This window comes from Glycine soja, chromosome 10 (genome assembly GCF_004193775.1).
Source record: "Glycine soja cultivar W05 chromosome 10, ASM419377v2, whole genome shotgun sequence".
Lineage (NCBI taxonomy): Eukaryota > Viridiplantae > Streptophyta > Magnoliopsida > Fabales > Fabaceae > Glycine > Glycine soja.
This window is the reverse complement of record NC_041011.1, coordinates 41,917,263-42,057,956: the sequence shown is the minus strand read 5'-3', so window position 1 is coordinate 42,057,956 and position 140,694 is coordinate 41,917,263. Positions and strand designations below refer to the sequence as shown.

General features: G+C 30.9%; 18 protein-coding genes, 2 long non-coding RNA genes and 1 pseudogene across 29 annotated transcripts; 13 read left to right on the top strand and 8 right to left on the bottom strand.

The window, feature by feature from the left end:
* The first annotated feature begins 300 nt into the window (after positions 1-300).
* Positions 301-7,417, top strand: LOC114372661 (aspartic proteinase-like protein 2). 3 transcript variants are annotated; one of them, XR_003658254.1, is made up of 10 exons: positions 301-826; positions 1,163-1,292; positions 1,381-1,628; positions 1,962-2,189; positions 3,242-3,404; positions 3,477-3,550; positions 4,104-4,162; positions 4,411-4,501; positions 4,907-4,982; positions 5,449-5,461. XR_003658254.1 is itself a non-coding variant. In XM_028330343.1 (10 exons), the coding sequence occupies exons 1-10, from the start codon at positions 624-626 to the stop codon at positions 6,006-6,008; spliced, it is 1,302 nt and encodes a 433-aa protein (XP_028186144.1). In that variant the 5' UTR covers positions 303-623; the 3' UTR covers positions 6,009-6,271. The 3 variants fall into 3 exon arrangements, 2 of the variants coding, with proteins under 2 accessions (XP_028186144.1, XP_028186143.1); XM_028330343.1 differs by lacking the exon at positions 4,104-4,162 and adding an exon at positions 5,992-6,271 and having other exon boundaries at positions 303-826; positions 5,449-5,520; XM_028330342.1 differs by lacking the exon at positions 4,104-4,162 and adding an exon at positions 7,038-7,417 and having other exon boundaries at positions 304-826; positions 5,449-5,520.
* Positions 7,418-10,390: 2,973 nt separating this feature from the next.
* LOC114371774 (probable WRKY transcription factor 20) lies at positions 10,391-13,540 on the top strand. Its single transcript, XM_028329115.1, has 4 exons — positions 10,391-10,531; positions 11,246-11,598; positions 11,851-12,018; positions 13,144-13,540. Exons 1-4 carry the CDS (start codon positions 10,391-10,393, stop codon positions 13,538-13,540), a joined length of 1,059 nt encoding a protein of 352 aa, XP_028184916.1.
* A 2,433-nt stretch (positions 13,541-15,973) lies between these two features.
* Positions 15,974-17,728, top strand: LOC114369686 (WRKY transcription factor WRKY24-like). Its single transcript, XM_028326928.1, has 3 exons — positions 15,974-16,276; positions 16,694-16,855; positions 17,323-17,728. The coding sequence occupies exons 1-3, from the start codon at positions 15,987-15,989 to the stop codon at positions 17,447-17,449; spliced, it is 579 nt and encodes a 192-aa protein (XP_028182729.1). The 5' UTR covers positions 15,974-15,986; the 3' UTR covers positions 17,450-17,728.
* Positions 17,729-20,780: 3,052 nt separating this feature from the next.
* On the top strand, positions 20,781-23,240 carry LOC114371773 (WRKY transcription factor WRKY24-like). The gene is made up of 3 exons (XM_028329114.1): positions 20,781-21,058; positions 21,299-21,466; positions 22,592-23,240. The coding sequence occupies exons 1-3, from the start codon at positions 20,781-20,783 to the stop codon at positions 23,238-23,240; spliced, it is 1,095 nt and encodes a 364-aa protein (XP_028184915.1).
* Positions 23,241-31,173: 7,933 nt separating this feature from the next.
* LOC114370870 (tyrosine-protein phosphatase DSP3-like) lies at positions 31,174-32,926 on the bottom strand. Its single transcript, XM_028328273.1, has 5 exons — positions 32,737-32,926; positions 32,550-32,643; positions 31,876-31,933; positions 31,650-31,693; positions 31,174-31,527 (listed from the first exon to the last, which is right to left on the bottom strand). Exons 1-5 carry the CDS (start codon positions 32,874-32,876, stop codon positions 31,270-31,272), a joined length of 594 nt encoding a protein of 197 aa, XP_028184074.1. The 5' UTR covers positions 32,877-32,926; the 3' UTR covers positions 31,174-31,269.
* A 12,087-nt stretch (positions 32,927-45,013) lies between these two features.
* LOC114369722 (zinc finger CCCH domain-containing protein ZFN-like) lies at positions 45,014-48,795 on the top strand. Of its 2 annotated transcripts, none has more exons than XM_028326970.1 (7): positions 45,014-45,176; positions 45,657-45,814; positions 46,086-46,148; positions 46,281-46,400; positions 46,700-46,969; positions 47,430-47,753; positions 48,114-48,795. In XM_028326970.1, exons 1-7 carry the CDS (start codon positions 45,125-45,127, stop codon positions 48,393-48,395), a joined length of 1,269 nt encoding a protein of 422 aa, XP_028182771.1. In that variant the 5' UTR covers positions 45,014-45,124; the 3' UTR covers positions 48,396-48,795. The 2 variants fall into 2 exon arrangements, with proteins under 2 accessions (XP_028182771.1, XP_028182772.1); XM_028326971.1 differs by lacking the exon at positions 45,014-45,176 and adding an exon at positions 45,889-45,987 and having other exon boundaries at positions 45,675-45,814.
* Positions 48,796-51,140: 2,345 nt separating this feature from the next.
* Positions 51,141-52,089, top strand: LOC114369724. The gene is made up of 2 exons (XR_003657687.1): positions 51,141-51,467; positions 51,555-52,089. It is a non-coding gene; the product is annotated as an uncharacterized LOC114369724 (long non-coding RNA).
* A 1,062-nt stretch (positions 52,090-53,151) lies between these two features.
* LOC114369723 lies at positions 53,152-57,253 on the bottom strand. 2 transcript variants are annotated; one of them, XM_028326972.1, is made up of 14 exons: positions 57,024-57,251; positions 56,589-56,702; positions 56,425-56,508; positions 56,211-56,333; positions 55,966-56,049; positions 55,756-55,874; positions 55,563-55,664; positions 55,324-55,440; positions 54,869-54,937; positions 54,713-54,779; positions 54,551-54,604; positions 54,189-54,278; positions 54,002-54,034; positions 53,152-53,676 (listed from the first exon to the last, which is right to left on the bottom strand). In XM_028326972.1, exons 1-14 carry the CDS (start codon positions 57,039-57,041, stop codon positions 53,581-53,583), a joined length of 1,170 nt encoding a protein of 389 aa, XP_028182773.1. In that variant the 5' UTR covers positions 57,042-57,251; the 3' UTR covers positions 53,152-53,580. The 2 variants fall into 2 exon arrangements, with proteins under 2 accessions (XP_028182773.1, XP_028182774.1); XM_028326973.1 differs by lacking the exon at positions 56,589-56,702 and having other exon boundaries at positions 57,024-57,253.
* Positions 57,254-61,830: 4,577 nt separating this feature from the next.
* LOC114372181 (ubiquitin carboxyl-terminal hydrolase 2-like) lies at positions 61,831-65,621 on the top strand. The gene is made up of 6 exons (XM_028329629.1): positions 61,831-61,929; positions 62,120-62,173; positions 62,312-62,358; positions 64,271-64,317; positions 64,433-64,535; positions 64,621-65,621. The coding sequence occupies exons 2-6, from the start codon at positions 62,143-62,145 to the stop codon at positions 65,395-65,397; spliced, it is 1,005 nt and encodes a 334-aa protein (XP_028185430.1). The 5' UTR covers positions 61,831-61,929; positions 62,120-62,142; the 3' UTR covers positions 65,398-65,621.
* A 1,091-nt stretch (positions 65,622-66,712) lies between these two features.
* Positions 66,713-69,608, top strand: LOC114370720 (N-terminal kinase-like protein). Of its 2 annotated transcripts, XR_003657909.1 has the most exons (7): positions 66,713-67,109; positions 67,256-67,354; positions 67,438-67,589; positions 67,721-67,793; positions 67,887-68,009; positions 68,473-68,731; positions 69,218-69,608. XR_003657909.1 is itself a non-coding variant. In XM_028328115.1 (6 exons), the coding sequence occupies exons 1-6, from the start codon at positions 66,984-66,986 to the stop codon at positions 68,476-68,478; spliced, it is 579 nt and encodes a 192-aa protein (XP_028183916.1). In that variant the 5' UTR covers positions 66,713-66,983; the 3' UTR covers positions 68,479-68,995. The 2 variants fall into 2 exon arrangements, 1 of the variants encoding a protein (XP_028183916.1); XM_028328115.1 differs by lacking the exon at positions 69,218-69,608 and having other exon boundaries at positions 68,473-68,995.
* A 3,288-nt stretch (positions 69,609-72,896) lies between these two features.
* LOC114372644 lies at positions 72,897-77,167 on the top strand. Its single transcript, XM_028330323.1, has 6 exons — positions 72,897-73,067; positions 73,469-73,572; positions 73,913-73,990; positions 74,098-74,169; positions 74,308-74,408; positions 76,098-77,167. The coding sequence occupies exons 1-6, from the start codon at positions 73,044-73,046 to the stop codon at positions 76,676-76,678; spliced, it is 960 nt and encodes a 319-aa protein (XP_028186124.1). The 5' UTR covers positions 72,897-73,043; the 3' UTR covers positions 76,679-77,167.
* A 1,084-nt stretch (positions 77,168-78,251) lies between these two features.
* On the bottom strand, positions 78,252-83,395 carry LOC114369289 (protein PELOTA 1-like). 2 transcript variants are annotated; one of them, XR_003657571.1, is made up of 16 exons: positions 83,238-83,395; positions 83,079-83,161; positions 82,925-83,003; positions 82,771-82,845; positions 82,622-82,678; positions 82,306-82,351; positions 81,805-81,880; positions 81,519-81,594; positions 81,398-81,430; positions 80,751-80,819; positions 80,423-80,529; positions 79,950-80,022; positions 79,754-79,797; positions 79,333-79,468; positions 78,840-78,946; positions 78,252-78,553 (listed from the first exon to the last, which is right to left on the bottom strand). XR_003657571.1 is itself a non-coding variant. In XM_028326487.1 (16 exons), the coding sequence occupies exons 1-16, from the start codon at positions 83,286-83,288 to the stop codon at positions 78,480-78,482; spliced, it is 1,140 nt and encodes a 379-aa protein (XP_028182288.1). In that variant the 5' UTR covers positions 83,289-83,394; the 3' UTR covers positions 78,252-78,479. The 2 variants fall into 2 exon arrangements, 1 of the variants encoding a protein (XP_028182288.1); XM_028326487.1 differs by having other exon boundaries at positions 79,333-79,427; positions 79,759-79,797; positions 83,238-83,394.
* Positions 83,396-86,096: 2,701 nt separating this feature from the next.
* LOC114370874 lies at positions 86,097-88,633 on the top strand. Of its 2 annotated transcripts, none has more exons than XM_028328277.1 (3): positions 86,097-87,245; positions 87,343-87,461; positions 88,231-88,633. In XM_028328277.1, exons 1-3 carry the CDS (start codon positions 86,963-86,965, stop codon positions 88,441-88,443), a joined length of 615 nt encoding a protein of 204 aa, XP_028184078.1. In that variant the 5' UTR covers positions 86,097-86,962; the 3' UTR covers positions 88,444-88,633. The 2 variants fall into 2 exon arrangements, with proteins under 2 accessions (XP_028184078.1, XP_028184077.1); XM_028328276.1 differs by having other exon boundaries at positions 88,222-88,633.
* Positions 88,634-95,512: 6,879 nt separating this feature from the next.
* Positions 95,513-98,479, top strand: LOC114369844. Of its 2 annotated transcripts, none has more exons than XM_028327105.1 (7): positions 95,513-95,697; positions 96,638-96,747; positions 96,932-97,022; positions 97,610-97,687; positions 97,812-97,915; positions 98,024-98,125; positions 98,243-98,479. In XM_028327105.1, exons 1-7 carry the CDS (start codon positions 95,518-95,520, stop codon positions 98,244-98,246), a joined length of 669 nt encoding a protein of 222 aa, XP_028182906.1. In that variant the 5' UTR covers positions 95,513-95,517; the 3' UTR covers positions 98,247-98,479. The 2 variants fall into 2 exon arrangements, with proteins under 2 accessions (XP_028182906.1, XP_028182905.1); XM_028327104.1 differs by having other exon boundaries at positions 97,607-97,687.
* Positions 98,480-100,587: 2,108 nt separating this feature from the next.
* LOC114370672 (subtilisin-like protease SBT1.9) lies at positions 100,588-103,219 on the bottom strand. The gene has a single exon (XM_028328067.1). The coding sequence runs from the start codon at positions 103,140-103,142 to the stop codon at positions 100,833-100,835; it is 2,310 nt and encodes a 769-aa protein (XP_028183868.1). The 5' UTR covers positions 103,143-103,219; the 3' UTR covers positions 100,588-100,832.
* A 4,101-nt stretch (positions 103,220-107,320) lies between these two features.
* On the bottom strand, positions 107,321-109,346 carry LOC114370606. Its single transcript, XR_003657882.1, has 2 exons — positions 108,368-109,346; positions 107,321-108,051 (listed from the first exon to the last, which is right to left on the bottom strand). It is a non-coding gene; the product is annotated as an uncharacterized LOC114370606 (long non-coding RNA).
* Positions 109,347-110,696: 1,350 nt separating this feature from the next.
* LOC114370605 (F-box protein PP2-B10-like) lies at positions 110,697-115,851 on the bottom strand. The gene is made up of 3 exons (XM_028328003.1): positions 115,391-115,851; positions 115,184-115,302; positions 110,697-111,364 (listed from the first exon to the last, which is right to left on the bottom strand). The coding sequence occupies exons 1-3, from the start codon at positions 115,646-115,648 to the stop codon at positions 110,950-110,952; spliced, it is 792 nt and encodes a 263-aa protein (XP_028183804.1). The 5' UTR covers positions 115,649-115,851; the 3' UTR covers positions 110,697-110,949.
* Positions 115,852-117,974: 2,123 nt separating this feature from the next.
* LOC114372658 (putative F-box protein PP2-B12) lies at positions 117,975-119,522 on the bottom strand. The gene is made up of 4 exons (XM_028330336.1): positions 119,224-119,522; positions 119,055-119,127; positions 118,706-118,763; positions 117,975-118,572 (listed from the first exon to the last, which is right to left on the bottom strand). Exons 1-4 carry the CDS (start codon positions 119,473-119,475, stop codon positions 118,155-118,157), a joined length of 801 nt encoding a protein of 266 aa, XP_028186137.1. The 5' UTR covers positions 119,476-119,522; the 3' UTR covers positions 117,975-118,154.
* A 4,494-nt stretch (positions 119,523-124,016) lies between these two features.
* LOC114370966 (probable serine/threonine-protein kinase PBL24) lies at positions 124,017-127,847 on the top strand. The gene is made up of 5 exons (XM_028328366.1): positions 124,017-124,425; positions 124,680-124,855; positions 124,992-125,181; positions 125,623-126,014; positions 126,651-127,847. The coding sequence occupies exons 1-5, from the start codon at positions 124,332-124,334 to the stop codon at positions 127,686-127,688; spliced, it is 1,890 nt and encodes a 629-aa protein (XP_028184167.1). The 5' UTR covers positions 124,017-124,331; the 3' UTR covers positions 127,689-127,847.
* Positions 127,848-130,464: 2,617 nt separating this feature from the next.
* On the top strand, positions 130,465-132,147 carry LOC114369549. Of its 2 annotated transcripts, none has more exons than XM_028326776.1 (4): positions 130,465-130,753; positions 131,226-131,366; positions 131,519-131,737; positions 131,895-132,147. In XM_028326776.1, exons 1-4 carry the CDS (start codon positions 130,646-130,648, stop codon positions 131,967-131,969), a joined length of 543 nt encoding a protein of 180 aa, XP_028182577.1. In that variant the 5' UTR covers positions 130,465-130,645; the 3' UTR covers positions 131,970-132,147. The 2 variants fall into 2 exon arrangements, with proteins under 2 accessions (XP_028182577.1, XP_028182578.1); XM_028326777.1 differs by lacking the exon at positions 130,465-130,753 and adding an exon at positions 130,870-131,123.
* A 5,157-nt stretch (positions 132,148-137,304) lies between these two features.
* On the bottom strand, positions 137,305-139,485 carry LOC114370479 (annotated as a pseudogene).
* Positions 139,486-140,694: the final 1,209 nt, after the last annotated feature.

The following is a 140,694-nucleotide window of genomic DNA, read 5'->3' as shown; positions in this document are numbered from 1 at the left end:
TTACTTTTTTAATTAATTATTTTTTTTTACAATTATTAAATACCAATCAAACATGTTTATGGAAATAACATTTCAACACATTATACTTCCAAAAATGTAATTTTGGGGACTACAAAATTATATCATGAAAGACATGTCCCCTTAAGTGTGAAAATCTAGATAAGTTAATTGATATTATTTGACAAATTTGAATTAGATATTTGTAATTTTTTATCAGACACTTAAAAGTTGGTCTATTATCTTAGGAGATGAAGCGGCATGAAAGAATTGTTAACTCAAAAGAAGTCCATATGGCAAGGAACAAGAGATAGAAGAGAAGCGTGCCAAATATCAAAACGAGTAGAAGACGCGTCGTTTGACGTTGAAACAGTAGCAAAGTACTAATTCCATCTGGCATACTGTTAGTCTGTTATTTTTTTTCTAGTTGGTTGGTTTCCCTCATTCCCCCAATAATTACTTTCCACATACACCATTTTTGTATTACAAGCCGCCGAACACGGCAACAACGCCAATGGAACTTTACTTTGTTCCGACACTGCAGTAGTTGAATCGAATCTACCTTGAACTGTGCTGGATCTATTTCTTTCTTTCACTTCAACTCAAGTCCTTAGGCTACCCAATTAATGGATCCGAGAGCTGTACTGATATTAGTGGCGATTCTAGTTGCGGAAATTGGTTGCATTGCCAACGGAAATTTTGTGTTCCCGGTGGAGCGGCGGAAAAGGAGCTTAAACGCTGTCAAAGCTCACGACGCTCGCCGTCGGGGTCGAATTCTCTCCGCCGTGGATCTCAACCTCGGCGGCAATGGTCTCCCCACCGAAACCGGGTTCGTCTTTTTGCTTCTTTTAATTTAATTATGTCTTAAATAAGTTTAAAATATTGATAAATGACCGAATTTTATTTAGGTACCTAGATTTTTGGATTGTTTTTGAGTCCCCATATATTGAAATTAAAAAATTCAAAATAAAAGTTTTAATATATTAGGAACTCAGAACAAGTAAAAATTTTAGTAGGGATCCAAAGCAATATTAGTTATGAGGGACCTTAAATATATTTAAACCTTTAATTATTATTATGATTTTTTAAAATATGAATGACGAAGAAGCTTGCAGTGATTATCTTAATTTCATGCTTATGTTATGTTGTTGTTTATTTGGTTTAGTTTGTATTTTACGAAACTTGGGCTTGGCTCTCCTCCGAAGGATTATTATGTGCAAGTTGATACAGGAAGTGACATTCTGTGGGTGAATTGTGTTAAGTGCTCCAGATGTCCCAGGAAAAGCGATCTTGGTGTATGTATCCATGTTTTGTAACACTTAACAGCTTCAATTCAGCTTCTGAATCGCCATCGTGTTTTTGTCGTTGTCGTTGTTGCAACAGATAGATTTGACTCTTTATGACCCGAAGGGCTCGGAAACTTCAGAGTTGATTTCTTGTGACCAAGAGTTTTGCTCTGCCACTTATGACGGTCCAATTCCTGGTTGCAAGTCTGAAATTCCATGCCCCTACAGCATAACTTACGGAGACGGAAGTGCGACTACTGGATACTATGTCCAGGATTATCTTACTTATAACCATGTCAATGGCAATCTTCGTACAGCACCACAAAATAGCAGCATCATTTTTGGGTGAGAATAATTATTATTACTAATTACTAATGCTTTACAATTCAGATTGTATCATTTATTACTAACTTCTCGTGATAATTTTTAGGCGGATCATGCCTGCTGTCAATGTTCAATATGAGAGAATTATCTTGGTTGTGAATGGGATTTTCATTCTTTTGAGTCAACTGTTTTTGGTTATGTAAATACTTTGCATTCAAGTGGGAAGTTTCAGTGTATTATTTTTAATTAGAAATATTTAGGTTAATAGGTTCGTAGGTTGATAGAGTTAATGAAAAATCTTACATTTTCAACTTCCCCCCGTTTATATCTCTTTGGATAATCTCTTGCTGACAGGTGTGGTGCTGTACAATCTGGGACATTGAGTTCATCTTCTGAAGAAGCCCTTGATGGAATAATTGGTTTTGGACAATCAAATTCTTCTGTGCTTTCACAGCTTGCTGCATCTGGAAAGGTGAAAAAAATATTTTCACACTGCCTTGACAATATTCGTGGTGGTGGAATATTTGCCATAGGGGAAGTGGTGGAACCAAAAGTCAGTACAACTCCATTGGTACCAAGAATGTATGTGCAGTAACCTAGTCTTTCATTCTCATACCATGATATTGGTTATCATATAAATCCAAGGGTAAATTTGGTGATCAAGCAATACTGAAACTACCAGTAATGAAATATCTTTTATATAACCTCATATCATGTTCACAAGATTTTTAGTTGGCTAGGTTGTTCTGTAATTGAAGTAGGGAGCATTACTTATTAATATTATTTGAAGATAGAAAATTTGATAGAATATTGGCACTGCATGGTTTTTTATTTCTCAATCTGGACAAGTGTATTGCATTCATACATTTAGTGTAATATATTTATTTTACTACTAAAAAGATTCAGAAAATGAAGTAACAAAGATATCATTTTAAAGCCAATGTTGTAAATGCTTGACACCGGAGGGGAATAAATCATTCACCTGAATCATCTCTAATAGATTTTCATTTGTATATTACCATCAAATTTATTGTTGTACATCAATGTCATTAGTGCGATTGTATTGAGCTAGACCTTTTCAAGTTTCTTGTCTGTTTTTTTTCCTCTCTGGATCTTGTTGGGATTATTTAATTTTAAAATTGTATTTTTTTTGCCATTTATGAAATTCCATCTGTCTCTCTAGCTAGTAGTTATATGTGTGACCAGGCCACATAATGAAGGTCTTCTTTCTGTTTTGGTTGCTTTTAAGGCCTTCAGTTTTATGAAAGTATATTCATCTGAGGCCTCTGGTTTAAGTTGTGAATTTTTTTTCTGATACTTGTAAGTTATAGTGTATTTGATTTTTTTTGAAAGGCAAACAAACATATCATTAAGAAAGTGCTGAGAGTAAATCAAAAGCTGTGAAGCACTACAGCACTAAAGAGCTACAAAAATTATTAACCCAACAAAATGGACCCATTACACTACCACTTTAGCACCCCACAACCCAGCACACAGTGCATATCCACAACTCAAAAACTGAAAGGCAGCCCTGCACATAACAGTAAAAAAAATTGTTGTATTTGATATTCAGTTCAGATCTTGAGTTTGAAAAATTATGCCTTAACTGTAATTTTTTTTTTTATCTATTATAGGGCACACTACAACGTGGTTTTGAAGAGTATTGAGGTTGATACAGATATTCTACAGCTTCCCTCAGATATATTTGATTCTGGAAATGGGAAGGGGACAATAATAGATAGTGGAACAACCTTGGCTTATCTTCCTGCCATAGTTTATGATGAACTGATTCCAAAGGTAAGTGTATGTATAAAGATTTAACTGAATCAATATTTCCACTGGAGTATTCATGAATGTTCTTTATGATAGGTTATGGCCCGGCAGCCTCGACTGAAATTATATCTTGTTGAGCAACAATTTAGTTGTTTTCAGTATACTGGAAAGTATGACGCGTATCTTTGAGACATTGTTTTATTGAGATTTTACATTTCTCTGTTACATTGGAACAAGTATTGCTTTATTCTTCATTGTTTTTAATTGGCCTACAATATCACATAATTTATCTGAGATACATCAGGTTTATTTTCTTGGTTGTTTTTAGCCCATGGGGTATGATATCAAGTGTCAACATCATATTTCCCTTTAAATATATCTTTATAAATATCCTATCTATGCCTGTTTGATAATATTTGGTAATCCAATATTCTGAAACCTGCCAAGGGAAAAAGATTGTGATAAAATAAAGGACATAATTCAGTAGTAAGTAGGATCAGAGGCTGTGTAATAAAATTTGTGTACTTGAGCAAGGATGGAGTTTTGACATATATTTACTTGGTGACTTTAAAATTACTGATTAGCTTCTTGATGAAGTGGATGTATTGGGTGCTATTAGGACTTTGTGAAACAAAAAAAAGTATGTGAATCCCCTTACTTGGTCCTTTGAATTTTCAGTTTTGGACTTTTGTATTACTTTGTCCTTTTTCTTTGTTTCTGAAGGGAGCTGTTGAGTAGGCTGGATGGTTATCTACAAAGAATCTCATGTTTGATTATTTTAGGTAGAATAGAGATATATAAAGTTTTTGTTGCTACATTACAAATAATTTATATTTCAAAAGAATCATCTGTTAAAAATGGTTTTCTTTTAAAATAGTAATTGGGAATGAATTGTGCAAATGATGTTTTGGTAATTGGAATGCATTTTACTTTTTGATAATTAAATTTCATCACTTCATGAAGACAACAAGTTCACTTTAAGTGTCTAGCATATTCAGCCCTTAGTTTGTTGACCATTGTATTCTTGCAGTGTTGATCGTGGATTTCCAGTTGTCAAGCTTCATTTTGAAGATTCTCTATCACTGACAGTTTATCCTCATGACTACCTGTTCCAGTTTAAAGTGAGTAGGAACTTTGATTGTAGATGTACCCAGTTTCTTATTTGAGAAGCTTTGTAGATGCTAGATACTCAAATCACAAATACGTTTTTCTTTTAAGGGCTTTAATCTTAAGTTAATCTGTTGTCTGAACTGATTTCTCCATCCCTTGAATGCACCTGAGTGTTTTATCATACATGCATATTAAATGCCATGTATAATTATAGAGAAATTTGTCTAATTGTGAATCAAAGGTTCTTATCTATTGTTCAATATCAACTATAATGATGGTTTAAATTGTCATCTGGATAATTTTACTGATATATTGTGTATCCTTTTGAATTTATTTGAGTACCTCAGTTTGATAAATTAATTACTAGAATTTAATTATGGTGTTTCTTAATTTAATTTGTCTTTGATTGTCCCCAGGATGGTATCTGGTGTATTGGCTGGCAGAAAAGTGTGGCACAAACAAAGAATGGAAAGGACATGACCCTTCTTGGAGGTACAATTTAGAATTAAATGGTGCATATAAATTAATCCACTGACTTGTACTTGTAACTTGGATTGTTAAGATATTTGGGTCGTTAGATTATAAGTCTTATTGTTAGTGAGCTTCGACTTGTTCTTGTAATAACATGTTTGGTGTAAATAGGGGTATCAGGTTAGTGCATTATATCACATCCTGTCAATAATATGTTTATTATTGTTGGTTATCTCTTTCTCTTTTCTTTCTTCAATAACCCAAAACCTATAATTCTAACACTGGTTGTTCATGTTATAGCTCTTCAACTATTCATCTATTTGTGTTGAATTAAGTAAACTTTTGTAAAGTTACTTTTGGATCTTTACCTTTTCATTTGCCTCTGTGTGTGTGATATTGGAGCTAGTTTTATTCATTTTGTAAATATTTTCTTGTTAGTGTTGGATCTCTGTATCATTTATTAACTTTGAATTATTTTCAATGGCAGATTTGGTGCTATCAAACAAACTAGTGATATATGATCTTGAAAATATGGCCATTGGATGGACTGACTACAATTGTGAGTACCAAGCCGCCTCTCATAATGTTTTATTTCCTACTTCGTTGTATGTTTTACTATTACTTTTGTTCCTTTTTCTTTGTCCATTTTTTTTAAATTGTTCCTATTTATGTCTTTGAAAAGTTCAAGACAATTTTAGGTACTACCTTTCCAATTATGCCTAATTGTTAAATATTTTACATACTTATCATAAATTAAAGAGGAATAATAATGGAGGTCATATTAGAAAGTTAAAAACAATTTTTAATCAGTATTAATTGCATTTCTCAATTCGTGTGCTATATCATCTTAAATGAATAGATAAAAAGGAACAGGAGTAGTATAACCCCAACTATATATTAATATGCAGAATGTAAAATGCAAGGTTGTTTCAAGTTCATATCACCTAGCTTGTTTCCTTTTAGTACTCTGTAATTTAAACTAATTTCATCATTCTTAGCTCAAACCTACTCCTGCTTACAATTTTTTCAGGTTTATTTTTGGGGTAAATTACACTTCTTTCGCTTGAGAGATACTTCAATTATTTCCCATTCCTTCTAATTTTAACAATTACACTCTTCTCCTGAGAAAAGAATGTGCTACATTTTAGTCTATTTTATTGTATACGGATCTCTTAAAGTGGCAAGATAAACAAGTCTCTAGGGGTATTTTTCTTCTCTATGCAACTTTTAGTGTCTACGCCTAGCTAATTTTGAACATGCTACTATTGTTTTAGGAATTTAGACTTGAGAAAATGAAATGAAATTTTAAACATCCTAAGCCCAAATTTTATTTCGTCTTCTAAAGTTGTAAACTTGATAGTAAGAGTTCAAAATTAGTTATTGATAATGCTGAGAGCCGCAAAGAGTGAAAAGTTTGTCCTAAGAGGCTGATTTACATTAAAATATATTAAAGTGTAGCATATATTAGTCTCACGAGGATGCTGTGATTTTTTAAGATTTAAAAGGAGAGTTGTGTAATTCAAGCAATTTACAAGAAAGGTTATTAATGGCTGTTTTTAGGTGGAGACACTACTACAAAAATGGTCTTTTAAGATGTAAGGTTATATAAAAATTGATGTCGTATATAAAATAGTGACAATTTTGTAAATAATTGTAACTTTTTAAAGACGATTTTCTTAAAATCATCTTTGAAAACGCTTTAACGTCAATTTCTTCAACAACCAACTTTAAATATAAGATATTCAACAACCGTCTTCGTTGAAAGGGTTTACCCTTATAATTTCATTCTCTCCGCCTCTCTCTCACTCCTTCCAAAACCTCCCTCAAATCCACCATCTCCACCAACCTCTCTCCACACCCCTAGGGGAGTGTAATTTATTTTTTAATGATTTTTTTTGGTATTAGAAATGTAAGAAAGGTTATTAATTTACTTGAGCTTGATCAAAAGAAGCTTAATTTGTTATAGGTATCTCATTCATATAACTCAGGTTAATTTCTATTGATTTTTAGGGTTAAAAATTTGTTGATATCAAAGCATGCTAGAATAACTTAGCATTGTGGTGTTGTGCTTTTTAGGCTCTTCCAGCATTAAAGTGAAGGATGAAGCGACTGGAATAGTACATACAGTGGGTGCACACAATATTTCTTCAGCTACTACCTTATTTATGGGAAGAATATTGACTTTCTTTTTGTTGCTAACTACCATGCTAAACAATTAAATTAACTTGGTCTTGATATAATAAGTATGTCATTCATTCAATTTTGTTGTACCATAATTCCTTGAATGATAAGGTGTGCAGTGTGGTTGGTATGGTATAGTCAATCATTACTCGTGTAGATAGAATTGAGTCAATTGACAAAGGGGCAAATATATTTTTTTTCAGTATTTTTTTGTATTATTTTTCAAATTGATTTCCTAATGAATGTATTGCCTTGACATTTTATGACGATGACGATGAATATTGTTGTTCATTTAAAAGTTAGTTAAATAGTACAAATATTACTTGCAAATATGAGTTTTACTAATGTTAGCACAATGCATCTTTACCAGCCTCTAAAAGTAAAAAGAGAATCATTTGAATTTTTTTTAGCCAAAGGTAAAGCATATTATTAAAATGGGTACAACAACTATTAAGAGAGTTACAAGCATATAAAAGTATTTATAAATGTCATCCCTCCCAGCCTATTCTCTTCCCAGCAAGGTCTAAGTAGTCATGCTATTGTTTTCAATACCCAATAGCCTCCCCGATATGATAGACCAACCAGCAAATGGCCACCACATGAGGTTTGAGTGCTATAGATCTATAGCAAAAAAGGTTTTTATGATGCACATTTCACATCAGTCATTTGAAATCATCGTAGAAGAATAGATAGTGATATTTTTGTAATTATGATGTGTTTAAATGATGACGATTTTACACAACTCATCTTCAAATGAAGCATATAACGATGAGTCGTATTATAACCGTCATAGAGATGAGAAATCCATGACATTTTTGGAAAAATCATCATGGTATGCATAGTCAATTAAGTAACTAACCCTCATGCCTAAAGTTGCTCAGATCCTCGTGCCCTCAGTCACCCACCTTACGTTTTTTCCTCTCACTCAGCTCACGTCCCCCATCACTCACCGACCGTCGTAGGTGTCTTCCAAAATTGCCCTATCGATCGTGGAATGTTGTGTGCCGCCATGACATTGTCATTGTTGAAGGTTTGTTTTCAAACTCTCATTCTTGCCTCTAACTTTCATGTTTTATGGGGTTGAATGAGAAAGAAAATGTTGGGGGTTGAATAGACCATTACTTGGCCTTGTTCATTGTCCACCCAATTCATATTTTCAACTCTTTCATGGTATTTCAGTACTAGCTCTTGGGAAACATGCGGTTGGTTTTGTGGTGGCTTATTTAGCTAGCTAGAGCTTATACTGTTTCCTCATCAAGTTCAAAATTCTAATAACCGACATAAAATGATCTTTCTACACGGATGAGAATGATTATAACATTGACAAACCTGAGTTACTAGACCATATTACCCAACAAAAAGAATTGAATATTTAATTTGTACTAATGATATGGTGAAAAAAATATAACAAGACACTAAATGTACCAAAAAATATATAAATTAATATATTAATTTAGGTGTAAAAAGTGTTACATGATCGGGACTCAAAAATAATGTAAAAATGAAAAAATATTGATGTAATAAGAATAAATCTTAAGAAATTCTTATAATTTATTGTATATTATATAAAAGAAAATTATTATATTATATAAAAAAACTGAACTTATTAAATTCTACTATTTACCAAAAATGTATGAATTGTACCAAAAAAAAAAGTAACAACTCTAGCTCATGACATGACCCTGATGTCTTAATCAAAATTTTGACAAGTTTATTTGTTTTATCATGCCATGCGCATAATAAATTATTAGAAAATAAATTTAAATTGTTATTGATATATTATTATAGAATTTCAAAATTTGAATCCCAAAATCATCTTTATGGAAATATTTCAATATTACTTTTTTGACAACTTAAAATTTTAATTTTTAATTTATTACATTAAATTTAATTTGTTATCAATATATTATTACGGAATTTCGAAGTTTGAATCTCAAAATCATCTTTATGGAAAACTTTCATTATTACTCTTTTTAACAATTCGAATTTTAAATTTTAATTCATTACATTAAATTTAAATGTTATCAATATATTATTACATAATTTCAAAATATTTAATCTCAAAATCATCTTTATGGAAATTTTTTCATTATTACTCTTCTTCATAATTCAAAATTTTAATTTTAATTTTCTTACAAGAATAATCATTAATATTTTCGTCATTTAAGATAAGAATTAATATTTCACCATATATTCAGACTTTCAAGTCAATTAAAAATATTTAATTCTCAATTATAACTTACATTAATAAAATTATATTCTTATCACTATTTTTTTTGCCAGAGATTAATTTAATTTTTAATACTTTATTGCCTACGTACCTTTATGCATATGATTTCATATTTAAATATTTTATTATTTAATATATTTCATATTTCGTTTTTCTAAAAGATATTGAGTGATTTTATTTAAATTTATTTAAAATATATATTTTTTAATAAAATAAAAAGTTTTATGTTTTTTGATGTATCTGTTTAAATTATTTTTACTTAAAATAAATGATTTATATTTTATTTTTAAAAAAAAATTATATTTGCTTCTTAAAACAGTATTTTTTTTAAAACACTTATTTTAAAATGGCTTCTTTTAAGATTAAACAAACTCATCCATTCTTTTCAGACAAATAAAAATTATAAGAAGGAAACTTTCATATTTTTCATATTTAGCTAGCACTTTCCTGAGGTAATTAAGAGGGGAAGAAGACTATAGGCCATATATTTATGGAATACGAGTCATGGTGGGAGTTGATGTATTTGAAAAAAAAAAATAATGATAATGACAAACAACTTACAATGACACTATTTTTGTTATTTTATTACAATAATGATATATGCTAATATATATAATCTCAAATTTATATAATTTTTATTTAATTAAAATTAATTTTACTTATGCTTAAATAATGTCGTGTATGTTATTTATTTAGCGGATCTCACATAATGTTTAGACTCTTAAGTGGGATAAAATTTGGTTATTGCCATGTATTCTTTAGCTTTAAACTCCAATTCTTGTGCTACTCTCCTTATACAGGACGTAACAGCTTATATTACCATGTACAGTATACACTTACCTTTTAAGATCACTACAGTTTGTGTACAAACTCTATATTTATGTGTTCAATCTCTTGTCAGAGGACTCAAATCCTTTCCAGCAGGATCTCTCTCCAACCCTCTCCAGCCTCTCTATCCCTCTCTTGTTTTTTTTTTCTCTTTATTTCAACTTTAACTCTCTCTCTCCTCCTTACTGCCATGGAAAACAATAGCCAGAACCATCACCATCAACACCATGGTTTCTCTGCCAAATCGAGTAGTACTAAGGAGAGAAGGGGTCTCGACTTTGATTTAAACGAACCCATAATTGATACAAGCTTTGAGACTTCTCCTCCTCTGGTATATGTTCCCCTCCTTTTGTTTTGTCTATATGTTTAAAAAAGGTTTACCTTCTGTTTTGTCTATATTTTTATGGTCTAAAAAAAAGATTAGTCCACAAAAATATTTGTTTTCAATTTTATTTTTATAAAAAACTATTATTTATTTTTGTATTTATATTTAATAAATGATGTGATTTTAGTTCTTCGTTAATTACCATATTTTATGGTTCTTAAGAGACTAAAATTACTCATTTTATTAAATGTTGAGAAAAAATAAACAATTTTTATAGGAATTATATGACAAAAATTGTGATATTTTTTTTGGAAGCTTTAAATATATTTTTAGTCCGTGTAATAAATTTATTTTTTATTTTAGTTCTTTTAAACTTAGTTTTTTTAATATATAATCTCTGTAATATTCAATTTTATTTAGCTTTAGTCCCACTTGCTACTTGGTTATCATAAACTGATGTTATATTTCAGCCAGTTATGTGATTGCTTCCAAACTAATTCATAATAATTCACTTGTGTTAAATGATTGGCGAACACTTATATTCATTCCAAACACTTCATGCATTGGTGTTTATTATTTACCATATCATATAATCGATTATACTTACACTTACGTGTTTTGACTGTTTTCTGTTTCTTTCAGTGTCATCTAGTGTGGACATTAATCATTTTTGTAATTGACTAAAAATGCACGTGTAATTTGCATGTATGAATTTATCAGGTTCCTGCTGATAACATTAATAATTGCCTGGTGGAAATGGAAGGGTGCCAACCTCTTGCTCCTCCCACACAAGACGTTGCTGAACAAGTACACTCCTCCAATGATGCGGAAAAGGTGAAGTTTCGATTTGATCTTAACGCTAAACCTGATGAGGAGGAGGAAGTTAGTGCCAAAGTTGGTGGAGGGAGTGAAACACATGCTGCTGTATCTGAATCAGCTGACAACGTTGGACCTGACAATGGTTTGGAGCTCACTCTTAATAATGATGTTCATCCAACACATGCTGCTGATGACAGTGATTATGAAGAAGACAGAGCCAGTATTGGGGAAGGAGGATCTGACACTGAGAACAGGTTTTACTCTTCAGAAATTAATTATTACATGGTTTGGACTATATAAATAGTTTTGTCTATCTATATGAGAGAATTAACTAACCATGTTTTTCAATTTTAAAAAAATAATATTGTGTCACAGAGTTAACTAGTTAAGACCACACAGTTCAATGTGATAGTGTCTACTTGGTGGTGATGTGTATAACAACAATGAGAATTTTTATGTTTTTGTTAATTGGTGTTTTAATGGATTTTATTAATTTTCTACATCAGGAAGAGGAAGAGATCTTTGGAGGAATATAAGAAAGGGACTGGGAAGTCTTTCCATGGGGAAACAACAGTGGTGGTGCAATTTGAGAGCAAAAACGAGACCATATTGGATGATGGATATAACTGGCGAAAATATGGCCAGAAGGTTATCAAGGGACATACATACCCTAGGTATACTGTTCGATCTCTCTTGACTAGATGCACGTGCAAGTTTGTTTATATTTGTGTACCACATGGATGATATATATCATGCATATGTCATGCTATGGGTTATAAATTGCAATATTGCATAAGTATACACATGGCTATTTGTTCAGTTTCAAATTACTCATGGCTATTTTACTATTTGCATATTTAATTTTAAAAATTACTAACAAACAAAATAAAATTAAAGATTAAATAGGAGGAAAGTTTGATATTCCGTAAAATAGTAAAATAGGAAATAAAATTTTCCATTTCGCACATAATTTATATTTAAAAATAAATTAGACTTTTATAGACACACACAGTTAATATATAAATATTGTACACTTATAACCAATTAAAAATTATCTTTTAAATTATTTTTAAGATAATTATTATACAAATCAATAAATTTATTGCACGCGACATTTTGTAATTAATTGTGCGTGAACCTACATTTTATTTAGTTATTTTCTCATATTCAATTTTAAAATTAATTACTAGAGGAAACAAATTAATTAAATATTAAAATGTAAGATATAAATCTTAAAATTTACTGCTCCATAGATTAGGAAGATATATTTAATTTTTATCTCATGCATAGCATTTAATATCTAAATAATTAATGATTATATCTACTCATTTTCTCAGTCTTCTTTCTATTTTTTCTCTTTTTTTATTCACTTATTACATTCTTTTTTTATTCTTTCTATTTCTTACTCAGAATGACTATTTTTTCAAAGTGACATTTTATCCCTCCCATAACCATTCTTTCTCTCATTTCTACTACACCAACTAGTTAATTACTAGATAACAGCAACAGTAAAAGTTTGTTACTGCTCAGCTTTGTATCCATTCACATGATTAATTAAGGTCTTCACTTTTCACATTAGAGCCTAAGCATTCATCCTAGTATGATATCATATTCATGCAGTTTTGCCAATATATATGCATTAATCTAACGAGTTTTCATGGATCTTTTCCAGGGCCTACTACAAATGCATAAGTGCTGGGTGTTATGTAAGAAAGCACGTGGAACGTGATTCATGCAACAGGAAAAATTGTGATTAATACTTATGAGGGTAAACACAATCATGAACAACCACCCCCCAGAAGGAAACGTCACCAGATACAGCTTGTGGATGATGAAGAAGATGAAGACGAAGATGAAGATGATGGCCTAATGACTTTTCAATTTGCTGCGACTGGGAATTTTCTGAATAACCCAAACCCTGCAGAAACTGATCAAGTTCACACACTTCAACTTCGTAATGACATGAATCCTGATCAATTTGCCAATGGGTTTCTGAGTCCCAATAACCATTTTGGAAGTTTCAACAATAATATAAACATGAATATTGGGTCTTCTTCCTACACCCCCCAAATGCATTATTATTCTTCCTTGAATAATACTAAAGCCATGCCTCAAAGCTCCTATGGACTCAACTTTGGCAGTGATGCTGCCCCTCAACCTGGGCCTTCCGGGGTACCAGGTGCAGGAGATAATTAGTACTAGGGCATGTAATTATGCAAATGCTTTTTATTTATTTATTAGTTCATTGTAAACAGTTATGGTTTTGTGGAATGATTGATTATATTGTTTTCTTGCACCCATAATTTTATCAAGCACCTTTCCTATATGCATTTTTAAACTCTGCTGAATTTTTTATTATTTAAATCTATGGTATCATCCAATCATCAAGTGGATGGACAATTTTGTTTGGAATTAAATTAAAAGGGGCTTAAGCCCAAGAGGAAAGAAAAATTAAGAAGCTATAAGATTAAAATAAGCTTTCTCAACATCTATCATCACTTATAACAACTACTGCTTAAGGATAAGCTTTCTTAACACCTTTTTTTTTCCTGTACATCACAAGGCTCAAGCTTGATTCTTTACTTGAGAAAAAAAAATTAAATTTCATGTCACTTCAACCAACAAACATTGATAACTCATTGCCGATTTGTCTTCAATTTTCTCATGAGTACATTTATTTTTTCATACCTACACCCAAACTATGAATTTGAGATTTTATTTAAGAGAAAAGAATACAAACGGATGATTAAGAAGTAAAAATTTTCTTTATTTTTAATATTTTTTTCTAGTTTTTACTCAACTATTCTTTTAACCAAATAAAAGCTTAATTTTAGACCCCATAAGTCCACATACAAGGCCTACTTATCAAATATTATTTTTACTAACCTTTTATCTTATAAGAATATAAAATAATGATTTCATATTAATATATATTTTTTAAGGTTAATTATATTTTTTGTCTCCAAATTTTTTACAGTTTATGATTTTAGTCCTTAAATATTTTGTTCACTAGTTAACACCCTCCAACTTTTTTTCTGCCATAAATTTTAGTCTCTTTTGTTTATTTTTACCGTTAAATGATGATATCACATTATTATTTAACTAGAGACTCAAAATAAAACTTTTAATATATATATTAGAGGTTTAATGCAACAATTTTTTTATTAGAAAACTAAAACAAAAATTAATCCGATATCAAGATCTAAACATATTTAAACTAATATATATATATATATATATATATATATATATATATATATATATATATATAATACAAGAACCATTAAATATATTAATTATATTTCAATACTTCAATAGAATAATCATTGATTCTCCATCCAAACCAGCTAAGAATCCATTAATATTATTAACATTCTTTATGGAACATGAGTTATGGTAGGAGTTGATGTATTAATTTGGAAGTTAAAAAAAATAGTGAATTAATGATAATGACCAACACCTTACAATAACATATGCTTATATATATATATATATATATATATATATAATTTAATTATAATTAATTTTACATATGCTTAGATTATATTTATAGGAATTGTATATAATAAAATTATGATATTTTAAAAGGTTTAAATATATTTTTATTATGTGTAATTATTTGATTTTTTATTTTAGTCTTTTTAAAAAATTTAAAAAAATTTAATTTGTAATATTTAATTTTTATCCTTAGTTTCAATTGTTGCTTAGTTGTCAGTAGCTGTTGTTTCATTCTCTTGTGCGATGACATGCCACTTTATACAACTTTTATTTAATCACTGTAAATATATTCGCTTTTGTTTATTCTCTTTAATATATTTTTTTAATATTTTACGCTCTTAGTTTTTAACTTCCTCGACAACTAATAGTTATTAAGTAACAGTACAGAGACTAATGAACCCAAAAATATTTAAGTATATATTAAATGAACTATATATTTTTATAATTATTTTTTAAAGACTAATTAATATATATATATATATATATATATATATATATATATATATATTATCGAGACTAGAAAGATAGATCAGATTTTCTATCTAACATTTATTTATTATTTTCTCAGAAATTAAGCTTCCAAACAAATAATCATTAAGTACCGATTGATGAACATTTTTTACTCTAAATACTTTATTAATGTGTACTGTTCATTTTATCTCTTTCTTTATATCTTAGTAAATCACATTAGTTACTCCTAAAGTTTTGTGAAATTACAAGACTTTTTCTATTTTTTAGCATTTACACTTAAAAGCACAATGTAATGTTTTTTCAAATAATTAAATAATTAGTGTGTTCTATAACAAGTGTCGGTAAGTATTTTTTAAAAATTGAGAGAGGTTAGTGTTGAAATAAATAAAAGCAGGGGAGGAATTTGTGTAAATTTACAAAATCTCATAACGTGCGTCTGTAAAGTGGATTTTACTTGTAAGTGATTTTTCTCTTTTCTTTGGCTTTCACCGGTGTCAATAGTGGACATTTAATATCTTCCTTTAAAATAATAAATAAACTAGAGTGGACATTAATTGTTTTTGTAATTCATTAAAAACGCACATTTATTAACGTATATGAATTTAATAGGTTTCTGCTTTATAATAGTAGCTTGGTGGCAATAGGAGGGGTACCAACCTCTTATGCTCAAGCGATGGATTTCTCAAATGCTTCTCCTTCTCCAACACAAGTTGATCAACAAAATGATGAGAAAACAGTGAAGGTTTCATTGTCATTTGATCTTAATTCCAAACCAGAGGAGGAGGAGGAGGAACCAATTTCTTTCTCGGAGGAAGCCCGTGCCAAAGTTGGTGGCGGCTGTGAAACCAGAGCCGCTAGTGCTTCTGAACCAGACGATCACATTCAACAAGTTGCTCTTCCTACCGATGCTGCTCACAATCACAGAGTCAACATTGTTGATCCGGAATCTGACTCTCAGAATAGGTTTTGTTCTTCTGAAATTATTACTACATGGTCCATGGCAATATAATTTAATTTATACAAATGTTAATAAGTGTGTTCCGTCGTTGGTTAAGAAATTAAAATAATTTCTTTATTGAAATGTATAAAATAATATTATTAATGACTTTTTTTTTACGTTTTATGATTTTTATAATAAATATTTTTTCATTTAATTTTTCTAAAAATATTGTTGGTTAGCAACATTCTTTAATTTTGTCAATCTCTTTTTTTAAGTGTGATTTTATCAATCTTTATGTGACACATATTATTTAACGTTTTACATAAAATTAGTCATGACCACGCCTACTTGGTTGTGGTGATATGTGACAAATAATGAGAATTTATATTTTTGTTAATTAATTTGTCTGTTTTGAACCATTTTATTTTCTATTATTACAGGAAGAGAAAAAGATCTGATAATAGAGGGATGGGAAGCGTTGTCCGTAGGGAAACCTTTGTGTTGCCATTTGAGACCCAAAGTGAGACAGTAATATTTGTGGATGATGGCTATCAGTGGCACCAATATGGACTCAAGACTATGAAGGGAAATTTATTCCCTAGGTATTGTGCTCTCTCTTTACTCGGTGCACGTTTATATATATATATATATATATATATATATATATATATATATAATGCTATCTGTTATAATTAGATTGCATACATAAGATGGAGAATATTGACGAGTGCTATGCTCTTTGTTCAGTTTGAAATTACTCATGGTTACTTCACTTAATTAAATATCAGTTTATCATTTGAATAATGATTCTTGAGTGAGTAGAGAAAAGGGATAGCTAGAGAAGAAAATAATAAAGAAGGAAAGAAAAAAGTAAGTGATGTAATTATTAATTAATGAGTAATGGAATTCTTTTTTTCACACATTTTTTAAGAAAAAAGATTCATGACCCGATGACCGCCTAAGCTTTCACCCCATAGTATGAAATATTATATATATATATATATATATATGCAGTTTTGCCAATATACATTGATTTAACGAGAGTTTTCATATGGATCTTTTTCTATAGGGTCTACTACAAATGCGCAAGTGCAGGGTGTTGCGCAAGGAAGGAAGTGGACAGAAATTCAGTCAACACAAAACATGTGATTACTACTTATGTTGGTAAACACAATCATGAACCACCCACAAATTAAGAAGAAACAGCGTGTAGATGACGAAGAACAAGAAGATGATGGCGGCGAAGAACTTGCGGCAGCAGTTGCTAAGGCTAATACCATGCCTTGACCGTGATGCTTCCCCTCAACCTGGTCCTTTCAAGGCATCAAGTGCAGGAGATAGCTAGTACTAGGTAGAGAAAGGAGATCAATAATAATGAATAATGTGTGCAGGGCATGCAAATGCTGTTTATACTTAGTTCTTATAATTCCTTTTTGTCCTTTAACTTCTGGTTTTATGGAATGTTTGATTGTTAATTTTCTTGCACCAACAATTTTACCAAGCCCCTTTTCCCTCTTACTGATTTTGTTGAGTTGCACTAATTAGTGGAGGCGTGTTATGAACCCTTTTCGAGTAACGAAGCTCCACAGAAGAAGAATAATATATAGAGAAGAGAAAAATTAGACTTCATTCAACGTTATCCATAATAGGTAATTACAATAGAATTCATCTTAGTCATTCACTAATAACAGAATCTCATAGTAAGTTCTAGAAACTATTATTCCTATTTTATCCCGCGAGCCCCATTTTTGTTTAACAATTCTTTTCAACGTATCATTTTGGGCTTCCTCAATTGTGCTCAACAACAGGACGAGTTTCCTATATGCATTTTTAAACTTTTTATTTATTTATTTTAGATCTTTTGGTATATATAATCCGATCATCATCAAGCTGGGTGAATTTATTTTTCCCTATTCTTTTTGGAATTAAAAGGGGCTAAGCCCTGAGGAAAGAAAAAGAAACTACAAAGCAAACTATAGGGGGTAATCTTAATAACTCCCCCATAACATTATGATCACTTAACAAAATATGTTTAAGTTAAGCTTTCTCAACACCTATTCTTTTTGTATCCATTTGAAGAAAGTTCTCTCGACACTTATTTTTAGCATTAAATTTAGTTTGTATTAAATTGATTTATATATATATAATACCTCTTAGGCAATTCAGACATTAAATTGTGTTTTTTTATTTTTATATTTGCATGACTATGCGTTTGCAACAATTATTTATAGTGAATATATGTGGGGAACATAAGTGACACGTTTTAATTTGGTGTGTAGAAAACACGATTAATTAGGTTCTACTTGGAGGCAACAACGACACTGAGATTTCTGGTTGATAGGGAAGGGGGTAGGGACAATCTTGTAAAGATAAAGAAAAAACAAAAAAAAATTAAAAGAAAAAAATCTTAACCTTTGTTTAAAATCTAATAAATCTAAACTATTAGTTTCTCACGATAGGAGACTGCTTTTCCACCTTAGAATCAGTCTCAAACATATATCATTTAAACATTGTGGGACATATGAGTAACAAATAATCTTATCTCTGGAATACTTAGTCAAATGTTCTATCTCTAATACTTGTGTATGAAAAAAAAATATTGGAAGAGGTCCTTAATTAAATAGATCTCAATACCAAAAGTGATTATCAAATCATATGCCTCTTAATAAACATGTGGTCAAGTATTTAATCTTCTGGTGTATAAAAAAATTGATATTGAAAATTTAGCCTCTTAAATAAATCTCAACACCTCGAGAGATTGACTCTCCACAACCAGCTATCCATTCATATTTTTAACATTAATTAATTAATTTAATTTTGACAGATAACTAATTTAATTATTAATATTTATGATAAATGTTAATTGGTGTCCTGGTTAAGTAAAAATAAGGTCTTCGGAAAAAAAAAAAAGTAAGGAAAAGGAGAAAATTTTAAATTGGGATGCGTAAACATATGTTCCCCTATGATTTTTAAATGCTTTCCAATATGATTTTTAATATTTTTTTTAAAATTCCTTAACCAATATTCTTAGCACATTAGTAAGCAAGATTCATATTTTATTACCTACTTATATTACCTTTATATGCGTATAATTCTACATTTAAATATTTTTATTATTTAATTTCTTTCTCATTTAATTTTTTTATTTGCAGGAATAAAAAAGATAATATTAGAAGGATTATGATAATTTATGCACCCAGCTCAATAAATTCAACTAGATCAAGAGTTGTTTCATTAAATTTAGAGACAAAAATAAATAATTTCTCTTTTCGGGATTCTATTTTAAAAAAACTATTTTTAATTCATATAATACACCAATTTTTTTATTTTAATATTTTTAAACATACTTTTTTTAAAAATTGAAAAAAATATAATACAAAAACTAAAAACATTGATGAGATTTCTATCGAACACGTATGTATTTATTATTTTTTTTTAATATTTTTAAACATACTTTTTTTAAAAATTGAAAAAAATATAATACAAAAACTAAAAACATTGATGAGATTTCTATCGAACACGTATGTATTTATTATTTTTATCAGAAATTAATTATCCAATATGTGAATGCTTCCAAACTAATAATTACTAAGTAATTAATAATGGGTGAAAACTTCTCCGCTCTAAACATTTACTACTTAAATCTCAAAATGAGTATCACATTTGGAAAAAAATCTCAAAATGAGTATCACATTTGGAAAAAAATATTAGGTGGTCTTGAGTTTGAGTGCTATCTATTTTCATTTTAAAAAATAACAAAAAATAAAAGTAAAAATATGTTTAATTAAAAAATTTGAAAATATTTTAAAAAATAAGCCAAAAAGTGAAAATGGGTAGGCAAGATGATAAATATTATCTTTGTAAATCAAAATAAACATTTGTTTTTCTAAATCATGATAATTTGAAAATGAAAACTATTTTTAGAAAATAAAAACAAAAATAAACATTCAAACAAAGTTTATTGTTCAATGTAATATTGATTAATTTTTTCTACTAATATTTCTAATAAGTTTCACTTTGATTTTTTAATGTAATACTAATATTATTCTCTTTTATATATTTAATAAGACTAGATTTACAAAATTATTACACTTTTCATTTATTTATTAGCTTTTTTATGTATAAAAAAACTTAAAATAATACTTATTTTGAGATGAAGAAAATATTTCTTTTTATTTATCACAAGCGAGAAGTATAATATTATAAACAACCTAAGATGAAATTCTTTTTTATTGATTGAAATTAATTAAAAATTACAAAATTAAAAGAAAGATACATGCATAAATAATACAAGACTCACAAAATTTTATACTTTTAATAAATTTTAACCAATAAAAAATATATTAAAAAAATTATCTGAGTGTTATTAACATTTCTTTAGGTATACTTATTCTCTCTCTTCCATCTTTCTTTCATTAGGTGAATCCTTTTTGCATTTTACTTAAAATGCACATGTAATTTTCAATATATATATATATATGAGTAGTATATCAGGCTTCTTGTGATCATAACAATTGCTTCGTGAAAATGGAAGGGTGCCAACCTCTTGCTGAACAAATGCAGTCCTCCAATGATGTCGCCAAAACGGTGAAGCTTCCATTGCCATTTGATCTTAATACTATACCTAATGAGGATGAGGAAGCAAGACCGGCAACTTCTGATGAGACTTGGCTCCCCGATTCTGAATCCGATGACAACTTCCGACCCTTACAACAACCATCATCTACTCCAGATGCTCCTGTTGACATTGATGATGTTGAAGACCGAGCTAGTATTGTGGAGGGAGGATCTGACTCTGGGAACAGGTTTTTCTCCTCAGAAATTATTACATGGCTAGATTATATATATAGTTTTTGTCTATTAATTTCTGTGTGATTAACCACATTTTTCAAATTAAAAAAAATTAAAATCGTGTCATATAGAAATTGGTTATGACTAGCTACACAGTTCAATCGGATAGTGTCTACTTGTTGGTGATGAGAATTTATGTTTTTGTTAATTGATTGATTAATGTGTGTTTTGATGGATTTTATTTTGTACTGTAGGAAGAGGAAGAGATCCTTGGAGGAATCTGATAAAGGGACTGCAGGGAGGTCTTTCCATGGAGAAACAGAATTGACAGTGCGAATTGGTAGCAAAAAAGAGATAGATGATGATGGATATCGCTGGCGCAAATATGGCCAGAAGATTATGAAGGGATGTCTATACCCTAGGTATACTGTTCAGCTCTCTCTTCACTCGCTGCATGTGCAAGTTTGTTTATATATATTTCTTTACAACATGGATGATATGATGCATATGTGATGCTATGTGTTATAAATTGCATAACTCATGGTTATTTGTTCAGTTTGACAATATTATACTCATGGCTATTTCACTTATTTGCATATCTGCTTATCATTTGATTAATAATGATTCCTTTTATTCGTCGGAAAGGGTATGAAATGAGTGTGTAGATGAGAGGGATCAATAGAGAAGAAAATAACAAAGGAAATGAAAAATTAAGAGACGTACGATGACTGATGAGTAATGGAATATTTTTTTAAAAAAATTAACACATATGTACTGTGAACCTGTAATTTTTTTACATTGATAACCAATTAAAAATTGTCTTTTGAGTTATTTTTAAGATAACTATTATAAAAAAATAATAAATTTATCATATATCATATTTTGTAATTAAGTGTGTGTCAACCTACATATATTCTATTTATTAATTATTGCTTCATATTTAATTTTGAAATTGATTAATTACGTACTAGAAGAAACAAATTAATTATTAAAAAGTAAACTATAAGATATAAATCTTAAAATTTATTGCCCACCAATTAGGAAGATATTTAATTTTTATCTCATGCATAGCATTAATATCTAAAAAATTAATAATGTTTTATGTCTATATACTCATTTTTTATTTTTTTACATTACTTGTGACATTTATTATTTTTTTCACTCTTTATTTTTCAATTTCTTGTGACAACTCAGAATGACTATCTTTCCGAAATGCTCTTTTCTCTCCCCTCAACCATACCATTTGTCTTTCTATCTCTACTAATGTCAACAGGTTAATTATCAAATAACAGCAAAAGTAAAAAAAAAAAATTGTTACAACCCAACCATTTATTGTTTATTTTCTACCCAAGAAAAACTATGTATTGTTTTGTTTCTCCCATCCTTCGATCAACATGCATAAACGCATCCTCATTAATTATTATAGTCATTGACATTAAGGTCTCTTCACACTTCACAATAGAGACTAAATTTTATTCATCCTAGTATGATATATATATCATTCATATGCATTTAACGAGTAGTTTTCATGGATATCTATTGTATAGGGCATACTACAAATGCGCAAGTGCTGGGTGTTTCGTAAGGAAACACGTGGAACGGGATTCGCGCAACAATAAAAATGTAATTATCACTTATGATGGAAGGCACAATCATGAACAGCCACCCTCATGGATAACTAACAAGAATAAACTTGTACTGGATGATGAAGGTGATGAAGAAGATGAAGATGATGGTGGTGAAGAACTTGCACCAACCAATAATGCTCTAATAACTAGGAATTTTCTGATGAATACCCCAAACCCTGCAGAACCTCAAGTTCACACACTTCAACTTCGTAATGACATGAATCCTGAATTTGCCAACAGGTTTATGAGGCCCAACCATTTTGGAAGTTTGAACAATAACATGAACATTGGGTCTTCCTCCAACAACCCCCACATGCATTATTCTTTCTTGAATAATACTAATTCCATGCCTCATCGCTCCTATGGATTCAACCTTGACAACCCTTATGCTACCCCTCAACCTAGGGGTCCTTCAATGTTTCCCCAGTTGCCGACTTCACCACCATTTAACAATATCAATGTTCCTTCTTCTAGAGGGTTTTCTTCTCAGGCTTGGCGTAATAATGATAAAAATGGGTCTAGTTCGGTGTTTCCTTCCAGGGAAACAGGTGCAAGGGACAAGCACTAGGTTCCTGAAGCATAAACAGGAGCAAGATGATAATAAGATGTTTGGGGAACAAGCAAATGCTTTTTACACCTTCAGCGTCATCGTGATCCTCTTATCGACCTCCTTTGTAAAAGTTACTATTGTTGATAGTTATCTTGTCTTTGAATGTTAATTGTCAGCAACTGAACAGTTTCTGTTTTTTTTTTTTTGAAACAATTTCTGTTGGTCTTCATTTGGGGTTGATTTATTTTGTCCGGTAGTTGTTGTCTTGGTTATTCGGATGTATGAGTCAAACTATGGTATGAGGAAGTAAGCATGCACATGCACTGTGCATGCTAAGACTTCTGTTGAAATAAAATTTTGGTTTTTATATGAAAGTTTTAATATTAGTTTTTGTATGATTAGTCTTTATCGTTATGCTGAAATTGTAATGATGATATATGATGTTGGTTGAGGTGTAAGTATTTCTTTTACATGATGATCGATTGGGCCGGGCATCTTGACAATACTAGTATTTGTCAAACTTAATAAAGTTTGTAAATACTTTCATGTAGAAATTAAAATAACTATAGTGTTAGGTATAAATATAAGGATAAAGATTTTAATTAACTTAATTTTTATAACTTATTCTTTGTAATTCCTTTTGTCCCTTTAACTGGATAATACAGTTGGTGGTTTTGTGGAATGCTTGATTGTCATAAAAAAATAATTAAATAAATAAATAATACAATAATAAATAGATAAATATAATAAATAAACAAATATCTTAATTTGTCAATAAATAAATGCATTAATATACAAAATAAAATAACAAAATCACAAACATTAATAAATAAACAAAATCAATAAATTTAAATAAAAAACTATTCCTTCTAAAAAAACAAATCAAAAAGTTAAAATGACCACACAAATAATTAAAAAATCATAAATAAATAAACTAATATATATAATTTTAAAAATAAGTATATAAATAATATCTTTAAATTAAATAATAAATAAATAAGATAACTATAATAAATGGTTACAAAAAGAATAAATAATATAATAAACATTACAAACAAATAATTCAAGAAAATACCATAAATAAATAATATCATAATGTAATAATAACTATAATACCATATTAGCATAACACCATAAGTATATAATACCATAATAAATAAATAAATGTACCAGATAACATTAAAATTATAATTATACAAATTAATTAAATAAAAAATAAAATAACAAACACACACTAACAAATAAATAATAAAAAAACAATTCAATTATAAAATAAAAACTTGAACAATTACAACAATAAAAAGTAAACATAAATCATCAAACAAATAAATCTCTACTTAATATCATAAATAAATACAAACATAATATATTAAATAATTCAATAATATAATAAAAATAATAACTATAATAAGTAACTAAATACTACAATAATAAACATAACTAATTAAATAGTAAGTAAATAAATAAATAAAATTATTAATAAATAAATACATTAAATAAATAAATAAATCAAATTTATAAAATAACAATATAAATAATTAAGTTAATAAGAAATAAACATAATTAGATATAAAGATATGTATACATACATCGAATATCATAAATAAATATATACATAATTTATTAATTTATTAAATAATATAATCAATAAGATAACATTAATTAATTAATCAATAAGATATCATGAATAAATATATACATAATTTATTAAATTATTAAATAATATAATCAATAAGATAACATTAATTAATTAATCAATCAATTCATAAATACATAAATAATATAATAAATAACTGTTAGTTGTTATTTATGAGTTAGTTTTGTATTGAAAATTTGTAAGGAAATAGCACTCTATTTTCAATTTATGGTTCTTTCTGTAGGAATTGTACATATTTTTCTTTATTGTGTGATTTTATAAAGTTGAAACTTCATTTTTGTGACTTAATGTGAATCCAATTCAGTTTCAGGTCAAAGAAGAGAAGGTTAAAACTGCTAATGACTCGCTTAGCGAGACAGATTAGCTAAGCGAGATGTATCCGCTTAGCGAGGCATCCAGCTTGCTTAGTGGATGAGAAACCCTAGAAGAAAATAAGTCAAAGATATGTCCGCCCACCGCGCAGCCAGCCCGCCCACCGAGAGCGTTGTCTTTTCTCACGCTCAACGCGCCCATGCTCGCTAAGCGAAATTCCACTTACTCTCGCTCAGCGAGACATGTTCGCTGAGCGAGCCTTCGAAAGCTGAAGAGTTCAAGAGCCTTTAAAACACCGAGGTTGACGGAGTTTCAAAAGAGAGACGAGTTTTGAGCAACAAAGAAAGCTTAGTCCAGAAAAACAGAGAAATTTAGGGTTTAGAGGCTAGAGGAGACATCCTCCATCATCTTCTTCCAATTTCTTTCACCAAAAATAGTTTCTTTCTTGTAGTTTTGAAGCTTTGCTTGTAATGGAAAGCTAAACCTCTTTGTTGGGAAGTACTACGGAACAATCTTGATGTAATATTCTCACTATCTATTTAATGTTATTTCTCTATGTTCATTGCTTCTATCTATACTTATTTTAAATGCTTTAAAACCTTAGAACTTGATAGAGCAAGCTAGAAATCTATATGTCTAGGAATGGAGTGCAGTGATCTAGTCCATTTTATACAGTAGGCTTAGTGCAACTCTTTACAAGTTTGTTGAGGAATCAAGGACAAAGTCTAAAGAGAGTTAGGCTCATTCATGTGAGGAAATCATGATCTGAGTAGTTTCTCAGTATAAGAAACAGAACTCAACATTTGCTTTATTTCAATCCTTATAAGTGTTTACATACTGAATATAGTCTAGGTGAAACAAATTCCCTGAAGATACGATATTCGGTCTTATCGTTTTATACTACTTGTGCGAATCGGTACACTTGTCGTTCCTACTAACAATAACATAACCACAATTAATAAACAAAATAAAATACCACAGATATTACATTATGTTATTATTTATTTATTTATTTATGGTATTTTATTTTGGGATAAAATATGTTTGGGATTCTTATAAAGTTTGAAAAATATTAATTTTATCCTCATAAAATTTTTAGTATTAATTTGGTCCATGTAAAAATAAATGGTCTTTAGTAGTAACTTTGTTATACGGATTTTTGATATGCCTAGTAGACTTAATTACTTTCTAATTCTATCATTCGGAGAACATTCAAAAGAAACTTGAACTCAAACCTACTATTACTTCATTTTTTCCCTTAATTTTATCAGAAAGTACGAAAAAATCACCTAAAAAGTGGCAAAAAATTGCAGGTCATAAATTGTTTAATTCATGTTGGGGGATTTTAGCCGACACATATTGTTTAATTCATTTATAATCAAATTGTGCGTATAAGTCTATTAGCTACATCATATTACCATCTAACGAAATTACTATTGACGACTAATAAAAATATTTTATTTTTATAGAAACTAAATTAATACGAAAATTTTTATGAAAACAGAATTAATATTTTTCAAATTATATAAGGACTCCAAAAATATTTTACCCTTACATTTTTTTCTTACCAAAGTATTAGTACAAAGTATTCAATATTAAAAGCAATAACTAATCTTTGTTAAATATCGTGAGAGCACACATGATGAATTTATTTTATAGTTAAAGTCAAGATTCAAACCTCAATAACTTAGTTAAGATATATAGTTGTTATCACTTTCACTTATGTCAATAGTTATTGGTATCATAATACCATATAAATAAATAAGACCATAATAAATATATATATATATAGTAATAAATATGTATTATAAATAAATAGATGCATTAAATAAGTAATCAGATAACACAAGCATTAAATTTAATTCAAAATTATAAAACAACAACCATAATAATTAAAATAATGGAGGAAACTAGTTTTAAAACAACAAAGGTTATATCCAAGAACGGGTCCATGAATTCATCAAGAGGCTGTTTTTTTATTTTAATTATTTAAATATCTAACTTCAAATAAATATTTAACAAATAATGATTTTTACAAAACTATTTATTAGTTTTACATATAAATTTAAAATTAATTTTCATTTAAAATCATAAAGAAAAAAGCACGTTTATTTATAACTCATACTAAATTTGTATTTTAAGTTTTTTTAAGACTTTTTGATTTTACACACAAATAACAATTAAACAGGATTCACACCAATAATTTTACAATCAAAAGTGTAGCAAACTCATTAAATATAATTAGATATAAAGATAGAAAAATAATACTTACGATAATACACAAAGTATAAAAATTGATGAAAAGTCATAAAGATATCATTTTTATCATATTTATTAATTACTAATATATATATATATATATATATATATATATATATATATAAGATTTTAAATCCGTGCATTGAATTTCATTAATATTTTTTAAATTTTATATTTATTTGTATGTAATTAAATTGATTTTTATAAAATAATCAGTGATATATATCATCTATTTATATATATATATATATATATATATATATCAAAATAGATAATTTTTCTTAAAAAATGAATTTTGTTATGATTTTGAAAAAATTAAATAAATTATAGATATTTAGAATATTATTTATTGATAAATTATTATAAAAGAATATTCAGTGTGAAGTTTATTAAATATAAATTGAACTCATTATCATAGAATACTGTCACACTTTCTTACTTGTAAACTAGAGCAACGATTAATATCATCAATTAAAATCATATGTCATGCATTAGACATAGGAAATCCCTGCATGCAAACCTCCCAATTTTTACAAACTCAACAACAACAAGCAATTCAAGAATGAATTTGAATAAGCTTTAAGACACTAGTCCTTGGCCAACTTTGTTTGAACTCCAAGGCAATCACCAAAGTTGTTCTTAAACTCATATTTACAACACAAAATTGAAGCTCAATACACATCAAAAGTGAAAATGGCAGTAATTTAAGCAAAAAATATATATATAAAAATATGAGATTGAATGCCATAACTCTTATTTGTAGTTTACTTCTTATTGGTGCTGTTGGGAAATCTGCACAGATAGGATCGCATACAGAGAGTGGCTTACCCTTAAAGACATCCATGAAAACCCCTGAAAGTCTGTCTTCTTTTAATGAATGCCCTAGACCTTCTTCGGACGGTAGTTAGAGTCGGTGGCTCTCCTAGGGTTTCCTCATTTGGGATCCTGGGGAAGAGGATCAAGCTGTCCATCTTGTTGTTACTCGAATTGTTCACCTTGGTCGGAAATCAGGGTGGTTGTTCTGCACTTTCTATTTTAAGCAAGAAGCTTCATCCTTGATGATGGCCTATGGTGGTGATGAATTCGTTCATCCGATGAATTGATTGCTGTACGTCCTTGGGGTTTTAGTTCTCGACCATGCAAGCTCTGCTACATTCGTTGGAAGTTCACTTGTAGGCATGGGGATCAAGCTTAAGGAAGTGAGGAGGTTCAATGTCTCTGAGGAGTGATCCGCATTAGGTGTTGTGTCTGAGAGAGAGAGTGATATGGTGGGTGTGCTGAGTGAGGGAGCTTTTAGTTTGTTTTGTTAATTTTAATTAATATATTAAAAATCAAATTACAGTGAGTTAAGTACACTAAGCTATAACCCTTTATGTAAATTACATGGGGTTAAACTCCCTGTAATCTATATCTTAATTACTGTGGGCTTAATATAACTTTTATTTCAATTACAATCGACTATATCCACTAAAAAAGTCGTCTATAATGACTTTAATCAAGAAAAAATAAATTAATAATTTGTAATGGGTAAATAGAGATGGTAAAGTCTTTTGTAATTTTATTGACAACTAAATTTATTATACTTTCTTGTTATTATGACGGACAAACCGTTTGTAATTTATCAATGACTAAATTTACTGTAATTTGTTTATATTGTAGACAAATTCTTGACCCACTATAATAAGCCCACTCGAATAAACAAAATTCTTGTATTAATTTATAAAAAAATTAATAGTAAAAAAGTCTTACTTCTTTATAGTGTTGTTGCATGTAGCTTTTGTTTTCTAATCATTGTTGCATGTAGCTTTTTTTTTCCTCATCATGGTTAGAAGTAGCCATATTTGATAAAAACATGTGCAGAAAATAGAAGGAATAGTATTGAAAAGCAGTAAGGAAATTGCAATTTATAAAGCCATTTGTGTTCATCATCTTTGTTTCATATTCTTTTCGTAATCATAACTTGATAATTGCAACACTAATTGTGATTGAAATTCTTAAAACCAATCAACAAATATTGGTTAGGAAAAATAAAATACTACTCAGTAATTAGTTTTGTTCTTAGGACCAGATTAATGCTAAAGAAAAAAAATTACGTGAGATGATAGGAAAAAGAGAGCAGATAGCAACTGCATAATTAATACTATGTTATTAAAGCAAAACAAAAATGTCACATTAAATTTTAATTGCGATTATTAATACGAAATGACAGTTTCTTTTCTATCAAAAGAAAATTGAAATGGTAGTTATAAGTATTTAAAACAAAAGATAGTCATGTCATATGGTTTTTGAAAAGTCATTAACTTGTCCATGAATATTTTAAATGAGTTTTAATTTTATTTAAAAAAATATAAATTTGTACATAAAATTTGTGTTTACTCAAATCAACGATTGGGAAATTAAAATTTCAATTTAACGGCTCACAAAAATTTAAGTTTCTTTTAAATATAATACATAGAAAATCTTGAATACTAAATTAATTATTAATTTTAATCATAATAATTAGTAAAATTTTATTTATTATATAATTTTTTAACTTAATATTTTAGTATAGAAATTAAATAAAAAATTATTATATATATATATATATATATATATAGTATATCAAATCAAAGAATTCTAATTCACCTGATAACAAACTTTTAAACTTTGTTTACATATAATATATTAAATTAATAATTGTTGACAAATTAAAATTTTAATCCAACGGTTAAAAAACATCAAGTTTTCTTTCCATACAATAAATCATATCATTGACAAGTTAAAAATTTGATCCATGTTAATGAAAATTCAAGCTTCCTTTGCATATTATATATATATATATATATATATATATATATATATATATATATGGGGGATTAGATTATATATTAGTTATAACATATATTATCAGATTTATTAATTAGTATTTTTTTTACTCGAACTAATATATATTATTTTATCTAGAAATATATTATTAATTAGTATATTACTTTTATTTATTATTATATAACATCTAAAAGGAGTTTGAGGGGACTAAAGTCCCCGCGTGTCCCCACAAATCCGTCCCTGGTTATATCAACAATCTATTTACGTACATACTTGAACTTAATTATTAATTAGTCCATTAATATATTGGGACTCAATCTACAATGGATCAACTAATAATCAAAATCACGTTCAACTGAAAAACGATTTTTCGTTCATGTTTCTTTAATGACACTCCTTGAGGGGAAAAAATGATGGATATATATCATAGTATCCAACTATATATGTCGATGGTGGTAGGTCGACAAAAGTCATTAATATCAGAAGATCAGGAGGATGATTGGCCAAATAAATAGATTAATCATGCATTGACTAATGATTTAAGTTGATGAACAAGAGGTAACCAATATATTAGTTTTTTTTTTTTTACCAAATATATTAGATTTTCTAATTAATATTACTTTCAGCTTTTAGATTTTATAACTAATTTTACACACTAATTCTTTGAATAACTTAAAGGTAGAATTTATAATTCTAAACTCACTAGAATGAAAGTTAAAATTCCAAATTATAATTCTAACTAAAACAATTCAAACATAAGAGAGAGAGCAAGGACAGACTATCTCCAAACAACTAATCAGCTATGGTATCGAACATAAAAATTATACCACAAAAAAACCATCTCTTAAGTTGATTTCAGAATATATATATATATATATATATATATATTTTGGAAATGTATAAAAGTGATCAAAAGGATAAATGAAAAAATAAAACAATTGAATGTAACGTCACATAGTGTGTGATCAAATTTTGTGTTCAAATAACTAATGAACAGCTCCACTAAAAAGCTAATTAAACTGATGTTAACTGGGGCTTGATTGAATTCTCATCTCTATACCGCAACCTCAGCTTCTTTGAAGCATATCCTAGGTACTGGTATATGATGCTGTTAAGACACTGTCTCAGGCTTAATAAGTCAACTGTTTCTATGAACCTTAAATCTGTTGTCCTATATTTAGCACCAGCAAATCGCTTGTACTCCTCAAACACAGAAGATAGACACCAACTCTGCAATTTTCTCAAGCAACCAACAACGCAACCAGTTCGGTGCTGCATAAAACAATACAGCATCAGAAATTCAGAATCTTGAAATCAATCTTTATAATTAATTAAGAAAATAAAACCAAGTAACGATGAGAAATAAATTGCTATAGGTGAATATTGATATATACCTTTCCTTGGTTGCAGTGGATTAAAACTGGATGATTTCTCACATCTGAAACCGCAAAAAATGAAGTTAGAAATAATATCTATATATATATATATATATATATATATATATATATATATATGACAACAAGAGATAATAGTTGAATAAAGAGTGTTATGGTAATTAGAAATATTTTTATCCAAAGATAACTCTTAAAAACACTCTTGTTTTAAAGAAAAATTGAGTACCAATTAAAACTTTAACAGCCTCCAATATGTTATCTCTAACGGCAGACACAGAGAGATCCTACAAAAACATAAAAAAGGACTCAAAATTAGCATGAAATTGAACGTCTTTTTTAAGTTTATAATGCAATCATATATTCATATATTTCATATCTTGATAGGATACAGATCCAAGGTAACCTATATAATTAATTGGGTTGAGTAATAATGTCATCTTATATTCTCAATTTCTCATGCCCCTTTTCGTCATTAATATACGAAAAGGTGTTGTACTTTGTTTGGAGTTCAAGTTGTGATGGCTAATGTCAGTAGGAATAGTTTTATACAACATACGTACGGCTTCAAAGAAAAAGGTTAAAGAAGACTTGGTGGATGGTGTGGTTGGCCTAAGTTGAACAATATGACTGCATAGAATGATAGAAATATACAATATAATCTTTAAAGGTGAGGTTGGATCTAATAAAGTTTAGATCTTGTGATCACGGTTAAATGCAGGAGAAAAGGGTTTAATTTTTATTTTTTCCTGTATGAATGATCAATTAATCCTATGTTATGTATGAAATGCCTATAGTTGAGTAAGAACTTTGTTTAAAAGGGTTGGATATCCATTGTACCCATGTCATATAATATGATTTCTTGACTGATAAAAGAAAAAGAAAAGGATGTTAATTACGTACCGTCTTGCCTTCAATACCAAAGTGAAAGAGCCGAATATTTTGCGATTGAAGAAACTCTAAATTTTCTTGCGGATAGGGTTCGGGGCACAAGTATCTGCATTAGTCACCAAAACGGTACCCCCGTGAGTTTTCATATAAAGGAAAGCGAACGAGAGAAGCGTAAATTAAAGAAACGTTACACAATTACATGATGGATCGAAGATTGAGAGATTCAAGAAAGGAGAAATTTGAAGAACGAGGGAAACTAGAGCGATAAATTCCCTCTTCAACCATTGAAAAGTTAGTTGGAGCAACAACAACTTCATCTTCTATCACCACTCCCACCATCGTTATTCTTTCAGCCTTCGCTAACAACTGTAAGGTTCAAAAGGGTATATATATATATATATATATATATACACACGTGTGTGTGGCTTCTACTTATATAATAGATATCATTAAATGAATAAATTGTCGCGTGATATATCATATATAATATATCTTTACGAGTTCAAGTTTCGCGGTTATCTTTTTTTATCTGTAATTAAATAATTAATTATCCTGGTCGAAAAATATTTTAAAAATATACTAGATGGATACTTATCACGTTATGTTGTCATAGTGGACCAAATCAACTTGGAAAGTTTGAAAATGATATAGATAGATGGCGGCTTACTAAAAAGTTACCCGATTTTTTTGTCATTAAAAAAATATTAAATATTACGAGGATTCGTGGAAATTGTTTTTTTAATGTTTACCTCTTTGCTTACGTAGTATTTTTCTATTAATAAAAAATAACAATTGTAATCTTGAAAGAGTTTGAGATTTAAGAAATAAAAAAAAAAGAGCCCGAGATTCAAAAACAAGAGTAAGATTCAAGTGGGTTCATTAAAGTAGCCTCCATCAATATTTGATTAAAAAAATAGATTTGGATTTGGACTTGTGGACAACTCGAGCCTCATCTTCCTATACCTTTTCCTTACAACTTGGTTCTTATAATGATATTTTAGTTAGTATATATATATATATATATTCTTCTTTTATATAAGCTATTGATTAATTATTGGACTCAAATATTGATTTCCTAAGTCTAAATTTAAATTATTTACAAGTTTTTTCGCTGCACATGTGGCAGATGTAATACATGCTTATTTGGTTTTAGATGGGATCGTACAATTTATTTTTATCTAAAATTAAATAAATAGTCAATCTATACATTGATAGTATAAAGAATTTTACAGTGTTATTCAATTATAAATTAATATTTATGATAAGCTTGTTACAAATTAATATGCATTATTACCTTAAAAATCATACTACCATAAGATTTTTCATTAATTGATAATGTCAATTTATAATGTATACAAATTTGCTAAAGAACAAAAAAAAAAGTGTCGTTAAATGAAGAAGATTCTGGGCAACAGTAAGGCCAAGAGTTATATAGTCTTTCTCTTTTCAATTATGAATATTTAATATTATGTAGTCAAAAGAGTTCCATTGCATGGTCAAAATCATGTGCGTAAAATAAAACAAATTAAACGTTCAAACTGTTCTAAATTCAAAAGGTCAAAACTGAAAAACGCTCCGTTGCCGAGTAAATGGATCAAGTCTAGACGACTTTAAAAAACGATTTCGACTTTAAAAAACGACTTTAAAGATGTATAAGAAATGAATTTAGTTTTTAATAATTTTTAAAAAATACATGCTATTCTTTTATTTAGTTAGGATTATAAGGGGGTGTTTGGTTTGACTGTTTTTCATTTTTAGTGAAAACAGAAAATGATGATAATAATATATTTGGTTGGATTTTTGAAAACATTTTCAATGAAAATGAAAATAGGAAACAATCAGAAAATGAAAACAATAAAATTTCATTTTTCAGTTCAAAACAGAAACTTCATTTGGGATAAAATGAAAATGTGATGATAAGGAAAGTAATTTTAAGCAAATTTAAAAATACAAAAAAGACAAGAAATTAACATAATTTTTAGTGTTTTTATGTCCTGAGAACAAAAAACAAGAAGTCAAACCAAACATATTTTCAGAACTTTAATATTTTGAAAATGAAAACAATTTTCAAAAAATGAAAACAAAAAATAAAAACAGAAAATGAAAATGCAAACCAAACACATCCTAAGATGCTTTTATTTTGAAAGTTAAGGAAAAAAAATCATAAGGTATCGATCCAAAGCAGCTTCTCAAAATAATTAGAAATTAGTTTTTTATTCTTTTTTTTTCAAAAACTTAAATTAAGTACACAATGGAATTTTTTTAAAAGTGATTTTTTAAAGAAAAATAATTTTTAAAAGAAAAAAGGTTAAAAAAAAGAATTCAATATTTAATGGAATGAGCTCTTTCTCAGTCAACCTAGAAATGATTTAACCAATAAAAAAAAGTTGATCCACTCATTGGAATCTTGAAAGTTGAAAACTCATTGACCGATTGGAGTTGATATTGTCCCCATTGTCATTGCTAATGGCCATATCAAGGGTTGATAGTTTTTGTTTTAAAAAATGTCTTTTTTATGGAAATATAATTTTATTGTGTGTAATGGAATCATGTTTTTATCATGTGATGGAGGTGCAAATAAAAAATATACAACAAAAATACGATTTTGTTATATATTTATTAATGAAATCATATTTTTGTTATATTAAAGGGGTGGAAAATAAAGTTAAAAACAAAAATACAATTTTGTTGAAACACTACAACAAAATTATATTTTCGTTGTTCATTAGGGGTGTTAAAAAAATAATAACAAAAATATGATTTCGTTGTATTGTTTCAACAGAATCATATTTTTGTTATTATTTCAATGATGATGGTGTGTAACTTGGTGGAATAGTGCATGTAGGGTGGGTGGCTGGAAGTGTGCATCAGGGTAGTGGTGGTGCAAGAGACTCACAAAGGATGCATGGCTTGTGGAGGGAGTTGCACAGGTGGCACGGTGGTGGCTGGACCGTGGTAGAAGGGGTCACATGCAAATTTGGTGTTGAGAGCAATGCATAGGGGTGGAAGTAGGTTAGGCCACTGGTTGGGAGCCTATGGCTCAGCCTGTTTAAGGCTTAACTTAATCCAGTTTATTTAGAAAAAAAGTCAATCTCAAACTTTTAAAAAAAATTAGTTAAATAGGTTAGGTCACAAGCCTTAAGATGAGTCTATTAAGCTTGACGAACTGATATGTTTAATAATAATATTTTATAATATAAAATATTATTAATATGATATATAATATTATAATTATTTTATTTAAATTACAAAATTATTTTAGTGGTTTGACAATTTGAATCATTTTAATTAATGTTTAAAATAAGTTAATTCATATAAGCATAGATGGGTAGCAAAAATGTGTACTCTTTTCTTTTGGCGAGACTTAAAAGACATTAGTAGCGTGTCACATGTAATGTTTATAGACAAATTTTTTCCATATCTTGTGGTTTAAAATTGTCTTATTATTTTTAATGAAAATATTTGGTTTTGTTTAAAAAATTATATTTTTTACATTTCTTTGTATGAAACATATCTTTAAATGGACTAACGAGCCTAAGAAACATTTACAAAGGTTGGATCCAAGCCTAAAAGTAGGCTCGTAACAAGTAACAACCCTAGGCTTGGGCTATAAAATAGAAAATAAGTTAGACTAGACTTAGGTAGGGCTTAGCCCAGCCCAACTCATTTTCACCCCTAGCGGCATGCAATGCTGTTGAAAATATGGTTGTGCTACACACAATCGTCATGTGGGTCGCTAGGGCGATGGTGATGAATTGTTGGGAAAGGGGAGGTAAAGGAAGGGGTTGGGGGCACAAGGAAGGGGAAAATGGGTCTGTTCTCATATTTTTAGGGACCAATAACAAAAAGGGTAAGGACCAACGGTAGTTACCTTGACTGGTTGACATGGAGGCTCTAACTCAAAGATTGCATGGTACCTTTCCAACTTGTACAAAGTGAGCCCACTACTTCATATTGAGCAAGTGCCCCATAATCCTATAGGATAAAGATGGTTGTTAGTTTCATGCACTTTTACTAATGCTTCATGCGCTCCTCATTATTTTTCATTTTACATTTTGAAAATCAAAATGGACTTTCTAAAAAAAATAATGGGAAGCACATGAAGCAATAACAAGAATGCAAGAAATACACCCCGGTAGAGATTGACAAAAAGAAATAAGCATAGGATATGTATAATTCTTAAGAATTTGGACTCAGTCTAGTAGAATCCAAAATCTAGCTCATGAAATAAGAGTTGAGGTTAAATTATATCCAAGTCTATATACTATAATAAAATAATGCCTTCAGCATAGGCATGTCATCTTTTGGTGAAAAAAGTTTCCCTAAAAAATTTTCTTTTTCTCTTTTTTTTTATATTTTCTTTTCTCTTTTCTTTTGTAACTTTTTTGTTTTTTTTTATATCATCTATCAATTCTATATAGAATTTTATTATTATTATTATTATTATTATTATTATTATTATTATTTATCCTACTCAAATTTTCTTTATTTCTTCTTTTTCAATCTTTTTTCTTTTAACATTTGTTCTTCTTTCCTTTCTTTTTTATATTTTACATTTTTCTATCATTTTTATTTCTTTTGTGTGTGTTATTTTTTCTTTCTTTTAATGCTTTCTCTTTTATTTTTCCTTCTTATTTATCTATAATAAAATAATATATTTATGAATTCAATATCTATATACTATTTATATCTATACACTATAATAAAACAATGTACTCCTTGAACACATGTCAACTTTTTGTAAATAATTCCTTCCAAAAACTCTCTCTCTTTCTTTCTTTTTTTAAGTTATTTTCATCTATATCAAATTACAAATTAAAGTACAAAAATATAGCAAATGACCATAAAATAATTAAGCATACATTATTATTTAGTCACACAACGAATGAATGGTTTAATCAAATTAAGCTTATACTCACCAAACAACTGAGGAATGTTCTTGAAACCCTTCAACAGCCTATTGAAGCCAAGGGATATGTTAGATTTCAGGACATCCGCGTGAAACCTCAGCAAGTTCCTCATGCTTTCATCAGACAAACTTTCTGAAATATTTTTGTCATCTTTTGGTCCTTCTGAATGTATTACACAATAATTAATAACATATCTGATTGAAATGAAGGAACATTTAAATGAAGTAATTAAGCCTTGACTCTTTGTTGGAAAAAAAAAGATGATACCAAATTAAGAGACTGACTTGTTGCTGCAACTGGTGAATTGGTGTCTGATATTGATCTTCTTGGATGAGGACTACCTACAACAACACTGACCTCAGAGACACAACCGAAAGAGAAAGGAAGAATTGTTGATGTATGTTGTAATTCAATTAGTTAGTGATTCATTTTGAAGTTAGTTTGACAACTATGAAGTTTGTTATAACTACAAGTGCAGTGTGTATAAAAATAATAGTGATCATCAATGAGAAGCATGAGAGTGTAGAAATTTTTTTAGAATTCTAAGTCCCCTCTATTTTCTCTCAATCAATTCGTTCATCATCTTCTTTTATTCTTTAACATAGAAAAACAGTAAGTGCGTGTGAGAACTTTATTGTTCCAACAAACTAGTATTCAGAGTTGAGGTTCAAGATCCCTGGATACCAAAATTGAGATGGCTTCCTCGAATGGAAATTTTCCAACATCTATGCTTGTTCTCATAGGCAAGAAGTATGATGATTGGTGTGCTCATATGAAGGTAATTTTTTGATTTCAAGATGTGACAGAAGTGGTGCAAGAAGGGGTTCAAGAACCTAAAAAGAACCCAACTGATGCACAAAAGGTGGCTCGCTATGATTTGATGAAAAAAGATGCAAAGACATTGTTCATTATTCATCAGTGTGTAGATGCAGATAATTTCCAGAAAATTAGATCTGTTGATACTGCAAAGAAGGCATGGGATACTCTAGAGAAATCCTATGCAAGGGATAGCAAACTCAAGAAGGTGAAGTTGCAGACCTTGAGAAGGCAGTATGAACTTCTACAAATGAGTGATAAAGAAAGCATTGGTGAGTTCTTTTCTCGAATCTTGGCAATTACAAATCAAATGAATGCTTATGGTGACAAGCAATCAGACTTGGGGATCATTGACAAGGTATTAAGAACCTTGACGCCAAGATTCGATCATACAGTGGTGGCAATTGAGTAAGGCCAGGATCTTTGAAGATTGAAGAACTGCAAGGAATACTTGAAGCTCAAGAGATGAGGCTCAATGAAAGAAACTCACAAAGATCAGCTTAGCAAGCTATGCAAGCCCAAACAACCAAAGGGAACAACTATGATGGTGGCAAGAATAAAAAGGGAAAGGGAAAGTGGAAGAACAATAAGTGGAAGGGGTCAAGTGAGGGCTCCAGCAGTTCTGAAAATCATAACCAGAATAAAGAAACTGACAATAAAAGTGGAGGGAATCACAAAGTGGGCGAGAAAAAATTTAACAAGAAAGGGATTCAGTGTTATAATTATCAGAAATGGGGACATTTTGTAGATGAATGCAGAAATAAAAGGGTTCCAAGAAATGTAGATGAGGTTCAATTGGCACAAGATGAGGATTTTGACTCTAATAAGTGTTACTAATGACAACTACAAACTCAGAAGAAGACAGTGTTAATTTGTGGTATCTTGACACAGGCTGTTCCAATCACATGACGGGACATAGAAAGTGGATTATAAACATTGATGATAAGGTGAAGAGCAAGATCAAGTTTGCAGATAACAGTTCTGTAACTACAGAAGGCATTGGAAAGGTGATGATTCAGAGGAAGGATGGACAACACTCATTTATCAATGATGTGCTATATGTTCCCAATATGAAGAATAATTTACTGAGTTTGGGACAGTTGCTAGAAAAGGGCTACTCAATGTAGATGGAGGACAATCAAATGAAGATGTTTGATAGCAATAAGAGGTTGATTCTAAAGGCCCATTTGTCAAGAAACAGAAATATTCAAGATTGGAATTTAGATTGCAGAATTTCAATGCTTGGCTGCTTCTATAAGTGATGAAAGCTGGATGTGGCATCACAGGTTTGGTCATCTAAATTTAAGGAGTTTAAGTGAATTGAAAAGTAAGAAAATGGTTCATGGTCTCCCTCAAATTGAGATACCAAAACAGTTATGTGTTGAGTGTTGTGTGTCAAAGCAACCAAGGAATTATTTCAAGTAAAAAATTTCAATCAGATCCTTTTGAAGTAAAATCCCTAGGAGGTAACAGTTACTTTGTGTCATTCATTAATGAATTTACCGGAAAAATGTGGATCTATCTCATTAAGCAGAAAAGTGAAGTGTTTAACATCTTTAAGAAGTTTAAGCTATTTAGTGAAAAATAGAGTGATAAGGTAATCAAAGTGCTTAGAACAGATGGAGGTGGTGAGTATAACTCACATGAATTTCAAGTATTTTGTGATAAAGGAGGAATAATTCATGAATTGACATCTTCCTATACACCTCAGCATAATGGTGTTGCTGAGAGAAAAAGCAGAATCATTCTGAGCATGGCCAAGATCATGATGAAAGGGAAGGGAATGTCTCATTACTTCTAGGGAGAGACAACTTCTACTGCTGTGTATATTCTGAACAAATGTCCCACTAAGAGATTGCAGGGATACACACCTGAAGAAGCATGATCATAAAAGAAGCCTAGTGTGAGTCATTTCAGAATATTTGGTTCACTGTGTTTTAAGCATGTGCCTGAGCAAATCATAAAGAAACTTGATGACAAGGATGAACCAATGATACTCATTGGATATAATCCAACCGGTGCCTACAAGTTGTATGATCCTAGAATGAGGAAGGTTGTGATTAGCAGAGATGTCTTGATAGATGAACCCAAGGGCTGGAATTAGGAAATAAATGCTACTGACATTGGTGAAAGAAAGGTGATTGTGAACCTTGAAGACAAACAAAGTGAAGATGATTACCATCAGGTGGAGAGCAACTCAGAAGGTACAAAGAGGGAGACAAGTACCACAAACACTCAGAGAGTATGAATTGTATCCTGATATAGCAATCACTGCAGAAGGGGATTTTGTGCACTTTGCTCTACTTGCTGAATCAGAACCAATGAGTCATGATAAAGCCTCACAAAGTTCACATTGAAGAGCAGCTATGGAAGAAGAATTGAGATCAATTGAGAAGAACCAGACTTGGGAGTTAGTCCACTTACCTCAAGGAAAAAGATCAATTGATGTGAACTGGGTCTATAAGACTAAAGTAAATCCTAATGAAGATGTATCCAAGTATAAGGCAAGATTAGTAGCAAGGGGATTTCTGCAGAAACATAATTTGGACAACAATGAGGTTTTCGCTCTAAGACTTGAAACTGTTAGGCTCATTGTGGCAGCTGTTAGTAATAGAAACTAGACTCTATATCAACTTGATGTGAAGTCAACATTTTTTAATGGGCCAGAATAAGTCTACATAACACAACCACCTGGTTATGTAGTGGCAGGTCAAGAGGATAAAGTTTACAAGTTGAATAAGGCACTATATGACCTTAAGCAGCTCCTAGAGCCTGGAATATGAGAATTGATAGCTTCCTAGTCCAGTAGAATTTCACCAAGTGCATTACTGAGCATGGAGTTTATGTCAGAAACACAGATTTTGGTGAGTTTTTGATAATATGTCTTTATATAGATGATTTGCTAGTGACTGACAGTAGTAAAAAAGATATGAGAGTTTTCAAAGGAAAAATAATGGAAGAATTTGAGATGTCTGATCTTGGTGAATTATCATACTTCTTGGGTATTGAATTTGTTTCTACTAGTAAAGGGATTTTCATGCATCAAAAGAAGTATGTAGAAGACATTTTGAAGAGGTTCAATATGATGGAGTGCAATTATGTGATCACACCAACTGAAACTGGAATCAAGCTGCAAATAGATGGGGATGAGAAAGAAGTTGATCCTACCTTGTACAAGCAAATTGTAGGCTCATTGAGGTACCTATGTAACACCAGACCTGACATTGCCTATTGTGTTGGGTTGATAAACAAGTTTATGGAGAAACCAAAGACACCTCACTTCCTGGCAGCAAAGAGGATTCTGAGGTATGTGAAAGGAACATTGGATCTTGGAATTTTATATCCTTACAGTCAAAAGAATATAGAAGCAGAAGTGTTTGGTTATAGTGATTCAGATTGGTGTGCTGATAAGGATGATAGGAAAAGCATTGCTGGGTATGTTTTCAAATTTGGAACAACACCAATCTCTTGGTGCTCAAAGAAACAGAGTGTAGTTTCTTTGTCAACATGTGAAATAGAAAATATTGTTGCTGCTATGGAAGCTTGTCAAGCTCTATGGCTGGAAACTTTAATGGAAGAACTGAACTTGAGTGATTGCAGTCCTATGAGGTCGTTGATTGATAACAAATCAGCAATTGATTTAGCCAAGCATCCTGTGACACATGGCAGGAGTAAACATATTGAAACCAAATTTCATTTCTTGCGTGATCAAGTGAGTAAGAAGAAGCTTGAATTGGAGTTTTGTAGGTCTGAAGATCAAGTTACAGACATACTAACTAATTCATTGAAGTCTATCAAGTTCAAGGAATTGAGAGACAAGTTAGGAGTGACATCCTTGACAAATCTGAATTAAGGAAAGATGTTGATGTATGTTATAATTCAGTTAGTTAGTTAGGAGTTAGTTAGTGATTCATTTTGAAATTAGTTTGACAACTATGAAGTTTGTTATAACTACATGCAGTGTGTATAAAAATAATAGTGATCATCAATGAAAAGCATGAGAGTGCAAAAGTTTTTTCAGAATTCTAAGTCCCCTCTATTTTCTCTCAATCAATTCCTTCATCGTCTTCTCTTATTCTTTAACATAGAGAGATAATGAGTGCATAGTGTAAGTGTGTGTGAGAACTTTATTGTTCCAATAAGAATCAGAAATCTTTCTATTTTGTCTCCCATTTCTTTGGTATCTATTGCACGGGATGAAGATTATTGGAATTGGAACTTAATTAAGTGATATTGTTATGCATAGAAAGTCAAGCTGGTTGAAACTAACGAAGGAGATACACATAACTCATATATAAATCAATGCACCTCAGGTAACGAACATCACCTTAAACACAAGTTGGTGGTGGAGTAGTGAATGACCAAATACCAAATTTAATGTCGTTTCCTTCACTCACTGGCCTCTCTTGTATAGTAAGTCATCAACAACAACTTTTTGCATTTTTTTTCTTCTATTTTTTATCCCTATATCTCTCTGGTTTTGTTGTGGCCGTTTTATATTTAATTATGCCTTTTTTTATGTAAAACAAAATAACCATTATTTATGTTGCTTTTTAATTTAATTGTTTTGGACTCTAACTAGAAGTACTGCTGAAGTAGTATATCCCAACCGAACTTTCCGGTGGATCTCTCCACCTCGTGGCATTGGGGACCAAATCCAGTGTTTCTTGAATTTTAAGTAACAAGCAACATTGGTTAGGATGGAAGCTTAGGGGAGTTAAATGAATTTTGATACTTTTTTTTATAAATTTTATAATCTACACAAACTAATTAATGAACAAGATATTGTCATACAATATTTGAAGGCTGAAGCACTATAATGTTATCTAAGCACCCCCACAAAATTATGATTTTACTTTTTACAAATTAATCTAAAATGGTAATTCAAATTTCAATTTCATGAAATTATTGTATTGAATTGAGTTTCATTGCTTAGAAATACAATAGGAGGATTTTAATAGGTGGCGAAACAAGTTACTCGGCCCATTGTAAGTTAGTCTGATGCGAGATATTGGCTACAAAAAACTCGGCCGAAACCCCCAACTTCAATTTTGTCCTAGTCCTTGCTATTTACACCTTCTTATTTTACTAAGTACACTCTCATTCCCCCTTTTTATATTTTTCTACCAAATTTACCCTTTTAAACCCTTATCTTACACCTCTCATGTTTGTACTCTTTAAAGTCTTATTTTTATTATTCTTTAAACCCTGATTTTGAGATCATCTTCACCCATATTCATTATATAATACTACATTTTCTACCAATATTACATGTAATATTGTGCATTTTTCTTCACATGGAATTGCATTTCAAGATTTGTATGTTCATCGTTAACTACATCTATTATACACATCAATTGCAAAATAAAACATTGGATGGTGAGTTCTACGTAGATTCCAAATTTTTCAGCTCAACTTGATATTTTATCTTTATTTGGCTGAAATTATAGGATGTTGTTAAAGTAGTTCCTAAAGTTAAAAAAAAATATCAAAATAAATTATTGAAATTTTTAATTGTTTATCTATGTTCCTAAATTTAACAATTTATCATATCCCTAAACTAAACATATATTAATATTATTAGTTAATTTATAAATTGGGAATAAAGATGACATAAAATAAATTAAGATGCTAATTTGCTCCTATAGGGTACATCAACTATTTTTTGTCTCCATTATCATTGGTCTGAGTAGTGCTGAACTCAATTATTTTAAGTAAGATTTTAAATTCGAATTTTGTGGATGAAAAAAATATGATTAAAATAGGAGAATCCTACTAAAAGTGATCAATCAGATTTTTCAACAAAAATTAACTATAGACAAAATCATCATAATTGTTGAATTTTTGGAGAATTTGTTTCTATATAGTTCAAAATCACACTAATTATTATTTTATCAATTATACACTGACTTCTCTTTTTATCTTTAATTAATTTACAGATAAATTAATTGTGGAGTGGGAAAAAGGGAATAAAATAAAAAATTCCACAATTATTTCATGAAAATTAAAAAAAATTGACTGTATCTCTTAGTTTTTACATAAGAATGATGGTAAAATTAGTTAAGAAATTTTGGAGGCATTTGTTTGGAGGTATGCATCAAGATTCCTATTAATATAGATTCTGCAATATCACATTTTCATATATTGTCAACAATAATTGATTCCCCCAGAAATCTAAAATATACATAATTATCTTTTTCTTATTTCGATATAAAATGGTGGATAAATTAAATTTTCATGTGAATAAAAATTATTTTCTACAATAACTATCTATTTTCACGTCATTATTTCATATTTTTTTATTTTATTTTTTAATTAAATAAATTTTAATCTTTTTAAAATTGCAATTGTCAAATAAACATGTGGGAAAGTGATTCCCGAGAATGAAATTTCATGTATTAAAACAAACGCCCTTAGATTAGTAGAAGAAAAAAAAGGAAAAAAAATATTGGGAGGAGAATAGAAACTAGAAAGAGTAAAAGCAGTTGATGTCGTGTTGCACAGAAGTGAAAAACCGTAAAAAGGCGGAGAGAAAGAGGGAAAGGGGAAGAGTTTGTGGTGTGAGTTTGGCGGCACCAATAAAATAAATGCAAGATAGGAAGAAGACAAAGTAGCGCGTGTGAGGTGAGGTGAGCACTCACGTTTTAAGTCACAAATTATTTAAGTAAATTAAAAAAAAATGTTTATTGGTTAACGAGACGACTGAGGCGAAGGGAGAAAAGTCAAAAAATAAAAAAAAAGATGGCACGTGTGGGAGAGAAAGAAAAGACGAGAGTTGTGGTGAGGTTTGTGGGGAGGAGAAGTTTCTCTTTCGAGGAATGGGGTGGTGGAGAAGGTGGCAAATGACAATTCAAGTGAATAATGGAGAACAACAACAACAACAACCACAACCTCATCGTCCCTAATCCTCAAGGTTCTTTTTTCTCTTTCAAATTAATTAATTAATTCCTCATCGCTTTTTTTTTAAAAAAATTCACAATCTACCATCATCATCATCATCATCATCACTCATCCTTTTTGCAAGTAAATGCGGAAAATAATCAAAAGCAACTATTCGTTTTCCAATGCTGTGCCTTTGGACTTGGTGTTGATGTCACGTGTTCAATTCAGATCATAATTTAAGTCCTATGACTGAATCAAATTCGATTTCAATCGAGCCTCTTTTTTTTTTTTGTTTTTTTTTCAGAGAAGTTATGAAAAGTAAAATAATTATAATTATATTATCATAATTTAAGCTTTTTCCTAACGGCAGTTGCACCGACAATTTTATTATTTTTGTGATTGAAGGTTTGGAATTTTGTAGACCAAGTCAGCCATTGTGTACATTGATGATGTGATTTCAGTTTCAACTTATGTTATGCTGTTCACACTTTTATTTGTGATGTTCTTTCAGATTCACTGTGGATGATGAATTTGAGGACTGGGGAAACAATGGATTCTGGATCTTATCCGGAGCGTCCAGGGGAGCCGGATTGTTCATATTACATGAGAACAGGCCTTTGTAGATTTGGTGCAACGTGTCGATTTAATCATCCTCCTAACAGGAAGCTGGTATAAATTGAGCTATATGTATAATGTGTTTCAAATTGGATGTTGATACATAACTCTCCTTGTTCTTTTTGCAGGTGTATAGCACATTTTTTATGCATGTTCGCATGTCAATCTGCACATACATGCTCTTTTCAGTCACATGAATGAATTTCCTGTAGCTGGGACTATATAATGTTGAATCTTACTGTGCTGTTGATGATTTTTATTTCGATATCATTCTTTTATATGAAGAATATAAATACCTGATATGTTTTGTCGATGATCTTATCAGGCTATTGCCACTGCAAGGATGATAGGCGAGTTCCCAGAAAGAATAGGGCAACCAGAATGCCAGGCATGTACTAGTTTCTCAACCTTTTACTGCAGTGCAGAGCACTAATTTGTAATTTTGTATCTTGGCATGCATCTTTATTTAAACATTCACCAATCGTCATAACAAAGTGTTTTTTTTCCCCTGTCTTTCCAGTACTATCTGAAGACAGGAACATGCAAATTTGGAGCCACATGCAAATTTCATCATCCTAAAGATCAGGCTGGAATTGCTGGAAGAGTTGCCTTAAATATTTTAGGCTATCCTCTCCGCCCTGTTAGTTATTAATATTTTCCCCTCATTCATTTATAATTATGACTACAATAGTAGTTGCTCATAAATTTGTGGCTCATTACTGTATCTTTGTTCATTTGTTAACCATTAAATTGTCAGACCTGCTTTCAGACCTGCATAGATTCAGATGTTATGGTTATATTTTCCAAAATTTGGTGTTATTGCATGCAGATATTTAATATCTGAATCCTGAACCTTTCATAGATATTTTGCTTGCTTTCTGGTTGATATTAATGTTCTCGTAACTTACAATGTATTTCCGATGTTTCCTGATTCTGCAGAATGAGCCTGAATGCACTTATTATTTGAGAACCGGACAATGCAAATTTGGGAACACTTGCAAATTCCACCATCCTCAACCAAGTAATATGATGCTCTCATTACGGGGTTCTCCTGTTTACCCTACCGTCCATTCTCCAACTACGCCTGGTCAGCAGTCATATGCTGGAGGAACATACATTCCTAGTCCTCGATGGCAAGGTCCTTCAAGTTATGCGCCCTTAATTCTACCTCAGGGAGTGGTTTCAGTGCCTGGGTGGAGTGCATACAGTGTAAGCTCATCCATTATTTTTAGAGGTCATAAACAACACCCAGAAGATAGTTTTATTCTGTGTTGTGGACTTGTGGCTGATTCTAAGGCACACGATAGCAGGATTATTATGTTAAACGTATGTAGAAGGTCATTTATTTCCGTCATCTATTGCTCCCATTGGATTTTGGACAGTCCTTGTTGCATCATGGATGTAGAGTGTAGACTAGATTCTTAACATCATAGTGCAAATAAGATGTATTCCCATCCCATCCCATGTACCTGTCTCTAGAGTCATTATTCCTCTGTAAAATTGAAGTTGTACCTGTGTTGATGTGAAATTTCATGGTATTTGTCTTTCAACAGAATACATTGGCGATCAATCCTTTAACTTTAGTAATAATGCAACATGGTACATATGCACACACCTGTTTTGTTGAACCTGACATTGCTGATGTCCTAATGGAATATTTCTTTTGCAGGGTCAAATGGGGTCAATCTCTACTTCAGACAGTCCACAGCAAGCAATGAGAAACGGTCAAACATATGGAACTTCTCGTCAAGGTGAGCTTGCAGGATCACAAGGGGCATATTCTCAATTCCGTTCTGGCACCGTTCCTGTAGGGTTTTATACATTGCAGAGGGAGAACATATTTCCTGAGAGACCTGGTCAACCCGAATGCCAATTCTACATGAAGACAGGAGATTGTAAGTTTGGCGCAGTCTGTCGGTTCCACCACCCACAAGAGAGGCTAGTTCCTGCTCCTAACTGTGTCTTGAGTCCCATAGGCCTTCCTTTACGTCCTGTAAGTTGGGTTTCTATCTACCTAGTTGGTTTTTCATAGGCTTAAATTCATTATTTCTGAATTTATTGAGAAGTTCTGAATTTAAGAAGTATCATATCATTAAGTAATGGAAATGGTGTGATTTTCATATTATTTTTTTAAAAAAATTGTGTGAAGTCTGCATAGTATCATTTTGTATACTCTTCTTTCCCTTCGGTGAAGTGAATAAACGTGTAGAGAGGTCATTTGTTTGTGGTAATCGGAGAAAATGCGAAGGTCTACAAATATTTGTGTTTTTTTTTTTTTTTCACGTTAGTTTGGTCTTGTGAGTTGTGATTGAATTAGTGCAATCTGATAGAGGCAGTGTCCCATTTCTTACAGGGAGAACCTTTGTGTGTCTTCTATTCTCGTTATGGCATATGCAAATTTGGCCCAAGTTGCAAGTTTGACCACCCAATGGAAATTTTCTCTCATAATATCTCTGCATCTCCTTCAGCTGATGCCCCAAGCAGGCATCTGTTAGGATCTTCATCTGGAACTGCTGCGTTAAATTTATCTTCCGAAGGACTTGTTGAGTCAAGCTCAGCAAAGCCCAGACGGCTTTCATTATCAGAGACAAGACAGATTCCTTCTGGTGATGATGACATCGATGATGATGGATGATGATGTCTCTTGAAAATGGGTCATTTGGCTTTTACAATTTTTTTCTGAGGGGGGAAATGATTAATCTGTAAATTGATTTTCCCATTGCTGGAGATGTACAGAGGTCATGTCAGGTTGATTCTGTCATTCTGAAATTAAATGCAGTTGACAGATTCAATTATTCTGGATTTCATGTTACCTGGCTGATTTGATAAATTTAAGCAAATGTTGTCACGTTTGGTCAATCCCAACGTGAACAATCCTTCTGTCCTTAAGCCACAACTCTTTCTAATTAACTTTTCACATTATGTAAAAAACCTCTTACTGGAAATCTGTAATGACCAAATTTTAACTCTGAATATTTATTGGGTGCCGGATTGAAACTTGAAACTCATTTCAAATCCTCTCATTTCTCACTGCAGTTGGGTTTATGCTGTCTACTGTGCATGTATAGAATTCTTTTCAGTGGCAAGCCAACAGTATCGCTAATGCCCTTCAATTTTTCATATTCTTGTACATTGTTACCAGAATTTAGCAGACCAAGTTAACTATGCTTTTGTATATCCATGTAAATAACAACTGCTGGAATGTAATTTGAATCTGTACCTCTATTTTCTCCTGCTTTATAAACTATCCGTGGTGATTGTCCTTGACAGATTTTGTTTGGCAGAAGTTGAGGGGTAAAAAGTCTTGATTATGAAAATGTTGGAGGCAGTGAAAGCTGAACCTCTACTAATGTACTTTTTCCAATATGCCAAGCCTCAACATGTATGGTACTTTTGTTCTTGTAGAGAATGCTGTGGGGCTCAAAGCTATATAAATTGCATGGTCCCATTACAGGTGGGTTGATTGCTTTGTTGCAGCCTAGATGTCTTTTTCTTGCGTGGAGTTCGCTTTGCAGTTCACATGCATCAATTCATAAATCTGGAGTTTATATCTTAAAATGGAGGCTTTAGGAAGTCGCATTAATATCGCCGAAGATAACACGTGTCGTATTGCGTACCAAATCTCGTCAATGTTATGACTAAAATGCAGGTATTGCTAAACCAAATCTTTCTTTTTCATAGGTTAACATTGTCCTGAGAGTTTAGTATACTAATCCATCCGTCCCTATTTTTAGACTCAAATTTAAAATAATGTTTTTCTTTTTGTAAGATCTAATTTATAATATTTCTTATATTAATTATTTTTAGATTATAAATATTTTCATTAAAAAAGAAAGAAAATGTATTGTCAAATTATTAAAAGAGAAAGAAGTATTAATGATAAAAATAATTTTTAAAAAAATTATAAATTTAAGATGAATTTATTGATATCAACTAAATTAATCATTTTTTTAATCTTAATAAATTAGATAATTATATCTATGTATACGAAAGGAGGGAGTAAGTTACAGCATATCCGAAAATAAGACGTTATTGGATTACCCCTCCTACAGTTTTAATTTGTCCTTGAAATAATATAATTCGTGCATTTGCTATTTACTGCAGAATAGTTGCATCAAGCACTGTTATGCCGAGTGACGGAGTGAGGAAGGATTTTCTATTGTTTGCAGCGTTTCCCTATTGTTTGGGGCTATGTTCCAAAAGCAAAGGGGTGTATGTCAAGTTTGTGAGGAAAGAACTTGAATTTGATGTAAAATATATTTTTAGAAAGATAAGAGAAATTTTAAGTGTAATTAAGATTTAAATTGATGATTAGTTTCATTGATGACTCAGATTAAGTCTATGAAAATATTGAGCTCTCTTCTGAGAGTCAAAGATCATAATTAAGATAGTTGAAAAAAAAAGGCTAAAACAACCACTAGTGTCGGTATTAGATCGAGCGTGGGTTGACCGCTGTTAAATATGTCCAAGCAGGTGCTGACGAAAATACATAATGGAAGTTGTGGTGAAGAAAACAGGTTAAAGATGAAAATTGTTCTGTGTGACCGACAATCTCATCAACTCTAGTCAAATCAAATTGAAAATGAAAACACGTACAGGGATAAGACCATTCACGAAAAAAAAAGGGCGTAATCTAAAACTTGATTGTTAATTAAAGTGACAAAAAGAAAGAAAGAATAAGAATAACAATCAGAGGAAAAGCAATATTTAGTCTGTAACAATTCTTACTATCTTAGGATCGTTTGTTTTCCAACGTGAGCTCTGATGTGATGTGGTGAGTGTCACCTGATGTCTTTTTAATGAGAGGAGGTTCCTAAACTTTCAGAAATTCTTGCTCTCATATAATGTAGTTAACAACTTTCCAGTGAATGTGTGGTCTTAATAAGTTATGTCGAACAATTTACATAAATTAACGCATTATTATTATTTAAAATAAAAATGATGGTATATCAATTTGTAATTGTTTATATACACTGCCTACTAAGAAAAGAAAAAGATTACGCTTACATGCGACTAATTGATGGAGAGTCCCCCTCAAATAAAAATGAATCACGAGTACAAATGTTAGCATTATTTAAAAAATATTATGCTGATAATACTATTCTGTTTGAATTTTTATAAGTATTATACAATTTTGCAAAGTGTAAGTAAATGACTATTATTTGGCAAATTCTAACCGATAAGGACACTCCTTAAGAAATCTAAATTATTTTTTTATTAAAATACATATTTTTATTATATTCTATAATTTTTATAAAATATTTTTTCATTTAATTCTTTAACCAATATCCTAAAAATACATTTTTTTTAAGAGCCTTATTATTTTAACTTGGGCTTATAAAGAGTTTTGAAGATAATAGGAAATTGATGACATATTCAATCAAACTTCATGGGATTACAACTCTAGACTTAACTCTAGAGAGTAGGGAGCATAGAGTAGAGACAAGAGGGGTCACTCTTCATGGACTCTGATTTCAAAGGAAACACTTGTCCTTGTCCTTCCTCAGGTTCCAACAACTCAAGAGAGTCTGCAAAGCTAGCTATGCACTATGCAGTTTAGTTTTCGCTTAACAAATTAAACTCTCCACTTTCCACACAAACCTAAGAAGAAGCACTTGTCAAGATGCCCTCTTCTGCTCATGCTCATGCTCATGGCCTCATCATCATCTCTCTCATTTTGGTGTCTATTTTTTTACCCAATGTGAATGTGAGTCTTCTCTCCTCTCCCCCTGAACTAAATCTCAATGAATGTGCAGAAAAATTGTAGCTGAATTTTCTTAATTTTCATTATTAGCTGGCAAATGGTGGTGCAACTTCCATGCAAATGATGATGATGATGAATGAGAGCAGAAGGAAATTGGGAAGCTTCCAGATATGTGCACTATGCAACTGCTGTGGTGGAGCCAAAGGGATCTGCTTGCCCTCTCCATGTTGCTATGCCATCAATTGCAACATTCCCAATAGACCTTTTGGCTTTTGTTCCTTCACCCCTAAAACCTGTAATTGCTTTGAATGCCATCTTTAATGTTTTCTCTTGTAAATGTCCAGTTGAGAATATTGGACTTAATAATAATTTTTCACCTTTCAATCAACATACTAATGAATTCAGGTGTTTAATTTGGTGGGGTTGGAATAGAGGACAGTTAAGCCTTAGCTACAAACCTGCTAGTATATCTGTAATAGGTTTTGCTGTTTGTTTCATAATGGATCATGTATCAATGCATGAGCCTTGGTATGTGTATTGTTCTCTCTTTTCTATGTGTTGTATTATGATGCTGATACCAACGTTTCTGTATTGTTAAATTAATAAAGCATGGATATTGCACTTACATATCTGTATTGGTAAATTTGTGAGACAGAGGCGTTTGGCTTTAGGCTCTGGTTTGGAGAGTTGCATATAAATTGTGTATCTTGAGAAGAGTGTTTGAGAATCTTTCTGACATCACTCATACCTTCAAAGTTTGGCAAGCTAGTTTGTTTGTTTTGTTGATCTATAAGGCAATGTGTACGGGTCATACTCTCCCCCGCACATACCATTTAATTTAGGATAATGTTAACCAGTCCCTGAGGACATTGGTTACGGATTTTAAAAAAAATAAGTGTTCATTTTTAAAAATATAGGTGAGTATCAAAAAGTCAGACTATACTCCCTCTGTTTTTTTTTTTTTTAACAAAAAAAGGAACTTCATACATATGAAGAAAATTAATTTACTTCGTTAAACTGTGTCATTCTAATTAGAACACAATTTTTTTTCTTAAACTATCCTCGTGTGAAACTTAATATTAAACATAAACCCGCTATTAAAGGATATTTTAAACATAATTTCATTAAATAAGATAAAAATAGTTAAATTAAATAGTTAAATTTTACCTATATCTGCGAACAAAAAAATTGAATTTTTTTCCTTGAGAATGGAGTATTACAATTTTACACTTACAAATAACTTCTTTTTTTTTTAGTTTTTAAACGGACATTGATTAGTATTTATCTTTTTAATATCACCAATTAGTAACGGACATTGTACTATTAAATATTTCTATTTATTTAAAAAATAATTAATAAATAATTTTTTATATTTCCTTTATTGTTAACCTAAGAAGTAAGAACACTTGTTAAGAGATTCGTCTTTACAAAATTGATATTGCTATATTATTGCAGTGATTTTTTAACGCTATTGAAAACTGCCAGTGGCCACTACCAGTTTGTTCGTTTTAGATATTAAACTGTATCAAATGCTTCTCCTCTTTGCTATCTTTAATATATTGTGACTCAAAATTTGTGATTGTCATATGCATGCTAGGAAGGAAACAAAATGCAGAGTATTATGTGGGTTACGGAAGAAAAATGTGGAATCAAGTGATCATCCAAAAAAAAAAAAAGATAAAATGAATACTCAAAAGGTAATTAAATCAATAATTATAAACTGTCTTCAAATGCACTTGACATCAATTAATTTTCTCAAATCAAAATCCAAAAAAAATAAAATTGACAGTAAGATGTTTAGTCAAGAAAAACAACGCTTAGAGTCTAGCTGATTTACGAGTTTCTAACTACCCTCTCATCATCTTTTTATTTACCCTCAAAGCTGATCCAATAAAGGTGAAAATTTTTCCACTAAAATGCACCTTGCTTATTTAAGATAAAACTTTATTCCAGGAGTCATGTTGTCCTTGGGATCCTCTTAAGCTTTCTGTCATACCCATGGTCAACACATGCTTTAGCTGCCAGTAGCACTTCTTCTCTTTACATAAATGACATGTTATTTTTTTTGTACAAAGTTTACATAGAACTTATTTTACCACTCCAATTCCTGCACTGGCTATTGAAATGGATCGACCCAACATTTATCCTCCTCAACTGCCTTTTCCCAACGTTTTCTAAAGACATCTAATTCTTGGTAAGAAAGTCTCCTCACCTGCATCACCCAGAAAACAATGTTAGTAACAACAGAACAAAAAAAATTAAAGTATTAGCTTCAAAGGTAACCAGTGACTATTTCGTTGGCTATTGCACCAAACATCAGAGGGGACCCCCAATTTTTAACTTTTTTTTTCTTTTTTATCAAACAAACTGACAAACACAATCCAAGTATTAGCCCATCCATAGGCACAAGTTTTGCAAATAATCTGACTGGTACCAGACTATGATTCTGAATTGGACAGCAAAATGAAACATGCTTTTAAGTGAGGAACATTCAGAGAATACTTCAATTGACAAATCATGACAACATGGTAACTTACATCAACTCTATGATCCTTTTCCTGAGAAGAAACCTGCAAGTCACAGATAAGTCTCAGTTTTAAGGAAGACAGAATAAGCGACACACATGCTAAATAAGAAGTGTGCTAAGAAATTATAATCTTTAAAAAGTTAAAACAAGTCTTTCTTCATAATTAAACTCTTTAATAAAAATGGCACTTTTCTGACCATAGTATTATCTATGCCTCCAAGGGTGGGACGATTGTAGTGGACAATGTATTCAGCATCCACAACACCAACGTTTTTTGTTCTATCACCCTGTATCCATCAGAAATAAAGGTCAGATTGAACTAGAAAGCAAAAATAAAAGGAGATTGATAAAAGGACAAAATTTAAATACAGTTTCATGAATGTTGTTGGTGTTATTCTCCAATAAGAAATGGCATTTCATCTAGGTGTCAGTATTGATTTTAGTTACCATGATTATCCAGATAAAAAGTTGATTTTGATTTGAGAACAGTATCAACAATCTATGGTATTGCATATAGAAAAATGGAAATCAAATTTAACCAAAACATAACTCAACTTGCCTGAGCACAGTAGCCAAGCTGTATGTCTAGACCCCATGCATGGATCAAGTCATTCTGTAAAAATTAACCACAGATGGTGAATAAATATGAAACCATTATAGAGCAATGCTTATGGTAATGCTCCACAGCTGCATTAATACTTAATAGTACAGAGTGGTGCACCTGAATCATATACCAAACACAACGCCAAGCAGCTCTTGAGAAAACAGGAGCCATCATTTCTATCCACCTGAAGCAAATTAGTTCACCTTTAATTTCTTGAACTGTGTGGAATAAAGGGAAATCCACGTTAAATTTGTTTACCACAAAAATACTTACCCTGTACAAGGTGGGGCAGTGCTGCTTTTATCACACCCTTTACCATCATTACTAGCTTTATATGTCCTTCTGCAAGCACAATGACCAAAAGCATGCACAAATATGCTTTAAAGCACACTTATCTAGTTACAACACCATTAGAAGGGAAACACAAGTTCTCTTTTAGTTTTTTCAATAAATGTTCATTACCACATATTGAGGGGGTTTGAACTCAAAATGTCTTTCTCAAATTAGGTGTAGAGTATACTGTTTGGTTAACTACATTAAAGTTTAAACCATAAGCAAACCTTAATTGCTATATAATCAATCAACCTCCAGAGGATTTCCTTCTTGACATATAATAGCAGGGCCTAATTCTAAAGAAGTACTTATTGAAATAGTGAAGACTGCTATAATGATATAATGAGAACTACATAACTTATTGTTGAGAACATGAAGAGGACATATGGGTGAACCTGTGCACTGATGACCTCCTCCCACGTGCAGTAATCTGATGATGCACTTCTGATTTTTTAGGATCCAGTGCTGGTTGTGATATCTCCAGCCCTTCACGTTTGATAATAGAAACATACCTGAAAAGAATTTAAGAAACATGGAAAAATACATTTCAGACATAAAACTTATAATAGTTCCATATTTGAATGAAAAAGCAAGTGCATATAATTAACAAAAGTTAAAACGGAATTCTACTTACTTATCTGGATGGAAATGCTCAACTCCTAGGTCCTCATCCCAAAGGAAAATATAATCATATTCTGTAACTATGTCAGGGTGTAAGAAACGTTTGGCAAACCACCTAGTCAATGAAAACGTATTTATGATATATGAAACATGAAATGGTTTAAAATATGGATGTGAACGGAATGTAAAATCACCTAGACACCTACCATTTGCTTTGATCAATTGCCGACACATGAATGACAAGACTACTCCACTCGAGATCCTTCCATTCGTCAACAATACCATCATAGTGGAAGAGCATCACGACGAAATTACTGTCTATAAACTGTGATATAGGGTAGAAAGACGGTCATGACCCACAAACAACATAGAGTATAATTTGCAATGAATAATTTGTACAAAACTCATTAGAGTACCTTTTTAACCATCTTGCTCACAAGATCTTTCTGTTTTATCCCAACTGCCATTGCAAACAAATTGGTTGATGCATTTACCTTAAGCTGTCCAAATTTAGCCAATTTTAGTACATACCATACCAGAAGCAAAGAAAAAATAATTAGAACCATTTGACTCAGGTGGTGATGATATGTGTTCTATGTCAATAGAGTGACAATTGAAGGCTACATCAATAACCTACAAAAAAAGTCATGTTGAAACTCACTTCTATTTTGTGATGGCCCTTCTTAGTCACGGGAGGATTCCATAAAGGCCGCAATTCCAAACTGGAAGTGGTGGAGACTATGCCTGCAGGTAATGCTTCACTTCCATTAGGCCTGCACTGGTTCTACTAAACAATATAAACAAATATAAGCACCAAAGTTCAGCACTTGAAACAGTGCAATGATTAAGAAAAGCATGCAAGTGAGAGAAAGAACCTTGCATTTATCAATTACTGTGTCCACTATTACATTCTGATCTGCGTCCACTGCTGTATCCATTTTCCAGCCTGGTAGTTTCGGCTGCATGAAATTTGGAAGAACATGAATCCTACTTAGTCAAAGTCAAATTCTTCATTATGAGACAAGGATTTTATGTATACCTCGTGTGTGAAGGACGAGGTCATGAAAAATAAAACAGCACAAATTAAAGAAGCTGCTGGGAAGATGGCATAAAGACATGATTTTCTACTCTTTGTATCAGCACCAGAAAAAGCCTGGTCCAACATAAGACAAGGTTTAGATAAAAGCAAAAGCACAATAATTTTATAGAATTGAAGACTCTTTTAATTCCTCTTTTCATAATTTCTTAAAATTCTGATTATGTTTTTCATCTTTAATAATTCCTTACACAACAGAAAACAGGCAGAGCCCCTATAGGCATAGGCCATGCAAAATCATGAAATCATTAAAATTTAAAACAAATAAGAACATAAGAAAGAGCATGGTTATTGGTTGGCCATATTATTTGTTTTAGAAAGAAAAAAAAAGAGGAAAATATGAATTGAAGCAGAAGGGAGGAAAGAAAGAAAGGGTACTCGAGAAGGTGACTTCATAATATCTGATTTTCAAAAGCAGAGAACGGCGTTGGCGTTGTGTTGTTGTGATCAAAATCAAAAGCAGCAAAGGTCATGGAAAAGTGTTTGATTAGCCACAAGCAATATGCAATATTTGAAAAGGAGAACTAATGGAGAAGATGGTGACGGTCATCGTGGACGTAATTGTAATTCAAATACGTAAGGTTTGGAGAAAAAAATTGGAAAAAAAAAAGGATAAGTTTCTTTCCTTTAATTTTTGATTTTAGATATAGTTAGTTCACGTAAGGAGCGGGAACCGAACAACGCGGTGACACAAACAAACAAATTAACATATCAAATATTATTGCTCCAACATATTCATCTAACGTTCTTGTTATCTTTTCTTTCTTACTTGTTTATTAAGAAAAATTAAGGTTGTTACAAATGATATACACACCTTTTGTCTTGTCCTGCTTGTTCAGTTCACTCCCATTGAATCTCTAATACGATATTATTTTTAATTTTTTTTATAGGATATGATATCTTTAATTTAATTCAATGGCATTTTATGATTGATGATTATTACGTATGTTGCGTGTTATAAGTTTATTCAACTGATTATATTATTCCCGTGCTATATGAAACTTATCCTATTGGTAGGTTGTGGCGCAATATCATGTGCTTATATTTCAAGCCATTGAAAAGGTAACAAAGAAGAGCATAATGGCCATATTTGTTTTTCTCTCCATTTGGTTATTGACTCTCTTTTTCCCCGGGAGTTATCACTATCAGTTATCAAATATAGCCTCATCAGCGAAAACAAGTTGGCTTTTCCTAACTTGCTTTTAGAGTTTTATCTACTATCAAATATGCCTCATCCAACATTTTTACTTAGATAGTGACAGAATTTAGACAGGTTTATTTGAATAATTGGCTGCGGAGAGATGCTACTTGCACACTTTATTTTAAGGAATTTTTTTTATGATTGATTAGAATTTATTAAAAATTATTAATTTTTAGTAGGTTTTGTTTCTAGAATATCAAAAAGAGTGTCGTTACCATTTTTTCATTGGGTGTGTGTACAAAAATATTAATGAAAAATTAAATAATTGGATGAAAATTAAATTAAATAAATTTAAATATACTTTTAGTCCTTTAAATTTGAATAATTATTTTTTTAGTCCTTAAAAAAATATTTTTATTAGTTCCTCAAATTTCAGAAAAGTTACTTTTAGTTACTTTTTGTTTATTGTCATCATAGTTTCACACGTTGTGGTAGTTTTTAACCATAATTTTTTTAAAATCATTTTTGGCGATTTTGAAATCGCCAAAATATTTTTCTCATATTGGTGACTTTTGTTTTTACATATTTTGATAATTTTAGAGAAAAAAAACAAAAAAAAACATGAGTTTGAAATTATTTCAATTGTTTGCATATTCTTATAGTTTTAAATTGACATAAATCATTTTAAAGATATTGAATTAAAAAAAAAATATTTATGATGATGTAAAACAACCATAAATTTTACTTAACACAAAGATGACAGAAACTAAAAATAACTTTTAAAAAATTTGAGGGACTAATAAATTTTTTTTTTAAGAACTAAAAAAATAATTACTTAATTTTAAAAGAATAAAATCTTATTTAAGCCAATTAAATATTTAGATCATATATTTATATTAGTAAAATTAAATAATATCTTTATTTTACTTATCGTATTTTTCTCTCATTTATTTTTTAATTTTTTATCTTTTAATTTGAATTTAAATCGATTTGAATTGATGATAATTTCCTTATCATAATTACTTTAATTACTATATTTATATAAATTTATGAATTAAAAATAAATAAAATTTAATAATGTTTTTGGTGTAGGACAATAAATATCCCATCCCCATTTATAGTTATACATAAATCGGGAATATATTTGTTTTAAAAAAATCAATAATATCTATAATATATTTTTGGTTTTAAAGAATTTTTTTCTTTCTATGTATCAGACTCAGATTTAAAAAATTGAATGAAAGAGATAAACTTTACATTAACTAAAATGTCTTTTTTTATACAATTAATTAAGATGGTATTTTTTTTGGGGTACATATAACTGTAAAAAAGTACAGTATTTAAGGATTCCTTTTATTTTATTTTTTTATATCTTCAATAACTGACAAAATAATAACTAACTAATATAATCATTTAAAAAAATACCAGATTTTTTTATTATAATCTCTCTTTTTTTATTTCTATATATATATTAAATTTGATATAAATTGTATTAACATAATTAATATTAAATATTTTAATAAATTTATATTATTTTATTTGTATTGTCCATTATTTGTCCAAACATATATATATATATATATATATATATATATATATATATATATATATATATATATATATATATATATATATGATACAAAATTGTCCAATAACTTATATCTTTGTATTGCTTATATATTTATCCTATACTACTTTTCTTATTTTGTTATATATCATATTTTTAATAAATCAAACTAAACCAAGAGATAAAATCAATCAAAGATAAATTATTCTCTCCCAGTCATTCTCCATATACAATATTAAAGATTCAAAGTCTTAATAACTTTTGCATAAAAAAAACTTTTAATAACTTGCTTAAAAGATCAGAGCTCATTACTAGTCAAACGGCCACTTATTGGTAGTTGTTGACATGTCAAAATTCATACATTCTTTTTTATAATTTATTCATCAATGTAATAAGATATTTTATTTTATTTCTTCAACTTAACTTATTTTATATAACAACTTTAAAAGTATACATGGTTATTCTTTCTTTTTCTTTACGATATATATGCTTATATATATATATAATAAAATAAAATGTTTTATATAATAAAACTATATCCTATTCCTTTTATAAAAAAATCCTATTATTTTTTATTTTTTTTAAGAATGAAAGACATGTACTGTGGGGTTTATAATAATTTATTTAGGTACCTATTTAATCAATTAAGTTGCATCTTTTTTTACTATTTATCTTCTTCTTAAGGTTCAGTATTATTATTTAATTAATCATAAAGTTAAAATTACGAGCCAGTATATGGATGCCCAACTCTCCTATGGTCAACACTCAACAGAAATCATAATTGTGGTTCACAAGTCTACTTCAACAGGCAACAGCCAATATACTTACTAATTTTATTTGTGGATGGCGTAAGCATGTATGCGCAATAATTAGATGCATCAATGAGATAAAGCTATGAATTATTTCTTTCTTATCGTTTTTCCTTTTTTTAATTATTATTCAGTCTTCTCTTTATTCAATGAAACTCAAAACAATTATTATTACTAAAATAAAGTTATGATAGTCATTTATAAAAAAACGAAAAAAAGTCTAAATATATCTCGTCACCAATTTAAAAATATCACAAAAAATTGTAATTGAGAATATATTACAATTACAATTCATGCATATACAAATATTTTCAAAAATAAATAATAAAACACCACATACAGTCTAAAATTAATAAACAAAAATATACAAAGGTTACATACTGAAGTCATGTGGGCCTAGAATTCATAGATACTTGGGAACTGCTAGGCGCACCCAGCTGTTTTCCTGGTACACCCAGAAAAACAGTGAAATGTCTATTTTGCCCTTCCGCACGTCCTCATACTTATGAAACCAGTATGGTCCATTCTCTGAGAATGAGATAGTGATGGGCTTAGTTTTCGAACTGTATGTCAATGATCGTTCATCATTCTCCTTACTGGTTTGGCCCAGAGAAGGAGATAAGGTGGACGTAATCTCTATTTTCTCTTTGTCATTATCTTCTCTCACTCTTCCATCTTCAGATTATATGGAAAAAACAAATATTAAATAATAGCTGCTAAAAACATTTCCATTTAACATGATTATTCTAATTTATATATACATAGAATATCAAAATTTAAAATTTAGGTTAATTAAAATTTATAACGAATACAAAATTAAAAACACTTCTTTTAAGAATGAGAATTTATAGTGAGATTTGTTCTCTTTATCCACTCCTATAATTTTTTTTATTATACTATGGACATATTAAAATACTAATTCATGATATAAAGATAAATTATAAATACTAGACAAAGTAGAGTATATATAACTTAAAATTAAATTTTCTTGCACACAAATACACAAAGTAGGAATATCTATCTCTATATCAATATTTTTCTTGTTTATTCTTTAAAATTTAATTTTATGTATTATTTTCTAAATTAGAAAAATAATTCTTTCAATCATCCTTTGTTTGTTTTTTTTTAAATTACCCTTATATTTAATTTTCTTAACATTTCATTCCACTAGATATACTTTCTTTTATCACAATTTAAATTATTCAACATAAATCTAATATTTATTTCTTATTTCTAGAAATATTTATTTATTACAAATTTTAATTGAAATTAATTTATATATTATAAAAAATTATTTATAGTTGTTCTCTTAAATTAAAAAAAGGAATTATTGAATAATAATGTGGTTTTGTATATATAACTACAAGGTTTAATTAGACACTTAGTCCGTATAAAATCCTAATAAATCCTAATAAGTGAATTTTTTAATCTTAAAGTTGAATAAATAAATTTTTTAATTTTAAAGTTTATATTTTAATTTCCAACAAATCTTTATTGTTAAATTTTTTTAATTATGACAAAAATATTTTAGAAATTAAAATCTAAATTTCAAAAACTAAATCATTCACTTATTAATTATAAAACTAAAAAATAAATTTTAAAATTATAAAAATTAAATGAATAATTTAAATCTTACTATAAAAGTATAAATCCTTAGCAGTGGAACGTGGAATAAAAGAAAGGACTGGAATTACATTTACAGTGCAAAACCAAAACCTTAACCCAACCGGACCGGGGCTATCAAAGGCAGAGGAGAGAGTAACGAAGGTAACTTTTTCTTTCTTTCGTGTCGTTTTATTGCGAAAACGATTCATTCTCAGCGTCGTTTCATGTTTGTATGCGGAATATTTCTGGTTGCCGGAGAGAAGATTGGGAACAAGCAAGACAAAAAATCAACTTTGTTTTTGAAAAAATCGTGCACCTGAACCTGAGTTCCTGTTCCTTTTCTTGTTCGCAGGTTGCTTCTAACTGTTCAGAATCATGTCTTGGTGCACCATTGAGTCCGATCCCGGTATGCAAAGTTCATGAGTTTTGTTTTTGAGATTAATAATGGTTAGAGTTGTGGCTAGGGTTGAGAGTCTTGTTTGATAGAGATGCTGTTTGACTGGTGCTCTCTTTTATACTTTGATTTTGCTTCTTTTTCTCCCAGGTGTGTTTACAGAACTTATTCAGCAAATGCAAGTGAAAGGAGTACAGGTATTTTTATTATGTTGGATATGTATTTTTTTCATATTCTTTAGCTTGGTTTTGGTGTGGGATATTGGTTTTTGTTTCTTGTTTAGGAGCTTTTGCTTCCCTTGGGGGTAGGGAGGGGACAACAATTGTTTTATTTTTAATAAATATTCTCTATTTTGGTAAATTTTTAAAATAAAAACATAATTTATTTATTTTTATTTATAAACGTTGCATAACTCTCTAAACTTAAAAATATAATATCACCCTCCCTTTCTTATCTCTCTAAAACCTAACTCTCAAAGACATATTGGGGATGATTGTTTCAAGCTATAATATTGCATTCTCAGGAATATTATACCTAGGAATTTTATTCCCATGAACAGGGTTGGTTAGCATTTAGTATCAACGTTACAGGGATATTTAACTGTCAAATTTTTCTGTTTGTTAGTGTCCTAACATTCATAATAATGTAAATAACTCTGTTGAAGAGAAGAGAGGAAGAATACAACTAGGGGGCAACTAAAAAATACCCTCCAAGCCCGTTTAATTGAGATAGAAGAAGGTGAACAAAATAAAGAAAGCATCAAGTCTGCCCCGTCACTTTGCAGATGGTAACTCCCTTGAAGCAACCACAAACCTATGAGCTGAGCACAATGCCAATAAGAAGAGATAAGCACAACCTATGCTGTCATAATTCTAGTAGTATGAGACTTTCTAAAGGATGCAAGCATCTGATCCAACCAATCTCACAAAAGAACTATATAGACTGCACACCCCCTGACTTGATAATGCCAGCCTTCTTGTCTTCTCAAAACCCAATATAATGAAGTAAGGAATCATCATAAGCCCCGCCAAAGTCTGAGGGCACTCTCTGTGCTCACACAGAATCTTAAAATATTGTCCCATGGTACATGAACTAATATAATGAGTCAAAGGGTGTAGGTTATCTTAATAGCACCAAAAAATGATGGAGGAAAGGAAGCTGTACCACCTTTTTAAAATTAAAGGGTTTGTGAGGAAGTGAAATACCTTAATCTGAAGTTAGTTTTCACATAGCAATGCTATTGGCTGGGGTTTTCATTTTCAGGCAAGAAAGCATGAACCATAGATTGAGAATGGAAAATAACGCTGCTGAATGGAAAAGAGACTTTTCCTATAGAGTTGAGAGAAGTACAGAGAAAGTTATCTAATGGATGGGATTTGGATCATTAGCCATGGTTAGCCTTTGAAGCTCTTGATACCATAAAGAGTTGAGAGAAGTCAAGAGGAAATGATCTGATGAAAATTTTATTGAACTGTAAAAATGAATTTATATTACAAAGAGAAATTTTTTCAAGGCTCATACACACAGACACACTCAAAACCAAGATAGCTTCTGCTACAAACTAAAAAACTAAAACCTAACTTGACCTGTAGTAGACTCCAGCTATCAAACTGAATGTTAGTGAGCTAACTAATTCTGACAGGGCACTGACGCAAAAACTGACAAGGTGCTGATTCAGCTCAACTCACAATCTGGTGCAGCCACCAGAATATACATATACAGATAACAGCCGCACACTAATTACATTATCACCCTCTAAATGCCCTCAGGAAAAGCTTGGACCTTGTGCAAAGGGATTCTTGTTCCTGGGCATGTGTTAAGCAAATTGTTGTTTACCTTTTCTTGCCAATTCAGAGCATGACTGTTTGGAACTAATCTGGGTTTGTCACTACCAAAATGGAAAACTACCAGAAAATTATCAATTTGAATTGTTCAACTGAGAATTTTTCAATTTATTGACCATGGAAATTGTTCAATGTTGTTATCCAAAATAAATGTGGTAAATTCCCGGGCTCAGAAAAAACACTTACTTTTGTTTTTTCTGGTTCCAGTTTGAATATTTTTATGCTTGCTATCCCAAATTCCTCACGCCTAGATATGCCTTGGCAGGTTGAGGAACTTTATTCATTGGATCTTGACTCTCTCAACAGCCTTAGGTCAGTGTACTATATCAGCTAGTCTTGAACTTGTAATGATAGCCCATATGTTATGATAATTGATTTGTGAACATTTCCCTGCTCTCTTTCTGTGGGATTTTGTCCTCAATTTCAGGCCTGTTTATGGGTTGATTTTTCTTTTCAAATGGCGTCCAGGAGAAAAGGATGACCGAGTGGTTATCAAAGATCCCAACCCTAACTTGTTTTTTGCTAGTCAGGTTATTTTTACTTTAATAATTAAAAGCCAATATCATACTTGTTTTGTCGTTGTATGGTTTTACTGATCTAGCCGTCCATTTGTAGGTAATTAATAATGCTTGTGCAACCCAAGCAATCTTGTCCATTCTTATGAATTCACCAGACATTGACATTGGTCCAGAGCTGACGAAATTGAAAGAATTTACCAAGAATTTCCCTCCTGAACTCAAAGGTTTGGCCATCAATAACAGTGAGGCCATACGTACAGCCCATAATAGCTTTGCTAGGCCAGAACCTTTTGTTCCTGAAGAGCAAAAGGTTGCTACCAGAGATGATGATGTTTACCACTTCATAAGCTATCTACCTGTTGATGGGGTACTGTATGAGCTTGATGGATTAAAGGAGGGTCCCATCAGCCTTGGTCAGTGCTCTGGTGGGCAAGGTGATATTGAATGGTTGAAGATAGTGCAGCCTGTGATCCAGGAACGCATTGAAAGGTATTCCCAAAGTGAGATAAGATTCAATCTCCTGGCAGTCATCAAGAACAGGAAAGAGTTGTATACAGCTGAGCTGAAGGAACTTCAGAAGAGGAGGGAGCGCATTTTGCAGCAGCTAGCAGCATCAAAGTCAGACAGACTGGTCGACAATAGCAGTTTTGAGGCACTGAACAATTCTCTCTCTGAAGTGAATGCTGGGATTGAAGCTGCGACTGAGAAGATCTTGATGGAGGAAGAAAAATTCAAAAAATGGAAAACAGAAAATATTCGCAGGAAACACAACTACATACCCTTTTTGTTTAACTTTCTAAAGATTCTTGCTGAGAAGAAGCAGCTGAAGCCCCTCATTGAGAAGGCCAAGCAGAAAACAAGCAGCCCTCGGTGAAGAATGTTTTATACAACCTTATGCGTGGATTTTTTTCCCCAGATATGAGTATGCCCATATGTATCACGTTGCACTTAATTATTATTTTTAGCATTCTCTTAAGTACTGATGCACACAAGCTTCTTCTGATCCAAGGATATAACTCTACCCTCTTTGGTAAGGATTCTTCATTAGTTCTCTTTACTAGTGATTCTGGATTCAATAATATACTGTTAGAGGATGAATTTAATCTTCAAAGCAAATCTTTAGCTCCCTCCCGTCACCCCCCTCCTCGGTTTGTCTCTCTGCAGATGAAAGGAGAGACGTTAATCAAGTTGTGATTGACCTGATCTTCTTTGGTTAATGTTTGAAAAACACCATCTCATTAATCTTGTTTCATACAGGAATTCTTTAACATTCAGCGGAATAGTTAAAATGAATGCCTGTGCTGAAAAATTGACCCGAGAAATACTAGCCTTTTCAATTTACAGATGATTCTGTGAGGTCTTGATTCCTCTTTTAGTGGACCACTCATCCTCAAGTTTTTGGTTGCTCCCATTTCAGTTGCATCATATCATCTCATGTTAAGGAACATGTCTATTGTCTGATGCCTTTCTATGGTTAAAATTTGATCTTGTTCATCAAATTAAACTTGCGTTTGCGTGAAACTCTTCCATTTCAAAAAACGCGTCTATAAAGTATAAATTGCATATCACTCCACGCTGCACCAACTTTGCTCTTTTATTTGGGAGTATTCGGAATTCTGTGGTCGTTATGTCAGGGATTTACAATGTGATTAAAATTAAACTTCTTTCATGAGCGCAAGAGTAATTCATATTATTAATTCGATTAAGGATCCTTAAAAAATCGATTAAGGGGATTTGACATTGTCTGCACGATCAACGAGTAAACGTACTAATGGACGAGGAGAAGAATTTAAATTAGCGAAACGCTCAATTTGTGGCTTGTAGAGAAAAAAATATCCATACTTCACAAAGTCACGAAATAGATTTATCGAGTGCAATGCCAATCAAATCTTTACAACTATCTTGGAGTACTAGGAGTTTTATATTAGCACACTTCCTAAATGGTAGAAGCAAAATCCTTTTTATTTCGAGAAAATCATTTTCATAAGGTTAAATTAAAAAAAAATTATGTGCTTAACCAAATGATTAGATGGTATCATGTCATGGTAACGGTGGTTGTTTACTTGTTTTACAAGAATCTATTTTTGATAAATTCGTAAAAGAACAACAAATGATTTGGACAGAGAAAATCAAACCCGAATTAATAATTTATCCAATTAAAAATAAATAAAAACGATGAAAGTTAACATTTGTTTATGGCAAGATATAAGAAATTAAAAAGCACGTTTAAGCAAAGGTTGTCTGAGAAAGAGCATTTGCATTTCCCTCCTCCATGCTAGTAGCTTGGCTTGGGACTGGTTGGCGAAGAATCCAATTTCTCTTCCTATTGTATGCATTACGTTGAGAAAGAGTGTTTCAGATCCCGAACCGTATCGTACTATAGTTATAGGTAGTAGCGTTAGCGTGATTGATCAGTGATCACTATCAGATCAGAATTGTGATCGTGGATCGAAGCAAGCAATGTTCAAATTCTTGAAAGAGGTGGTGAGTGGATCTGGAACCGGCCTCAAAGATCTACCATACAATACCGGTGAACCTTACGCTTCTGCTTGGGGCTCTTGGCTTCATTTTCGCGGCACATCCAAGGTAACTAGCTCACTCTCACTTCTTCTTCTAATTCGTATACTCGTAATTCCAACTATATGTACATAAAAATTCATATTTATGTCAATGTTACCTTCAATCTGGAACTAAACCTAAATAATTTGACGTTGATTTGGTTTTTGTTTCAGGATGACGGTTCTCCTGTGCCAATATTTTCTCTGTCTGGGAGCAAAGCTCAGGATGGGCATTTAGCTGCGGGGCGTAATGGCGTTAAAAGTCTTCGCACTGTAAGCTTAGCTTGTCTTGTGTTGCTGCGGGGGTTTCAATTTTTTTTGGATGATTTTCTCCTTTTGATGGTGCAATTTTTCAGGTTAGGCATCCGAATATTTTGTCGTTTCTTCACAGCACCGAGATCGAAACCGTCGACGCTGGTTCTCCCAAGGTTACAATTTATATGGTGACCGAGCCGGTGATGCCGCCGTTGGACAAGATTAAGGAGTTGAGTCTTGAAGGTACACAAAGGTATCAATGGAGTTCCCACTTCATATCATGATGTATTTGGGTTGGTGAGGCATCATTTGACAGCTTTCATTGTACATGAATGGATTAAGTAGTATTCTTTTGTTATATTTTACTCCTTGTTGGAGTTGTAGGGATGAATATTATGCTTGGGGCCTGCATCAAATAGCAAAAGCTGTGAGCTTCTTAAATAACGATTGTAAACTTGTGAGTGTTCATGAGCTAAATATAAATATGGTTTTTATGCTCACTGGTTGCTTTTTTTGTGTTTTTTTTTCTGACCAACTTTGCGTGTTGCAGGTTCATGGTAATGTTTGCTTGGCTAGTGTTGTTGTCACACAAGCATTGGACTGGAAACTCCATGCTTTTGATGTTCTATCAGAGTTTGATGGGAGTAATGAAGCTTCTTCTGGGCAAATGCTGGTAATTTAGTGTTTGGCTGCAATACCTTGTTTTCTTGTTAGCTTTAGCATAGGTTTCTTGGTATGAGGTTAAAAGGTCATGAATGTCCTTACTCTTTGGCCGACCAAAGTGTGATTTCAAAAATTATTCTCAAGCTACAGCCTTTTGTTGCTTCACTTTACTGGTCTTCAGCATTTGAGCATCTATTTATAAAGTTTATGGCAAAATTGACTGACATTATGGATGCTCTCTTGAAAGGAGTCCCCCCCCCCCCCCCCACGGTGGGAATGGGGGATCAGCAATATGCATGGCTTGTTGGATCACAATACAAATCAATGGAACTGGCAAAATCTGACTAAGCTTCAAGCACTTGATTAATTATTTTCGTAACTCAATACCTAAAAAGTGTAGCATGAGTTCAACCACCCAATTAACCTTTACTAGTTAACTAGTGTTTATTTCACTTCTTTTTTGTGTATTCTAGCTGTAGATACTCCTTCAACAGCACCTGTTGGTGTAAGCTCAACACCAGATTTTGCTGAACACCCTGTCCCTACATCCCCAACGTCAACAGATGGCTGGGGGGAACTAGAGAATGGACTCGACGAGGAGCGTGAAAATGACAAGGATGGGTGGGATGATCTGGAACCACTTGAAGAAATAAAACCAGCTCCAGCTCTTGCAAAAATTCAAGCAGCTCAAAGGAGGCCAGTTCCTCAACCTGATTCGCAGCTAAAAACAAGGTATTGGTTATTCAACTATTAGTATTTTGGAAGGGATTTCCTCATTTCCTTGTCTGCTAGTGTTACTATTTAAAATTTTCCGATGTCAGATTGGAAGTTATTTATCCATGTACTGGCATTATAAAATACTTATATGTCCATGCCTATGATTAATTACAAAATCATCACAAAGTGATTGATGCAAGTGTATGAATTACTAGTTCAGGTTTGCAACTAATGATTGAATTTGGTGTTTAATAAAATAGTATACTCACCTTTCGCTAAGGCATGAATTTGGTAATTGTTACCGAAAAAATTACAATTATGTTTTCGAGATGCTGGCCATTTTATTTAGCTTTTGATCTGTGCTTGAAACGTGAAAGCTTACAATCCCTAGATGCAAAAGGAATATTGCCAATCCCATTAATTAATTTAAATTCATTTACTTGTGAATGTTATGTTCTCGTGTACCAATTGGAAGGGTTTTCTTTTATTTTTTAATTTTAGCCTCAAGTTTGCGATCCAAAAGTACACCAAAGTTGAGCAAGGATGAAGATGGTGATTTGTGGGGTTCCATAGCAGCTCCTGCTCCAAAAACATCAAAACGTTTTATTGAACAAGTGGTCTCAATAACTTAAAAAAGGATAGACTTAGAATGCAGAAGAAAAAGACGAAACAATCAATTTAATAATGTTCTTTTAAATGGGTAAGATAAAATTGATTGTAATAAAATAAATGAGACAAGGGAAGAGAGAAATGCAAACTTGATTTAGACTGGTTCGGTCACTTTCTGTGCCCACGTTTAGTCCTCAAGCAACTCACTTGAGATTTTCACTAATTTTGTATAAAATCTTTTTACAACTTTTGAACACCCAAGGAATCCCTTTCCCTTGCGTTCAGGAAACTCACAATTCAAGAGACAATCAGTCTCTTGATTACAATAGACTTTTTGAGAAAAATATAAAGATTTATCTACTTTAGAGTGGATAATACAATTTGAAGTTCCTAGATGAACTTTTCAATAGATTTGCAAGTGTTTGTCCAAGAGTTGTTGATAGAGTATTTGATAATGAAGTTCTCTTAGAATATCTTTTTTTTGCTTTCTCACACACATATATAAACCCTTCATGTCTTTTCAAAATGGTTTGAAGAGATGTGTCTTTTTAAAAAAAAAATTCTGAAATCTTTTACTCGTAATCGATTACAAACATCTGGTAATTGATCACACAGTTATATTTTGAAAAATTGAATTTCAAGAGTTCTGTTGCTTGTAATTGATTACATATCAATGATAATCAATTACAACTTTTAAATTCAAATTTCAAAACCTTTCTAAAAGTTATTTTCTCAAAATTTTCCTCTGGTAATCGATTACAAAGAGTCTTAACATGTTGGAAACAATACGTTTTAAGGCAAAAACTGATCTTGAAGCAATGTTTGTTTGTTGAAACAATTTTATCTTAATCTTGAAACGATGTTTAACCTTTGAATGTTTGTTGAAGTGATCTTGAAAACAACCTTATTTGATTATAACTGTAAATGATGATGATGATGATCCTTGGGCTTCCATTGCTGCTCCTGCACCCACTACTAAGGCAGCATTAGTTGAATTATTCAGGGCAACAAGGCTATGGTGTAATTAGTTTCATATTGTTATAGGAAAGTTTTTTGTCTAATTATTTCCTTAAACCTGTTCTATACTCAATGGTTCTAGTACTGTACACTTGCTTGTGTATTTAGTGGTGCAGTAATTAAGCATATAAACGTCAACTGACTACTGAGAGCTTCTTAAAGGCAAAAATAATAAATAACTAATTGCAATTGGTCACATTGGAAGACGAATTGCAATAACAAAGTTGGTTTTGATTTTATTTTTTATGTATTCCGATCTAGCTGGTGAAGTTAAAACCCACATGGATGATGATGACACAGCGGAAGTTTCCATGACACGAAAAGGGTTTGAGATCACACTCACATGTAATATAAGCATGGTATTCAAAATTGGGCTGGATTGATCAGTTAGATCAGGAACTAGTTAAATCATTGATAAGGACAATTCAGAAAACTAATGAAATAAAAAATCAACAAAAAAAATGCTCGAACCAATCTAGAATTTGTCAAAAGCATTCAAACTTGGATGATAATGGAAGACAAAAAATTTACTTGAATTGGTTTTTAAATATTATTTTTTCTTAAATTTTTATTTAATATATTTTTAAATTAATGAAGGTTCATATATGATATTTATATATATAATATTATTACTTAGCTATTTCTTATGAATTTTTTATTTTATAAAACATGTAAATGGATTTTTATATTAATTTAAAATTGATATTTTTTATAACTTTATATTAGTTTGTATTAATATATTATTAAATTTTAAATATTTTTATCGTTTCAACTTTAGTCTACTCATTATTTAATTAATGAACAATAAATTAATATCTTTGTTGGTTTAATTACTGATTTAATTTTAAAAACATTGATTATAAGTTTAATGTGTTTGATCCTTTTTTACAAAGTAATGTCGGAAGAAAAAAAAAGCTAGGGAAGGAAAAGTGTTGCATTTTTCTTAAAATATATTAAATTTACATTATTCACAGGTGTTGATGCCAATATTTATATATTCAATATAAAAAATTAGACAATAAATTGCATGATTATTAAAAACAACATTACTAAAAGAATAAATATATTTTTGTATTATAAATATATTGTTTAGGTACAGACAACTCACTTTGTTTACTTTCTCCAACTTTTAAGTTTTATTATTATTATTTTCTTTTTATCATACATTACTCTTTATGATTAGCTGAAAACTGTTTTATCATCTCAAATTACTCTATTTTTTTTTCTATTTTTAAATTTATCTTCAATAACTAATTTAGTTGGTATACTGCACAAGTCAAATTTAACGCGCAAAATTTATGATTATAATTATTCATCATAAAAAAATTATTCATATCAGAAAATTAATAAAACCTCAGAATTTTATTTATAGAAGAATATTAAATATATCTAAATATAATTAGTCAACCTAATAAAATAAAATAATTAAAATTCATTAATAATTCTCTGTTTTAATATATTCAAAACATGATAAATGTGGTCCAGATTATGAGATATGTTAAAACTAAACTAAGCAAGAAATAAAAGAATTTAAATTAATAAGAAATAAAATAATTTAAATTAATATATAAGTTAAAGAGATAAAGGTAATTGAAGAGATAAGGATAATTTATCAAAAAAAATCCCGGTGAAATAAAAAATGGAAGAGGCAAATTAATTTAAATCGTGAAAGAATTCAAATCAAAAGAAAGAGGATAGTTAAAAGAAAAAAAAAATTAAACACGAAATTCAACATGAGAGAAAGTAAAGATTATACAATATAACTATTCTATTTTTTTTATAATGATATTGTTTTTGCGAAACATTGAAAATTTAACTTATTATTAATTTTTATTAAAAAAGCAAATTGACTATTTTTAGTCAAGTTTATCATTTTAATCATATTATTCTCTCCTAACATTAAGACTTTGAATCTAAGTTACATTAAATATTTAAGTCTAATTTCATTCGAACGAATAAAAGATTGATAATTATTTAAATTTATGATACAAATATTATTTTTTAAAAGAAAATAATGATAATTAAAAATATATAATATTATAATTTAAATTATTATTATAAATTAATAATAAAAAAACCTCATACCCACAAAAATAATAATTTAAAATTCATTAATCTAGAGGGAGACCTGTAATGTATTGTCTTCAATATTTATCTTTTTAATGACGTTAACTTTAAAATTTAGATGGATAGTTTTGAATCGTTCTAAATAAATAAAGGATCAAATAAATTTGTAAAAAGAAAATGTCAAATTCAACAACAAAAATTAAGATAAAGTACTTCAAAAGTTTCAGAAAAAAGGACTACAAAAGTCATTTAGTCATTTATTTATTATGATTTTGAATTTTGGTATAATTTATAATTATTTATAATAAATTTTAATTATATAAAAACAAATATTAATAATACATGAACTAAAATATTCATCTATTTTATATTAAGAAAGATTACCATTTAATTTTTTATTTTATTTTTACAGTTTTAATAAGGGGAAATGTAAAACTAAAAGGATATTTATGTTTGAGATAAAAAAGAAATAAAAAAAAAAGTTGTCATAAATAAATGAAAAGAAAAAGAAGGGGGCAACTCCCGTCGATTGAACAAGTCTGAAGCTGAAGTGCAGGGTAGGATACTTCTTTCAAATTTATGTGATCGGGAACCCTAAACCCCCAAAGCCTTTGACTTTGTTCAATCCTTCGACATGAGTATGACCCAATTCGCCATGGTATGCTTCTTTGACTCTCTCTCTCAACATACGTGAATTATCTCCTCACGAATTCCAATTTTTTGCTGCCTTGCGCTCCCTCTTTCTGGGTATTATGTTTTTCTGGGTTGTAGCGGATTACGTTGTTAAACCTCAAAGTTAAAATTTTTTAGAACCCTTGGACATGTTTTAGCACCAAGCTTGTTCCTTTTTCTTTTCTCATGTTAATTGAAGGATTTTTTTTAGGACAATTGCTTCTATGATTGGTGTCAATTTAATATCATGATTGTCTGATGATTTGCTTTAACTTAATGTTATGTGAACTAGCATGGCACTAAGGAGCATCTCTTTAGAAGGGCTTGCCTTGCAGTGTTTAAAACTTTAACTGGGTCTCAGTACTGACTGATGTTTTTGTATTTAAGGTTGAGGAATTGGCTTTTCTTGTCAAGGACAATCTTCCTTGCAAGCATCTAGTTCTCACAATGGAAGAATCCCTTGTTAACTTTCTTCAGGATGATGACACTAGGTAACATTTATGAGATAGTTTGAGTGGTGTTTAACTTGAGTATTAGTCCAAGGTTTTAGCATCACAGTTCACTTATTAATTTCAAAACCGTATAGGGCATTTCTTACATTCATGGAATATAAATATTGTCTTAAGGACTTAATGTATATTGATCAATGTGTAAAGGGGGCCTCTGGAGAATGGCTCCAAGTTTCGTTGGTCATTTAGTTTTTGTGGCAGTTGAGCATATGCATGTTGTGTTAAATAGTTGTTTTACAATGGTTGGAATTTTTTTCTCTCTGGTAGGATGGTATCATATAATTATAATATGCTTCTTAATATCTGTTTTTACTGACTATAGTTCAGATGGGATCTTGGAATTGGAGCCAATGAACTCTTACAATCGTCTTCTATTGCATCGCCTTGCTGAAATATTTGGGTATTTTTCTCATGACTTTTGTTTTAGTCAATTTCAAAGTTCCTTTCTGGTTTCATTTTGAATGTGTTTACTGTTCTTTTATTTGATGGTTTTATAACTGGTGCCAGGTTTGCACATGAATCTGTTGGCGAAGGAGATGATCGCCATTTGATTCTGGAAAGATGTCCAGATACGTCCATGTAAATAAACTTCCCTCTTTTATCTCTCCTGGCTCTTTTTATATCAAGCATAATTTGGATTACTTTATTTTATTAATATATCAGTAATTATTGCAAGGTTTCTTTTGCAAAATAACCTTTATGTTGGATGGATTGCAGACCTCCAGTCCTTGTTAGTGATATCCTATGGAAGTATGATGATGAACCTCAATCTTTGGTTACATCCCACCAAATATTAAGGAGAAGTGAATCCTCTCCAGGTAATGCATGCTACTGATTCTTCTCTCAGTCAGTTACCATAGCACATTATGTACAATATTGATCCCACCTACCTTTAGAATCTACCATTATAAAAGACATAACATATAATGCATGAAGTGAATGAGATTTACTGTTTACTATTTTATTTAAAACTTGGGAATACTGTGGGAAATTTTTTGTATGCTAAAATTAGTTTATTTTTATATAACTAATTATAATTTTTTATGCAGTAATTATTGTTAATTTTTAATTGTATACATTGAACTTCTCATATGGAAAATAGTAATTTTCTTAATGTCTTCTTACCATTACATAGACTGAATGTCTTTTTCTATGATATAGATTCTTGTTCTGTGTTAACAGATTAGCAAGTGTACCAATTTTATTACAAGTAATAAAGATTAAAATGGGAGTCCAAGTGTTGAATCCACAGGGATGCAAATCCAATTATTAAGCAATGAGAAGAAAGAAAAGAAGACAGAGACAGAGAATTCTAAATGTGAAATTTGGAGTAAGACAAATAACAAGAAAGATAGCAAGAAAAATAAACAATAATTTAAAATGCAAAAAAAGATGAAATAATAAACAAGAAAACAAAGATAATTAAAAGATGATATTTGAATGCAATTATGTTAGGGCCTAGCATGTCTTATTTGCTTAAGACGTATGATTTTAGATTTTTATCTGTCAATTTGGTGAATTTTTTCTACTCACATCTATTAATATGTTCAATCCGGATCCCTTACGATGAAGAGTCTAATTTACGTATTCTCTCTCCCAAATCCCTTTGTAAGGATGGAATCATAAACAACATTAAGTATAAAGATGTATGCAGAGGCACAACAAAGTCACTCTATCCCTAGCAATTCAATGTTGAGATGTACTTTTCCAATTCTTTAGACATTACCATTTTTCAATGAATAACCCCTAAAATTAATGCATTTAAGACCTTTCTTGTATTTCTATTAAGAATTACTCTCTCCCAAACGATTAACCCTTAAAGATGATACAAGAATGAATGATACATGAAATTAAAATAAGAATGAATAATAGGAAAACAAACACCTGATTGCATTGATAGATATGAAACATTACAATACATCTGTTGGCTTTTTAGGTCTGTCAGACCCTAACTAAGGGATTTAGGGAGTTGATGTGGATGGAAGAAGGTGATGGATGACTAAAGAGAGAGGGTTTCCCCTAAGGAATAGACCCAGTGTGTGGGGTGTGTCTTTTTCTTCTGTTTTCTCCTCCTTATATAGGCACCAGATAGCTTACTTTTCACGCTAACTTCGGGCTTAGCGCAGGCTTTCGTGCTAAGTGCGCCTTTGGGCTTCTTCTGGGCCTTTTTCGCACTAAGCGTGTGTTGCATGCTGAGCGAAAGTGCACACTGAACTTGTCTCGTGCGCTAAGCATGCTTTCCAATTCTTTCCATTTTTTTTTCAAGGCTTTTTTTTTCTTCCAGTTTTTGCATCAATTTTTCCTCTAAAGTACTTGAAATCTTCTTCTTTTAAATTTTGCTAATAAAAAATAGCAAACATGTTAATTTTTTCATTGTTTCATTAAAAACAATAATAAAGTAAAGAAATCACACTCACTTATTAATCCAAATTAACTATCAAATTAACTTGTATTTTGCAGTTATCATTTTGTTTTCTGGGCCTTAATTTGTGTGCTGCATCTTTTAGTCTTGCAGAAAAACACAGCATCCCTTTCACAGTCACTTGAGGAGAGAAAAGCAGCTTATTTAATTGCTCGTGAGCGAATTTTCTCTATGAAGTTGGAAGAGGTAAAAGAGCCTGGTGAACAAAAGCCACGGAGTGTGCCTGTGGTTGCCCGCAGAATGATTGCCCATGCCCTAGGTCAAAGAATCAATACAAAGAATCAGAATGACTTGGCTAGTGATAGTATGAAGGATGGAGTCCTCACAGATGAATTGAATGCTCAAGATAAGAATATGGAAGAGTCCACTCTCAAGAAAGTTTCTGAAGAGTATTCACACCTAAGAGGGAATTCAAACAACAGCATAAGAAACACGAGCAGTTCTAATGCAGCCTCACTTAATAAAAGGAATGATCAAACAACAGTTGACAAAGATTTGCCAGAATTCTCTCAAGAAAGAAAACAAGGGCTTAGTGTAAGTAAAGACTACATAAAAAAGGAGCACTTGGGAGCTGCAAAGAGAATGTTTGCTCATGCTTTAGGAGTGCATTCTGGGAAGGATGGTTCTGTTCCTAGAAGTAGAAGTGGAGAAATAAAGAAGAATTAGATGAAAAGGTTGTGAAGTATTTAAAAGCAGAATGGTATTCTGTTGCTCCAAATGGACCTGGATAGGTGCTCCCCAAGTTTCAATCAAGCACGAAGATGAGTAACGAGCATGCTTTACTCAGGAGATTCATGCGAAAGACTATCGTAGTATAAAGTTGGTTGCCTAGTTCTGTGATTGTGCTGTAGTAAATTCCCTAGCAGTCAAGTGAAAGGGAATTCTTGAAAAAAACTATCCAGAATCAAGTTTGACCTGATTTGGAGTGAACAGGTTATGGTGTTTTGGCCCCTCGTCTATATGTTGTTGTAAGACATGTAGTTCCAGTTTCATTCTACTGTGTTTAGTCTATTCTGTCAACCTGATGGTTTTTGTTATGGCTGTTCCCAGGGGATGATTTCCCGTCATGGTGGGTGTTATGTATATAATATGTAAAATCACAAATTTCTTGTGTCGTGTTTAGAAATTCCAAATTTCTTCCTCGTTTCCCTTCTATGGTTACAATTGTGTCATTTGTTACAGAAATTAAGGTGTCATCAGCTAGTGACTGTTAGATTTGAGAAAATATTAAAAGTCGTTTTTACTGTTTTCTATACAAACTTTGGAAAATGGGAAATAAAGTTAAAATAAGGTGATATTTTTGTAATTTAATAGTGTAAAGATAAAAACTGAAAATGTTCTCAAATGAACGATACTGTGTTTTTTGTCTGGATGTGAAAAGAGTATCAAAATCCTTATACATCGTTTTAGAGGATAGAATAGGAAGGAAAGAAAGCTAGAGGGGCGGGAAAGAAAGTTAATTCATGCTTTCTGCTCACTCCCTTTTCAAACTTTACATAATTAATCTAGGTTAAATTAGATTTTGTTTTTCACAGAATCATTGATGACCTTGTTTGCATAATTAGCCGATCAAAGTATAGGTCACTGATTTTTTTTGAGAGAAAAACTTAATTTCTAAAAATGAAAAGAGAAGACATAATTTACTTTTTTTTAATACTATTATATTTAGAATTTAATAGTGATACACTAATAACATAAAACAATTTTTATAATCAAATCATAAATATTATTGATATTATTTTTAAAATAATCTATAATTATTAATAAAGACAATTATATCTTCAGTAAACATATTTCTTATTCTTAAATTGCCTTTTAATATTTATGATTATTTTTATTTTTTTCATAAACCTTTAAAATATAGCTATTGTCACTACTTTTTCAACTATTTTTTCTTTTTTAAAATAAAGATAAAAACACAATGTTTCTCTTTCAACTAATTATTATAAAAATCATCAAAATTATTATACATAAAAAGATATAATCGAATGACAATATAAAACATTTTTATATTTTCAGTACATAACTTATTTGTTCTTATATTTAAAATTAAGGTCTCGCAAAATAATTCAAAATGCTCATCACTAGTTGAATATTGAATGTTTCCATTTGACCCTGATGACGTGAGTACATGATCTATTTTTAATTTCAGGTAAAATAAAAAATACCAAAAAAATATTTAAATTTTTAAAAAAATTATACATGCATAATTTAAAAAAAAAATATAAACGCAAAAGAATTAAAAAAGACACTTACTTTAAGGGGAAAATATACAAAGATATTTAACCACTCAATAAAGTCTGATGTAATACTATGAATTTTACACTAGCATTGTGTGGTTTGTAATACAAGACCGCTAGGATTACTCAGGGACTGTTGCAACTTGCAACATCAGCTGAGTATTTAAGAATAGTAAAAAACAGAGAGAGCCATGGCCAACATTAACATGCTTGACCAACATTGTCCATCACATCTCAATGTCTTCAAGATCAGGGAGAGGAAACCGAAGAATCGCAGCAATGCCACTTATCTGGGCTAGTTCTGTCCATCAACATAAAATTGGCAAAATTCAATTAAAAACAAACAAAATTAGAACATAAATGTTTGTGAAGAAATTTTATTCACTTCCATGAAGCAGCTCTAATAACAAGGAGGAAGAAAAACAAAATGTTTTAGTTTATTTCCCATCTTATTACTTCTACCTTTTTTCAATAATTGTTCACCATTCTTAGTTTCATGGATTTCTAGGATTAGTAAATATCCCACACGACACCCACCCCCCCAAAACAGTAAACAATAATGAAATAATGAAAGCAATAAAACTCACGTTCTCCAGAGACATGCATGGACGAAAATACATGGACAGAGCCCCCTGAATCCTTAACAGAGTTGACCAAGTTAACATACTTTTTTCTTGTTGCTATATCTGAATTCCTATAACCAAAAGCAAGTAGTGAAGTCACAACTCTATCACAACATCAAAAGGAGCATTTTCAGGATTACAACACAAATTCCAAGCTAACAAATAGGATGGTAAAGAAAACGCAAATATAAAGTTCAGTTATCATGATGCTATACTGGCTCAAAAATCAACCAAATATATTTCTATAAAAACAAAATTGTCTGAACTAAACAGTAGTTTACAAAGAAGTTTGATCAAAATTCTAAACCATTTCCAAGGATGGAAAAGTGATAGATAAGACATGGCTGAATTAAACAAAAAAGTAGGATACATGATTGTCAAAATGGGTGTGAATCAGATAGAACAATCCAGTATGCCATCTTTGATTCAGAATATTTTAGGGCTATATCATACAAACCTGAAAAGCTCATCCGTAATGAGAAGCATTTGTACAGCTAGTCGTTCATTGGCAACCTCAACATGTTTCATTCCATAACAAGCACGTGATGGATCCTGTTCCACACCAAAGATATTTAACAGGATTTCCTAGATTTCTGAAAATGCAAAAATATAGGTAAACCATTTTCAAATTTGTCATTATACCAATTCATCATGCAGCTGACTAAAAGTCTATAAGATCAACACTCTTCTTTACACATATGACTATGAACAAATAGAAGTTATACAAGAACTTATTGATCCACCTAAATTTAGTGTCTCCAATCGTATCAAATTCTTAAAGTCAAACTAATTCCCAATGGAATTCAAAATAGTGGAACGACATTCCAACCATAAAAATAGGCAAGGCAAGATAAACAAAATGATTTCAAAAATAGAACCTGACATTTGAAAGCATGTCGTAGAAATCCTTCATAACTCGAACCTGAAGGAAAACAAAGAATAAAGCTTATTCCAGGCTCAATAGTCAATAGAAGATAAGTAAGCAGAATATGAAAATTATTCAGCATATTCAGCGGGTGGTGCAGGGCCAAATGGAAAAGTAAAAAAGGTGCACTGCTTTGGTTTTGATGGTACCTCTTGTGCTGCTTTAGTATCTTTTATCAAACTCATGACATTTGGAGCATCCAAAACCTCCTTTAAACTATGCCTACAGATAATAAATAATAATGCTGAAGAGATAAGATAAATCAGATACTGCAGTACCCACAAGCAATTGAACTACAAAGTTAATCCTAAAAACAACAGTGTGTTGATCTATGTTTGCTGCCATGTCTGTTTGTTAGTTTTTTTTCATTCTAAATAAATGGATGTCTTTGACAGGAACGCACATGAGACTTCACATTCACTTAAAACCCATGTACATGTAGCAAATACAATGCCAAAACATATTCTAGTCACCACCCTCAAACAATATGGGCACAACTTTGTTAAATCAAGTGTTAAAGGAAGGCACAGCATATCAGAAAAATTATGCTAGTGCCAATTCTAATTATCTAACAAAGCTTTTGTAAAGTCCTAGAACTTGCAAATAAAGAAAGCAACCATACTTATATCCTGAACTTGTATGCACAAGAATGATGCGGGATTTGTTTTCAATAATAGGTCGCAACTGTCTTCGTTCTGCTTCCAAAAATAAGTGACGGTGAAACTGATCCTGAAACAGAAACAGAACCAGAGATTTAAAATATAAGCATTATAAACATCTCTATACCAAAATCCTGTCTGCACTTACGTACGTAAAAATATTAAAGATAAATATTTTTTATTATTAATAAATAATAATACACACATACAGACACACTTGCACTTGTATCAAATTTGTAAATATTCACCACGAATAAGCCCAAATAACACAAACAGGGAATAATTACTTACCTTTGTAAATCCTGGACTTGCAATTACAGCACAACGAACCACATTGAAATCTATATGTTTCAAGAAAGCCTGAAAAGATTGGTAGAATCCAGTATATTTGTAAATGCCCCTTTTATGCTTTCATTTGATAAAAGTACAAATATAATATTATTAAAGATAAGAAAGAAAGACTACAGCAACGATCACGATATGTCTTCTAAAGTAAGGAGCAAGGAAACATAGAAAAGACAATTTCATTTATACAATAAGGACATATTTGGGGCACACGCATCCTCATCCAGGCATCTAATATTATTGGACATATTGGATTCTTCAGCAAGATGCCAATATTTGGTACATGGGTATGATATTACCATGGGCATCTCATGTTACCATGGGTATGGAAGTGGCTGTAAGGAAGTTAATAAAGAACATCAATTCAAAGCTAACATATATAACATAACACAAATCAGGTTATAGAGATTTTAGGGGTATTTCAATTTGCAGTATATCATTAGCATTCATTTCATAAATTTCATAAACACCCTCTATTGAAAAAGAAGTTTTATAAATCAGAGTAAATCCTTTTCAATTTTTTATATGGAAATGTATCACTAATGAGAATAAATGCTAAAGATAAGAAATCAAAGTCCTTGGGCTGAAATTACCTGCAAAACATTCTGAAAGAACTTATCCAAAGCCTACAAAAAGGAGGAGGATGCTTTAGATTTGTGTCACTCAAATTATTGAATTCATTCACCGATATCTTACAATAGAGAGAGATCATACTTTCTCATAACCAGCAATTGCAGGCCCATGTTTGCGAGGAATTGATGTTTCTATCCGCGAACGAGTAACAGTCATACTATTTTATTAGACAAAAATAAGACAAATTAATTCAAATATCAACTAGAAGATCATGTATTTAATTTCCAGTGTTTGTGGTTACCCACAGAAATCAGCCAAATATGACTAACACCAACCATTTTAACTAGTATAGAGGGCTGAGCAAATTATCTTATGCATAAAATGCTATTTATATATATAAATGAAGCATATCGAAGTGAAAGTTAACCTTCTACCAACAAGGAGGATATGGGCTAATCCTTCTTGCATCAACACCACTGCTAGATCAGCACTTGCACCAGGATCTGCAAAATGTGCATGGAATTTTTATTCACCATTTTGACTACAAAAATTTACACCAACTGACCAGATGAGGAATATTAATTCCATTTTTTGCTTTATAAATATGACTATGATTCTAGATGAAGCATTTATTTCATTCTTTCCACCATTTTTGGTGTAAACTGCCTGCTTAAATGTGTGCAGGATTTAAGACATCACATAAAGTAGAAATTCAACAATTTGATCAATTGATCATAGGTACATTTGTCAGATCTAATGTCAGGAAAAATGCATATGCAAGCTAAAACTTGTACTGTTAAAGAAATATCTTCATTCTTCAAATTAGCAGATTTTGTAATTTCCATGCACACAGATTACGCTACTCAAATTCCCATAAGTATAAATGTCTATAAAAAAAATTGGGAGATTCGTATAACTGATAATGTACCAGAGGCCTGCTGTAGTACCTCCAAAGCCAAAGAATCCCAAACATCCTACAAAAGGCAAAATGTAATCTTCAGTAATCATGGTTCTTCACAATAGTATAAAAAAAGGAAGAAAAAAACTATCACAATGCAATTTTCTTAAATATTCGCCTCGGCTCCTCCCCAATTTCTTTTGTTACATTCATAACTCTAACCATAATGGCACAATGATACATACAAGCAAAAGGCCTAGCTTGTATGCATGGGAAGCATATATTTAACAAACCAAAAAGGAACAGCAAGTCAGTAACAGGAATCATAATGATTTAAGAGAAACACCTTTCTGAGCACAAACGGCCGCTGCAGTTCGAGTTCTAAAGTATGAAATGCTCCAATCTGCAGTGAGTCACAAAGATGAGAAGTTAAGTTTAGCAGTAAACAGTTTGGAGTTAAAAAGCAGGATGACAGTTGCAGTTTCAGTTAAGTACCTTGACATATTCATTCTCCAAAATGTTCTTTCCACGTACACGCAAAATAGAACCTTCTTTGTCATAATCAGAAAGCTAGTATAAAAACAAAATCACGATGAGACAAAAACTGAGAAAACTAATAGAAATCCTATTGAAGTGGCAAAAAAAAAACCTCTTCGACTTTAATTTCCAATTTGAGCTTGACGCGTTCTGCTTCCCGTCCGCCATTAGCAGCTTCTCTTAGAACCTTCCTGTTACAATGAAAATTGAAAATTGAAAAATGAGATTAAAGGATGGAAGGAAGCGAGAATTGAGAGAAAGAGTACCTGACAGTAACGGCCATGACAGAGTCTCCGGGAGCTATCAAGTTATACGCAAACCAGAGATCATCCGAATCCACTGCCACCATCTGCATGCCATAATCGTAAGCAACAAATTTAACGGAAAAATTAAACGAATCAAAGTCTATAGAATTGGAATTGCACCTTAACGCTGCCAGGTCCATTAGGTACTAGGTCTCTCCGAACGATCTTCATGGCTATTGATTTCACTTGGTTTTCCCTTGGCTTCTCTCTCTCTCTTTTATTTAAACGCTTGAAATTACGGCCGTACAGAACAGCAATCCCCCGCACGTCACTGGCTCACTGTCACCACACCACAGCTTTCTCAGGCCCAATCCTTATGCAAGTAATCACAGCCCGTGGCCCAAGATAGAAAAATCAATAATTATAATTTCTTTTCCTAGACTATATATATTTTTCATTAGTCCGAGTCAAATCCAATTTTAACAATCTTATATTAATTGAACTTCAGGCTTGATGGTTAATTATATAAAAAAAATTATCATCTTATTTATTTTCAAAATTTTTTCCAGCAAAAAAAAAAGGTTGTGTTAATGAAACAAATTAAAAATAAAATAATAATTATGCAATTAAAAAGAAAAAAAACTAATAAACATATCTTTTTATATGTTTAGTTTTCAATTTAAAAAAGAAAATATCTTAAAAAACATTGGTTCTCAAATTTCAAGAAAACGTACTCTAGTATATTTCACATGGTTCAAATTCATTTTGATCCATAAGTGACATGGAAATGATTTAATCTATTTATTTTGTTAATTAGTGGTGCATGTCAAAATTAAAAAAAAAACAAAAGAAACATTTTTTTAGAGAAATTAAAACAAAAACATATTTTACCCGATTAATAATCACGCCAACATGGATTAACTGATTAAGAACCTTAAACATCAATTTTTTTTTGTCTATTGGATGATTAATGCTTACGTAAATCTTGATGCATGTTTGAATGCTGCATGCAAAAGAAACCGAGGTAGCATTCTCCTTACCCTGCAGCTGTCAACTCATCCCTCTCTTTCTAGCACGTGTCATCAACAATCAGATGCGAATGATGAACCAGACACTCCTTCATTATACCAAAATTAATCACTGAATTTAGCCTTGCCAAAGAGAAGTTGAAGCCGGTAGCATATTAGCTCTTAGAGGTTAGAAGTTTGAAGTTTATTTATCTTCATTCGGTTCAGGTAAAACTCCGATCCACCTTCTTTTTCTGTTATCTTCCCTCTCTTCCTGGGTTTCATTATATAAGACAATTTTCACTCTTCAGTTTATTCACTTTGCTAATTAGTAATGCTTTTGAAAGAGTCAAGGCATATTACAAGTTTTGTTTCAACTTTCAATGACATTGCTGTATATTATAGAATGGAATTGGAAGAAACAGAAGATGAAGAATGGTATACTAGTAGTTATTGAAACTGTAAAGAAATGTCATGAAGAAGAGGAAGAGATAGCTTGTGAAGGAAAATTGAGAGAATACTTGATTACAGAGAATGATTCTGAATTGTTATTGAAAGAAAGACCAGAATACAAAGTATATTTATATACACTCTATAACTAACCATCTCTAACTAACTATAACAGAAATTAGTTACTAACTAACTTTATCAGAACTTAGTTAGGATGGTTAATATGCCCCCTCAAGCTGAAGAATGTATGTCTGACATTCCCAGCTTGCACCGAAGAAAATGGAAAGTGCCTGGTGAAAGAGCTTTAGTATATATGTCTGTAAGTTGTTGAGCAGAAGCAATGGGTAGCAATTTGATAAGGCTGGAATGCAATTTCTCGCGCACAATGTGACAGTCTATCTCAATATGTTTCGTATGTTTATAAAAGACAGGATTTGCAGCAATGTGAAGAGCGGAGCGATTATCACAAAACAAAAGAGTTGGTTGAGTGTAAACAATTCCAAAGTCATTAAGCAAGTGGGTTAACCACTATAATTCACATGTAGCACTGGCTAGTGTCCGATACTCAGCCTCGGATGAACTTCTAGACACTGTGGCCTGCTTTTTGGATTTCCAAGAAATAAGGGAATTACCAAGATAGACTGAGTAGCCAGTGATAGATCGCCTTGTATCAACGCATCCTGCCCAGTTAGAGTCGCTAAAAGCTTTGAGCTGCAATGTGCTGGAAGCAGGGAAAAATATACCAGAACCTGGTGCTGCTTTCAAGTATCTGAGAATCCTATAAGCTGCTTGTTGATGAGCTGAAGAAGGATGAGCTACAAATTGACTTAAATGTTGCACCGCATATGTGATATCAGACCTTGTGTTTGTGAGGTAAATGAGGCGACCAATGAGCCTACGGTATGATGAAGCTGTTGTATCATCAAGTGGAGTTCCAGATTGTTGGTGTAGTCTTACAGCATAGTCAATGGGAGTAGAGACAGGCTTGCTTCCTAACATGCCTGCATCATGCAAGATATCAAGAACATATTTTCTTTGACAAATATTGATCCCTTGTTTACTTCGAGCCACTTCAAGTCCAAGAAAAAATTTTAAGTCACCAAGATCTTTGATTTTAAAAACTTGATCCAGAAGCTGAGTTATGGACTTAATTTCTAGAAGATCATTGCCTGGCAAGACAATATCATCTACATAAACCAGTAAAGCAGTAAAAGATTGAAGATACTGCTTAATAAACAAAGAATGATCAGAAAACATTGTCTATAGCCATGTGAGATGAGGAAAGTAGACAACCGAGCATACCACTGTCTACTGGTTTGTTTAAGACCGTACAAAGATCTTTGCAATCGACAAACTTGATCAGATTTTGTTGAGTGCATACCAGGAGGCAAAGCCATGTAAACTTCTTCATTAAGATCTCCATGCAAAAAAGCATTGTTCACATTTAATTGTTGTAAATGCTAGTTGTTAACAGCAGCTAAAGCAAGCAATAATCTCACAGTAGTTATCTTGGCCACTGGTGAAAAGGTATCAAGATAGTCCTGACCCTCAATCTGAGTATACCCCTTTGCCACTAAACAAACCAAATCTTTACCATAGTCATAAATGGTAGGATAGGAATGTACATGGAAACTAGGAAAAGATTGAGGAAATATCAAATGTAATATACCCTTTTTAGTGTGAGGCTTGAAGCCCAAAAAAATGGAAGCAGAGGCTCTAAGATCAAGTTTTTTTTCTGTTATTAGTGAGAGTGTTGATGTAGCATAAGCAACCAAAGACTTTCAAAGAAGAAATGTCATATGCAGTACCATATAATTTTTCAAAAGGAGACTTATTATTAAGAAATGGAGTTGGCAAACAATTGATGAGTAAAACAGCATGCTGTAAAGCAAAAGACCAAAAGATTGGTGGTAACTTGGACTGAAAAAGAAGGGCTCGAGTAACATTTAATAAATGTTGATGCTTTCTTTCCACAATTCCATTTTGTTGTAGGGTTTAAACACAGGAAGTCTGGTGTATGATACCAGTATTATGATAAAACTATTTCATAATAAATTCTGGACCATTGTCTGATCGGATAACTTTTACTTTTGTATTGAATTGCCTCTCAACATAGGAAACAAAGGCTTGTAAATGAGTTTGAGTCTCAGCTTTTGAAGTCATTATAAAAATCCAAACAAATCTAGTATGATCATCCACAATTCTCGTGCAAAAATAATGCTAGAAAAGGTTGCAAGGTGAAGGGGTGGGTGCTCAAAAGGGGACTCTGTATGGGAAGGAAGATCTTTGTGGCTTCTTTCGTAGCTTCTGCTGCCTCGGTTGTTGTTCCACCTCTTGTTGTTGCTTCTGCTATTGGCATGGCTCTTTCTATGCCTTGTGTTATTTTCTTGGCTAGCCATGTTTGCACTCTGAGTTTAATGAGTAAGTTGCTCCCTAGGCCTACTCCTCATGATACTTTGTTGCATGAAGAGATGTGTTTTCGGCCAGGTAATGATGTTATACACACATATAAAGAGGTTGCTCCCTAGGCCTATTACATTGCCCAATGAGAAGTTAGATAATAACAATTTTGACTTTGAAAATCAAGAATCACAGTTGCATGAATTAAATGAAGGGATGTACCCGTTAGATGCAGAAGCTAGAGAAATTGCTAATGAAAGTGCACTTGATTTGTTTGATGGAAACCAAATAGACCATGACGAGTATGCATACATAATTGATTTAAATGAAGGTTAGACCACAGAATATGCTTGCCATTTCCATTCTGTGTCTAGAGGGCTAATATTTATTTGGAGCCCTAATATCTGAATCAACTTATATGTTTGCAGGCTCTTCAAATGTTGTAAGGCATACAAATTCTATGCAGGTTCTTGTTTCGTCTGTAGAAAAAGAGTCAAGGCCATATAAATGTTCCTCTGCAGAAAACCATGTTTGCCCTTCTCAAGAGGTCAGGATCTAATTTAAGTGTATTTTAAGACAGTTTTTGTTACTACATGATGAAGTGAATATCTAATTATACCTTAGGTACTTGTGATAATTGTTTTAATATTAGTATCAACCATAATGGAAAGACATAAATATGTTTTTACTTTTTAATAAATACTTAATTTTTGTATATGTTCTTTACTAAATTTTTATTGTGATGAATTTCTAATAAAATAATAATTTTTATATTTGTTCTTTAATAAATTTTTATTGTGATGAATTCTTAATAAAATAATAATTTTGTTTTGATTATTGATAAATGAGTGAATTTTGTGTTTATTCTATAATAAATTAACAAATTTTGTTTTAATTTCGACTAATTACAGACGAAAAAAATTTCAAACATAAAATTTATTAATTTATCTAAGACAAAAAAGTGTCAAGAAGAAAAATTATTATTTTATTAAAAATTTAATCCAAAACAAAAATTTATTAAAAAAACAAACGAAAAAAATTAAGAATTTATTAATCATCAAAACATATTTAAGCCTAACAGATCATAGTATGGAACTAAAGCTAATTCAGCAATAACAGAGACATGTCAAAGTGCATTCAGAACGCTTAACAAGTAAACTGCCTAATGTTAGGAGAAGTTCTACCCACATGAATTTGTCACAGAAATTTGTTTGTCTGCATGTTACCACGTGAATTTGGATATATAGATAAACTTAAAGTTTTATTGCCACATATTTAATTTGTTATTAACAGGCTATTTACTTTAGCTATTGCAGGTTGTATTGGGTGAAGAGAACATATGGAAAAAGATGAATATGATACGGAAGATAGTAGGATATGAAGGTAGAATGCAAGCATCATGTTCAGATGAATTAAAAGCTCTCTACATGTTCACTGGAGTTGAGCCCCCAACTTGTTCTCTCGCTGAAATCAAGGAGAAGCTCCACTTCCTTATGTCCATCCCTGGAATTAAATCGAATGATGCTTAGACATGTCACACATCTTTGTACTGTTTTTTACATATTTCCGTTAACATGTAATGTGTGTTCTTTTTATTCTCCGTGGATTTCCCTGGGGATATGGAGACCCAAGAAAAGGAAAGGAAAATTATTCAAAACTTTCTTCACTTGGGATGGCCGCCAGTCTTTGATTTTTAATTTTTAAATACAATTTTCAAAACAAATTGCCTTAGATAAAAATGGAGTTGAATTGCTTTTAATCCAATTTTAAAATATTTTTACATCTGTTTTAGAAAAATGTGAATTTAAAAATATGAAACATTTTGGAAACAATAAAAGTTCATTAGATAACACTAATGTTTAAATAATCGGATAGGTTGGTGCAGTGGTTAGTCATCTTGTGTTTGATATCTGATGTGTGTAAAAAAAAAAATTGGACCAATGATAATCACTTCAAACGGATGAGAGTTTCTTTTAATTAAATCCATATTTGAGGACAGTGACAGAACTAGAAAATATTTTTAGCGGAGACAAAAAAAATTATAATATTTTATAGGAAAATTATTGTAGGTCTTTTTTTTACTGTAAAATATTATAAACCTTTATAAACTACATAATTTTTATAAAAAAATATTTTTTATCTTTTGTAACTTTCTACATTTTATTTTAAAAAAAATATACTTTCTATCCATTCCTGTTAATATACGTCTATCACTTTTTGAGGATGATACTCATGTTTTATATTAGGTTTCAAACATTTTGTCATATGTGATAATTACTTTTGGCCGAGTCAGGATGTAACGTTAAATCAAACATGCAATGAGAAAGAATGGAGATAAAGTTATTTTTTTCTTCATGACAGGCAAGTTCAACTTTCAACTTTGACTTTTTAGATGTGTTTGTAAATTTCTTGGGTCTTGTTCAACTTTCAACTTTGACTTTGACGTGTGTTAGAAAACGAGAATCGTCTCAAACATATATTTTTTTATCATTATTTATTCATGTTATAAATATTATTACCTCTGTTTTTTATTTATCTTTTAAGTTGTTTTAATTTGTAGAAATTAAGAGATATAATAATTTTTATTCTAATAAAATACTTATGAAGTTTTTTATTTCACTCTTTTTTTTCATTCTATAATAAATATATGTGTAAATTAATTAAAGATAAAAAAATAAGTAAGGATATAATTAATAAAAGAGTTATTGATGTGATCTTAAACTTTGTAAATGATAGATAAATAAAAACAAAAATTATCCAAAAATCTATCAATTAAAAAGGAACAGAGGAAATATATGAATAAGATTGCACATGTCCTTTAAAAAAATTGCAAATATGGAATTTTGTTACAATTAAATGGAAAATGAATAAATACATATGAAAATTAATTAAAGAAAAAAATAAGTAATAAAATAATTAATAAAAGAGTTATTGATGTGATTTTAAGCTTTGTAAACGACAGATAAACAAAAACAAAAATTATCCAAAAATCTAACCATAAGAAACAGAGGAAATGTATGAATAAGATAGCAAATATGTCCTTTTAAAAAAAAATTGCCAATATGAAATTTTGTTACAATTAAATGGAAAATGAATAAAGATAAAGAAGCAAACTATACATTTATATTTTAAAATAATATGTGCTTACATTTATTTGTAAAAAAAATTAAAAACTAGGTTTGAATTAATCAGAATTTTAATTTCTAAATTGAATGTGTACATTAAGGAATAAAATGTGCTTACAATGGTTAATTAGAAAATTAAAAATTAAGAACTATAATAAATTCAATAGTTAAATAACCTTTTATTTCTACAAAATTGGGTGTTTTTTAGTTCTTTAAAGTTCTTTTAATTCTCTATTTCTTTTAATTTTAAGAATGCTAATTTATTGATTTCTCACATCATTAAGGAATTAAGAAGTTTGACGCTTAAGTGTTTTTTGTTAATTTATTTTTTAGATTTCTCATCAATTAGTATGATGTTATTAGTCATTTTGGATAGATGATGTAGAGACCACTAAAGTAAATGATATTACTTGGTTGTAGGAACTAAAATGAAAACATTTTTTTATTCATGGAATTAAACACAATACAAAAAAATTATAATATTGATATCATGCTCAACTAATTGAGCTAAATTTTACGTAAAATGTTTTTTTAAAAAATAAATTTAAAACAATATTCTTTAAATGACTAAAATAAAAAATCTCTTATTTAATTAATGTATAAGGACAAAAGGTTATTTAAGCCTTAATACATATATAATAAATTCTAAAATTAATTACAATGTTAATCATTTATTTTATAATCAATGATTATGAGTGCACTTTATTATGTAGATTAAGTACACTCCCTTCACTTTTAAAGAAAACAAATTCTAATTGACCCACCACATGTTACATTACTAATACAAATAGATAAAATAAAAAGTAATTTATATATAAAAAAAAGAAGCTATAAACCTTACAACTAATTTTCTATTATAATTTATTAATAGAATATGAATAGTAAAATAAGGTCTAATGATAATGATAAGGTGTTTGAATAATATTTATGAGATTATATATTCTAACTACAATACAAATATTATACACCAAAAAATATTATAAGTAAAACATTTGACAATTTTTTAAACATTAATTAATGCCAGAAGATTATGTGTTTAGAATCAATCCTTGATTATCAATTTTATGGTCAAATATTAATTCTTTTCATCTCTCATATTCCCACCTAATACACTCCTAGTTATATGTATACTAACTTATTTAATTAGGAATACTGATGTGGCTATCAAATCACCCAGTTATTATAGTAAATAACTTTGAAACTCCAAGGAATATGAGTTGAATATTGAAACTCAAATTTAATAATAATTTGAAAGTGGTAATAATGTAATTTTTTACTATTTTGTCACTTCCTTTTATATATTTCTATATGAAGTATATACATTTGAAAAATGTTGTGACTAAATTAAAATATTTCCTTTATATTATTTGTTTATCTGTTTATTTTATCACTTTCCTTAATAGTTCCATATACTCATGTCCTTTTTGTTCTATATATAAGATTGGCATAAAAGAATAGTGAGGAAAAGAACTAGCATTTTTCGCCCAAAAGGTTCTTACTCCATCTCTCTTTTTCTACCTTCGATTTGCTGAGTAATGTAGATATGATAGCGTTTTAAAACCCTCTGACAGTCTTAATATTTTTTTCTTAGTTTCTCCGGCAGTGGCTGTGACAAGCTAGCTAGCTATCAATTTTATGAACCACTGCTATCTGTAGTACTTAATCATTTTCAAGGATGTCTCCATATTTATCCATATGGTTAATTTAACTATTCTTGCTCAAACTTTTTTTTTCTTCTTAATGTGTGCAGGTACGGAGACTTTCTTACTCAATTAAAAGATTTCTCCAACGATATAAGGTCACAATAAACTTATATGTTTTGCCCTTTCAATTGTGATCTCTCTCTCTATATTTTATTGTTGACAAGTGAATTTGTCTGACTTCAATTCCACTTGATAACATTTTTTTTTAAAAAAAAAACCCAACGGGATTGGATTACTTGATGTACTTGATTAATCTTCTAATTATTATGACAAGAGTATGACTATAGTTCAAATCCTAAAATTCTTATATGCAGACCAATACTTTTTTTAACCATAGTAGTTAGGAGTAGTGAGGACTTTGTGGGATTGAGGTATTTTTACAAATTTGGATCCAAAAAATCAGTGATGAAATTAATCTTTGATGTGGAGTTTAATCATATTTAGAGTTTTTTTTAATCTTTTTTTATTGATATATTAAGTAGGGATCGAACATAAATGATTTCCTACAAACTGCATTATCAATTGAACTACATCTATTGAGTGTTATTTAAATAATTTATTCTGCTTTCTTACAAACTTGTATTTATAGTTAAATTCTTGAGCTTGAATGAAATTAACTAGTATTTTATATATGATTTTTCTGCACGTATGTTTTAGGAACTCGCAGGCTTGCAGCTATTTCAGTTCATTATGAAAAACGAAAGAACTTATGCGCGTGAGGTACTACCTTGTTTAATATGTGTTTCAGTGTTTGATTAAAACAATTGGATGAGTGAAATATTTGGGCATTTGAATTTAGTTGTGATGATATCCATTATAATAATTTCATGAAATATTCATCTAGAATAATTTATTATTGTTATTATATATGTTGTGAAACATAAGGTCCGAACCGGGAGTCCTACCAAACGGCGTATTTTTATTTTCCGACATTTTTTTCACACGGGTCGTTTTTACACTACTTTAAAAAATAAGATGAATTGTAATAGGTATTATCACTTTTGAGTTATAAGTTGTATTATCTATTATAATTTTTTTAATTAAAGTTATAAAACTATTTATGAGTTCAGTTAAATTTTTTTTTATGATTTTAAAGTTATTAGTAGTGTTTTTTTATTTTACGATTTTGAAGTCGTAAGTTTTTTGTCATATTTTATGACTTTGAAGTCGTAATGTTTTTTTTAATGTGTTTTAGGTTTTATTAATTACTTGTGTTTTATTTTCTTTTGTTTTTAATTTTTAAAAATTGTAAATAATGTTATTTATTTAATTATTAAATAAATATTTTTAATTTTACTTATTATTAGTTTTATTTAATATTTTCTATATTTTTTTAAGATTTTATTTAATATGTTATATCTTTTTTAAATATTTTTTAATTTAAAATATTTATATATTTTTAATATTGTTTTATTTAATATATTTTTATATTTAAAATTTAGATAATCTTTTAATAAAAAGATATACTAAATTAAAAAGAGATATTAAATTTTTTTTAAAAATATAATAAAAAATATATAACATGTTAAATAAAACAGTAAAAAATATACACGATATTAAATAAAATCAATAACAAGTAAATTTTAAAATGTATTCAATAATTAAATAAATAAAAGTATTTACAAAATTGAAAACAAAAGACAATAAAATACAAGTAATTAATAAAACCTAAAACACTTAAAAACAATATTACGATTTCAAAGTCATAAATAAATCATTAATGACTTTGAAGTCATAAATAAAAAAAAATTAAATTGAAACCATAAATAATTTTATGACTTCGGTAAAAAAAAAAAGTTATAATAAATATTATGACTTATACCTAGAAAGTCATAACATCACTCATGACTTATTCCATCTTTGAAAATAATTTAAAAGTGACCCCATTTGAAAAAATCGAAAAAAGAATTACCCCTATTTAATAAAATTCTCGTCCAAACCGTATTAAATAAATTTATTGTTTTTTATGGTGTTGGACCTCTTATTTTATGGTGTATTCTTATCTTGTGTGCAATAAAAGAGATGTGTATTTTTTTTCAATAAAAAAATTAAATAAGTTAGAAGTTGACTTGTATTCACCTTGCAAAATACAATCTAAATTCAAAATGCACTCGTTCTATCATATATAGGAGTAATTGATGTCTATTGTCAATCTACATGTACATCACTTAATAAATTTTTTATAGAATTGAATTGAAAGTTCTAATGAAATATATTAAGTTTATAAAATTTGATCAAATAAAATACTAATTAACATATCATTACAATACTTTATTTCCATTGACAATAATATGGCATTTAAATAAAAGTAAATGCTTGTTAAATAACATAGATTATCTTCAGTAAAACTAACTAAAAATTAACTTAAGATAAGAGTTAGCTGGTAATTAATAGTTAGAATCTGAAAAGTTAATTCATCAAATTAAAAATGTTTGGTAAAAAATAATAAAATTATAATTTATTTAAAAAAATAACAAGAAACATGAATGAATACATCAAAAATATATAAAAGTGTAAGAAAATATAAAAAATTAGAAGTTAGAAATTAACGTTTTCAAAAATACTTTAGAAGTTATAAAAAATCTTTTTTACCTAATAGTCAAACAAGGAAAAGGAATGAATATAGTGAAGATATATAAAGGTGAAAGAAAATATAAAAAAATTAAAAGTTAGAAGTTGTGTTTGAAAAAAAATATTATTTTAAGTAGAATTTCAAAAAAACTTTAAAAGATACTAAAAATTTTATTTATTGAGTAGTCAAACATCTTCTTAATTAGTAAAAAAAAAATAACTGAAATATTTTATCGAGCATAACTATACAATAAATAACTAATGTATGAAAAATTTGATATAAATAATAAAAAATAATATCAAATAATATAATAGTTAGATTGATTAATTTTGTATTTTAGGAAGTAAAAAAAAATGTATTTTATAGAAAGTTATGAAATGATGTAATTAGTGTAAGAGTTTAAAGCACTGATTGATATCAATTAATTTATATAAAATATGCATACATGTGAAATTAATCCGTAAATATTTTACTTTTGGTAGGAGCAGCGGATGAATCAAGGACAAACTACCGGAATATCAACCGCCAATCGTGCCTTAGGTGGAACTAGTGGTTTTGGCCTTGATGAAATTATCTCAAACGCTCCTTACCCTAGTGCATCTTCGTCTAAAAGGTATTGATTAAAATGACAAACAAAATATGCGTGTCTGATATATACTTGTTAATCTGATAGCTTTGGAGCTAAAAATTAAAAAATTTAACTATAGGTCGCGAGCTATGCTTGAATATGATGTTGGGGGCCCTGTGGTTAATAATGCTTTACACCAACAAGAAAGACCTTCAGCATTAGCAGTACCGAAGGTTTTCCCTCCTTTTGCTGTACGTATTATACATTGACACACACATGTACATAGCTCTAATTAATTATGCAAATGCACGTTATTAGTTTAATAATTTTTTATATATGCATGTACATATATGCCTTTCAATCAAAACAAGCAGGGAGAATTCGCGAGAGACTTCCAAGCTCCAGATCAATCGAGTTTGCTCAATGTATCTCAAAACACCCTTCACCCTGAACTGTTCTATCAGTAAGTTATAGCTTCTTTAGAATTTACACAAAGTTTAAAGATAAGAAAATAACCATACTATTATTCGTATAAGGTTTATTATTATTATTATTATTAGGAGCATAATTTAATGAATTAGCTCTTATTGGTGTGTGCGTTTGTTGAAATTAAATTCAGGATTGGGAATATGGAAATGGGACCAAACTATGGAGATTATTACTTTCCTGTTGCTTCACCAACTGCTCAAGGCACTATAACTACTGGTTTGGGCAATGGTAATTACCATCTTACAGCACAGCTGCTTGGAGAGTCTTCTTCAACTGTTCAACTGCCCCCAACTCAGGAATCATGTCCACAAGTTGTCAAGCTTCAAGTACGTATGATACTAAAGCAAAAACTTATTTCTTTCTTACTCTTTTAGAAGTTTTAAGTAATCAAGCAAACTTTATAATACCTCTATATATATATATATATATATATATATATATATATATATATATATATATATATATATATATATATACCATCAAAGATAATTTTTATCTTGTGTTTTGAAATCCACTTTTTCTATATTAAATGAGAAAATTAATATATAATGACAGTGTAATTTTTTTTTAATATTATCAATTAATAACAAATGAACATTTATGATAATTGATAAATATTTAATTTCATAATTAATAATCTTAAAAGTAATATATTATAAGTTAGATGACTGAATTGGAAGTATTTGGTAATATAAGTTAATTGATAAATATAAAATAACATAAAAAGATACAATTAATTATTTGATTAAAAAAGTGATAAAAAAACTCAAATAAATTAATGAAGATATAAATAAAAATGAATAAAAAATTGATAACTTATAAACTAACTTATTTTTATAATTTTCTTTGAAATAAATTATGAAAATAAACTATAAACTATTAAAATATACTTATATGTGTTGAAATTAATTTGATTAAACTAATTTATAAGCTAGTTAAAAGTGTTTGTAAAGTTCCTGGAGTACACTCCATAACACTTTTTTTTTTAATTACTAATTGATAGTATAATTTTTTTTATAAGAAATGCATATAAAGTTTTTTTCCAATAAGGCATACAAATTAAGCTTTAAAAACTCAAAGTAACATGAACTAAATAACATATGCTAGCTGCCTACTTGATAATAAAAACCCTATGTCATTTCAAAATCAATTTTCTAAAATACTATAAGGTGTCAAGATAAATCTTGATTAATTTTACCATTTATATATCCATAAGACTTTAAGATTTCTCTTTCACATTTTAATTAATTGTTGTTCGTTATTCAGAATCCACTTGGAGCTGCAAATGGTGCACCACCACCTTTCAGTCCGACGACACAGTGGGCCAATAATCCCAATTTGCAGTTGCCACATTCTCAACTATCCACTGGCCTGGGGTAATGAAAACGATTGTTCGTTATTATATGTGTATTTAGCTTTTCTTTCTCCCATAAGAATCAGATATATATCCAGACTAAATCATTAACTTTAAAATTAGCAATATATATATATATATATATATATATATATATATATATATATATATATTCAGTAGTAACTGTTCACTGTATACTTAAAAAGGCCAACCCCGGAGATGATGCAGTTCAGAGGATTAAGCAGTTTCTCTTCTGGTGGAAGGTACTCCAATGGATCTCAATCAAACACTCAAAAGGTATGGTTATTCTTTTTTCCTTTCTTCTTTAAGTTATTAAAAGATGCTTTTAGCTACAACAGGACGTAATTTCATGAAGAGTAATGTCTTTAGAAACATGTTAGTGCTTAACTCGCTTATGATTAAGAGTTCTATGGATTCATACATACTATATTATGGAAAACTAAGTTGTAAATAAAACTAGGTATTCCCGTGGTAATAATCATTTTCATCGAACACGAGCAATGAACAATCAATAATAGTTGCATAAAGAAAAAAAAAATTTAATGCACGATATGTCTAAGTACACGTACCTTCAAACCAGCTCCATTAGTATCTTCATACATGCAGTATTTTTGTAAGTAAATATCGAACATAACTAAATTTAATATTATAAATTTATGAGTTTTTATTTCCCTTATTTAACTTTTTCATTATAATTTAATATGAGACTTAACTTTTACATTTATAATTCAACATGTTACAACGCATATGTACAAGTCTTTAATACCTTCCAATGCAGTTATATAACTGAAAGTATCTACAAGATGCTTTTGTTTAATTTGTTTAATGTCTTTCATTCTCTTTTTCCAATTTATTCTCAGCAGCGAGGACCCAAGGGTAATATTCATCTTATTCCCAAACTACGTGAAATGGGAGAATCATCATCAAGCAGGAGTGCTAAGGTACAAGTTACGAAATGATATCTGATTGCTTTTGGTGACAATCACTTTGATTATTGATCGATCCCGCATGCTTCAAATTAATAAATTTTTTTCATCAGTCATTAATTAATGTTTTTGAATATAGATGAAAATGACTTTGCCAGACAACAATCAGCAATCAACTGAGCTTCAGCTGGGTACCTTGCTTAATCCAACTACTCAACGCAATGGAAACCCTCAGCCGCCAAGGTAGAGTCATGATCTTAATTAATTAACTAATTAATTATAATACATGGTTACTTTTTTTTATATATATTTTCATTATAATTAAGGCTTGTATGTTTCTCTACCCTATAGGCTTATGAGAAACTCACTTTATGATCCAATATTCGAGCAAATGGGCCTTCCCATAGATCCCCATCTGAGGATGTTTGTACGTAGGCAGGAAGCGTACACAATGTAAGTTTTGATTCTAATATGCTAATTCTTTAAGAAATGTTTTTTTTGTTCTAGGATATATATAATATATTGTAGTACTCACCTGTGTGTGTTAATTATGTGTATTCATGTTTTCAGGTAACATGTAGGATTTGCGTTGATCGAAGCAATGACTTCCTGTTCGCAAGAGAGCTTCCATATACAACATATTGCTGAGATTTTAATATAGTTTAATTTTTGTTTTGATAATTGGCCATCGAACTTTGGACATGGTACAACTTTGACGTATGTTAGGAGATTTTATCAAGACTTCGTAGAGTTGCATGTTAATTTTGTGGTTTGATTTTGTTTGATTGTTAAATACTCTTCTGCTCATTTTATCAAATCCAGTAATTGCGGGTGAGTATAGAATGATTTTTGCATCGAATATTTGAAAGAAAAAATGGAGAGGGTGAGGAAGTGCTATATATATATATATATATATGAATCATTTCTATCGTAAACGTGTTAAAGCTTCTACGGGAGAAAATTTGAAGAACCTAGGTTTTGGAGAATGTATTTGGTGAGCACTCATGTGGTTTAAGACACATATATGTTCGTGGGCTTCAACTGGGTGAGATATTACTATACAAAATCCTATCAGTATTGTCTATGTCAACAAATCAAAGCCAAATTGAATGGATGAGACTAAGTAGTACGTGCATAAAGTCCTTTAAGGGGTTGAGGTTTGTCAGCAGAAAATAAGCAGGAAAGAATCTGGGAATTGTCTCAGCTGTTTTGAATGGGACAGCAACGAGGAGGAAACTAAAAATTAAATATGGTTTGAAGCTCCGATCGCTCTATCCATTAAAAGTGGAATGTGCAATTAGACATATGGTCTGAGTATGTCTGGGAATTGATTGAGTAATTAAAGAAGATGCATGTTAATTACTATGTTGTCCATTCTAAAATGATTATTAATTAATAAGGTGCTATCTCTAAAATTATTTAGTTGAGTCCTACATTTTTAAACATCTCATCTTATTTTCTAATAAAAATGATATATGACTATGACAGAATGGTTTAACAACACAAAATGTTCTAGGTCCACCCGAATTTTGGGTGGATAGATGCAAAGAAAAGAAAGAGATAAAAGAAAATAAAAAGAGGGAAAGTGAAAGATGTACTGTGTAATATGATAGAAAAAATAGGGAATTTTAGAAGAAAAAATGGCATAAAAAATGAAAGAGAGAAAATGGGTGTACGAGTATAATTACCCATTAATAAGCATTATTTTATGGGATGCCTCATTCATCCAAACTATTGAGTGTTTTTTTAGTGTGGGCATTCATTCAATTAAGATTGGGTGAACAAGGATATCTTTGGGCAGTTTAAAGGAAGCATGAAGGAGGAGTGGATGTATCACTTTTGGAGTTGGAACCGGGACACTTTAGTAAGGTTCAAACGTCCAGTACTAGAGAACCTTTTCAGTCAGTCTAGTCATAACAAGTTGATTTCTTAAATTATTCTGTTCCCTTTGTTTGATGATCATGTCAAAATGGAGAAAATGATTTTCTGGAAGTCCTTATCTCATAATGTCCTCAAGTTGAATGTATAATAATGGATCAATTCTCGCTGGTACTAGGATGTCTGCTTGTGGAGTTTTTCCCATACTCTCAAAAGACTATGTTGAAAGTTAAGGATATATTAAGCCAAACTAATTGAAAAGTTAATTAAAAGTTCAAAAATTAATTAAAAATTGAAAAGTTAATTAAAAGTTCAAAAATTAATTAAAAATTAAAAAGTTAGTTGGAAATTGAAAAATTAGATTATTAAAGTAGAAATGTTTAATAAAATTAGTTGTTGAAATAATTGAAAAGTATAAAATAACTGAAAAATAATAAAAGTATGATTTATATAAAAAAAATAACAAGAAAAATGAATAAATACATAAAATATAAAAGTTAATAAATATAAAAAATTAAAAGTAATGTTTCAAATTTATTTATCAAATAATCATATGAATTTTTTCACTAACAAAAAAATTATAAACTAATTAAAATGCTGTGTCGAATATAGCCTAACTCCCGGACATTTACAAAAAGGCTAAAATATAGGTTTACTTTGTTTGGCAAATTTAACTTACACGACTTGTCGTCAAAATAATTGTTCCACCGGCTGTGATTTATTGGACATTTGGACATCAACTTGCCCTTCGCCAGCGTTTACGTATATATAATTTAATAAAATTTGGTCATTGTACACAATAATTTATATATTTTTCATTTTAAAATAAAGATAACAAGAATGAATATTAAAGAGGTTGTTTTTATATCGTTAGAAGATCTCGTGTGACTGTATGTTGTGGAACATATATTTTACTATGTACACACATAATAATGCTGATCCGAGATGCGACAGCTACTTCGATCATTGCTATTAAATAAGCCAAGGGAAGCAGACTCATCGACAAAAGACATGTTTGATGCCTAAAATCAACCAAATTAATTCACCGATACCAAAGTTTTTGTCCTTATTCAGAATTGTTCTTCAAATCCTTCTCAAACAACATTATACAACAGCTGTCTAATATAATATATGGTCTATCCTTTGAGACTAGCCGGACAAAGCTATAGTATTGGAACAACATGAAATTACAAACTAGCACTTTTATTTGTATATTTTGGGGGGTCCCAGAGAAGATGTGATGGCCACAAGAAGAAGGAACAACAATTACTCAAACTTGAACTCATGCAATTTCACTAGGTGCCACAACAATAGGGCTTCTAACCGTACGTGCATCACCATCTCCGACCCAAACAATGTCCCCAAATGAGATGTTTTCCTTCTTGTTTCGTGTGTACTTTATAATAACAGAGTAGCTCTGCTTCTCATTCTTATAGCCAAATGCCAATGTCTCAGGTGACACCTTAACTACAGAGCCCTTGGGTTGTGTCACCTTGACTTTGTATGTAGCAGCACCATCTCCAACATTGGTCACGGTCCTCCTAAACTCTCGGACTGTTGCTGATTTTGTTTTGTTACTATACAAAACAATAAACGAAGGATAGTTAAGATCAGAAGATGGTTTATTAGCAGGACAGTTATAGGACTTTGATCTTGTGATGGTTAAGATTTGGTTGTGTGTGTATCCCAAAGCACAAAGGAGGTTAACATAGTCCTGTGGGGTGGCATCATATATGAGACCAGGATCAAGTGCTCTATTAGGATCAATCTCACCAGCTCCCATGGCAAGAGGAGAAGCATATTGCAATGGGTTTCCATTATCCCTAATTGGATTTTGAGTATTATCAAGTGGATTAGCAGTTGTAACCAATGCAGATCTTATAGCAGCTGCACTCCAATCAGGATGTGCTGCTTTCAAAAGAGCAGCAACACCAGACGCATGAGGACATGCCATGGATGTTCCAGACAAGAAATTGTAGTCACTTGACAGAAACACATTTGTGCCAATTCTAGCTGAGGGTTTATTTGGAACAAAAGCAGCCAGAACATTGGAGCCAGGTGCCATTACATCAGGCTTCAAGATCCCCGGGTAACTCGGTGAAGGACCTCTTGAAGTGTAATATGCAGCAGCTGGTGCTGGCTTTATTCCAACAAATGTTTGTTGAAATTTGATGCTGGCAAAAGGTATTTTAACACTTTTCGCGTACTTGATCACCGATTTTGCATCGCTTGGGCTGATCACAATGCTTGGAGTGAACAAACGTCCTGTTTCAATTAGTTCTGGATCCTCAGAGATAAACACAGCCCCATCCACACTAGCCGCAGTAATAGAATCTATTTGGGTTAAGACAGAAACTGAATCCAAGGCATCACATATAACAATCCCTTTTGCGGCTACTTGGGTTAATAGTTTGACCGAGTCGCATGCTGATACAGTCTTGTTGTAAATGAGTGGATAATTCTCCACTATTGAGTTAGCAGCAAACAAGGTCCAACCCACAATGGTTTCACCATTTCCTAGTGTCAAGCTTCCAAATGTGCGGTCTATGGTGCCTGCTGCAACAGTTAGGACCCAAGGGATTCCATTGTGCAAGGTACCAAGTGTAGGACCTTCGTTTCCCGCTGAAGATGAAACCAACACCCCTTTTTCCATTGCTGCAAAAGCAGCTATTGCAACCGGATCCTCATAAAGTGGAACACTATCAAAACCCATTGAGATTGAAATGACATCAACACCATCAGCAATGGCTTGGTCCATTCCCGCAAGAACATCAGAGCCTTGACGCCCCTCGTCCCAAAGAACCTTGTACATGGCAAGCCTAGCTCTTGGTGCAATACCTCTTGCTACCCCTTTGGCGTAGCCAAAGAAAGAAGCACCATTAACATAGTTTCCAGCAACAGTGGATGACGTGTGGCTTCCATGACCCTCAGTGTCTCTCGCTGAGTTCATTCTGATTGTGATGTTCGGATTCGCCGCTTTCACACCCTTGTTGAAGTACCTGGCTCCAATCAATTTGAAGTTACACATGGAGGCGTTAAAGTCTTGTCCTGGCTCGCATGTTCCTTTCCATTTGTAGGGGATGTTCCTGCTCATGCCATCATCTTTGAAACTCTCACTTTCAGGCCAGACACCTGAGTCAATCATACCCACAATGACACCTTCTCCCAAATTTGAAGCATTCCATAGGCCATTGGAGGAATCCAAAGAGAGAAACTCAAAGGTGTGTGTGGTGTCTATGGTGGCAGATCTATCAGGGTAAGCTGTGACAAAACCTTGAGTGTTCTTTAGAGTCTCCAACTCCTCTGGTGATAGCACTGCACTGAATCCATGCATCGCATCATCGTAAGTGTACACTAATTTCTGTGATTGTTGTTGCTCAGAGGGATCATCAGCTGTTGCTAAGTTTATGGAATGAATGGTGGATTCGTACCAATCGTGATGGCTTGCAAAGACTTGAGGCATGAGGGACTTGTCCATGTGAACAATATACGTGGAACTTTCAGTTTCAGCATTGGCATGATGGTGAGATAGTGAAAGCCAGAGAGTGATTAGAAACATCAAGGGAAGTCGAACCACAAAATGAGGCTCCATTGACTTTTTTGGAGATTTAAGCAGCTAGTTAACAATAAGAATATGACATCTTTGCCTTTGAACAAACAGCTTATATAGGCTTCTCATGTCTAAGTAAGGCTAGATTGATGTTGACATAAAAATTATAAAAGTTAGAAGGATATTATTTGTGCAATAATTTGTATTGTTAATTAATTGCTTGACATTAATGAATTCAGATGGTCGGGAACAATGAGGGAAAATTACTGTAAAAAAACATCTATAACTAAATTTATACTATAATAACAAATAATCGACAAGAATTCATCTTCCATCGAGAAAAAAGAAAAAATTAATTATATAATAACTAAAATTAGTTAAATATGATATTCAGATAATATTTCTTTCCAATCAAGAAAGAGATAAAATTATTATTCATCTTATAATTGAAAGTGTTAAATTATAAGAATTGATGGTATAATAACTAAAATTTGATAAAATATAATATTTAAATATATTTATTTTTCAGAAAAGGATAAGATTGTTTCTGATTTTCTAGTTTAGGTAAAAATAACAAAATTTAATCATAACAAAGAATTTTTAGTGATTATATTTAATTGAATAAAATCTTAATGATTTACAAATAAATAGTTGGGTTATGTTCATTGAGTTTGTATTTTAAATTATATATGTAAATCATTATAAAAAAACATTGTATATTGAGAATCTTTACGAAGAAATTAAACTTCTATTATTAATTAGACAATGTCTCGTTAAAGAAGAAATAGACTGCATCCGGCCGGTTGATTTAAAAACTTGAAAGTAAAATTGGTTTCATTTCGTAGTTACCAATAATAAGGTTGTTAATTTCGATTGATTGTTCTGTCAAAAAAAAAAAATTGATTGATTGAAACAACTTTATTAATAAATATTTTTAGGTACGGGTGAATCACGCACAGCCGTTTATGGTAAATAAAATAAAAATGTATCCATATTATACTCGTACATTAACGCGTTTGGGCCGGGTTGACAACTTCCAAATCTCTGCATAAAAAACAACTTTCAAATCTAAAAAAATTGCAATAAAAAAGATGTATGCATTGATTGGTAAAGATGTATGCATTAGTTGGTAGAGCTCCGCTCTTACAATTGGGTCGTTGCGATTACGGGTTGGATGTTTAATTATCCAAGCGATAATGATATTATCTTGTGCCTGAACCGGTGGCTCATTTTTTCTAAGTAATGAGAAAGAGGACCGAAACATGTCATTGTACTGAGACAAAGACAGGCTATCAAGAACATAGAGGAGATAAGATGGGCAGTTGGTCAGATCTAGTATGGATCGTACATGAATGGTAATTGGAATCAGTGGCTCTCCTAAGATTTCCTCATTTGGGATCCTGTGGAAGAGGATCAAGCTGGTCCTTGCGAACAGCTTGATGCACTATCTCCTTTCAACCCTTTGAATGAAATGCGACAAAAGGAAAAAGAATATCCTCTTCACCCCATAAGAACTACAAGATCACCAAGAGGAAGAGAAATAAAATAATAATAATAAATATATTAAAAAAAGAGAAATATAAATAAAAAAATAAGATTATTTAAAATTTAATATGACACTGGACACTAGATTTAATTAAATGCAATATGCGAGATAAGTGTGTAGGGATAATAACATCACAGGCGCGCTTTCCTCCTATCTATACATTGCTGGTCAGAAATTTTCGGATGCCTTGACTGCACTATAAAATTTAATATGGTATCAGAACCATATTCTGCTTCTGTTCGGTGGGTGCCGCCAGCCCTCGCTTTGTGGTAATGAGCCCTGGCTCGAGGGGGCGTGTTAAGAATAGTCCCACATCGGGTAATTCATGAACATGATAAGTGCTTATATAACTGGGTAGACCACCCCCTTATGAATCGGTTTTTAAGGGGACCTTTCGGATGCCTTGGCTGCACTATAAAATTTAATAAAAATTTTCTTATATAATAAGCGAGAAAGACAAAATTCTTAAGACACCATTTTGTATTAATTAAAATAGAGATATTTTTCAAGGATAACTTTTTACACGCAAATCTTATTTGTGTACACTGAACTTAATATCAATACATATTTTAAAAAAATCGGATTTCCTTCCACTCGAAAAGATAAATTATATTTTGTAATAAAATTATAAAATGATTAATGAAATGGATATCCAAGTATCTCCCACATTGATAGGGAAAGGGTGTAAAATATTAATCTTCTTAATCCAAGAAAAGAATAATAACCTTCCAATGGAAAAAAGGACGAACTATGTAATTCATTATTGGACTTTGGAGGTTACATGTACATGCTGCCAGTTTACACTTTATTTTCTCCGTAGATCTCATATATGCACAAGCACTACGCATGCAACTTCTTGTAAATTTCGATCACCACCCCCACCACGTATATATCCATATCATTTGGTGTAATTGCATTGTTGAAGGTAATTGGCCTGCACCTTTGTTGTTCTGTTGACCAAAAATAGAAACTAATACATTGTCACTGTCTACTCAATTAGTGTATTTTAAGAAGAATCGATGATACGACTGATAACAACATAGGAAAGGCATTCAGAAATTCAAAGCTCACGAATAAAGCCAAATTAATTAGTAACAATTAATCGTAAAAGATATATGTAGCAGTTTATCGGTGGCTCAATGCTAGTATTAATTAAGATTTATACATAAAAATTAAATTAGCACTCAACTTTTTCAAAATAATAATGGTACCTAGGATAAATTAATTAGTTATCTGATAAAGTATTAAATATTGATAATAAAATAAAGAAACTATTAAATATTTAGTAATTTACTTCAACTTATGGTAATGATATATATATATATATATATATATATATATATATATATATATATATAAGTAACATGTCAATTGCTAAAAAAAAAAAATACACGATATTAACAAACAATTTTATCTAGATCAATGTTGGACTGTAAGGAGATGTTTCATGCATACTTATTGACTCAAATTAGAATCTTGTCTTTGCATCATTGTCCAAATAAAAAAAATGTTTCGCACTATTAATTGTATCTATAAATATCCCACTATAGTTTAATCTATTATCATATATCTTATAAATTAGTATTAGTATCAGGGAAACAAAAAATTCAAGGTCATCACATGCTGCCACATTTTGCTACAGTAATAATGTGTTACTATTTTATTTGTTCTGTGAACTTGTGTAGTTAGAATAAGAATGCAAATGAGTTTTTTTTATTCAAAAATTATTATATTTTGATCCCATATTATTATCACTTAAGTTTCTATACTAGAAACTAAATGAGAAAAATATATTATTTTCAGGGACTTAAATTAAACACAAAAAAATTTAAAGATTTTTTTTAATTTTAATGACAACAATGACAACGAAATATATATTCAAATACTAAATTTATCATTTACTCTATTTTTTTTCTTTCTCTTTTTTATCACTCATACAACTCAAAAACAAGGTATAGGTATTATTGTATTAAATTAGTCATCTAAAACTTTATCTACCAAAAATTGGTTAGATGAAAAGATTCACAGTAACTTGTAATTCAGAATATCTGTACCAAAAACTCAACAATACTTCTGTTTGTATTTATGTTCATTCTTTTTCTTTTGTTCACTTTGAACAATCCAAAACTACCCTTGCTTCTACATGTTCACATGAAAAAGTGAAAAAAAATATCGTCCAACGTGAATAGAACGAGTTTTCAAACACACCCTAAAAATCATGTGTGAGCATCAGTTATTTTCTTTAGCAATTGAATGATGAGTTTAATTTTAATAAACTTTCAGTAAAAAAAAATATCATCAATTAATTAAAAATTTGTTTTAAGTATAGTTTTTAAATAAATTATTGTAAAATTTTATTACTAAAAAAAATTCATAAATAAATAAATATGTAAATAATATATTTAAATTAAATTTTTAAATAGCTGACAGAAAAATGGTTTTTTCAATTAAAACACTTAATTGTAATCAGAAAGTAAAATTATACATTTTTTGTGCACCGTTTAAGACGACATTTTTTTGTGGTTTTCTAATGACAAAGGGGCCATAGGCCCAAATGGAAAGAAACTATAAGACATTTTTCTAGACATCTAATGACCAAGAGGCAAGAAGTATCACGTATTGGAGGAATTAATCTTTTTTTTTTTTTGTTAAATTTTTATATGACACAGTTATCTGATAATTTGATGTTTATATCTTATTCACACAAAGTTATAAATTCTGACAAAATCATCCCTACTTTAAGGTTATTTAAAAAAATGAAATATAAAATGTTTACATTATCAACAAAGATAATCAGTGGTCCAGCATCTCTGCAGCATATCTTCATTCATGTGTAACATGACATGCGTCCATATATATATACTGGAAGGAGCACATGAACTGACAAGCTAATCACCGAATCGGGTCCAAACAACACACATTATTATTCAGTAGCATGGCAACAATTTGGTTTGGTCTCGGAAGCTTCAAAAACTGAATAATCATTGAAGAACAACATTGTGGACTAAATACGTGACAAGAAGCATTTTCCTTTCCTTTAATTATTAAAGGGAGTCTTTCCAATCACCACTCTTGATCTCATAAACACCCATTTCCACTTGCTTGTCCTCTTCTCCATCGTTGAAGAACTCTCCCATCTGCTCTCTCCTTTGGGTGCTGAAGATCGACACTATTGTTATCTTCTACAGGGACAAGGAAGCGTGCACGGCGAGGAACAACCTCCGTCTTCTTTCGGCGTCCAAGAATACGGTTCGCTTGCGAGTCTCATCGCCGGCTATTCCAATGGACACTTCCACTATGCAATTCCATTTTACCTAAACTATGCTCTATCATGCACAAATAAGATACGTGCATCTTATAGGATATAAGATATGTATCCTGATGAAAGTTTACACGTTCCCACCCCTGTTAATAAAAACTAAACAATAAACATTTTGTATGATCATTCTAAATGAAACAAATTAAAGTATGGATACTTTTATAGACTATGCTTAATCAAATAATTTAAGGATGTTGTGGTTATGATGTTGTTTTCCTATGAGAATTGAAATTTCATCTCATCGATCGAATAATGTAAGGCTTTATAAGATAAATTGTGGAGGTAAAATTGCAAGAATTAATTAACAGTATACTAAGTTCATATTGAGAACAATATATATTAAGTAGTTAAGAAATTGCAAAATTGAATAGCAGTATTGTAGTGGTTGAAATGATTGATTACCTGGCATCTGGAAGCGAAGTCCAGCGCCAATACTTTATCCAGTTGAAAGCTCAGCATCATCATGCCATTTCCCAAATTAATAAAATATTGCAAAATTAATCTCTTCACCACAAACAATCTTTTTAACGCTCCTTTTTTAAAAAGAGATTAGAGGAATATTTGTTTAGGTACCATTTTACCGTCTATGAGGAGCGGGTTTTGGTAGAGATAGAGATAGAGGTCCTTCTAAGAAGGAGGAACAAAGGAGGAAAGTATGGTGTGTAATTAATATATACATACTCATCTAAACATGCAAATGACATTTAAATACATTTACATGTTTATATCGAACCTAAAGACAATTTTGTTTTTTCAAATAATTTTGTTTTTTCAAACCCCTGTTCATTCTAAATAGATGATATATTTTTTAAATAGAAAAGTAGATTTGATGATACAAAACTAAGACTACTCCATCTTATTTATAGAATCTATCCAGAGTTCAACCAATTTGTATCAGAAATGTGAATTTGTTAATAAACGTGACTGAGATAAGGATTGAAGGTGGGAAAAAAATTGACTAGATTCAGAAAACAAATTCTCAAAAAAATTACAACAGAAAAGATAGTGGAAGGAAAGGGTGGACTCATCTGCCATTCCATCATGGTGTGGAAATCTGAAGGCAAAAACTTGTCCCAGACAGCGTCGGATCTGAAAATGGAAGAAACCAAAGAGAGCCTACGCACATCCCGAGGAGATGTGAAGGAGAGAATGTTTACCATGCAACATTCGTGCCTTCTGCCATCGTAACAATAATAACATAACATAACCAATTTGCGTTGTGTTGAATTGAAGGAGGAGTGAGGGGTGTCTAGGTATATGACCAGAGAGAGGAGGATTCGTTGAAGAAGGAAGCTTAGCGGTTAAGTGTCTACTACTGTCACGCATATCTGCCACACGATTTGTTCAACTAAAGTAAGCAACAAGCATAGCAATAGCAGAGATGGATAGTGATGAGTACGTAAGGATCTTTAACTTCATCGGATTTTCTACATCTGTTCATATCGCATCACCCGTCTCTTTCATTTTTAAATATTTTTTATTATAAAATTCCATTTCCAATTCCATCTCATCGCACCGAATTAGGAAATAATAAAGGTTACATTACTTTTCTATCCTTCTTTTTATTTTAAAATTTAAATTAATCGATTTCATATTTCTATTTTTAAAATGTTTAATTTAGATTTCTGATTTTTTTAAAAATATATTTAATGTTAACCTTTGACAAAATAAAAATAACTTTATACGAACGATCAATCTAAAATCATCATAAATATTATTATTAAAATAATTAAATTCACATTACATGATAATTTATAATTAAATATAACAAGGATTTTGAATAAAATTGGACACATGTCTATTTTACACTTTTGATTTTAAATATTCAAGAACATAACAAGGATTTTGAAATTGTCATTGCAATAACTTAACTTTATTAAAATTTAAAAAATTACAATTAATAATGTTTACTTATATAATGTTATTAATTTTAATATTTTAAACTCTATTAAATATTTAAAAATTATAATACTATATACTATTTTTTAAAGGTTTAGGGTTTTCCTAAAGCCCAAGCAATGTCAATGGGAAACTTAGCTAGCATGACATGACCCGTAACCCGGTGAATGCATTCATTTATTAAAACCCAGCAATATGTTATCTATCTGAAAGATAAATCATACCGTTGATCAGAGGTGGTTTATGGGACTTGGCTGCTTCCTACATTTTTAGATCAGGAATAGGCTAATTACCAGAAAAAAGTCACTATGTTTTCTGGATCTGTGATCTATGATTTGGACGTGTATTTCAATTTAGATTTTGGATCTATGTTTAATCTTGATCTGATTCCGAAATTTGGGTCTTAAAATCATAACATTTGCTTTTATAGGTGCAGATGCTGTTGCGAGAGGGTGGGAGATGGAAGGTTTTCATCATTGAATTCATATTTTCATTCCAGATTCTTGATTTTTATGACATTTTAAATCGTGAAACAATTAGCTATAGAGAAGTTGAATGGAAAAGCTTGGTGTGCAGTTTGTGTTGATTGGTGAATCTAACCATGGGGTTTATTTGTGTTATGTTGTTGAACAATTGGGTCAGAGGTGCCAGAGAGATCGGCGACGGCACATGTCGGAGATTGGTTGAGATGCCACAAAGACTCCGGGAGAATGAGTACAGAGAAGAAGGCAAAGTTTTTATTAGGTGTATAATAAAGTTGTGCACTTAGATTTATCTAAAGGCCGTAACCATATTTACTTTACTTCTCCACGCTAGATGCCGTCACCAGATATTGAAAAATGACAACCAACATACAAATACTAATACAAATAGTTACCTCGCTCATCACTCATCAGTCAAAAGAATTACGACAAGCAATATAACTTACGCATATAGTAGTTCAAGAGAAAAGGGCAACAGTTATGGCAAGAAAAATACATCACAAAGTTCAAAGGTTGAACGTTAAAATAAGCAGCATTCTTGCCATCTAAGACGCAAGACTTTATGCATATAGTTCTGTGAATTAAACTAAACAAGATATTTGCTTAATTCTCTTCCTTAGGCTTAACTTCTATTCCTTCAATAAAGAGGCCACTCTTCCAATTACCACCCTTAGTCTCCACGACACTCATCTGCACTTCATCATCTAAGCCTGTATTGAAGAACTCCCCCATCTCAATCTCCAACCACCCATCGCTTCTTGCATTTGGACGTTGCAGTCCCTCGACTCTTCTGTGTGGAAGTTCTTCATTTGGATCCAAACAGACAATTTTGGTACTACCATGGCCACCAAAGACATTGACCGATAACTCCACAGGACGGTTATGAAATCCACGGGCATCAATCATCTTGAAAACAAGATAAGCAGCATACTGAGTATTTGGGGACAAGACAAGGGTGTTTAGCACCCCACGAATTTCAAGCCAACACACATCTCTAAGTTCAGCAACTTCCGGGAACCTGTTCAAAAGTTTTACACAGAAGTTACAAAGAAAGTAATACATGAGTGACAATGATGTGTGTCACGGAAAAACAAAACATAAACATCCACAATCAGTTCACTAGTTAGTAAAGTAGTTATTGAAACAAGAAACAGAAAAATGCTGATAGATGGAGTATTTATGCAGGTGTAGATATATTAACTGTGATCTAAAAATAGTCAGGTGAGGACTGAGAGGCATGGACACATACTCAGTTTATTAATTTCAGGTCTAAAATTGTTAAGTATGATAACAGACAATAGTCAACTGTCTTTAGAGGGAATTATTAGACAGTGGAACACCGTCACTATTATTGAGTTTCATATTAGAGTCCGTTGAGGTGATATATAGCACTGATTCAGGCCTTTACCTATCAAGATCCCTTGAGTTTGAACTGAGATAACAAATAATTATTTAATATTACAAATTGAAAGTGTTGCCGTTCAAAAAAAAAACAAATTGAAAGTGTTAATCCAACTTATCTAAATAGCTGCAGTAGAGATAATTTATTTCCCCCGCCCTCTTTATTGTCTTTTATAGGCATGTGTTTCAGCATCACTAGTGATGACATAGTCAATTCAAGAGTAATTAAGTAATGGCTTGATTCAACAAGCACAAGGAGGCTTATTGTCAGTCTGTTCTTCCTAAATGGCCATGAATTTAGTGAAATTCAGCTGTCAAAATCATAAGAGTGAATTTGGAAATTCTCACTCTCGACGGAGACGGACCTTCGTGCTCTCGACGCGGAGCCTCGCTCACTTGCTTTCGCGTGCAGAGCCTCACTCTTGAACTTCTCTCTCTGGTTCGTCTTACTCTATTGTTTACTTTTGTTTTTGATTGAGGTTTGGTTAAAGGGTTTCATGGTTTTGATGTTGTTCTTCTGTGATAATTGTTTTGTTTTATTCTCATTTTAATCTGAATTGCATTTTACTCAATTGAATCCCAACCTAGGGTTCATATATTTTCCTCAATACTCTTTCCGCAGACCTGATCCTTGGCCTCAAACTTCTCTCTCCCTGCTTCATCTTGCTCTATCATTTGCTAGGATTTTTTTTTTTTATTGAGATTTGGTTCTAGGGATTCATGATTTTGATTTTATTCTTCTGTGATGACTATTTTATAATTGTTGTGTTTTACTCTCATATTAATCACATTTTACTCCGTTGAATTTCAATCTTAGGGTTCATATATTTTCCTCAAGTATGTATTGTTCATCCTCAAGTGCTTTACACATTAATAATTTGTTTGCGTTCTGTTTTGGATTCAAAGCAAAGGTTATTGTATTCTGTTTTGGGAATCAGATACCAATCCTGCAATTGAAAAACAAGTGATATTATTCCTTGATTCACAGTTTATTGCATAAGTTTCTCTTACCACTCTTAATTTACATAGTTTCAAATTCAATCCTTTTACAAAGGTAAAAAGAAAAATAGCTATTTAAATTTTCAGTTTCCATTAGATTTAATATTATTTAGCAGTGAAAGGGATCTCCACTAGTAGGTGCATAAGAGGAAATTTGCAGCAAGCAATTTGCACCTTTGTTGATTTTGCTGAAGCAATGATCTTTATTATATAAAGTATGTTTGTACACATTACAATAGTTTATAGGTTAATGATAGTCCTTGGATATATTCCTTATTATCATCATGACTTTAAGTGCTCTATAAGATTTATCTAAATGGTTATACCTTTCATCATGCCTGCCACCATGTGTTTGCTGTTTTATGTATCAATGCTGAGAATTGGTAGCAAGTACATTTTTTTTCCAATGTATAGTAACTTATTTTGAGTCCCGATTCACTGTTCTTATGTAATGTTGCTATCCTAAAGATTAGGCTGAGCTAATTTCGAAAGCTTTTAACTTGTAGTTAGGGAGAACACACAACTGCATTATACTTTTCCAGCGTAGAAGTAATGTGTAATTAATAATACCTCTGATTACTTTGTTTCCCTTGCTCCTTGTACCCTTTATTTTATTAGGTAGCTAATAGATACCAATCACCATATTTGAAAATGCAGAGGGGGAAGGGGGTAGGGTGGGAAATTAGATTCTATGGAACAGAAACTGAGTTTTCAGTTGAACCATACTGTTCTTAACCAATTGGAATGTTAAAACCACCATGGCTTTAGATGCATCTTCATCCTTCAGCAAGTCCATTTTCAGTTTTATAATTTTTGGGTTTGTGGTCATCAATGTGAAACTTTTCAGCAAGAGTTGAAGTTCTATTTTTACTCTTCTTACTTACCATAACATGCCCTGTTCGATATCGTTATGCTATGCCAATTGCCCGGACACTCACTAGTAGTAGTAGTAATTAGTACTGTTATAAACACGGTGCTGCATTTATGGTTTCAATTGAGTGGGTTTGCTAGGAGTCACTCATAGAATGCTTACATGCTGAAAATTTGATGTATGTGTTGGTGCCTCGTTGATTCTAATTGTGGTTGGCATATTCACGGTGCATTTTTTGGGTCATTTGGAAAGCAATGGTTTGATTATTATATGCAAATACACTATCTACATTGCGTCATATTATTTGTAGTGAAAGTACTGGATATTTTATGTGTGCAGATCTCATATAGGATGAATAAGTTCCTATATCTTCTCATATTTATGTACTATGCTATATAAAATATAATATATAGAAATCCTTCATCATTTTACCTCAATTTATCACTCTGGCCTTTGATTGTTTTTAGGAATGTGTTATATGTATAACACATGCCATAGTATTGGCTTTTTATCAGCACATCACATAGTATTGTTGTTGCCGGCTGGTTCAAAATTTGAACTATATGTACATTTTATATATACTTATTTAACTTAATATATTCTTCATTTTAATTTGTACTTCAGAGGATGAAAACTCCACACCAGTTAGTAATTCCATCTAGTTTTGGTCCTATAATTTCTTTTCTTGAATATAAGCCTCTATATTTTCTTATGGTTAATTATGTTTATAGGTTTGAAAACTCTATACCAATCATTACTAATACAATGGTTTTTTGTTGATTTGCAGGGATAAATCGAGAGAATGTCTTTTGGCTTATCTAGGGACTACTTTTTTTTTTTTAATTAAGCTTTTCAAACTATTTTGATGTCTTAGGTTGTATTCTGGAATCAGTAATGTTCAAACTATTCTCATTTTTATATTTTTTCATGACCCTGATGATGATAAAATGTAGAGGAGGTACTTTATATATGCTTTTTTTTGTTTTAGTTGTTCTTGTTGGAATATATATTTTTTATGCTTTAGTTCTAAATTTATATTTTTAAAATATAATTGGACAAGAATATATATAAATTATTATAAAAATAAATTTTTTTATTTATATGACCATTTATATTTTTTAAAATATAATTGGAGAAAAAATAAAAAAATGAAATATAATAAATTGAAATTATTTAATTCAAACAAAGAATTCAAAATATAAGAAATTTAAATTTTTTTTATCCAAACAAGAAATTTAAAATTCAAGATTCAAGGAATTTAAATTGGTTTATCCAAAGAAGGAATTTTAAAAATCCAAGAACTTAATTGATGCATTTTAATTTCCCTGAATTTTAAATTCCCTTGAAATTTTAAAATACTCCGTCCAAACACACTAAGACGTTTTTTTTTTTAATTTAAATTTTGCTAGAATAGTTCCTAGATGGCTAGTCAGATATCACTGGTAACATGACAGTTGTAATTGCTATTATCTCGTTGCAGAAAAAATTGAATATCCCAGAAATCATGATAGGCAGATACACTAACCATGATCCAAAAATTACAATAGAAAAACTGAAGGGTCTGACCTGGAATTGGGATCGGTTGTCCAGTTCCAGTATTGCTCAGTGTCACCCCAAATAATGCTGAGAGCTCTAGCAGCAAGCATGTAACACTTCTTCCCACTCTTTTTCTCCAATTGAAAGCTCTGCGTTCCAGACATCAGAGAATTAACCATCAAATTAAACCAACAAAAAAGGTTTTAAGGGATGCGAAACACACAACACGCTACCTACCTTTTTACCCTGATCGATGACGATAGGGCGATCGGAGAGAGCGAGATAGAGCTCCTTCTTGGAAGGATAGTTGAGAGGCGAAGGAGACTGGGAAATGATGGAATGGTAATCGGAAGGGAGAAAACGTTTCCACACAGCGTCCGATTCAGCGGCCGAACGGAAAATCTTTGATACGACGGAAAACCTACACACGTCCGCCGGCGTAGTGCGAGAGAGTATACTAGCAATGCAACCTTCCGGTAACCCTTGAAACTCCATTCTCACTACTCACTTCTCACTTCTCTAACACCCACACTATTAAAAGTACTAGGATTTCACGCGGTTACCGTGCATCAATTACACCCGTTAGATGAACATCAAACGATTCATAAAAATCTAAAATGCAAGCCGTCCGATCATCATCAACTGTCGAATTCATGACAGCGTTGAATCATGAAATTCATTTCCCTCTTCTGGAGCCCCCGCGTCTTGCTTACGCGCATTCACTATGTATGCTTTCTTCTTTCTTTTCCTTTTTTGTCCTTCGGTCAACTCCGTGACGCGTAAGGAACGATTTTGTCTTATCCACCGTTTTATAATCGCCTTAGCTAACATAATTAAATATAATAATATATTTTATGAATTAAAAAAATTTGATAAAATTTAAATGCAAAGAAGAATGTATATGATGATTTCACATAATATATGCTTTTACGATAAAAAATTATTTTTATAAAAATACTAAACTGTCATTCGTTTTATTTTATCCAGGACCTCTTTGCAATCCATCTCAAAAGTGACATAAAGCTCTTGAGTCTTTACACCAAATGTCTCCCACAATCATCCCTGACACAACGACCCATCCCAGTACACAAAGATTTTTATCAACTTTAAGAAAAGAGAAGAGATATAGAGGAGAAAGTTGACAGTATTGATAGCTGAAATTGTGAAACTCGGATGGAAGAGAAAGTGTACGTGTAATAAATAAAAAGAATAAGAATAGTAATATCTAAATACTTCATTATTATTCTAATTTTTTTTTCTATTTCTATTTTTTTTTATTATATTATGAATTCTATCACCTAGTTTTTTTAGTGATTTGATGGCATGATATGTGAGAGTATCAATATTCCATGGCTTCTAGGTTATAATCCGGTTCTCTTTAGTTGATAATAAACTTTGTTATATTTTATAACTTTTTTCTCTTTTTCTCTAAGTGTTAAATAGTATAATGAGTGCTTACATATATTTTTCTAATGATGAGTATTATCCATTCTATATATCCTTTTGATCGTTTTACTTTTATTTTCCTGTTATTCCTTCCGTGCACGCGTTGCGACCTATCTCCTAATCTAATTATATGCTGACATGTGGTCTTATTTAAAATTTTAACTAATCTAATCTTATTTAGATTTTTTAGGAATCTAATCGTATTTAGATATCATCTAATCAATTTGAATATTAAAAATTTATCCTTTTTAAACTAATCTAATCAAATCTTACATTACATTTTGAGTGTCAAAATCGAAAAATAAGTAATAATAAATAAAACTAATGAGATCAAATATTTTTATTTAAATTTAAATATAATTTAACATAGTCAAGAAAAATATTTTGCTTGGTAAATTTAATATAATTCGTACTTAAGATATTTATTTTACAAATATATTGTCTTATATATATATATATATATATATATATATATATATATATATATGTATATATATTAATTTATGGATTAAAAAATTTAAAAAGTAGATATATATATATATATATATATATATATATATATATATTAAATTAATTCTAAATTTAACAATACTTCATAGATTATTTTTCTAATAAAATATTTTATAATTCATAAAGTGCATAATTAATTTAATATGAAATAAGAAGTATAAAGTTATTTTTGAGCAAAATTTAAATTATTTTATTGACTAAAACTAAATTATTTTTTATCCAAAAATTAAATTATTTTAAATTTAAATAAAGAATTCAATATAATTATTTTTTTACTTATTTTTTTTATTTTGTCATTCTAAAGATAACCTATGTTATATAGATTGTTCAACTTATATTTTGACACTCAATATATTTAAATATGATTTTATTAGATAAGTTTAAAAAGAATAAGTTTTTAATTTTCAAATTGATTAAATAATATTTTACAATATTAGATTAGATTAGTTGAAATTTTTAAATGAAACTGCATGTTAACATATGATTGAATTAAGTACATTGATGATTTTCAATAAATTGATTTGATCATCTCATTTCAACAACGATCATACAAAAAATCAATGTTGAAAAGTTCTTTCTACGGAAATTTTTTAATAATCAATGTCAACAACTTAAATTCAATTTCAAAGATATCAACCCGTTAATTTTGATGACGATTTTTGTTAAACCAATATTGATGGAGACTTGTAGAAAAGCTTTTTTATAATAGTGATTGGTGAACATTATTCAAAATGTGCAACAAAGGAATAATAGCCTTGTATTTTTTTTATGAGATTGAATTATACTTCTAGCACATGATGAATTTAGTTTTTCAAGAAATGATTTTTTTTTATAAAAAAAACTCTAAAAATATAGACACAAAAACTAATCAAAACACACATTCAATAAGGAAATAATAAACAATAAGTTGATTTTTTATCTCAAAAAAGCCAAATCAGAAAAACAATTTATACAGATAACAAGTCTGTATTATTCCGGGTCTCCCTCCACTGTAGCAAACACCACCATCCATTCAGGTTAGGCCTAAGTACAATCATTTGACGGATCAAACATGTTTAGGCCTAACTTCTATTCCTTCAAGAATGAAACCGTGCTTCCACATATCACTAGTTTCCCTGACATTCATATAGATTTCATCTTCTTCCAAGCCTGAGTTGAAGAACTCTCCCATCTCAATCTCTAACCACTTATCTTTTCTCACATTAGGACGTTGCAGACCCCGAAATCTGTCATCAAGATCATTATCTTCTAAGTTGGGATCCAAACAAACATATTTGGAAGTTCTACTGCCTCCAACATTACTTACTGATAACATCGCAGGATGGTGGTGAAATCCACTGGCATCGATCATCTGGAACACAAGAAAAGCTGCGTACTGAGTATTTGGGGACAAGACGCGGGTCTTTATCTGCCCAGTGATGTTAAACCAGCACACAGCGTAAAGCCTCGCAACTTCTTGGAACCTACTTGTACAGTAAGACAACTCAAAAATAGCTTATTTGATTATTTGTGGCACAAATTAAAGACAAGCAAAACATTTGAAAAAATCAATTCATCGATAAAAATAAAAAAAGGGAGAGTGAAATAAAAGTTTACCTTGACTCTGGTAGGCTTTTCCACTCCCAATATTGAGAAGCCTCTCCCTGCGTTGGAGCTTGAAGAACAAAAATAGGAAGAATCAAAATAAATTAGAATTAAATATAATAATTTTAAGATTTTTTTTATGAGTAATTTTAAGTATTGAATGTTATTATTTAAATATTAATCTTTCTTTATTAATTATCCTCAAGTTTTTTTTACGGCTTTTACTCTTTTGTCAATGGTTACAAAATTATCTGCAAAATCTGTGTGAAAAGATCTACAATACAACATTAAACTTTTTATACAAAATAAAAATTGTATGAGAATATCTAAAAAGTATTTGAACTTTGGATAAAATTCTCACCCCATGTAATAGAAATATCCCTAGCGGAAAGCATGTAGCACTTCTTCGCAGTTCGCTTTTCCAATTGAAAGCTCTGCAGGAATTTGAGTGACGCAACGTACACAACACATTTCATTTCAGGTATTCCATAAAAAACATCACTACATGCAAGGAGAAATAATGTACGTACCTTTCTACCCTGGTCGATGATGGTGGGACGGTCGGAGAGAGTGAAATAGAGATCCTTCTTAGAGTTAGAGGAAGAAAGTGGAGAAATGGTAGAGGAGAAATCAGAGGGTATAAAACGATCCCACACAGTGTCGTAATCAGCTGCAGAATAAAAGGCCTTGGAAACGAGGGAGAGCCTGACTATGTCTTCAGGAGTACAAATGTACGACAATATGTGTGCGACGCATCCTTCCGGCAAGTCTTGGGACTTCATCACTTGATTTCTGTTGGATGGAGATACTATCAACTACGAATATGAAGAACGAATTATTTATAGCTCAACCAATTCTAACATAGTTTGCGTGTATTAACTGTCTTATTAATTATTTCTCAGCAGCGTCAAGTTGTCTTGGTCAATTACGAAATTGCTTGGAAGCTTGCAACCATCCGGATAGTAAGTAATGTAACATCAGTACCCTTTAGTCGGTAAGGGACCCTCTTCGCTTCGCACACGCTTCGTTGACTTATTATTACTGTTGAATATTCTGCAAATTCCTAGAATTATCATAATAGAAATTTTCAAGAAGAAAAAAACTATGCTAGAGAAAACTCTAGTTGAAATAGATTATCAGTCTAGAAAGTTCATCTATGAAAGGTCCTAGAAACTGAGATCTTGAAAGAAAATGAATGTAAGTGATAGATAAATCTAGAAGTGAAAGTACTTGCCTCAATATCAGAATTTTTTATTGAATCAAAAATTGATCTTTAGATATTTTAATTGTCAATCAAGATTTGACATCAAAAGATTCAACATTACTTAAGATCGCTTCAAGTCTATTGTTTTAAGCTATTCCTTCTGTCATTAAGCTATTCCTTCCGTCATTTTCTTAAAATTTAACTTTGTTTTAAGATTTAACGCTTTAACGATTTTTTGTCACATAATTAAAACAAATCTTTCAAAAAAATAAAATTAACCCAATATACAAGTTATTTTTTATCCAAAGAATTATATAAGTCTAATTTTTTCATTACATCTGAAGCAAGATAGGTGCAACGGCAAATCTTTAGTCGACTTAAAAAATTAAAAAAACATAAAATTCTTTTTTTCCTAAAAAATAAAATTGCACTTTCTTTTTTCTAAATAAACAAAAAATATAACAAACATAACTCATGTTCTCAAGGGAAAATAAATATTTGAAAAATCACTTTATTTATAGTACACTCGATTAAAGGTTGTGGTCTTCATGACGAGCATCTAGAGTACTATCACCTTCCTCGCACGTAAACGACTCTCGAATCTTTTTTCTCAAACCGTAGATCATTCCTTATTATTTTTTGTTTTCTCAACGTTTTTCTTAAATAAACGTTGATAGCGACTCGTCCAATTTTCCCTTTTTGGAAGACATTTCTCTATATTTTTTTATTGTCATCCCGTCATGACCCACGTTGCGAGCGACTAGGGGTGGAAATGAGCCGAGCAACTTGTCAAGGACCTTTGGCTCGGCCTATGTAAGGCTCGGCTTGGCTCGGCTTGTTTACTATAAAGGTCAAGTTCAAGCTTTTTAAAATACTTTTTTAGATAAAAAGGTCAAACCCAAACTATAAAAAAAAAACTTGTTAAGCTTGACAAGTCGGCCTGTTTAACTAACAATAATAATAATAATGATAATAATAATAATAATAATAATAATAATAATAACTTTATTTTATCAAATCCTATCTTATCCAGATTTTATTCCATTTAGCTTTTATTTCGTCCAGATTTTATTTCATCCAATCTTATCTTATTTTATCCAAATTTTATTTTATTTCGTTTATGGGCTTGGACTTAAAATAGATTTGTAAGCTTTAGAGCTGATGACCTAATCCATACATTTTTTAATATTATGTTCTTTTTATTTTGTTTTGATATACTTTGTGCTTTAACGACTTAAATTCAATATGATTTTGTTTATCAATTATTTTTGGATTTGTACATTACTTATACGAAATTTTATAAGTTTCTTTTTTTAGTTAGTATTTCACTAGGTTTTAAAATAATTAATTAATCAAAGATGTCTTTAAGCAAGCTTTTAAATAGGCTCGTGGGCCAAGCCAGGCTTTTATGTAAGCCGAGCCGAGCTGTTAAAAAAAGCCTATGACAGGTGATGAGCTCAAGCCTTACGTATTCAACTCAAGCCAAGCTCAAGCCTAGTAAAGCTTGGCCTGGCTTGGCTCATTTTCACCCCTAGTTGCGACATAATTCATACAAAGCATAAGAATAACAAGCTAAAAGCCTAAGAATAACCTACTTTCTCACGGAACAACCGCTCCAATTCGTGCTGGAATCTCTTTTCATATGCATAGTAGTAGTAGTAATAGGTTTTTATACATTGACATGGGCTTGGGCTTGTCGTGACACCCTTACTTAAGTGGGGCTCCTTCTTTCAATCTTGGTTGCCCACTGTCTTCACTTGCTTAAGTGATGCTTAAACGCCTAAATTGGCTTGCTTAAGCGAGACCTTCATTTGTTTCCTGGCTTGGTCATCCCCATTTAAGCTTCCTAATGTGGGCTTAAGCAAAGGCCTTCAATGATATTAATTGGGCTCTTTGTCTGAGCTTGCTTAAGCTAGCCATTATGCATAATTTTAGCTCTTAATTTATCTTGCTCAAACAACCAAAAAGACTCGCTTGAGCAAAGCATGTTACTGGCTCCTCAAAATCTCTTTGTCTTAACTCACTTAAGCACATAGCAAGTCACGCTTAAGCAAGCATATGCCCACTTGTAATTGTTGACTAATTACTAGCAAAACTCCACAAAAACATCAAGAAATTCTAACTAATTAACATCCTAATGCATGTAAGTGTAATTCCTTATTTAATCTTAACTTTGAGTTGAAACAAGGCTCTATGTATAAAAGATGTCATAATGTGTTGGTTTTAAGCATATTTGGAGATTATCAAGGAACGATGATACCCTTTCCCACACTCTATACATGCATTGTCCTCAATGCATGAAACAAAATAAAAGACAACCTAAAATTGGAAATAAAAACTAAAACTAAAAATGAAATACTGAAAGCGAAAGACAACCTAACATGAAACTAAAGAAATCAAGAAAAAACAACCTAACATGAGACTTAAAAAAACCAAGGAATGACAACCTAGCGTGAAACTAAAAGAAAATCAAGGAAAATGGAAAATAATCTCCCTAAGATGGAGGTGGAATAAGAGGTAGAAAAAGAAAAGAAAAGAAGATTGTTTTTGATTTTTTTTTTACTATGGTCATGCTTGACACAAATTCCAACTTCTTATTAATAGACCCCTAAAGATATATAATTACTTTAATTAGACTACTATACATAAACATTTTAATATGATATTTAAAGATAATTACTTTAATTAGACACACTATAGATAAGTATTCTAATATGATCTCCAAAGATTATTATTTTAATTAGGTGCATTATAGATAAATATTCTGATAAGATCTCCAAAGATAATTACTTTAATTAGATGCCTATAGATAATTTTCTTAATTAAGCTAATTAAAATCATGGTGATATCCACTACATCTGTTTTGGAAAGTCTTAAGATGTTGTAAAATGAGGAGGACTCTTATGATTGACCATGATCTTTATGGTTGACCAGAACCGTTTATCAAGTAAAAATAGAATTAAATGTTCATGAAATTGTACATTTATTCAACTTTTCCAGTTGATTGAACAATTATACTTTTGCAAGATAAAAACTAATATCCAATTTGAGTTATGTTAAGAAAATACTTGTAATAGCACGAAAATCCACATAAAAATATCACTCTAAATATAGTTTATCGATAATCTAGTTTTAAAAAGGTTAGTTTAAACAAATATATCATATTATGTATTTAATTTAATTTTCTATTATTGCCTATCATTAATAAAATATTTTTTTATTTATAAGATGGTCATTTATTACTTCTAAAACAAAATACATAAATTATTATAAAAAATAATTTTTTCAAATATTTTGAGATGAAAATCTCTATCAATAATATCAACATTAGCACCTTGTTTGTTTAAATGGAACTAAGATAAAAGAAAATAGGGACATATGATATAAGTTATTAACATTAGCCCCTTGTTGAAAATTAATGTGCTTTAACTTTATTTTATGTGTAAATTTATTATTATTATTTAAAAAAAAAACTCACGGTTGAAATATTTTTGTTTTAATTTTTAAAAAAATTAAGTGACTTTTTAACATATTTTTTTGATAATAATAATAATAAATAGTTTATGTTAATAAAAAATTTATTATAATAAATTCTTTTAATTAATATAAAAATGTTTTTTATATAATTTATTTATTTATTTCCACTCATCCAAATAAGCGAAGAGAATTTTTTTTTACTGAATAAAAGCGAAGATAATTTTCTGTACTTTTTTTATTTCTATATCTTTGCTGTGTTTTTTCTTCTTTAGTTTACTAAATACAAATAAAGCAAAGGAGATAAAAATAATATATATATATATATTTAAATAAATCTGTAAAAGTATAGTCTCACATTAACCAAAATGTGTGCTGTGGTCATGTAATTAAAATGTTGCAAGTCAAAATATGACCTTAATTAACCAAATGAAAACAAAGGAAATGGTTGGATGCCATCGATGTATGGCCAGGAAGATATAATCACATTTTAATTTAACTGATTTTAACCCATAAACTGGAATTTTAATTCCACAATTTTTGGAATCCATCTAAAACGACACCTCATGATCAAGTCCCGTCAAATCCCCCCCTTTTTCTCTCCGAGGCATATGAGGAAATTAACCTCGTCGTTTTTTGCATGTCTCCAAGCTAGCATGGCTTCCTCTTCTTTTCATCTTTTTCTGTTAATCTCTTTGCCGTTCTTGTAGGCTCTGCTTCCCTTCCGAGGGGGTCCTTCAACGTCATTTGAGGGACCCTCGTCCTTTAATTTTGCTAATTCTTATTCTTACTAATTAATTTAACCATATAGATTATGAAAGATATTTTTTTTGCGTTGTTTCTGGATGGAAATACTTTTTAGAACGAAGAATTCATAAATATCATTTACAAATTTCTTCAACCACAAGTTCTTGGAGGTTGTTTATTTGATATACACATACATCGTAAGAGGCTAGAAGCATGAACTGCTTCCCTTGTTGTGGCCCTAAAAAAAGCAATAGCAAGAGGGAGCATGGGTCTCCACCCCCAGAACTTGTTACAGGAAAAAATCCAGGTAATTATGTGTGCTTTTTTTTTTTTTAATCAGTGGGTTGGTTTTGCAACATTTTCATTTTATTTTAAACTCACGACCTATATATAATTCATAGTAAAAATTGGTTGATTGATAAATAGAGATAAAATGGAAGCTTAACATATATATATATATATATATATATATATATATATATCATAGCAATTTTAATTTATTGATAAGTATTTGTTTGCATGGCTTAAAACATTGCGGTACGTGGGTCCATTGGAATGCAGATATGAAGAAACAAAAAGCTGACGAGCAAAACCAAGCTGACCCTGGCAATATTCAGGCACAGGCTTTCAGTTTCCGTGAGCTAGCAACAGCAACAAAGAATTTCCGTCAGGAATGCCTCATTGATGAAGGAGGTTTCGGCAGAATCTACAAAGGGATAATTCCTTCCACCGGCCAGGTCATAAGGCTTTTAGTTTAGTTATTTTTTAAAAATAATTTTAACTTTTAGAAAAAGAAAGTAGTTGAAAAAATAATCTATTTCTTTTGTTTTTGTTTTTCACTCAATTTGTTAAGTTTTGTTTGGATCCCTCCAGCTTGTGGCGGTGAAGCAACTCGACCGAAATGGGATCCAAAGCAGTAAGGAATTTCTGGCTGAGGTTGCGGAGCTAAGTCTCTTGCACCACGAAAATCTGGTCAATCTCATTGGTTATTGTGCTGATGGAGATCAACGTCTTTTGGTCTACGAGTTATTTGCTTCGCGTACTCTAGAAAACCGTCTTTTTGGTAAGAGAAATCTTAAAATTCAGACTTTTTAACCTCATTATTTACTTTTATTTATTTAAAAAATTACAAAATCTTATAGACATCACGTGTTACTCCGTTATTTAACAATAATCACTCAATTTTATAATTTATACAACAAATTTATTAATAATAAAAAAATATATTAAAAAAATTATTACATGACCCAAGATGATATATAATCTCACACTCCTCCATATTATTAAAATAAAAATATAATTACGTGTGACTTAAAGATTGAGATGCAATAAGTTTTGGTCGAGAGAATTTTGTTAACCTTCCTCTTTTCATTATTACCTTCCCTCCCTTATACATAATATTTCATCAAATTTTGATATAGATATACATAATATCATACAATTCTACCTTGTTCTTTATTAGTTTAGGTTAATATGTAGCTAAAAAATAGGAATTTTGTGGCAGAGAAAAAAGCGGATGAGAGCCCATTAAATTGGTTTGAAAGAATGAAAATAGTAGCGGCTGCTTCTAAAGGACTAGAGTACTTGCATGAGACTTCGAAGCCCCCGGTTATATACCGGGACTTGAAAGCGTCGAGCATCTTGGTGGACAGTGATCTGCTTGCAAAACTATGTGATGTTGGCATGGCCAAGCTTTCTGGTGGAGACAAGATGAACAATGGACCTCCAAGACTTATGGGTACCTATGGTCACTGTGCTCCCGAGTATGTAAAAGCTGGTCAACTCACCTTGAAATCAGATGTATACAGTTTCGGAGTTGTCTTGCTAGAGCTCATAACTGGACGAAGAGCCATTGACACCTCAAAGCCAAACGAAGAGCAGAATCTTGTTTCATGGGTAAAATACTATTAGCAATCTCTTTAATTTGGAAGTTGTTTATGAGAATGATGCATGATATTAGTTATAGTTAAGGGGAAAACTGTGTCTTAAATTCTCAATTTTCAGTTAAAATAGGTATTAATTGTTACTTTTAAAAGGATGACTTTAGTTCTCTTAATTTTTATAATTGCTCAATGTTGCCCCTCTTATCCTACGTTTCACAAAGAAGACATTCACTAATTATTCAAAATAAAAGGACCCATCTTACACATAAAAAAAAGTATGAAGACTAAAATTAATTTTGAATCTTTTGACCGGAAATTAAAACAAAAATAAAACACATTTGGACCTTACAATTTATAGGACAAAACTTATTTACAATTTTTTAGGTGTCGTCTGTACAGTTTTTTTAAAAATGAGAATTGGAGTTTTACTTTGGTAATATACATAAATTCTTTAATCAAATCTTTATTATGCGGATTATTGAGGTGCAACTTCAATTTTGACATGAGAACATTACAAACAATATCCCATGAAATTGTATCCAAGTTCTGTCATCCAATGTCCAATAGCTTCCTTGATCCACGAGCATGTGTTTTTGATGTATAATGTATCAATTAATGTCCATCTAAATTTGCTTTTGTGACTGTGCAGGCAACACCCTTGTTCAGGGACCCCAAGAGATATCCAGAAATGGCAGATCCACTTCTTAATAAGAACTTCCCAGAAAAAGATCTGAATCAAGTTGTTGCAATAGCATCCATGTGCTTACAGGAGGAAGCAGAAGCTCGTCCTTTGATCAGTGACGTTGTAACTGCTCTAGGTTTCCTTTCCGCGCCTCCTCCTCCACCTGCTCATGCTCCTGTCCCCAAAAAGAGTGATGTTGCTGAAAGCGAAAGGGAAAGCGATAGCGAGGGCGAAAGTGAGAGCGGAAGCGACGCAATATCTAGAAAGGGAAGCCGCAGATCATCGTTGGATAAAAGTCAACATGATTATTGTGATAGCAGCCATCTTCCACCAGTGGTTTCCTCTAAACCAAGCCGCAAAAGCAGCACCAGATCAAGTAAAGGAAAACACAGTTCAGAATCAGGAGATGGGGTTAGCGTTTCTTCCATCAGCAGCAAGAGCAGTAGGAAATCTCGCGGTGATTTAAGCCAGAAGAGCAGCAGAAAATCTTCTGTGGAAGATTTAAGCCAGCAGAAGAGCAGCAAAAAATCCTCCGTGGAAGACCTAAGCCAGCATAAGAGCAGCAGAAAGTCTTCTAGCACCAAAGACTTAAGCCAGAAGAGCAGCAGAAAATCTTCCGTGGAAGACCTAAGCCAGCATAAGAGCAGCAGAAAGTCTTCTAGCACCAAAGACTTAAGCCAGAAGAGCAGCAGAAAATCTTCCATCAGAAAACCTTCTAGCAGAGTTTTGAGCCACAAGAGCAACGTTGCATCTGAGGATGGAAGCATTTCCTCAAGTTGTCGTAGCAGCAGTGTGGGATCAGAGGATGAAGGGGTTCGGTCAGAGCGTAGCAGCATGAGGCTATCACAAGGAAGTTATCGCTCGGACCCCTATGGCAGCAGAAGGACAGAGGATGAGAGCATGAATATTTTAGACCGTGCAACCAGCATTGGGTCTGATGAGGATAGTGGTCACCCTTTTGACCAAACAAGCAGCAGTGGAGGATCAAGTGTTTATTCGCGATAACTAAACTTATCAACCTCTGCTTAATTGTGCCACTTGTGATGATGATGATGAACATGCATGCATGCTCATTCTTTGACATGTTGCTTTGTATTTTTGCCACACAATATGTGGGATTCTTTTAAAAACTATTACTTTAATATCAAGCGTCCTTAATATTTATCTGTTTTGTCTAGTAGGCCTCGTGTATATTTATTCTTTCTCTACCTTTTGTTCAACAACTAGAGTGAAGCTCATCGTGAATTTTCTTCGAGGAATTGTTGCTATTGTTGGGAGTGTATATCAAAACTGCAAACTCTAATTGTTAATTACTATCATTTATCAATGCTTGTTATAACTAATGTTATAACTAATTGTAAATGAAAGATAAATTGTTGAAAACATAATTTTGATTACTTTGAGTAAATGAAACTAGATTTGAGGAAGATTTTGAGTTCAAATTTTATAAATAGAAAAACATGATTAGAAAAGAAGATTTTGTTAAAAATAATGAATTAAATTTTCAAATAAAGACAAGTGATTCACAACATTAATAAATTCTTTATGGCTATACAATGTGGTAAAAGAAAAATCAGTAAAAAGCTTTTTTCTGCTCAAAGGCCATGCGCCTCAACTCCAAATTATCGATGAGGTTATTTTTTTTATGATGACCCATGGACTTAAATATTGTCAAATACTTTAACTCTTTGCCTTTCGGTCGCTGAGGTGACTATGGAGGATCTAGAAGACCGAAACTGGCTTTTAAGTTTGAAACCTAGTCATTACTTAAAAGTTAATCTAATTTTTTCTTATACAAGTTAATTGTCAATTTGTTAATTTATTAATTTTTTATTAGAGAAGTGATTAAATTCATGATTCTTTCTTTCTTTCTTTTTAATCATCTAATCAATTTTATATCTCCTAAAAATGAATCTAATTATTTTAAATGAACTTTGTTTATTTTTCATAACGTCAGGAATTTAAATAATAAAAGCATTTTTGAGATTTTAGTTAATCATTACTCCTTATCGAAATATTAGCCTCAAAGTTATGTACGTGGAAAAATCTGATCAAAGACAAAAGAAAAACGTTAAATATAAAGCAGATATTTAATTAAAAATTGTAATATATAGCCATACATATAGTTATTTAATCTGAGTCTGCTTAAAGAAAAAAAAACCTGAGGCTCTGACAATAATTTATATATATATATATATATATATATATATATATATATATATATATCATGAATGCTTTAATAATAAGCTTTTTTTATTAAAAAATGAACGTTAGCCAAAAAAGAAGCTAGAACGAGAATAAGTATCGAGTATTGTTATTTTCAGTCCAATGCCATGCATGGTGTATCAAATCCGTAAGTATTGTCGTAAGACGAATTCTTTGAGTATTATCTTCATTTCTTTTAATTTTTTTTTTAGGATTTTGAAATTAATTACAAGTGTTTAAAAGAGTGCATGTACGTGTGAGAGAGCATTTCTAAAAAATATATATGATTTGGGGCATCACACGTAATGCTTACAAAAGTCACGCATCTTTAGGTGACGGTGATCACTTGGTCAGAATTCATCTGCTTTTTAATAATGCAGTGTATTATTGAAGCAAAACGAAGAGATTATGGCATAATGTGGAAGTGAGAGTTATTTTCGACCCCCACTCCCCATGATCCTATATTACATTCCTATTGCATTTTTTTTCGATACTTACATTCCTATTATAATCTATCACAGTAAATAGATAAACGGGCACATGTAGCTTATTAGTTATTATTATTATGATATTCCAAAAGTATTATAGATGTAAAAGTCATATTTAAAATTATATCTCAAATTTTGTTTTTTTACTAATAATTAGTTTGAATTAATTTTTTCCAACATTATTTTCAAATTTTCAAATTTTATTTTATTTAACTGTATATCAATTTTTCTAAAATAATTTTTCTAGAATTTAAGTAAAAGAAACGTGCTTTGTAGTCTTTACTTAAAACAATACAATAATCAATTAATCTAGTACCTTTTACTTCATTGTGCACAACTTTTTTCTTTCTTTCTTTTCATTGAATAAGAACACCTCCAACCATGGTGATTGGGTAAAGTGATTTTGTTAAGCGTTGTGTTTAATAAGAGTTGTCTGTCTATTTGCGGATGTGTAGTTTAGCAAGTTTTGGTTGATAGTATTGGTTTTTTTTTTTCTGTATTTTTTTTTTACATTGTGAACAAACTAGACGTTTGAATGATTTACATAATACTGGACGTTTGAATGATTTATACCACTTTAACTGAATATCCTAAAATATTGCACACTAATCTATCTGTTTTAGTTAGTGTCTGCATGCTAAGACATTGGAATAAATTCTTCTTGTAACAAATCTTGTCAACAAGAATTGTTAAAAATATATTGAAAATTATATATAATACTAAGATTGTAATAATCTTTTCAATAAAACTTTTATTGTAATTTTTTAATCAATTTGAATTCAATTTTAAAACAAGTAAATCCTTGTAATTTTTTCTACAGAAAACAAACAAACAAACAAACCCTTATTTGTTCCAAGAAATGAAAGGTACAATACAAGGGCTGGCTAATTGACTTGACGAATCTGAATTAAAGGATGAGATCCGGCATTCCCCGAATGAAATCCATTCAGTGTTCTCCAGGGCCCATTGAAAAAGTTAGCCAAACTTATATATATATATATATATATATATATATATATATATATATATATTGACTGTGGCTGAGTTTGGCACATAGACACAGAGATGGGCAAATGGCGCAGGCATTTTGAAGTGCAATAAGTGAGAGCAGAAGACAGAGTCAACAGTGACAGTTTGGCAGCAGCCATAAACATTCAAATTCCAAGCTTTTTCAGATTGGTCATACTTCTCCACAGTAACACACACCCACTTTTCTGCAACAATTGCTCGGTTACTAAATGCCCCAGTTCTAGCCATAAGGGCACGGACATGGAGGGTCCCTATCCCATACCTGTACTTTGCTGCTCCCTCATTCAATTGGCCGCTTCATTCAACATCAACCACCGCACCACACTTCGCAAAAGAAAAAGTAATCAAGTAAGTAACAAACAACAACCATCTTCATTTCACCCTTTATTTTAACTTATTATTACTCCCTTTTCCTTACACTACAAAATATTAAAATGTCTGTGTAGAAACTGATTCATGGTAAAAAAAAAAAAATGGTCTGTGACGGCAGTGGGCTGGGCAGGCCCTTTATTAGTGGCACCCTGCACTGCACTACCTGCTTCTGCCACCGTTCATTCTCTGCATAATCATAATTCAACCGTGTAAAAAGGCTTTTACCATTCCACTCCCTCTCCTTGTCTTTTCACTTTTCAGGCTCTAAACCCCTTCCCCACTTTCTCTAACCTTTTTGCTCCCAATTTTGTTTGTGGCTTCGATTTCACAGCTGAACAAAATGGATGTAAGCTTCTTTAGTTGGGGTTCCTTTTTAGTCACTTATGGTGCAGCAGGGAATTATATTCATATATAGTTATTAACTAATGATTGGTTTTTTATGATGTAGGAATGGAAGGGAGACGAACACATTCCAGCGTTTGGGAACTGGGATTTCACCAATGAGTTTCCAATCACTCGTTATTTCGAGTGTGCCACACAGGCCCGTCTTCATAACAAACCTCGTCATCTCCGAAATCATATCAAACAGGTTCTCTTAATTTCATGCATGATGATCATACGAGGGCATTTAAGATTAACTTTTTAAAAAATGGTTTCAATTTGCAATGGTCATGGTTCATGATGCAAGAACATATGCAATTTGTTTCAATTCCCACGTTGTTTTTGTGATTGTGAGTGTAGGAAACGAGGAACAAGGAGAGGAGGTGCCGACATGTTAATGGTAATGCTAACAAAGGAAAAGTGTACGACGTAAGGGAACAGCAGAGGAAGCCAAATAGAATAAGCAAGCATGTGCAGGTGCAGGTACAACAACACGACACCGTTCCACGAACTCCCAAACCTGTTGACGAAGATCTCTATAAGATCCCTCCCGAACTCCTCCACACCACCAACAAACGGGTACCTCACTCGCTCACCAAAATTTTCTTTTTGCTATTCATTCATTTATTTATTTATTCATTTCTAATACTATATACTGTACTATATTTGTTTACGTTTTATATCCCATTTATATGCCAAAATTTTTAATTTCTTGACCTAGTTTATGGATTTGTAGAAGAAATTGCTGGGGTTCATTTCCAAGTGTCTTGTACTGCTTGTGTGTCATGAGCATTCTAAACTGAAACAGTGAAACTCCTATCCAAAGTCAATCGATAACGCCGTCATTCGAAGGAGTTTTTCGAGAGGGAACAACTGTGTTTAATTTTAATAATGCTGACAGTGATGTGCCCAGCTAAATACAGGGTTTAGATGTCGAACATGAATGAATGCATTTTGCTTTTTATTGGCCATGGTTTCCTTCATTCAGGTCAAGTCAGTTTACCATATCATTCTTCTAATAATACTGTTTGTTTGTAATATTTTAAAATATAATACAATATTAGTAATAAAATATATAATATGAAAAAGAAAAACTGAAACTAAAAGAAAAAGAAGAAAAAATCCTTCAAAAAAAAAAAAATTAAATAGAAACGAATTGTTAGGCCGAGCTCACGCTGCCATATATTGAGTGTGTGGCAACTGCAAAAATTGGTCGAAGGTGATTTGGATTTGAAATGCAAACGAGCAGAGTTTTGCATCGGGTGGTTATTTTGGATTGTAATGAAAAGCAATTTATGTAATATTACATACCAAAACTTAATTGATCTTAATTGCATCTTTTAAAATTTGATTAAATTATCTATCATTTTACTATATAAAATAATTAAACTGATACAAGACAAAATGTTTATATATTGAATAAATAATAAAATCATAAATATTATATTAACTTATTTCACCCTTTTTTTGGTGAATTAATTTCACCATGTTTAATACAAAGCGGCAGTACTAAAGATTGAGATTTCTGTCAAAAGAAAGAAAAATAAAAGATTGAGATTTTGTACTTGAAGATATGGACTACAAGTTTGAGGAAAAGTTAAATAGTCAAAGATAAAAGCCTAAAAAAGAGCTGCAAGGAAAAAGAAAAATGGAAGCAATAACTGAAGGTACTTTTTAATTACTGACTCTTTTTTTTTTTTTTACCTTGCACCAAAAATAAAAAGCTTTTTCTTTATTAATATTGACGAACTAATCAGATTCAAATACCAATCAATTCGCATAAAAAAAAAACAAACTACAAATCAATTGTCTTTATATTCTTGGGCCTTGATATACTTTTCGGCCTTGGCAAGCATGTTCAGAAGACAAATCTGATTATGGGCTGGACTGGCTATTCCTGGCAAAATTCGAAGCCCGAAATTGTTAACATATAGTAGGTGGTTGTTTTCTGCGTTCCCCTTTTTTCCAATGGCACCATTCTTTATTTTTTAATTATTATCTTAAATTAAATTGCTTTTATTAAATTATTTTAAAAAAAATAATTTTGAAAGTGATTTAATCTTCCTTCTAATTTTTTAGTTCTGAAATGTATAAAACACTCTTATAGAATTGAATTTCAGAAGAGTATTTACATTTTGAAATTAAATTTTTAGAAAAAAAAAATTAAACATTGAAGTATTCTGAAACTGCAAGTATATTATGACTCACTCCCATAATTAAACTCATTTGAGTAATACAAATTAAATTTTGAAACAACAAGAAAAAAAGGTGGTGTAATCAGTAAAAATGGTGATATAAAATAGCAGGCTTGTACACTTATGCTGAAAAATTGTCGATAAGGTTTCATAAATGGATATAGTTGAACAAAAAAAAAAGTCTTAAAGAAGAATACAATATAAAGGGCAATACATGATCATCATGAATGGTATATTAGTTTGACAAAATGAATTATGTATAGACACATTTTACCTACAGTAGTACAAAGATTTAATATTCTATATTTTGAAGTATTAATATTTTACAGTACTTTTTTCACTTTTTTTCTTTCTTACTTGATTGTAAAAAAAATTTATATATAAATTGTAATAGAAACCAATGGGGGCTTGGCTGAACTAGTCTCTGATAATGTAACAAATTAAGGTTTAAATTACTACTTAAAGAGATATTCATGTTTGGTTTGACTGTATCTCAAACATAATTTTCTGGGAAAGATGATGCATGTGAAAAAAAAAATTATAGAAATAAAAAATTTCTTCTTCTCGTGTTATATCTTGTTGTCGGATATAACCGTAAGGTGAAAAGTGACCATCACGAAAATTCCTTAATTTCCTTCTTTGGCCATGAAAATGGTGGTTTACTATGCATCGTTGCTCATTGTTTACTTTCGAACCAGCGGTAGAACCCACGAAAAAGTCAAACACTTTTTGGAGAGTGTTTTGTTCTGTGCTTTATTATATTTAGTGCCCACGAAAAGGACCTTGAGAATTCATTCCTCTGCATCTGAATTTGTCTTGTTTATAACTTCCTTCTTCACCAATTATACATGTCTGGTTTTTTACTTGACAATCTTCTCGAATTTTGATCATCCACCGAAAGCCTACACTAGTAGGTAAAAATAGAAAGACATTTTGTGGTCCTTGGTCTCGGATGTAACTGAGTGAGCTTTAGCAACTTAAACATAATCCAATAATTAGAATTGGTCGAATGATTACTATTTATTACAACTGATGATGAATCAAACTAAAGCTCAAGGTATGATCGATGAACCCTCTTATATATTTTGGATAACCCTAAAAAAACAAAATATATGGCAAAACCGTACCAACGCATGCATTATCTGAGCTGATGAGTACTCTCTACTTGGCACCTATTTTTAATCACTAACCAAGTTAACTAATAAGCATATCTCAGTATATAATAATTGTACTTGTCCCGTCCAGTAACTATCGTGGTCCAGTGTAACCTAGTAAATGTTGAGGTGAGGGATAACCCTATATATTTATCTATGAGTATAGCGTTATCTCATTTGTGAGATACACCCATCGGTACGGGTACGGTATTGTTATTTGAGTTATTATATTGCAAACATACACAATATTTAAATGCACTTTTGAAATTTACTATCAATAGCGTTATCTCTTTTTTCGTCACATCTGACCAGTATTTATTTTTCATTTTTTTTATTTCTCTCAAAGTGTCTATTGATTTTGGGTAATGAAAGAAACACCTTTTTTCTTGTTATTGTAGGAAATTATTTTTCACATTTCTCAATCATTACTTTTTTTTTTCTCTTCAGCGTTATTAATGCTCCACAATATACTAGGCGTGTGGATGCTTGAAGAAATATTAACAGCTAGGAAAATAATATTTCACTTCCTTTATTATGGATAAGTGTTACCATGCCTTTTCACAAGTTAATTAATTGCTAAAAAGCTCCGTCGCGAATGGCGAGTTGCATCTCACACTGAGCACACCGCCAAACAGTTGTTACATATCGCGATAAGGTAACCGGTGGTGAAGAATGTTTTTACTTCTCTGCATTGATATTGCGAAAGCTTTGAGAGTATCTTACTGAGTAAACTCTTATTTTAAACATTCTATCACTGAATCATTTTTTTTCCAAAATTAAATACATCCTCAAAGTAAATTTCAAAAGTGCATTTTATCGCCATTTAATTTTTTTTTAAAAGACTTAGTATACAATATTTTTTTCCATTTATTACTCTTTATAATTATAAACATAATTTTTAAGATAATTATTATAAAATTAATAAATTTATCATATATGATTGGATGTAATTAAATGTGTTTAGAAATGGACTATTTACTTTATTAAATTTGTGTCACTAATTTTTTTCTTAAAAATATTAAATGAAAGAATAGCGATAAAAAAATCCTAAAGAAATTAATTTGATGGCAAATTCAATCTTTAAATATTGAAAGATTGATAACTTGGTGGATATTTATAGAGTTTACATAGTGAAAGTTTTCTTTAACGGATTGATTGGATGCTAATATTTTTTTCAAAATAAAACTAATACAACGACATATATAACTATGAAAAACAGAATAAAAATGTTGATTATTTTTATAAAAGACCTAATTTTCATTTGGTATGTTATAAAATAAATCATTAAATATGAAATAATATTGTATTATGTTTTACAATATACTATTTTATATTAAACATAATGTAATATTAGTTTTTAATTATATATTAAAGTTTTTATCAAACATTATGTTACTATATCTTGTATAACGTGTTAATGTATATGCTTTTTTTTTAACAAACTAAATTTCAGAATTCATATGCAACGTTAATGTATATGAATTTTTTTATTTAAAAAAAAAAACATATTCTAAGACGGTTCTCTGAAAATGGTTTTTTCAAAAGACCGTCTTGGAACCCTTAATATATTTTAATATTTTTTAATGCATTCTAGAACGATTCTCTAAAAAATCGTCTTAAAATGTGTACTATTTTAAAACGATTTTTAACTAAGAATCGTCTTAAAATGGTACCTTTCTAAAATGGTTTTTAGCTAAAAATCGTCTTAGAAAAAGATATCATTCTAAAACGGTTCTTAACTGAAAACCATCTTAGAAGGATACATTTCTAAGAGGATTTTCTATAAAATCGTCATAGAAAGTATAAACTTTTTACGGTATTGATTACGACGACAGTTAATAATCGACGTAAAATGCACAAAATAATCGACGTAGAAGGTGCTTTTTGTAGTAGTGACATTAGGTAGCAAGTAAACCGGATAATGGGATAAGGCATGAGTTGCATAGGACGCCATCACATCTAATAATGGGCCTGAAGCTGGGTTAGAGTTAGGTTACGTAAAAGAACCCTACATTACCCCACCGTAGACTGGTAGAGTAATAAAAACACATACAATGGAATAAGGAGTCATCAATTTGTTAAGATTCTCAAAAGTGAAAATTAAAATAATAATAATAATAAAAGATTTTCAGAATATTGTGAGACTGGGAGTGAGTCATTTTGAAATTTAATGTTGGCTCATCGACAAAATACAAAGCACATCAAGCTAGCTATAGTCTCATAATGAGATAACTTTTGAGAAAGTGGCTTTGGACTTTAACTTAACCTTACAAAACCAGCTTATAAGGTGAGGATTGCTCCCCACTTATATAGTTTATCTTGACACTATCTTTATTCGATATGAGACTTCAACATGTTCCATTTTTCTCATGGCTACCCGCCATGTAAGACTTCCAAAACACCCCTTTATCTAGGTGTGACCACACTTTCCCTTACGCTCAAGGCTACCTGCCTAGAGTGTGACAAACATAAGAATCCATTTAGGATAAACTCTGATACCATATGAGAAAATGAATTTGAGATTTAACTTAATTAAACAAAAAATCAAACCAAAACTTCATAAGTTGATAGAGAATAAAGCTTTCCTTTAGGAAGAAACAAATATGAATCCACTGTCGCACATAATGTGCATATATACAAGTTTTCTTTCCAATTCTCAATTTGCATTTACCAGATATATTTTGTACAGAACACAAGAAACTAAACTCATGTACAAAGAGGTGATTTACAATTTCCAAGGCCTAATTTCACCAAGAACTATTAGTTCGGTATACCCTTTCTATGAGAAACAGGGGATTGATATTTTGTTGTACTTTTTTCACATAAAAGATTTTCAAACCAAATAATAGACACTAACTACGGCTAGTAGAGGATTGAGCTATGTCGAGCATGCCAAGAATAGCGCGAGCTTTCCTTTTGGCCCTTGAATTCCCGCATTGTGCAAGCTTAGAAATGTGTCAGTGACCATTTCATCCTCCCTAATTTCCCTCCTTTTTTCTCTATTATTGAAATTGATTATGTAAAGAATCGCAATACAGTTCTCCTTGACGCATTCTGATGTTGTGTTTTCCTTTTCCCTTAAGATATCCAACAAGAAGGGAACAACATCATGGTTCACCAATGCTTCAACAGCCTTGGGATGTGTAGAGAGAAGTGGTAGCAATGCCAACAACTCATCAACTAAAGCATGGTCAACGATCTTTTTAAGAATAACTTGCACTGCACCTTCCCTCACTATTCTCCCTTTGTTTTCATGCATGTAACATAGTCTGGACAGTGCTGAAGCATCATCTTTCATAGTTGGTGGATTACCCTCTTCTAATAAATCCACCAGTATTTGATAACTCCAGATCTTCCAATTATGTGTTTGTTAGCATCAAGAGTTGACATTGAGAAAATTGTTGCATCTACATTGCTCTCGTTTGAACTATTCCTCTGATTTAAGGGATTCTATAAGAAGTGAAATGACTTTTTCATCCTTTGCAAAGACCCTCTTGTTGTCATTGTGAATTGAAAGATTAAGAAGAGTTGTGATCAAGTCCTCATGGAACTCGGAGTCCACAAAAGCCTTGCCGGGTGATTAGGGTCTCAGCAATAGATGAATCACTTCTAAGTCACCAAAGAGTGTTCGAAACGCTAACATTCGCCTTATTAATTACTGTCGAAGCTCTTTTGCGGCTTCTTTATTTTCCGAGACATAGAGTGATAGCTTGAAGAGTAATGTATGCAAAGGGAGTCTATGAATTATTAGAATACAACTGTGAGGTGAAGTCTATGAAGTCTCACATCAAATAAAAGTGAAAAAATTAAGTATCATATAAGTAAAAAGAAGACGCATAAACTTAAACTTGAACCTTAAAACTCATTTGGAGGAAGCAATTAGGAGCAAGGATGGAGTGAGATAGGATTTACTGAGTTTAAGGACATATTCTGTGGATCTCATTCAGCCACCTCTGATTGAATGGCCAATCAAAAGTATGCACCATTAATCAACATACATTAATTTAGTAGTACAAATGTACAATGAGGACCAAGTAACAACATGCATGTAAATAATCTTTTAGGCAATAATTAAAACCACATCCTATAACAACTACTACTTCTCAATCTTCATTCTCTAAACAAGAAGCATTAAAAAAAATCCAAATAAATGTGTTATTCATTGTGCATCAAATAATACAATGGACAAAAAAGTTGTCTAATAACTCAAGGATTTGTGTTATATTGTTTTTGTGTTGTGTCGGTGTACATCAAACGAACCTATAAAGTGTGACCAATTCTATCAAGATAACAACTATTATTACTATATATAATACCGATGATTTTTTGGATACTTTATTCTAAACACCTCATTTAATTAACACAATTTTTTTCTCTATTTCTGTTTCTATTACATAATAGTATCAATTATCACCCCTGTATTTTTTTTTCTCTTTAATTTCTTACTAAATGTCAAATAGATTTTTGGGTATATTAAAAAATCCCCTTTATTGTTATTTTTATAACTATATTAAAAGCGTAATGGTCGATAGACGGTTCTCTACACTAAACACTCCAGTAACACTTTCTTTTTCTTTTTCTTTTTATCAAATGAGAACATCATATATATGTTACTAGCTAGTATATCATACTTATATCAAATAGTTTCTTGCTACCCACCAATCACTTTTTATGTTGAAACCTTACGCAAGGATGAAAGAATTGATCTTTATTATTAGAAGGGAAAGAGAGAGAAGTCAACCTGTCCAGTGGCCAAGATAACAGGATCTGTCATTAAGTTTCCAGAGAGAGGGCAGCGAAAGTGTGGAGGAACAGTTACATTGTCCAAGTTGCGAGAGAGAGAGAGGTGGTGCATTTCAAATCCTTGAGAGCAGAAAGAGCATCCATGGCGCATACGGTGTAGTCATCACTCTCCACAATAGTTCACCAATTCCCGCAACATGTCTTTGAGTGCATGTACTTGCTCCTCGGTCGCCATTGAAGAACAAGAACTGCCACGTTCACGCGTGCCTTTCCCCTTCTCTGAAATTGTTATGAGGTTTTGACAAAGATGAGAGCGAGTGAGTGTTGACGAATCTTGATAACAGAATTTGTCTGCGGAGTGCAAAGGCGAAGAGTGTATTAAAGCCACCCAATAAGGGCGTGTCAGTCTGACTCTATGGTGTTTATGTGTTCAGTGCACACGAGTCCCGTCCACGGGCCATGCACTTTCCACTCATATCACCAATGAATCATATTAAAAATATATATGAAGTGCACTATTTTTCTTTTCTTTTTTAGTAAGAAACTCGAGGGAGGTTTTGACTAATCTATAGTTGAGTTGTGCGACTACTATTTAAGTCATTAGGTTGAAAATGTAGGTTTCTAAATGTTGTTTGAGTTCCAAGTCTTGTATTTTGGAGTGATGATCCTTAATTGTGCTATATTAGTTTAGTATCATTTTTTTTGTAATTTCTTTGTGTTTTATTTATATGAACTAGTTATTTCCTGTATTATTTGACAGTTTAATTCGCATTAAAAAACATTTAAACATAAATTTATGTAAAAATGAAATAAATAATCATTTTTTTTATTAATCATGTACTTTTCAATTTAGATTGTAGCTGTTTTACTCAAACTTTTGAGGATGATCAAATGTTTCGCATAGGTTGGAATCAATGGTTGTTGCCAGGAGGTTTTCAACATCGCAGTGGACTTAGGAAGTGTAAGAGATTTACTATGTACAAAGACTCTAAAATCAAGTTAGTGAAAGAATAAAGTCAAGACGTCGGGATTAGAATGAATGTGTAACTCAATGTTAAATTTGAAGTATTTGTATGTTATTATGTTAATCAACTACAATTTGATGGGGAATGCAGCTTCAACGTCCTTAACTATTTTCAAAATATTCAAAAGGATGTTATAAAGTCGTTAGGTAGTTAAATTCCGTTGAAGAACATTTATCTATTTTACATGCTTATTAATCAAAGTAGCATCCATTAAAAGCTTAAACATTAAGTTTACTTGTTTTCTAACCTCTGTTAAAAATACTTTTATGTGCAATATAGATATAGGTGAACGCCTTAACTTAATTTTAGTATTATTAAAATTAGATTTGAAAACTTTTATTTCAAAAGACTTATATTAGGCTAAAATTTTCATCCCAAGTTAACACAAGTTGCAGTTATTTACTTATACTCAAGTAGTA

Bases quoted from the DNA above. Each gene is read 5' to 3' on its own strand.
- LOC114369723 (XM_028326972.1), bottom strand. The intron at 56,050-56,210 runs GTGAGTTTCAAC...AAATTTGGACAG, and splicing joins AGGGCCATCACAAAATAGAA to CTTAAGGTAAATGCATCAAC. The intron at 55,875-55,965 runs GTACTCTAATGA...CCTATATCACAG, and splicing joins TGAGCAAGATGGTTAAAAAG to TTTATAGACAGTAATTTCGT.
- LOC114372658 (XM_028330336.1), bottom strand. From the start codon at position 119,475: ATGAAGTCCCAAGACTTGCCGGAAGGATGCGTCGCACACATATTGTCG. The intron at 118,764-119,054 runs GTGAGAATTTTA...TTGTTCTTCAAG, and splicing joins GGATATTTCTATTACATGGG to CTCCAACGCAGGGAGAGGCT. The intron at 118,573-118,705 runs GTAAACTTTTAT...CTGTACAAGTAG, and splicing joins AAAAGCCTACCAGAGTCAAG to GTTCCAAGAAGTTGCGAGGC.
- LOC114370874 (XM_028328276.1), top strand. From the start codon at position 86,963: ATGATACTTTGTTGCATGAAGAGATGTGTTTTCGGCCAGGTAATGATG. The intron at 87,246-87,342 runs GTTAGACCACAG...ATATGTTTGCAG, and splicing joins CATAATTGATTTAAATGAAG to GCTCTTCAAATGTTGTAAGG. The intron at 87,462-88,221 runs GTCAGGATCTAA...TATTTACTTTAG, and splicing joins ATGTTTGCCCTTCTCAAGAG to CTATTGCAGGTTGTATTGGG.
- LOC114369844 (XM_028327104.1), top strand. From the start codon at position 95,518: ATGGGACCAAACTATGGAGATTATTACTTTCCTGTTGCTTCACCAACT. The intron at 95,698-96,637 runs GTACGTATGATA...TTCGTTATTCAG, and splicing joins CACAAGTTGTCAAGCTTCAA to AATCCACTTGGAGCTGCAAA. The intron at 97,023-97,606 runs GTATGGTTATTC...ATTTATTCTCAG, and splicing joins CTCAATCAAACACTCAAAAG to CAGCGAGGACCCAAGGGTAA.
- LOC114370870 (XM_028328273.1), bottom strand. From the start codon at position 32,876: ATGGTGGGAGTGGTGATAGAAGATGAAGTTGTTGTTGCTCCAACTAAC. The intron at 32,644-32,736 runs GTAATTGTGTAA...TGACTAATGCAG, and splicing joins CTCAATCTTCGATCCATCAT to ATACTTGTGCCCCGAACCCT. The intron at 31,528-31,649 runs GTATATATCAAT...TGTTTTATGCAG, and splicing joins TCCACTGCAACCAAGGAAAG to CACCGAACTGGTTGCGTTGT.
- LOC114369289 (XM_028326487.1), bottom strand. From the start codon at position 83,288: ATGAAGATCGTTCGGAGAGACCTAGTACCTAATGGACCTGGCAGCGTT. The intron at 82,352-82,621 runs GTGTTTCTCTTA...TGCCTTTTGTAG, and splicing joins GGCCGTTTGTGCTCAGAAAG to GATGTTTGGGATTCTTTGGC. The intron at 80,820-81,397 runs GTAATTTCAGCC...CAATCTTTTCAG, and splicing joins TCTTTCAGAATGTTTTGCAG to GCTTTCTTGAAACATATAGA.
- LOC114372644 (XM_028330323.1), top strand. From the start codon at position 73,044: ATGAGTATGACCCAATTCGCCATG. The intron at 73,573-73,912 runs GTAACATTTATG...TACTGACTATAG, and splicing joins CTTCAGGATGATGACACTAG to TTCAGATGGGATCTTGGAAT. The intron at 74,409-76,097 runs GTAATGCATGCT...TGCATCTTTTAG, and splicing joins GAGAAGTGAATCCTCTCCAG to TCTTGCAGAAAAACACAGCA.
- LOC114371773 (XM_028329114.1), top strand. From the start codon at position 20,781: ATGGAAGGGTGCCAACCTCTTGCTGAACAAATGCAGTCCTCCAATGAT. The intron at 21,059-21,298 runs GTTTTTCTCCTC...TTTGTACTGTAG, and splicing joins GGATCTGACTCTGGGAACAG to GAAGAGGAAGAGATCCTTGG. The intron at 21,467-22,591 runs GTATACTGTTCA...TCTATTGTATAG, and splicing joins AAGGGATGTCTATACCCTAG to GGCATACTACAAATGCGCAA.
- LOC114371774 (XM_028329115.1), top strand. From the start codon at position 10,391: ATGGAAAACAATAGCCAGAACCATCACCATCAACACCATGGTTTCTCT. The intron at 10,532-11,245 runs GTATATGTTCCC...TGAATTTATCAG, and splicing joins TTGAGACTTCTCCTCCTCTG to GTTCCTGCTGATAACATTAA. The intron at 11,599-11,850 runs GTTTTACTCTTC...TTTCTACATCAG, and splicing joins GGATCTGACACTGAGAACAG to GAAGAGGAAGAGATCTTTGG.
- LOC114369549 (XM_028326776.1), top strand. From the start codon at position 130,646: ATGGAGGGTCCCTATCCCATACCTGTACTTTGCTGCTCCCTCATTCAA. The intron at 130,754-131,225 runs GTAAGTAACAAA...TTTATGATGTAG, and splicing joins GCAAAAGAAAAAGTAATCAA to GAATGGAAGGGAGACGAACA. The intron at 131,367-131,518 runs GTTCTCTTAATT...TTGTGAGTGTAG, and splicing joins TCCGAAATCATATCAAACAG to GAAACGAGGAACAAGGAGAG.
- LOC114372661 (XM_028330342.1), top strand. From the start codon at position 624: ATGGATCCGAGAGCTGTACTGATATTAGTGGCGATTCTAGTTGCGGAA. The intron at 827-1,162 runs GTTCGTCTTTTT...TATTTGGTTTAG, and splicing joins GGTCTCCCCACCGAAACCGG to TTTGTATTTTACGAAACTTG. The intron at 3,551-4,410 runs GTATGACGCGTA...GTATTCTTGCAG, and splicing joins TGTTTTCAGTATACTGGAAA to TGTTGATCGTGGATTTCCAG.
- LOC114370720 (XM_028328115.1), top strand. From the start codon at position 66,984: ATGTTCAAATTCTTGAAAGAGGTGGTGAGTGGATCTGGAACCGGCCTC. The intron at 67,590-67,720 runs GTATCAATGGAG...TTGGAGTTGTAG, and splicing joins AGTCTTGAAGGTACACAAAG to GGATGAATATTATGCTTGGG. The intron at 67,794-67,886 runs GTGAGTGTTCAT...TGCGTGTTGCAG, and splicing joins TAAATAACGATTGTAAACTT to GTTCATGGTAATGTTTGCTT.
- LOC114372181 (XM_028329629.1), top strand. From the start codon at position 62,143: ATGTCTTGGTGCACCATTGAGTCCGATCCCG. The intron at 62,174-62,311 runs GTATGCAAAGTT...TTTTTCTCCCAG, and splicing joins CACCATTGAGTCCGATCCCG to GTGTGTTTACAGAACTTATT. The intron at 64,536-64,620 runs GTTATTTTTACT...GTCCATTTGTAG, and splicing joins ACTTGTTTTTTGCTAGTCAG to GTAATTAATAATGCTTGTGC.
- LOC114370605 (XM_028328003.1), bottom strand. From the start codon at position 115,648: ATGGAGTTTCAAGGGTTACCGGAAGGTTGCATTGCTAGTATACTCTCT. The intron at 115,303-115,390 runs GTAGGTAGCGTG...TCTGGAACGCAG, and splicing joins TCATCGATCAGGGTAAAAAG to AGCTTTCAATTGGAGAAAAA. The intron at 111,365-115,183 runs GTCAGACCCTTC...ACTTTTGAACAG, and splicing joins ACAACCGATCCCAATTCCAG to GTTCCCGGAAGTTGCTGAAC.
- LOC114370672 (XM_028328067.1), bottom strand. From the start codon at position 103,142: ATGGAGCCTCATTTTGTGGTTCGACTTCCCTTGATGTTTCTAATCACT.
- LOC114369722 (XM_028326970.1), top strand. From the start codon at position 45,125: ATGGAGAACAACAACAACAACAACCACAACCTCATCGTCCCTAATCCT. The intron at 45,177-45,656 runs GTTCTTTTTTCT...ATGTTCTTTCAG, and splicing joins CATCGTCCCTAATCCTCAAG to ATTCACTGTGGATGATGAAT. The intron at 46,149-46,280 runs GCATGTACTAGT...CTGTCTTTCCAG, and splicing joins TAGGGCAACCAGAATGCCAG to TACTATCTGAAGACAGGAAC.
- LOC114369686 (XM_028326928.1), top strand. From the start codon at position 15,987: ATGGATTTCTCAAATGCTTCTCCTTCTCCAACACAAGTTGATCAACAA. The intron at 16,277-16,693 runs GTTTTGTTCTTC...CTATTATTACAG, and splicing joins GAATCTGACTCTCAGAATAG to GAAGAGAAAAAGATCTGATA. The intron at 16,856-17,322 runs GTATTGTGCTCT...CTTTTTCTATAG, and splicing joins AAGGGAAATTTATTCCCTAG to GGTCTACTACAAATGCGCAA.
- LOC114370966 (XM_028328366.1), top strand. From the start codon at position 124,332: ATGAACTGCTTCCCTTGTTGTGGCCCTAAAAAAAGCAATAGCAAGAGG. The intron at 124,856-124,991 runs GTCATAAGGCTT...GGATCCCTCCAG, and splicing joins TAATTCCTTCCACCGGCCAG to CTTGTGGCGGTGAAGCAACT. The intron at 125,182-125,622 runs GTAAGAGAAATC...ATTTTGTGGCAG, and splicing joins TCTAGAAAACCGTCTTTTTG to AGAAAAAAGCGGATGAGAGC.